At 43.0% G+C, this 112,922-nt stretch overlaps 1 protein-coding gene across 2 annotated transcripts; it reads right to left on the minus strand.

Moving 5' to 3' along the window:
* Positions 1-27,836: 27,836 nt before the first annotated feature.
* LOC149470713 (uromodulin-like) lies at positions 27,837-91,010 on the minus strand. Of its 2 annotated transcripts, XM_089661639.1 has the most exons (19): positions 90,890-91,008; positions 88,755-88,778; positions 85,804-85,833; positions 80,221-80,364; positions 75,868-76,133; positions 75,664-75,789; positions 68,909-69,086; positions 65,617-65,814; positions 63,068-63,082; positions 60,952-61,788; positions 60,689-60,802; positions 55,782-55,984; positions 47,824-47,978; positions 45,113-45,361; positions 41,797-41,959; positions 39,259-39,337; positions 35,890-35,910; positions 34,923-34,943; positions 27,837-28,436 (listed from the first exon to the last, which is right to left on the minus strand). In XM_089661639.1, the coding sequence occupies exons 1-19, from the start codon at positions 90,951-90,953 to the stop codon at positions 28,372-28,374; spliced, it is 2,952 nt and encodes a 983-aa protein (XP_089517765.1). In that variant the 5' UTR covers positions 90,954-91,008; the 3' UTR covers positions 27,837-28,371. The 2 variants fall into 2 exon arrangements, with proteins under 2 accessions (XP_089517765.1, XP_089517767.1); XM_089661641.1 differs by lacking the exon at positions 88,755-88,778 and having other exon boundaries at positions 90,890-91,010.
* Between the last annotated feature and the right edge of the window lie 21,912 nt (positions 91,011-112,922).

The following is a 112,922-nucleotide window of genomic DNA, read 5'->3' on the forward strand; positions in this document are numbered from 1 at the left end:
TCACCTTGTGTCCCTCTGTACCCAGAAAGTCTAACAGAGATAACCTGTCCTGCCTACAAGCCTCCCTGTTGGGTGAACAAAATAAGTCATCCACGTACTGGAGCAATGTGGAACAATGGCGGGGTGGCCAACCCTTTAAGGATTCTTGAAGGGCCAGAGAATCCATGTAGCCTTGCAGCTATCTGGCCCAGGCTAACTGTTTGCCAGTCAGAGTGAAACTTAGCAGTAGTTGTGTCTCTTCATCAACTGGGACGGAAAAAAGCATTGCTTAAATCGATCACAGTATAACACTGTGTATTGTGTGGAATGGAGGTAATCAATGAGGGCACATCTGAGACAATGGGTGCCATCCTCCTCTTCCCCTATTTCTGTTGCTACTGTTATTGATTGTTATTATGTTGTACCCCTAAAAGTGTGCTTTGTTGGTAGATTTGCGGGATCTCAAAACATCCAGCGGCATCCTTCTCCAGCATTCATTTTTCAAATATATTTGCATCCAACTCTGTCCATTTTGAAATAAGCTGTCTTATTAACAGCAATATTTCAGGTCTGATTCCTGCCATCAATGTTTGAATATACAGTATACAGTGCCCATTTCTGTACTATTCAGATTCATCCCAGGTTTTTCCTTCCAGACTTTTCTAAATCTTTTTCCATACTCTGTCACTGTATCTTTTGGTCTAAGTTTACAAGTGACAGCAGTTGCTAAAGATTTTCTACTCTTCCATATTTGCTCCATCTCGACTGTCACCTCCTCCCACACCTCTGTCTGAGTGTCTTCCTTCAACCAGTTATGAGCGGAGGCCGGGGTTCCAGGATCAACTAGAATATTTATGGTAGGCACCTTTGTCCAGTCACCATGAGTCCATGTCATATCAGCAAAATTCTGTCAATTATTATGGTCATGTCTAGAGATGAGCGAATCGAACATGACGAAGTGGAATTCGTTCCGAAGATTTGGAAAAATTTGATTCGCGACGAATCCGAAGATTAGCAAACTTCGGATGCACGAATCGAATTTTCCCAAAAATGGCGGCGACATGTGTGGCGACGGAGAAAATGGACAGAGAAGATGGGGCGGGGATCTCTGGGAAGGCGCGCAGACAAGGCGCGCTGACCATAATGCATTCATGATCATGACATGTGATCGCATTAGCCAATCAGCAGCCAGCCAGCACTGTGTAATGGTGGAGCTATAAATCGCGGCCATCTTAGAATTCTCCATTAGCCTCCGGTCATTCAAGAGAGGCAGACCTCTGTGTATTGAGGGACAGAGTTAGGGCCACAGAGACTTTAGGGCCACAGAATCATTACTCAGGGACACAGAATCGTTACTCAGGGACACAGAATCGTTACTCAGGGACACAGCTATCAAAGAATCGAAAATTTAAAGTGACATACACCCTTTTTTTTTTGGTGGCTGTCGTGCACAGTTGGTGCTGCAGTTTGCCGATTGTGCAAAATAAACTGACTTTCTGCTTCACAACCACTATTGTACGTTCAAAGAGTTAGATCCATTTACACGCCGGCTGGCGGTAATATTTTTTGGGTGATTAGTGCATTCCAGTGACAGAAACGTACAGTTTCCAGCCAACGGCAAGCTGCAATTGACCGATTGTGTACAATAAACTGACTTTCTGCTTCACAACCACTATTGTACGTTCAAAGAGTTAGATCCATTTACACGCCGGGTGGCGGTAATATTTTTTGGGTGATTAGTGCATTCCAGTGACATAAACGTACAGTTTCCAGCCAACGGCAAGCTGCAATTGACCGATTGTGCTAAATAAACTGACTTTCTGCTTCACAACAACTATTGTACGTTCAAAGAGTTAGATCCATTTACACGCCGGGTGGCGGTAATATTTTTTGGGTGATTAGTGCATTCCAGTGACATAAACGTACAGTTTCCAGCCAACGGCAAGCTGCAATTGACCGATTGTGTACAATAAACTGACTTTCTGCTTCACAACCACTATTGGACGTTCAAAGAGTTAAATCCATTTACACGCCGGGTGGCGGTAATATTTTTTGGGTGATTAGTGCATTCCAGTGACCGAAACGTACAGTTTCCAGCCAACGGCAAGCTGCAATTGACCGATTGTGCTAAATAAACTGACTTTCTGCTTCACAACCACTATTGTACGTTCAAAGAGTTAAATCCATATACACGCCGGGTGGCGGTAATATTTTTTGGGTGATTAGTGCATTCCAGTGACCGAAACGTACAGTTTCCAGCCAACGGCAAGCTGCAATTGACCGATTGTGTACAATAAACTGACTTTCTGCTTCACAACCACTATTGTACGTTCAAAGAGTTAAATCCGGTTTTATTTTTGGGGTGCTTATTGAATTAAAGAGTATGTCAGACAACACGCAGAGTAGTGGCAGAGGGGGCAATGTTTCAGGAGCGAGCAGACGTGGCAGCAGAGGAAGGGGTCGAGGCAGCACTAGTCGCAGCCAGAGGCCAGTGCTCCCGGTGTCATCCAGCGGTCGTGTCTCCACTGACAACCCTGCCGTCATCGATTGGTTGGCTCGGTCGTCTTCCTCTTCCCAGGTCACCTCTGACACCTACAGCCAACGGTCGGTGGGTACGTCAGACACAACCGTTAGTTGGCATGGCCCGGGAGCAAGCCCACTGAAATCACGTGTCCTCTACCTGCCCCTGTCCTTTGGTGTTCCCTCACCAAGCGAAGTATCGCATGCTGTGGGCTCAGCCCCACTGTACAGTGAGGAAGAGCTAACAGAGGGCGGTCAGGAACGGGGGGAGACATCCGCCTCTTCAGCAGCCAGGCGAAGAAGTACTGGCGAGGAGAGTGGCTCGGTAGCCGGTCTAGAGACAGGTCTGTCTCCTGACCCACACGCAGCCGAGGGGGCTAGTAGTGACGCGGAGACCATAATTGATGATGATGAGGCTGATCGCACTTGGCAGCCTCGTCGTCATCAGGCTATTGCTTCCGCATCATCAGGAGAAGAGGGTGCCAGCTTGGCAGCGAGCGAAACAGTCGGTGGGTTGCCCAGGAGGCAGCAGGGTCGCAGCAGTGTCAGTGGAGCCAAACGGCCACGGAGTAGAGCACCAGCTCCACTGCAGCCTACCACCACGGCCAGTAGTGGTGCCGGTGTGCACGGAGGAAGTAGCAGTCAGCCAGTGAGGAGTAGCGGGGGCAAAGTTTCCTACTCGGCGGTGTGGCAATTTTTCGTCAAGCCGCCCGAGGAAGTAAACGTAGCCGTATGTCGACTATGTGGCCAGAAAGTCAAGCGTGGCCAGGGGGCCAATGTTGGGACTACAGCGTTGCGTCAGCATATGCAGCGTCGCCATTCGGTGGCCTGGGAAAACCGTGATAAAGATACGGCGGTTCTGCCTGCCCCAGCCCCTGCTCCATCACCCGCTCCGTTACTTGCTCCGTCACCCGACGTCAATCGCCCTCTATCAGCCAGTCAAGGCTCCAACACCTCTGCTGAGGGGAGTTGTCGCTCGTTGGCATCTTCCGCTCGTTCAGATGCTCCTTCTCCTGCTACTCCTCTTCATGGATTCCGTCAGCAGTCTTTCTTGGAATCCGTTTCCAAGAGACAACAGTTTGCGAGCACGCACCCGACGGTGCAGAAGCTGAACGTCCTCCTGTCCAAGCTGCTGGTGCTGCAGTCCCTCCCTTTCCAAGTGGTGGACTCAGCACCTTTCCGAGAAATGATGGCTTGTGCCGAGCCGCGGTGGAGAGTGCCAAGCCGGCATTTCTTCGCCAAAAAGGCAGTGCCAGCCCTGCATTCACATGTAGAAGAGATGGTGGGCCAGTCTTTGAGCATGTCGGTCTCTGCCAAAGTGCACGGCAGCGCCGACGTGTGGAGCTGTAACTACGGTCAGGGACAGTACATGTCATTTACGGCCCACTGGGTGAACGTGGTGCCGGCACAGCCGCACCAGCAACTTGGACAGGCCGCTTTTGCCTCCACGTTTGCACGTCCTTGGTCCAGCAAAGATGTCCGCCTCTACCACCTCTTCTTCCGCCGTGTCCTCAGCCGCCACCCCCGTGCCAAGTCCCATTACCCGACCGGCATATCACATGTGCAGGGCGCAACGGTGTCATGCTGTGCTGCACCTGGTATGCCTTGGCGAACGTAGTCACACAGGGGAGGAACTTCTGAGTGTAATGAACAGAGAAATCGACAGATGGCTGTCTCCGCGCAAACTGAAAATCAGAACCATGTTGACCGACAATGGAAAGAACATGGTGTCTGCTCTGCGTCAAGGAAGGTTGTGCCATGCGCCATGCATGGCTCACGTGTTCAATCTGGTTGTCAAGCGGTTCCTAAAATCCACCATACAACTGCAAGACATCCTTAAAATGTCACGTAAACTTTGCATGCATTTCAGCCATTCCTACACCGCAAAGCACACCCTCCTTGAGCTGCAGCGGCAGAACGGAATTCCACAGCATCGCCTGATCTGCGACGTTGCAACAAGGTGGAATTCAACCCTACATATGTTAGACCGCCTTTACGAACAGCGAAAGGCCATCACCGATTTCCTGATGTTACAAGCGGATAAAGGTACTCCCCTGTGTAACTTAGATGTCAGCCATTGGCAGCTCATGCGTGACACCTGCCGCTTGCTCAGGCCCTTTGAGGAGGCCACGCTATTCGTGAGTTGGCAGGACTATGGGATGAACAATGTCATTCCTCTGTTGCACGTCCTGGAACAAATGCTGTTAACAATGGCTGGTCAGGGTGCGGTAGACGTGGCGCACAGATCTCAACGCCACATGACCCCTGTGGGGGCAGGACAAGAAGAAGAGGAGGAGGTAGAGGAGGACATTGGTGCTCAGGAATTATTGAGTGAAATGGGTGGTTTTTCCACTCAGCGGACAGGAGTGGAGGAGCAGGAGCATCTGGTAGAGGAGGAGGAGGAGACAGAGGACCCAGACGCACCGTGGCAGTATGCTGTGGAGATGGAGGCAGGGAGTCCCTCGCATTCCTTGGCACAAATGGCCCATGGCATGCTCGGTTGCTTGCGTAGCGACAGCCGAATAATAACTAGAGATGAGCGAATTATTCAAAAATTCGGTTCGGCTGATTCGCCGAATTCGCAGAATAAATTCGCTTCGAGCCGAATATATTCGCTGCGAATTTAACTTATAAAAAGGGTGTTTCTAGGCTTCAGAGAGCCTTTATATTAGTGCAGAACACTGTACCTTTAATTTAAATGCCCTTGAAGTCTGCTGGGGAAGAGAAATAATACTGTCAGTCAGTATGACATGCAGATGAGTGCCGTCGATCTTAGAATCACCGCACACTTCACTCATTTGGGCAGTCACGGGGCCAAAACCAGAGTGTGGAGCCACAGTGTGGCGGTGGAGGCAGCAGCAATGGGAGGCCATACAGCACCCTATGACAAAATGGAACCCACCAGCAGTGTGAGGAGACCTGAAAGTGGCACATGGCAGAGTGTGGCGATGGAGACAGCAGCAATGGGAGGCCGTACAGGGACCCATGACACACTCTGGACCTGGCAGCAGCATGAGGAGGCGGTACAGGGGCCCATGACAGATTACGGGCCTGGCAGCAGCATGAGGAGTCGGTACGGGGGCCCATGGCAGATTACGGGCCTGGCAGCAGCATGAGGAGGCGGTACAGGGGCCCATGGCAGAGTGGCGGAGCGTAAGCAGCTAAAATTGAAGGCCATACAGAGGCCTATGTTAAAAAGTCCCCCCAGCAGCAGCGTGGGGAGACAACTATCAAGAGTCCAATGGCAGAGTGGCGGAGCAGAAGCAGCTTCAATTGAAGGCCATACACAGGCCTAGGTTTAAAAGTCCCTCACAGTTAATTCCAATAACGAACTCTACTCCTCCGTGCAATCTACTTACGAGACCCTGGGCAGGTCTGGGTCCAATTTGTGGTAGAGACTGGTTTTGTTCAGCCATGCTTGAGCGAGTAATAACAGGTCTGTGCTGCCCTTTGGTGTCTGGCTTAATGCGCACAACACTGAACGTCCCAGCGTTTGTCAACGATTTGCCGTTAAGTGATGCAAACCCGCTGAACCACGTTCATGAGGAGCCGGTACAGGGGGCCATGAATCAGTATGGACCTGGCAGCAGCGTGAGCAGACGACAGAGGCACATGGCGCAGGGTGGCGGTGTAGGCAGCATTATTCTGAAGCCATACACAGGCCTAGGTTAAAAAGCGGAAGCCGTCAGCAGCGTGAGCAGACGACAGAGACACATGGCGCAGGGTGGCGGTGGATGCAGCAGTATTCGGAAGCCAAACACAGGCCTCGGTTAAAAAGCGGAAGCCGTCAGCAGCGTGAGCAGACGACAGAGGCACATGGCGCAGGGTGGCGGTGGAGGCAGCAGTATTCGGAAGCCATACAGCACCCTATGATAAAATGGAACCCACCAACAGTGTAAGGAGACCTGAAAGTGGCACATGGCAGAGTCTGGCGATGAAGTCAGCAGCAATGGGAGGCCGTACAGGGACCCATGACACACTCTGGACCTGGCAGCAGCAAGAGGAGGCGGTACAGGGGCCCATGGCAGAGTGGCGAAGCGTAAGCAGCTTAAACTGAAGGCCATACAGAGGCCTATGTTAAAAAGTCCCCCCAGCAGCAGTGTGGGGAGACGACTATCAAGAGTCCAATGGCAGAGTGGTGGAGCAGAAGCAGCTTCAATTGAAGGCCATATACAGGCCTAGGTTAAAAAGTCCCCCCAGCAGCAGCGTGGGGAGATGACTATCAAGAGTCCAATGGCAGAGTGGCGGAGCGGAAGCAGCTTCAATTGAAGGCCATACACAGGCCTAGGTTAAAGAGTCCCCCCAGCAGCAGTGTGGGGAGACGACTATCAAGAGTCCAATGGCTGAGTGGCGATCCTGAAAGTCAGCGTTGTGATTGCAGATGCAATGCAGAGATTCTATGAGGTGATGCCGTGGGTGCGAAGAAGATCATATACCGTCGTACTTCCATCCATAAGACGGAACAACCTGCGAACCGGGAGCTTTATTGCCCTGACCCGCTGAGCAGCTTCTGGGATACCCAAGAGGCCCATGGCAGAGTGGCGGAGCGTAAGCAGCTTCAATTAAAGGCCATACAGAGGCCTATGTTAAAAAGTCCCCCCAGCAGCAGCGTGGGGAGACGACTATCAAGAGTCCAATGGCAGAGTGACAGAGCGGAAGCAGCTTCAATTGAAGGCCATACACGGGCCTAGGTTAAAAAGTCCCCCCAGCAGCAGTGTGGGGAGACGACTATCAAGAGTCCAATGGCTGAGTGGCGATCCGGGAAGTCAGCGTTGTGATTGCAGATGCAATGCAGAGATTCTATGAGGTGATGCCGTGGGTGCGAAGAAGATCATATACCGTCGTACTTCCATCCATAAGACGGAACAACCTGCGAACCGGGAGCTTTATTGCCCTGACCCGCTGAGCAGCTTCTGGGATACCCAAGAGATTGGCTTCTGTGGGGAATATGGTTGAAAACTGAAACTTAAAGGCATGTTGACGGAAGGGCACCAGTGTCAGTGCTCCGGAGGGAATATAGCTTCAAAGCTGACACTTAAAGGTATATCGACAGTCAGAGACCACAGGAAGTGGAGCCTGCATCTTAAATCGACTGAATGTGGCAGACGTGAAACGTCTACGGGCCATATATGAAACGGGTTGTTCCTCTTTCTGGAATAAGTGTTGGAAATGGCCACTCTTTTTGGTGTGGCGTTTTGTCTATTTAATTCCAATAACGGACTCTACTCCTCCGTGCAATCTAGTTACGAGACCCTGGGCAGGTCTGGGTCCAATTTGTGGTAGAGACTGGTTTTGTTCAGCCATGCTTGAGCGAGTAATAACAGGTCTGTGCTGCCCTTTGGTGTCTGGCTTAATGCGCACAACACTGAACGTCCCAGCGTTTGTCAACGATTTGCCGTTAAGTGATGCAAACCCGCTGAACCACGTTCATGAGGAGCCGGTACAGGGGGCCATGAATCAGTATGGACCTGGCAGCAGTGTGAGGAGACCCGAAAGTGGCACATGGCGCAGGGTGGCAGTGGAGGCAGCAGTATTCGGAAGACATACACAGGACTAGTTTAAAAAGCGGAAGCCGTCAGCAGCGTGAGCAGACGACAGAGGCACATGGCGCAGGGTGGCGGTGGAGGCAGCAGTATTCGGAAGCCATACACAGGCCTAGGTTAAAAAGCGGAAGCCGTCAGCAGCGTGAGCAGACGACAGAGGCACATGGCGCAGGGTGGCGGTGGAGGCAGCAGTATTCGGAAGCCATACACAGGCCTAGGTTTAAAACTGGAACCCAGCAGCGTGAGCAGACGACAAAGACGCACATGGCAGAGGATGGATCTGGCAGCAGTATGAGAAGGCGGTACAGGGGCCCGTGGCACAGTGTGGTGATGGGGGCTACAGCAACTGGATGCCAGAAAGTGGCCGATAGGGCTATATACTGCATGGAATTATAAAGTTGTAAAGACAGCGGCCTATAAGGCTATACACAGCATGAATATCATGACTTATTCTGAGAGTGGTTTGGAAGGCTATATACAAAAAGTAATTCATGAGCTGTCCGGACAGCGGACAATAAGTACATATACAGTTGCAAGAAAAAGTATGTGAACCCCTTGGGATTACGTGGAGTTTTGCATGAATTTGGCATAAAATGTGCTCTGAACGTCATCTAAGTCACAACAATAGAAGAACACAGTCTGCTGAACATAATACTACACAAACATTAGATGTTGCCATGGTTTAATTGCACATAACATGTAAACATTCACAGTGCAGGGAGGAAAAAGTATGTGAGGCCCTAGCTTAATGACTTCTTCCAGAGCTAAGTGGAACCAGGAGTGAGCCAACCTTGACTCCAATTAGTGTGATGATATTGGATGTGTTGCTGACAGCTCTCCTGCCCTTAAAAAACACACACCTGTTTTGGGTTTACTGGTTTCAAGAAGCACTGTCTGATGTGAACCATACCTTGCAGAAAAGAGCTCTCAGAAGACCTATGATCAAGAATTGTTGACTTGCATGAAGCTGGAAAGGGTTACAAAAGTATCTCCTTGAGCCTTGATGTTCATGTGTCCACGGTAAGACAGACTGTCTACAAATAGAGAAAGTTTAGCACTGTTGCTACTCTCCCTAGGCGTGGTCGTCCTGTAAAAATGACTGCAAGAGCACAGCGCAGAATGCTGCATGAGGTAAAGAAGAATCCCAGAGTGTCAGCTAAAGACCTACAGAAATCTCTGGCACATGCTAACATTTTTGTTGACACATCTACAATAAGGAAAACATTAAACAAGAATGGAGTACATGGGAGGACACCATGGAGGAAGCCATTGCTGTCCAAAAAGAATATTGCAGCACGTTTGAAGTTTGCAAAAGAGCACCTGGATGTTCCACAGCACTACTGGCAAAATATACTGTGGACAGATGAAACCAAGATTGAGTTGTTTGGGAAGAACACACAACACTATGTGTGGAGAAAAAAGGGCACAGCACACCAACATCAAAACCTCATCCCCACTGTAAAACATGGCGGAGGGAGCATCATGGTTTGGGGCTGCTTTGTTGCCTCAGGGCCTGGACGGATTGTTGTCATTGATGGGAAAATGAATTTCAGAGTTTATCAAGACATTTTGCAGGAAAACGTACGACCATCTGTCCGCCAACTGAAGCTCCGCAGAGGATGGGTGATGCAACAGGACAATGACCCAAAGCATACAAGTAATTCAACAAAACAATGGCTGCAACAGCACAGAATATGCCTTCTGGAGTGGCCCAGTCAGAGTCCTGACCTCAACCCCATTGAAATGCTGGGGCATGACCTTAAGAGAGCGATTCACACCAGACATCCCAATAATATTGCTACACTGAAACAGTTTTGTGAAGAGGAGTGGTCCAAAATTACTCCAGATCGTTGTGCAGGTCTGATCTGCAACTACAGGAAATGTTTGGTTGAGGTTATTGCTGCCAAAGGAGGGTCAACCAGTTATTAAGTCCAAAGGTTCACATACTTTTTCCTCCCTGCACTGTGAATGTTTACATGTTATGTGTAATTAAACCATGGCAACATCTAATGTTTGTGTAGTATTATGTTCAGCAGACTGTGTTCTTCTATTGTTGTGACTTAGATAAAGTTCAGAGCACATTTTATGTCCAATTCATGCAAAACTCCACGTAATCCCAAGGGGTTCACATACTTTTTCTTGCAACTGTATACAAATCAATTCATCAGCTGTCCAGCCAGCGGCCTCAAAGGCGACACATATAGAAAGCAATTCATGAGCTGTTCAGACAGCGGCCTCTAAGGCGACAGATATACAAAGCAATTCCCGAGGTGTTCAGGGAGCGGCCTGAACGGCTAGGTTATTACTAAATATATTTTTGTGGCCAGACATCGGCCTATAAATAGATGTCTACACAGTGACAAAAAATTATGTCGCCAGACAGCGGCCCCTAAGGCGACAGATATACAAAGCAATTCCCGAGGTGTTCAGTGAGCGGCTTGAACGGCTAGGTTATTACTAAATATATCTTTCTGGCCAAACATCGGCCTATAAATAGATGTCTACACAGTGACAAAAAAGTAGGTCGCCTTACAGCGGCGTATCCTACAAATTGACATTATAAGAAATGGTTTAGACCAAAAAAAAAAAAAAAAAAACTTTGATGCGATGCTATACCTTAGTAGATTGTGGAAAGTCGACAAGTCAAGCGTAACTGTGTACATTACAGAAAATCTTAACAAGACAACCAAACATGTGGCCAAACCGTGACCGATACAACAAGTTAACAATGTAAGAAACAGGAGGGGGCCAAACCGTGGCCAATAAATAAACAGTCCACCTCATTGATGAGATGGACAACACGTGTCAAATAAATATTTAAAAAAATTGCTATTCCATCGGTCTGGAACTGGTCGACTATAAATAATTAAAAAGTTTAAATTCATGTGACAGTCGTCCAGCGACGTATAAATAATTTAAAAACACCAATTCATGAGGGGCCCGACCAGCAGAGTATAAGTCATTAAAAAGGTTCAATTCATGTGACGGTCGTCCAGCGAAGTATAAATAATTTAAAAACCCCAATTCATGAGGGGCCCGACCTGCAGAGTATAAGTCATTAAAAATGTGCAAAACATGAGTCGGCCGACCAGCAGCCTCTCAATAAAATATATATACAAATGTACGGATCAGGTGGAGGTCTTCCATTTGTCCCTAATAACATGTTTGGGGCATGATTCATGGCGGATTTAGTCAGTTGTGTCAGGAACTGGTGGTTTGAAATCCAGACTAATCCACGCCTGATTCATTTTTACAAACGTGAGTCTCTCCACACTTTGGGTGGACAGTCGTGTCCTCCGCGGAGTTACAATACCTCCTGCCGCACTAAACACGCGCTCCGATGCCACGCTACTGGCCGGGCATGACAGCCTTTCAAGGGCAAATTCAGCTAGTTGGGGCCAAAGGTCAAGTTTCGTTGCCCAGTAGTCAAGGGGATTGTCTACCTCGGTTGGCAGGGTGCTGTCCAAGTAAGGCCCAAGCCTGTTGTTTGAGCTCCTGCTCCAGGTCCACCTGATGCTGCTGCTGCTGCGGCTGGTTAGTAGTTTCCTCACTGCGCTGGTGAAGAAAGCTACTCATCATCGACTGCAGACTGAGGCAGCCACTGCTGGTGGAGCTGCCAGTGCTCCTACCACCCCACCCCTCCCCTGCTGCCATGGCAGCGAAACGCGAGCGCACAGGGCCCACAGTGTCTGAGGATGGACGTTGGCGCAGAAAGGCAGAGACCAACTGACTACATAGGTGGTTTTTATAGTACTTTATTTTGGCCTCCCTCTCAGCAGGTGTGAAAAAGGCCACCATTTTTGAACGGTAGCGAGGGTACAACAAGGTGGACAGCCAAAAGTCATCCCTCTGTCTGATGGTTATTATTCTGCTGTCGCTACGCAAGCAACCGAGCATGCTATGGGCCATTTGTGCCAAGGAATGCGAGGGACTCCCTGCCTCCATCTCCACAGCATACTGCCACGGTGCGTCTGGGTCCTCTGTCTCCTCCTCCTCCTCTACCAGATGCTCCTGCTCCTCCACTCCTGTCCGCTGAGTGGAAAAACCACCCATTTCACTCAATAATTCCTGAGCACCAATGTCCTCCTCTACCTCCTCCTCTTCTTCCTGTCCTGCCCCCACAGGGGTCATGTGGCGTTGAGATCTGTGCGCCACGTCTACCGCACCCTGACCAGCCATTGTTAACAGCATTTGTTCCAGGACGTGCAACAGAGGAATGACATCGTTCATCCCATAGTCCTGCCGACTCACGAATAGCGTGGCCTCCTCAAAGGGCCTGAGCAAGCGGCAGGTGTCACGCATGAGCTGCCAATGGCTGACATCTAAGTTACACAGGGGAGTACCTTTATCCGCTTGTAACATCCAGAAATCGGTGATGGCCTTTCGCTGTTCGTAAAGGCGGTCTAACATATGTAGGGTTGAATTCCACCTTGTTGCAACGTTGCAGATCAGGCGATGCTGTGGAATTCCGTTCTGCCGCTGCAGCTCAAGGAGGGTGTGCTTTGCGGTGTAGGAATGGCTGAAATGCATGCAAAGTTTACGTGACATTTTAAGGATGTCTTGCAGTGGGATGGTGGATTTTAGGAACCGCTTGACAACCAGATTGAACACGTGAGCCATGCATGGCGCATGGCACAACCTTCCTTGATGCAGAGCAGACACCATGTTCTTTCCATTGTCGGTCAACATGGTTCCGATTTTCAGTTTGCGCGGAGACAGCCATCTGTCGATTTCTCTGTTCATTACACTCAGAAGTTCCTCCCCTGTGTGACTACGTTCGCCAAGGCATACCAGGTGCAGCACAGCGTGACACCGTTGCGCCCTGCACATGTGATATGCCGGTCGGGTAATGGGACTTGGCACGGGGGTGGCGGCTGAGGACACGGCGGAAGAAGAGGTGGTAGAGGTGGACATCTTTGCTGGACCAAGGACGTGCAAACGTGGAGGCAAAAGCGGCGTGACCTGTCCAAGTTGCTGGTGCGGCTGTGCCGGCACCACGTTCACCCAGTGGGCCGTAAATGACATGTACTGTCCCTGACCGTAGTTACAGCTCCACACGTCGGCGCTGCCGTGCACTTTGGCAGAGACCGACATGCTCAAAGACTGGCCCACCATCTCTTCTACATGTGAATGCTGGGCTGGCACTGCCTTTTTGGCGAAGAAATGCCGGCTTGGCACTCTCCACCGCGGCGCGGCACAAGCCATCATTTCTCGGAAAGGTGCTGAGTCCACCACTTGGAAAGGGAGGGACTGCAGCACCAGCAACTTGGACAGGAGGACGTTCAGCTTCTGCACCGTCGGGTGCGTGCTCGCAAACTGTTGTCTCTTGGAAACGGATTCCAAGAAAGACTGCTGACGGAATCCATGAAGAGGAGTAGCAGGAGAAGGAGCATCTGAACGAGCGGAAGATGCCAACGAGCGACAACTCCCCTCAGCAGAGGTGTTGGAGCCTTGACTGACTGATAGAGGGCGATTGACGTCGGGTGACGGAGCAAGTAACGGAGCGGGTGATGGAGCGGGGGCTGGGGCAGGCAGAACCGCCGTATCTTTATCACGGTTTTCCCAGGCCACCGAATGGCGACGCTGCATATGCTGACGCAACGCTGTAGTCCCAACATTGGCCCCCTGGCCACGCTTGACTTTCTGGCCACATAGTCGATATACGGCTACGTTTACTTCCTCGTGCGGCTTGACGAAAAATTGCCACACCGCCGAGTAGGAAACTTTGCCCCCGCTACTCCTCACTGGCTGACTGCTACTTCCTCCGTGCACACCGCCACCACTACTGGCCGTGGTGGTAGGCTGCAGTGGAGCTGGTGCTCTACTCCGTGGCCGTTTGGCTCCACTGACACTGCTGCAACCCTGCTGCCTCCTGGGCAACCCACCGACTGTTTTGCTCGCTGGCAAGCTGGCACCCTCTTCTGCTGATGATGCGGAAGAAATTACCTGATGACGACGAGGCTGCCAAGTGCGATCAGCCTCATCATCATCAATTAGGGTCTCCGCCTCACTACTAGCCCCCTCGGCTGCGTGTGGGTCAGGAGACAGACCTGTCTCTAGACCGGCTACCGAGCCACTCTCCTCGCCAGTACTTCTTCGCCTGGCTGCTGAAGAGGCGGATGTCTCCCCCCGTTCCTGACCGCCCTCTGTTAGCTCTTCCTCACTGTACAGTGGGGCTGAGCCCACAGCATGCGATACTTCGCTTGGTGAGGGAACACCAAAGGACAGGGGCAGGTAGAGGACACGTGATTTCAGTGGGCTTGCTCCCGGGCCATGCCAACTAACGGTTGTGTCTGACGTACCCACCGACCGTTGGCTGTAGGTGTCAGAGGTGACCTGGGAAGAGGAAGACGACCGAGCCAACCAATCGATGACGGCAGGGTTGTCGGTGGAGACACGACCGCTGGATGACACCGGGAGCACTGGCCTCTGGCTGCGACTAGTGCTGCCTCGACCCCTTCCTCTGCTGCCACGTCTGCTCGCTCCTAAAACATTGCCTCCTCTGCCACTCCTCTGCATGTTGTCTGACATACTCTTTAATTCAATAAGCACCCCAAAAATAAAACCGGATTTAACTCTTTGAACGTACAATAGTGGTTGTGAAGCAGAAAGTCAGTTTATTTAGCACAATCGGTCAATTGCAGCTTGCCGTTGGCTGGAAACTGTACGTTTATGTCACTGGAATGCACTAATCACCCAAAAAATATTACCGCCAGCCGGCGTGTAAATGGATTTAACTCTTTGAACGTACAATAGTGGTTGTGAAGCAGAAAGTCAGTTTATTTTGCACAATCGGCAAACTGCAGCACCAACTGTGCACGACAGCCACCAAAAAAAAAAGGGTGTATGTCACTTTAAATTTTCGATTCTTTGATAGCTGTGGCCCTAAGTAACAATTCTGTGTCCCTGAGTAACGATTCTGTGTCCCTGAGTAACGATTCTGTGTCCCTGAGTAACAATTCTGTGTCCCTGAGTAACGATTCTGTGTCCCTGAGTAACGATTCTGTGTCTCTGAGTAACGATTCTGTGGCCCTAAAGTCTCTGTGGCCCTAACTCTGTCCCTTAATACACACAGGTCTGTCTCTCTTGAATGACCGGAGGCTAATGGAGAATTCTAAGATGGCCGCGATTTATAGCTCCACCATTACACAGTGCTGGCTGGCTGCTGATTGGCTAATGCGATCACATGTCATGAATGCATTATGGGTCAGCGCGCCTTGTCTGCGCGCCTTCCCAGAGATCCCCGCCCCATCTTCTCTGTCCATTTTCTCCGTCGCCACACATGTCGCCGCCATTTTTGGGAAAATTGGATTCGTGCATCCGACGTTTGCTAATCTTCGGATTCGTCGCGAATAGAATTTTTCCAAATCTTCGGAACGAATTCCACTTCGTCATGTTCGATTCGCTCATCTCTATATAGGATATAGCAACCCACTTTGCAGCAAGTGCAATGTTCGCCTCTGCAGCAAGTGTAATATCCGCCTCAGCAGCGAGTGCAATGTCCGCCTCTGTAGCGATTGCAATATCCGCCTCTGCAGCAAGTGCAATGTTCGCCTCTGCAGCAAGTGTAATATCCGCCTCTGCAGCAAGTGCAATGTCCGCCTCTGCAGCAAGTGCAATGTCCGCCTCTGCAGCAAGTGCAATGTCCGCCTCTGCTTCTCAGAGGACAAGAACTGCCTTTGGGACTATCATAACTAAGCATGGCTATGAACATAGTTAAACATAATAAATGTCAAAGTTTTCATTCAATGCAGCAGGTTTTGTAGAACAAGTTTGAACATAGTTTATAATAAATGATTATTAATAAAACATATGATTGTATGATTATTATTTTGTGATAATTAGTGTATAGAGATATAGGCCACTGATGAAGGACTTAACAAGCAGAAAGCCCTTCAAAACAACTCTTTGTTGGTCTCTACATTTGTTCTGACAGTATGAGTAAAATTACTGAAATTCTGCTGCCAAACAGGCCCAATGTTGCAAAATTACAACGTTCACCAAAAAACGTTCTAAAGTTTCAAAAATGTTAAAACCCATTGATTTCTGCATTAAAGGTCTCTTACAACAATATCTAAAAGGTGAAAACGTCTTTTTTTAGGTTTTTTTTAATATTTGGGTCTTCTGGGGTTAAAGTAAACCAAGTTTTAAACTATTGGAGGCTGTCGTCTATTTCTTTGCCGGATTGTCATCATTGGAGGGAAAGAGGGTATACAGTTGAGTTTCCTCTTGTTGTGCCCTGTGGTTCCCTGTAGTTGGATGCTCCATTAGTCCATTATCACAAAGCACCTATAATTTGGGATGTTCTGATCTGGTAGGAGGCTGTGTGTGTCACGTGGTGGCCGGATTCACTGGTGGCCGGATTCCAAACAAGATCTTTTTTTGGGTGGAACTAAAGGGAATGTTTTATTTATACTTCAACACACGGTGTTAATGGACTATTTCAATTATGTGGTGTTATTGACATTTTATTGGTACATTTATGTATTTGAGATCACTTTCACATTCATGAATATTTAAATGTACAGGATCTGAACCTCCCTTGCTGGGTTCCAGTTTTCTTTTTCTAGGCAAGCAATGGAACTAGACCCTTCATACAATTTCTAATCCCCACCATGAGCCGCTATGCCATAGATCACCTTAACCCTCCCACCCAGGTTTAATCACATCAGCTGTCATGGGGAGCACACAGCAGGACCCGAAGGAAGAGACATCCAGCTTCTCATTGTAGAATCTTCTTTCTGTATCGATTCTTCATGAACACAAACTTCTCCCAACAATTATTCTTTCACAAGTACAATGTCTGCTTTGTTGCCCCTCAAAAGGGAAAACCACAACAATGCCTCTCGGTGCATTCCTTATCATATTACATGTTGACTTCCTTATACTTTGCCATGTTTGCTACTCAAAATAATGTTTTTGTTGTTGCCCGAAGCATTATTAACAAAATAACCGAACACTCCTTGAGACTTCGAGGTAAATAAGTAAAATATTTTCAGTAAATTACCTTTTCTGTATTGTAAGCGAAGTATGACCATTATGTCACCTTTTCTTCACAGTTTAGCTCTTTGAATAGATCTTCAATATATTAATATTTTAGCACCAGATAGGTAATGAAAATAGAAGATGAGCGCCCTGGATATTCACACCTAACACAACCCAATATTTGTTTTTCTCCTGGTGCCTTCCTTTTGAGACCTCTTCTTGGGGATATTTTGGGCGCTCATTCAGAAAACTGCATTGGCTAGACTGCCTCAGCTTTGGTTTCTTAGATATAGTCCAATTTATATATTGTGTTCTGCTGGTGGGGAGCTTTCCCGGCCGGCAGGACACAAGGCTCATTGCTGCTCACCAGTGGCTATAGCCACTGGCCAAAATCGCATGTGCAAAATCCAACAGGCTGGCTGTACTGAAGTCAATCAATGGATCAACTTGGATACAACCAGCCTGCCCATAGATGGGTCAAATCTTGGCCAGTCCAGCTGAGATTCCATCCATGGATGGCTGGCTTTAGTATATTACACTTTTATTTTAATTTTAATGTGTTTATTTCATGCTGCAAGGAGATTAAATAAAACATCACATTAAAGTGTTACTAAACCCACAACAGTACAATCAGTCTGTAGATGCAGTAAAGCATGCTTGTTATACTCACTGTGGAACCTAAGGGGTTAATTATCTGCATTGTGTAAAAAAGCTGTTTGATCCTGTCTTCTCTTCTTCTTATACTGTCCCCAATCCATCTGCTGATAGTACAAAGCTCCAGGAATCACTCAGTTTGGTGTGTATGGCTAGAGAGTTTTTTTTTTCTTTAGGAGGATGCATGTGATCAGCACAAGGCCAATCAGCACTGTCCAGACAGAGGGTCAGGGGTCCTGCAGTATCATAGGACAGTTAGAGGGGAATGAAAACTCCTACAAGCATTAACCAGTGCTCTGCTGGACACTGTTATAAGTCACAAGACTGCTATATACTGCTAGTGAGAAAAGGTATTTAGCAGTTTATATTTAATAAAATAATTACATTTCCATATTCTGTGTACTGTGGGAGACCAGATATAGTGAATGCAGGGTCCGGGGAGAAGGGATATATTGAATGCAGGGTCCTGGGAGAGCAGATATAGTGAATGCAGGGTCCGGGGAGACCAGATATAGTGAATGCGGGGTCCGGGGACAGCGGATATAGTGAATACAGGGTCCTGGGAGAGCAGATATAGTGAATGCGGGGTCCTGGGAGAGCAGATATAGTGAATGCAGTGTCCGGGGAGAGCGGATATAGTGAATGCAGGGTCCTGGGAGAGCAGATATAGTGAATGCAGTGTCCGGGGAGAGCAGATATAGTGAATGCAGGGTCTGGGGAGAGCGGATATAGTGAATGCGGGGTCCGGGGAGAGCGGATATAATGAATGCGGGGTCCGGGGAGAGCGGATATAGTGAATGCAGGGTCCTGGAAGAGCAGATATAGTGAATGCGGGGTCCTGGAAGAGCAGATATAGTGAATGCGGGGTCCGGGGAGAGCAGATATAGTGAATGCGGGGTCCGGGGAGAGCGGATATAGTGAATGCAGGGTCCTGGAAGAGCAGATATAGTAAATGCGGGGTCCGGGGAGAGCGGATATAGTGAATGCGGGGTCCGGGGAGAGCGGATATAGTGAATGCGGGGTCCGGGGAGAGCGGATCTAGTGAATGTGGGGTCCGGGGAGAGCGGATATAGTGAATGCGGGGTCCGGGGAGAGTGGATATAGTGAATGCGGGGTCCGGGGAGAGCGTATATAGTGAATGCAGGTTCTGGGGAGAGTGGATATAGTGAATGCGGGGTCCGGGGAGAGTGGATATAGTGAATGCGGGGTCCGGGGAGAGCGGATATAGTGAATGCGGGGTCCGGGGAGAGTGGATATAGTGAATGCGGGGTCTGGGAAGAGTGGATATAGTGAATGCGGGGTCTGGGGAGAGCGGATATAGTGAATACGGGGTCCGGGGAGAGCGGATATAGTATATTTCAGTTTTCAGGCCTTTAGTGACAATATTTCAACTCTGAGATGTCATTTCTTTTTCTGATTTGTAAATTACCAACCTTAACAATAATAATAAAAATTCAAAGAAAGATAATGAAGAGAATTTTAATATCAATTTACAATTTTACAATATTTTAGTTTATAGACTTTTAGTGACAATGTTAAGTGATGTTATTTCTTTATATGATTTTCAATTAGTAGCCTTAATATGATGAAAAAAATTTAAAGAAATATAGAGATGAAAATTTTAAGAGCAAATCACATTTTAAATATTTTGGTTCCCAGGTCTTTAGCGGCAATATTTCAGCTCTTAGACTTAAAATTTTATGTATGGTCAATTATTATCCATATTAAGATAATAAACATTGAAAGAATGAAAAAAAGAATTTAAAGAAAAAATCAGTATCTTCCATCTTGCTTGATGTCAGTCTTTGCTTTTACTGTCTTATCTCTAGTCTAATCCTAGTTTTATAACCATTGCTGTGTAAATTTTTTTGTTTATTTTTGTTTATTTTTTATTTATTTTTTTCTCTCAGAGATTGTTTCTTTTAACATTCTGCTAAAACTTTGAGACGTACTACTGCTTGGACCTTGAAGGGGACAGCTTGTTCTGAAAATTGTATGGTAGTGCAAATAAAAGAAGTATCATGGACAGTACTCAATTGTTTCTAAAAAAAGAACACAATTGGAAATATTTTGTTTTCAGGACTTTAGTGGCAATATTTCAACTCTGAGATGCTATTTATTTTTCTGATCTGTCATTTACCATTCTTATCAATAATAATAAAAATCAAAGAAAGATTAAGTGAATTTTAGAAACAATTTACATTTTTAAAATATTTTAATTTTTAGAGACTTTGTGACAATATTTCAACTTCATGATGCGATTTCTTTTTCTGATTTGGCAATTGAAATCCTTATTAAGATAAAGATAATTTCAAGAAATATAGAGGAGATCATTTTAAGAACAAATCACAATTTTAAATAATTTAGTTTTCAGGAAATATTTATACTCTGAAATGTTAATTATTTTTCTGATTTGTCAAGTACCATCCTTATCAATAATAAAAAAATTAAAGAAAGATAAAGAGAATTTCACAAACAATTTACATTTTTTTAAATATTTTGTTTTTAGACCTTTAGTGACAATATTTCAACTCCATGATGTTATTTCTTTTTCTGATTTGGCAATTGAAATGCTTATTAAGATAAAAAATTATTTAAAGGAATATAGAGAAGAAAATTTTAAAAACAAATCACAATTTAAAATAGGCCTTTATTGGCAATATTTCAACTCTGAGATGTTATTTATTTTCTAATTTGGCAATCAACATCCTTATCAATAAGAAATATAAAGAAGATAATTTAAAAAACAATTTACATTTTAAATATTTTCGTTTTTGGGCCTTTAGTGACAATATTTCAACTCCTTGATATTATTTCTTTTTCTGATTTAGCAATTCAAATCCTTATTAAGATAAAAAAAAATAAAACAAACATAGAAAAGAGAATTTTGAAAACAAAGCACAATTTTAATATTTTAGTTTTCAGGTCTCTTTAGTAGCATTAGTCCAACTCTGAGATTTTGTTTTATAATTTTTTGAATAATATCCATATTAAAATAATAAGATTCAAAGAAAGAAAAAGAAGAGTATTTTAAGATCAAACCACAATTGGAAACATTTTAATTTTCAGGCCTTTATTGGCAATATTTCAACTCTGAAATGTTATTTATTTTTCTGATTTTCAATTAACACTCTTATTAAAATAAAAAAAATTAAATAAATATAAAAATGAAGATTTTAAGAGCAAATCACAACTTAAAATATTTAAGTTTTCAGGTCTTCAGTAACAATGTTTTCACTTTGAGATGTTTTTTTGTTCCTGATTTGTCATTTAGAATTCTTACTAAGAATGCAATAATTTAAAGAAATATCAAGAAGAGCATTTTAAGAACAAATCACAATCTGAAATATTTTAGTTCTCAGGTATTTAGTGGAAATACAGTATTTCAGCGCTGAAATGTTATTTCTTTTTCTGATTTTTCAATTAACACTCTCATTAAAATAAAACAATTTAAAGAAATATAAAGAATAGGATTTTAAGAGCAAATCACAATTTAAAATATTTAAGTTTTCAGGTCTTCAGTAACAATGTTTTAACTTTGAGATGTTAGTTCTCAGGTCTTTAGTGTAAATACAGTATTACAACTCTGAGATGTTATTTATTTTTCTGATTTGTCAATTTCTGTAATATTCTTATTACAATTTCAGAAAAGATGAAAAAACAACTTGTAATAACAATTTACATTTTAAATTATTTGAGTTTTCAAGCCTTTAATAGCAAAATTTCACCTCGTGTAGAGTGTGGAATTCAGAAAGTCTAATTTAGAAGTAACAGACCCAAATCTTTTTTCATAGTACCACAGTTTAAATGCCACATCACCGATAATTATTTTTGATTGAGTAAACTTAGAAAAAACACGATACTAAAATATAAAATCTAAAGCGCTAGGTGTCAGGTTTATTTTCAATTCTAGCTCAGAAGCGCGCCTTTCCCAAATTAGCTGATGGGAGGGTGTTACATTTTGTAAGCTATTTCTCCTTATTATTTTGCAACTTTGACCTGTGTTAGTAAATCCGTACATATCATCACAACTACATATTGTATCCAGGTGGATTATATTGCGCTTTTTTTCAAGACAAATTGGGCTTTCATTTGGTGGTAAATGGTAATGATATCTCCTGATGGTTTTTTTATTACAAAAGTAAAACTGGCCAAAAACATTTATTTTAAATGTAGCTGTATATTTCTTGCTACTGCCATAACCTACCAAAGAACAACCCAAAATAATTTCTCCTGCTCCTGTCAATCGCAGAGATATCACATTTGTGTATGTGTCACTGATACTAATTAAAAAAAAACCCTGACTCTGATCTTTTAACCTGACCTTTTATCCTGACATTGACCTTTGACCCTGACCTTGATCCGAACACTAACCCTGGCACAGACCTAGATCAAACCTTGACCTAGATATTTTTGTTTTGTTTTTTTATTATTATTATTTTTATTTATTTTTTACACACACTTGTGTTTTTTTTTTCTCTCTGAAAGGACAGAGACAGATACAATGTATAATTTGATTTATATAATGATACAATTTATAATATGATGTATATAATGTATATACAATGTATCTCTCTCCTCCATTCATAGTGAGAAAACAAAGGGGGCGGGCTTCACACTAACTGGTCGCTGTGCTAGTCAATCAGAGGCTATCATAGTGATCAGGTGACCATGGATTGGGTGTTCCAGGTCCCAATCGTTAAAACGGGACACGGGGCTCTCAGTGACACCTCAGTCTCTGTGCTGGGAATGCTCTGTGCAGTGCACTCCTAGTAGAAGGACGGATACACAAATTAGCGGCCCAACGGAAAAAAGCCCAGCTCTGTGAGGCCACTAATTTGAGGTTGGTCGGCATCAAGGGGTTAATCATGGAACATCGATTCTCTATTTGATGTTATGTCCTCTACTCTTTCAGAAAGGTTTCAGTTCGGTCAATTTAGCCTTTCAATAATTTTCAGGAAACCCCTGCTATGATTAGTTCATCGGTGGTCATTGGAAAATAAAATCCCGTTACATTGGTGGTGGTCAGTGGCAAGAATGCTCCCCTTACAGTGGTGGTCAGAATGTCACCCTTAGAGTTGGCTCTGCCAACTGGTGTTGGACCCGGAACTATGCAGGAACCATGACATGGGAGTTCAGTTGGCCAGAGTTCCAGGAAACCCCAGCCATCTCTAGAGGGACCCTGGTTAAGGATGGCTCTGCTAGTTGTTTCAACATTGCTTGAGGTACCTCTATGACTAAGTCCTGTGGGTGGGGCAAAATGTGTCAGGGGGCGTGATTATTAGAGGGGTCATGGCTGAGGCTGGTTTTTACTTCCTCTGCACTTTAAGCCATTTGGTGTGTGATGTTCACCTACCTTGTATTACTTCTTACTGGATTAGCACAAACGCCAGCACCCTTCTTGAGTGGGGTAACCGAGCCATAGCATTGGCACTTGGAGTGGTCCTTTGTTACATACATACAAGGTCACATTGCATGGGGGACGCCACACATTGAGCCATTGATGGTTTAATTCCATGCTGGCCTCTGCATCACTTATCACTTTGTAGGCAATCATTCTCTACAGAACACCATTTCTACTAGTAGATGAGGGGCGTTCAAGTCAAACTGGGACTTTTGAGTTTATATACAGTAATAAAAGAACAAATTTCAAGGAGTGGAAACTACATTTATTTTTCAACATCCTCCCCTGCTACATATATACGCTTATCCAATCATTTAACTAATGCCTGGAAAGCTTCGGCATAGAAAGATGTGTCAGGAAGCCTGAACCATCCTAGGACAGCCGGCTTCACTTCCTCATCATTGTGTTCACCGATCCCATCACTGGAGATAAAGTGTATGGCCTCGTAGGCGAGTCAGAACAATAGGATTCATTTGTATGGACAGATCTCCAAGCATGTCCCCTCAGTGGCACCTTAGCAGATCAAGGACTTATATACATAGATGTACTGTATGCAGCTTCTGGTCAAAGAATGTAAATTCCATCCCCCCCCTATTATTGCAGATCTCCACACCTGGAACTCAACATTCTAAGCTCCCAGCCCCAAAATGATTGAAGTGCAATATGTTGAGTGAGGGACTTGCCCAGCACAGTTTTACATATTGGCACACCATCCAGAAAACAATGATAATGCACTTTATAAACAATGAATAATCTGTTTATTTCTAGACTTGTGCGGATTGCTTCATTCTGAATAGGAGCAATTCAGTACTGTCCGTTTTTTTATTTGCACTAACATACAATTTTGAAGACAAGCTTTCGGGGAATGTCCCCTTCTTCAGGTCTAAGCAGTACTAAAACAAAGATTTAGCAGAATGTTGGAAGAGATGTAGGGGATGGGAAAAAAAACAGAGATAAGACACAGCAAAAGCAAAGTATGGGGGGGGGGGAGGGGAACAACACTAGCAGAGGCAGTCATGCTTGAGCTGATAGTCATAAAACTGTTGGATGATGATTGAGGGATCCCAGGTCCAAATTAAGGCCGTTATCTCTTGTGTCAAATAGAATTATCATTCTTAGTTCAAAAGTTGTTCTTTCTTCAATGGATTTGAAATTTCCTTTAACCTCCCTGGCGGTATTCCCGAGTGTAGCTCGGGGTAAAATTTCTATACCAAGAGCGGTAACCCCGAGCTACACTGGGGCTTACCATGCAGCGTTGCTCAGGGGGTCCCTGCAGCACTTACCTTGTCCTTCACGATGTGTCCCCTGCAGCGTCCCCAGCCATCTCCTCCGGCCGATGCTGGCATCCGGCTTCCGTGTTCCGGTCCCTGTGACGTCGGGACGTATGGGCGCCGGAACCGGCAGCAAATTTGAAATTTTTAAAAAATGTCATTTTTGCTGTCATTGCTGTTTCAATGCATTTCACATACATTGTGTCCCGAGTGCTTTGTCCGGCGCCCTGCCTGCATTGTTACTGTTCTTTCTGCCTGGAAACTGAGAAAAGTCCATGGCGTCCAAAAAGCGTCCCTTTAGGTCAAAAGCGGTTTTAGACCGGCTAGAGAACAGCGATAGTAAATCAGAACCACTTGCAGAATTGAGTGACAATGATTCGTGGGGGAAATTCGTCCTCAGACACTGAAAATGATTTTGCGACTTTGCTCAGAGATGTGCGAATTTGCCTCTGTATTTCAAATTTCAGTGTTTTTGGTTTCATTATTGAATTACATTTATTATTATTATATTATTATTATTTTTTATGATTATTTATTAAATTATAATTTATGATTTCGTGTTTCAAGTTTTATCCTCCCCGGGATATTTACTAGACTCTTGTTCGGACAGATTTCAGTGAGTTATTCCTAACAATTACAGCCTACAATAAAAAAACTACATATTTTCATGCAAAAAAATGTACCTTTCAGCACAAAAAATCAGAAAGAATCATACCGCCGAGGAGGTTAAGAACTAAAACATTGAGGTCTTCCATTGTGTGGTCTGGTTGTGTGAAATGGTGTCCCAAAGGTGTGCAGAGGTCATCTTCTTTATGTTCCTTGATGGTATGTCTGTGCAGATTCATCCTTGTTTGCACCTTCTGTCCTGTTTCACCAACATAAGATCCTTTGCTGCATTTTCTGCACTGGATGAGGTACACAACATGACTGGAGGTGCAGCTGTATGATCCGGAGATATTGAAGATCCTTTTGAGTGTCGGACACTTTTTGATGGATTGATTTGGTTGCACAGTTTGCAGCGTTTCTTATTGCAGGGTTTGCTTCCATTATTTGTGACATCATATTCAGAAGGAAGTGTCTTACTGATTAGATTATTTCTGAGGTTGGGGGGTTGTCTGAAGGCCAGTATTGGGGGTTGTCTGAAGGCCAGTATTGGGGGTTGTCTGAAGGCCAGTATTGGGGGTTGTCTGAAGGCCAGTATTGGGGGGTTGTCTGAAGGCCAGTATTGGGGGTTGCTGGAATATTTCTTTCAGAGTTCCATCCTCTGTTATTCTGAATAGAAATTCGGACGGATTTTCCTTTATTCAGAGATTTGGATGTATCCAAATTACAGCAGTAATGAATCCGAAATAATGAAATAAAATGTTGTCCAAAATTCAAAACGAATTTGAAAATTGAATTTGAGAACAAATTTTAAGTATAAACATATTGCTGATTATTGCTGATTTCCTTCAAAGACTATGGGGTTTATTTACTAAAGATAGTTCACTCAGGATCTCGTGCAGTTCTGCATGGAAACCAATCAGCTTCCAGGTTTTATTGCTGAAGCTTAATTGAACCAACTGAGGTTAGAAGCTGATTGGCTGCCATGCACGGCTGCACCAGATTCTGAGGGAACCAGCTTTAGTAAATAAACCCCTATGTGTATTAGCATTAGAATATAGCGGTCTTTCGAATGGAATATAAAATAATAGAACAGAAAATAAAATAATGGACTAGAATAGAAAGTATATGCATAGAATAGAATAGAATAAAATGATAGCTAAATAAAATGATAACTGAACCCACTTTTATATATATTTTTTTAATTTATTATCCTGCATTTGGATTCATTGTGTACACAATTGGTGTATGGTATTGATCCCTTGTTAGGGAGTGGGTTCAGTATATGGGTTCATGCACTATTTATTTTATTAGTTCACTTACTGGGTCCAAGTTTAGGACCTTGTGTGTTTATGCAATATTGTTCACTGTTTTGCAAATTTTATGTAGGTCCTATGAGTATCATTTCACTTATGTGGTTTAATTTATTTATGCATATATAGTATATTCTATTCTATTATTTTATTTTCTATGCTTTTCTTTTGTATTCTATTTTTTTATTGTCTATTCTGTTCTGTTTTATTCTATTATTTTACAAAATTGAATTTCAGAAGGCAGCTATCATTTTATTAAACAGAGTAGTGTTCCCCCTGCGCTTAATAGGAATAAATCTATACTAAGCAGCTAGAACCTCAAACCTTTTACCTAGAGGTGAATAAACAAACTAAACAATAATATGCTGTTTAGTTTGTTTATTCACCTCTAGGTAAAAGGTTTGAGGTTCTAGCTGCTTAGTATAGATTTATTCATATTAAGCGCAGGGGGAACACTACTCTGTTTAATAAAATGATAGCTGCCTTCTGAAATTTAATTTTTTAAATGAATAGAATAAAACAAACTGAATAGAAAATAAAAATATAGAATACAAAAGAAAAGAATAGAAAATAAAGGAATAGAATAGAATAAATATAGCCGTCATTCAAATTCACATTTTGAAAAGAATAGAATTGAATAAAACAGAATTACTTGATTACCAGTCCCCAAGTGTACTTTGAAACACCACCTTTTGTTTCATTCCTCAAAGAAATGAACATGTCCTTTGGATCTGTAACAGTAGCAGTTTGTGAAGATGCAGGGATATCCTCCAATAAAGGAAGCAGCAGCATTGGAAGGGACAAGCTATGTGAAGAAAGAGGCTCATTTCCCTGCTTGGGTTTCTTTGTTTTAGCAGGACTTCTAGTAGAAGGGCTGTCAGGTGGGCTGCCCAAGGCCGGCTGTGGGTTGCAGAAGAAGACTGAGCTGGTGTCCTCAGCCAATGAGTATGAGTGCTGTGTGTCTCTGAAAGCAGCTTCCCCACCATCAAGCTGAACTCTGCAATTGGGGGATAGAGAGCAGTCAGCTTTGGTAGAGCTGATCGGGTATTTTGCCTTTTGGGCATGGCTGGAAGGGTCCCAGATACTCGACATTGAAGACAATGATCCTTGAGCAGCTGTGGAGCTTCAGAGAGTGAGAAGGAGAGTGGAGCTCTTTCAGCAAGCAGCCATTATGCTCTAAGCCGTACCCCCCCCCCCCCCCGGTATTGGTATTAGAATTCTTCAGATTTATTTGTATATGACAATTAATTTTTCATAAGGGTCTGATTGCTGGTATTCCAGTTTGGAATATTAAAATGATGATAATAGTGTATATGCCGCATGTTCCTATATAATTATAGGTTAGTATGGTTTACTCCTTTTAATAATGCATTTTTTGTGAAATAAAAACATTGTTTTAATTATACCTTCTCAGCTTTCTTTTAATTACTTTGGCCCCTTAAAAGTCCCATATGGTTTTAATTTTTGATTTTGTATATATTATACTTGCAGACAGTATACATCAGTTATCTGGGAGGATCCAATGGTATTCCTTTGTAAAAAAAAAAGACAATCCATCACAAAACTTTTTAGATGCCATTTATTATATCTGTATTATACTCATTGAAAATCATTTCCATAATATTCATTTTTTTTCAAGCTAATAGTGTTTAGTTTTGGTAATCATGTATAGAAAATGATCACATAAAACACCATCTAAAAGATTCTCCTCAACCCATATATGTGTATATATCTCCTATTTATCCCAGATACAAATCATTCCTTGAAATGTCCTACTTTGGACACGTTTTTAGTCTTGTAGATGTTTCCAAATGTTTGACCTGACTTTCTAATTTTTTATTTTCTTCTGGCTATGCTGGTCAGCAAAATTCTCCCACATTTATTAATGCGTTCATGTGTTTTAAGCCATATAAGATTTAATCGATATGCCAGGAAGTGTGATGGTTGTGGTTCTCCCGATATTTACCATCTTGGCAAGACTTTGTCTGCAGTAGAGGATCATGCTTTGCTCTGAGTGTTTATAAAACCCTTCCACAATGTGTAGAGTGTCACTGATCTACAAATCTGACACCAATTCACACGGATGAGTCTCACTAATGCTAGTACAAAAGGAACAGGAAAACAATGGCGGAGATGAAAAGCTTTGCCATTGGTACAGCAGCGCCTGGAAGACAAAAAACAAAAATGATCATTTCAAAAAATATCCCTAAACATGCTATCAGTCATCCAATCTGTACACTCATTTTCCCCCAGCAAGACAGTATCGGGGAACTCTGGAGTGACACCCCCCCCCCCAGCTGTCTGTGTATACCAAATACAACTGTTCAAATGAAAGTGCAGGTGAGTACAAATGGTTAATGTTTTATTTTTCTGTGCTGACTTTTCTGCAATTATCTGGGTCAAATCTTCAGTTACAACTATTACGATGTTTATGTGAGCACTGTGTCCCTGGGGTGACCTGCTGGGTGAATGGATCTCAGAGGAAAGGGTTAATGTTGCTAACCAAGTTTTCTTGCCAAAATTCTGAGATCCACCCCCCCTGCAGGTCAGCCAGTATAAATAGAGGCTCTTCTGTGCCCCTGAGAGCTCTTCCTAAGTCACTGCCAAGATGTATGCTGTTACCCTGCTGGACTGTGTCCCCCTCCAGGGGATGGGGGGGGGGCAGTAGGGGTTCCCTGAGGGGCTGGAAACCTGAGGACTTTATGAATTCTTAACTGCCAGCTATGGACTTTGTGCCTTTATGGATTATTGCCAGACACGGACTTTAAGGATTCTTGCTTCCACTTGTGGGTTCTTTTCCTTAACGTGGTTCTAAAGGATCAAGGTTTTTTATCTTCATGAATTCTCTGCATGAAGGTAAAAAAACCTTCTGTGTGCAGCAGCCCCCCCAGCCCCCTCAGAACTTATTTGAGCCTCATTGTGATTCAGCGGAGTGAATGACAGCCTTGGCTGTTCTGAGTCTCTACCTCCTTATTGGCTGAGACAGCAAGTAGGAACCATTGGCTCTTGCTGCTGTCAATTACAACCAGTCAGTCAATGAGGAGAGAGAGGGGCGGGGCAAAGCCATGGCTCGGTCTGTGAATGGACACACAGAGCAGCGGGTGCCCCATAGCAAGCTTCTTTCTGTGGGGTCACCCAACAGACAGGAGGAGCCAGTGGGGGACCCAAAAAGGGGAGGATCCGGGCTATCTCTGTGCAAAACCATTACACACAGCAGGTAAGTATGACATGTTTGTTAGTTTACAAAAAAATGAACCTTTAGAATCACTTTAATGGACTATTGCTTTTAAAGGACTATGGACTTGCTGCTAATCAGGTATTCCTACCCAATGGGCACTTAGAGAATCTTTGTACAGGGATACATGTGATCTTGTTACAAGAAGAACTGCTCCTGTATGTTTTTCATTGCTTGGTTGTTGGTTGTTATATACCTATCTAAGCAACAGGGCTATATCAGCGATGTAAATAACACCCTAGAGACAGTTCCCTCCACTCTCCATGTCACCGCCATGTAAAACAAGGGAAACACAGATAATATAACACCCTTTTATGTCATACACCACAATATACACAATTTGTGACCTTACATTCTACATAGATATGTATGCCTCCTCTACTGGCCCCAATCCAAGATAGTTGTGTGCTCCACAGACCTTAAGTGACGTCTTGGACATAGCCCCACCCAACGCATTTCATCTAAAGAATGTCTTCAGGGATGGGGATCCCAGGATTCCAGTCTGTGGAGCACACGGCCATCTTGGGGCCAGCAGTGCAGTTTATATGTATGAGGCCTACATATCTATGCAGTATGTCAGTATGTAATGTGTGTATGTTGTGGGGTTTATTAAATAAAATGGTGTTATATTATCTGTGTTTCCCCTATTTTGCTTGGCGTGGATGGAGAGTGGAGGAAACTGTCTCTAAGGCAGGGAATTGGAGGAAGATAGGAAAAAGGAGGAGATATTAAAGCAGAACAGCAGACACAGAAAAAAAGCACAGAGACCTTAGGGGTCATGGGAGACCCAGTGAGTGAGGTTTCCACAAGTTGTATGTGGTTAGGCACTGATCACTGTGGTCACTGGATTCTTGTTGAAGCACATGGAACTGTGAAATATTACAGACTTGGCACTGAAGATTTCAATGTGTACACAGACATTTTATTAAGAGCATTATATTAATGAGAACTTTATTGGTTTGCACCTTTAATGTGATAGCTAGACATGTGTGATTCTTATCATTACGAATCATATTTCGGGAAAACAAATGTTGTTATTCAGAGATTTGGATGTATTCTGAATCACAATAGGAATGAATTTCAACAAATCTACATGAAATTATACCAAAACAATGAATTAATTTGTATTCATTTGTTTCATTCTAATGATATGACACTACAGTTTGGGCCTTTTATTATTGTTTGAAGCATCCGAAATAATATAACAACATAACTAATGGATCCAGAATTTACTTTTTTCGATACGTTCTTCCGGTTCCATTTCAATTTACCATTTTTCATTATTATAAAAAATGCATCATATATGAAATGGAAACATATTGCAATAAGTACAGCAAGGAAAGATGAAATAAGATGATGATTCCCATGTATTGTGGTTGGGTTGGATGGAGGTGAATCCATCAGAATCTCTAAATCATAACATAACAAATTAATATAAAATTTAGTTCCATTCGTTCTTTTGGATATCGTCCAATCAGCTTGTTCCAATTTTCTTTATTATGAATGAACATAATGAATGAATCCAAAGTAATTTTGTTCCATTTTGTTTTTTTTGGAAATCATCCAGTTAGCTCATTCCATTTCTCTTTGTAACAAATGAACATAACAAATGAATCTGAAATCAATTTAGTTTCATTGTTTTTTGCGGATATCGTCCAATCAGCTCATTGCATTTCTTTTTATAATGAATAAACATAACAAATTAATCCAAAATTAATTTTAGTCCATTGTTTTTTATGTAAATCTTCCAATCAGCTCGCTCCATTTCGCTTTGTGGGTTGGACTAGCCGAATTTGAAAATATGAAACTAATCTGAATATCCAAAACTAATCTGGATATACAAAACAAACTCCAAATATGTGAAACAAATCCGAGTATATGAAAGGAATCTGAGTATACAAAATTAATTCAGAAAATGAATCATTCTAACATAATGATAATTAGAGATGAGCGAAGAAATGAAAAATTCGATTCGGCTGATTCGGCGAATTCCAGTGTGAAATTCGATTCGATGCGAATTTCTCCGCTACGAAGATGACTTATTTAAAGGGTTTCTAGGCTTCAGAGAGCCTTTAAATTAGTGCAGAACACTGTACCTTTAATTTAAATGCCCTTGGAGATGAGGAAGGAGAAGGAGAAGGAGAAGGATGAGAAGAAGGAGAAGGATGAGAAGAAGGAGAAGGAGAAGGATGAGAAGAAGGAGAAGGATGAGAAGAAGGAGAAGGATGAGAAGAAGGAGAAGGAGAAGGATGAGAAGAAGGAGAAGGAGAAGGATGAGAAGAAGGAGAAGGAGAAGGATGAGAAGAAGGAGAAGGATGAGAAGAAGGAGAAGGATGAGAAGGAGAAGGATGAGAAGGAGAAGGATGAGAAGAAGAAGGCTGAGAATAAGGAGAAGGATGAGAAGAAGGAGAAGGAGAAGGATGAGAAGAAGGAGAAGGATGAGAAGAAGGAGAAGGAGAAGGATGAGAAGAAAGAGAAGGATGAGAAGGAGAAGGATGAGAAGAAGAAGGATGAGAAGAAGAAGGATGAGAAGAAGGAAAAGGATGAGAAGAAGAAGGATGAGAAGAAGGAGAAGGATGAGAAGAAGGAGAAGGAAGAGAAGAAGGAGAAGGAGAAGGATGAGAAGGAGAAGGATGAGAAGAAGGAGAAGGATGAGAAGAAGGAGAAGGATGAGAAGAAGGAGAAGGAGAAGGATGAGAAGAAGGAGAAGGATGAGAAGAAGAAGGATGAGAAGAAGGATGAGAAGGATGAGAAGAAGGAGAAGGATGAGAAGAAGGAGAATGATGAGAAGAAGGAGAAGAAGGAGAAGGATGAGAAGAAGGAGAAGGATGAGAAGAAGGAGAAGGATGAGAAGAAGGAGAAGGAGAAGGATGAGAAGAAAAAGGATGAGGAGAAGGAGAAGGATGAGAAGAAGGAGAAGGATGAGAAGGAGAAGGAGAAGGATGAGAAGAAGGAGAAGGAGAAGGATGAGAAGAAGGAGAAGGATGAGAAGAAGGAGAAGGATGAGAAGGAGAAGGAGAAGGATGAGAAGGAGAAGGATGAGAAGAAGGAGAAGGAGAAGGATGAGAAGAAGGAGAAGGAGAAGGATGAGAAGAAGGAGAAGGATGAGAAGAAGGATGAGCAGAAGGAGAAGGATGAGAAGAAGGAGAAGGATGAGAAGAAGGAGAAGGATGAGAAGAAGGATGAGAAGAAGGATGAGAAGAAGGAGAAGGATGAGAAGAAGGACAGTTCTGTGACAGTTTCTGTCTATTTCTGACAGTTCTGGGACATTCACTCCATACAGCGGTTTCAACCGCTGTATGGAGGGAATGTCATAGAACTGTCAGAAATAGACTATTAATGACAGTTCTGGGACTGTCCTTCCATGCAGCGGTTGAAACATTGTATGTATTTGTTTCCATAAATGGATCCATTTATGGAAACAAATACATACAATGTTTCAACCGCTGCATGGAAGGACAGTCCCAGAACTGTCATTAATAGTCTATTTCTGACAGTTCCATGACATTCCCTCCATACAGCGGTTAAAACAGCTGTATGCAGTGAATGTCCCAGAACTGTCATAAATAGTCTATTTCTGACAGTTCTGGGACATTCACTCCATACAGCGGTTTCCGGCAAAAAGTGTATGTGCAGAGTTCCTCTATTCTGCAGATACACTTAGAGGAGCTCTGCAGATACACTTAGAGGAGCTCTGCACATACACTTTTTTCCGGTTTGGAATTATTCTTATTTTCATCCTACTTCTTCTTCTTCTTCATCCTCATCCTCATCCTCTTCTTCTTCTGAGGATGAGGATGAAGAAGAAGAAGAAGAAGAAGAAGAAGTAGGATGAAAATAAGATTAATTCCAAGCCGGCAAAAAGTGTATGTGCAGAGCTCCTCTAAGTGTATCTGCAGAGCTCCTCTAAGTGTATCTGCAGAATAGAGGAACTCTGCACATACACTTTTTGCCGGCTTGGAATTATTCTTCTTTTCATCCTACTTCTTCTTCTTCTTCTTCTTCATCCTCATCCTCAGAAGAAGAGGATGAGGATGAGGATGAGGATGAGGAAGAAGAAGAAGAATGAAAAGAAGAATAATTCCAAGCCGGCAAAAAGTGTATGTGCAGAGTTCCTCTATTTCTGACAGTTCTCTCACAGCTTCTTCACATGTACAGCGGTTGAAATATCTGTATCCTAAATGGAAACTAATAGATACAAATTGTATCTATTAGTTTCCATTTAGGATACAGATGTTTCAACCGCTGTACATGTGAAGAAGCTGTGAGTGAACTGTCAGAAATAGAGGAACTCTGCACATACACTTTTTGCCGGCTTGGAATTATTCTTCTTTTCATCCTACTTCTTCTTCTTCTTCTTCTTCTTCTTCTTCTTCTTCTTCATCCTCATCCACATCCTCTTCTTCTGAGGATGAAGAAGAAGAAGAAGTAGGATGAAAAGAAGAATAATTCCAAGCCGGCAAAAAGTGTATGTGCAGAGTTCCTCTATTTCTGACAGTTCTCTCACAACTTCTTCACATGTACAGTGGTTGAAACATCTGTATCCTAAATGTAAACTAATAGATACAATGTTTCAACCGCTAAACATGTGTTCCTTCTGTCAGAGAACTGTCAGAAATAGCGGAGCTCACTGCAGGGACACTTTTGCCGGCTGATCGGGAAATGTTCGATTCGCGCACCCGAAGTAGGCAAAATTTCGGTTTCGACACGAATCGAATATTTCCTGAAATTCGACTCGAATTCCGGTTCGCCTAGTTCGATTCGCTCATCTCTAATGATAATGACAAAATTCATTTTTAAACTTAACAAATTAATCCGAAATAAACAGATTTTTTTCTTGTGCGCATCTCTACAGGTAGTACATTTGCTCATGAATGTTTTGAGGCACATATTTTATGATACGATAATGAAGAGGATTTGTGTAATTATTTATACTGTGAGCACAAGCTATTTATTTGTTTCTCAAATAATAATTTTTCACCAGTGTGGATTTACATTTATTATTTTTTATTGAGAGTATATTTGTTTAGAGCAAACAGCGCTCCACCTCTGGAATATCTCTGTAGTATCTCCACCTTCCTTATCAGGAAAGGAAAAGGTGTCCAGTATCAGTACTTACCAATCAGCACGTTGTATTTTCTATAGGTGCGGATTTTATATTAGATTTATTCTAAGACTCTTACTTTGTCTCATAGGAGGGACAACCCCGATCCCTCTATACAGAGGAAGACCTCCACATTTCTGAAATCCCACCTAACTTCACTGAATGTTTGAAAGTAACACACCTTCCCTGGAATAGGGACTCAGATTTATTATTTAGACCTTTTTATCCCAATGAGTTACTCCACCAGCCAACCAAATGTGATCCACTATGACTAAAGGCAATGGATTATAATATATAATTTCCCTTCTTACCTCCATCAGAAGACAGAGCAGCTGGAAATAAAAGATATAAACACAAATCAGATTTTTTTATAACAAAACTATGTTACTTATCACATTTGTTCATATATATTTATTTATTTCAGGTACTTATATAGCGCTGTCAATTTACGCAGCACTTTACATATATATTGTACATTCACATCAGTCCCTAACCCTCAAGGGGCGTACAATCTAAGGTCCCTAACTCACATTCATACATACACATACTAGGGCCAATTTAGACAGGAGCCAATTAACCTACCAGCATGTCTTTGGAGTGTGGGAGGAAACTGGAGTACCTGGAGGAAACCCACGCAGGCACAGGGAGAACATGCAAACTCCAGGCAGGTGGTGCCATGGTTGGGATTCGAACCAACAACCCGAGTACTGCCAGGCGGAAGTGCTAACCATTTAGCCACTGTGCTGCCCATATATATATACAGCGGAGCTGTAATTGGCTCTCAAATCAGCTGTGCTTGGAATTATTAATATCAAGGCAACTTCAAATTAACTTCTATTAAACAATCATATTTAGGAAACATTAACAAAAAGACAAAACAAGAATAAAGCACCCCCCCCCAAAAAAAAATAAAACAAAACAAAATAAAAACAAAAAAACACTCCACCCCCCCAAAAAAAACAACCCCCCCCAAAAAAAAAACACAACACACACACACACAAAACAGACAGACTCAATGAACCACTTAGTCTGTTTCTGCTGCCATATTTCTATGTTTCTATATTTTTTAATTTCAATGTTTCTCCAATCCCCTTTATTCTGATTGGATACCAAAAATGAGCACAGGTGCTCTCCGCATGGAAAGAATTAACTCCTTATACAGCCAAATACTTTTATCAGCCACCAATGATAAGACTTCTACTTAGTTCTATACTTCTTTTATATGTATAATGCACTTGATAAAATTGCAGCTGATTATAAAAAAAACTCAAAGCTCACCTCCAACAGACACCTCAGCAGCTGAAAGTAAAATTAAGATACAAATATTATTAATGAAATTTGTATTATTAACTTAATTTAACTTTGTATTATTAACATTTTTACCTTAACTTTTCATGGATTTTTAGAAAAGGTTTATTGTACTTCTAAAATATATATTTTTGTATCAATTACTTTATGAGATATCAGCTACTGAAATGAAGCCTGGGTATTATATCCAATTTGTTACAAATAAAGAAATAGATATAAAAGAAAGAAAACAGAATAGCGCATCATTACTTCTACATCAGTTATTAACAAGTTATTTTCAACTTTTAGGCTGAGTTCACACCTATGCAGTTTGCTTGTTATCCATTTTTCAGTGCTTTTCGCAGTTTGGTTTGCGTTTTTCTACGCACATTTCTTACTTGTTTTTGATGTGTTTTTGTCATTTGTTCAGCTACTTTTTTTTCTAATCATGGAATTTTTTTTATTGCTGGGCAGAATAAAAATGCAAAACATGGGAAAAAGTGTCAAAAACGCTCTACCATACATTTCAGCAGCTTCTCCATTGAACTATTAGCAAAACCGCTGCTTTTTGCTTTTGAAAACACTTTTAAAGAAGTGTTGTAAAGTGAGAAAAATGCCAGAATATTCTGCTTCTCAAAATTACAAGAGGAGGGAAATTCATAGTATTTTTGACATACCAGTAAAATATTTTTCTTGGTGTGAAATTTGAAATACAGGATCCCTATAAATTACATTGACTATTATGCAGCTACTTTCAGGTGATTGGACAAAACTAGGGGTGTATGCAGTGTCATCCTCCTTTGTAACTCCTCCCACTCCAAGATAGTTTCAGTTTTGTAGCAAGCAATCAAGAGACCAGATTTTTCTCAATTTCTTCTTGGTCCATAATGTACAAGTCAGGTCCTCCAGCTCTGTGGATGTTTATTGAACTTTCTATATACACTTCATTATTATATCCTTTTGAGTCTTCCTTTCTCCATTTGCAACATTTATATTTGTGGGTTTGGGAGTGCCACATCTTTTATTTTATCCACAGAGTCAGAGAGCTGCTTGTAGCACCTATGGCTGAAATCACCATTAGAGGAGGCCTTAATATCCACCTGGTAAATCTTTACAAACATGTGAATGGAAGACCAAGTGGCTCATGCTGAAAAGTCCATGAAGCACTAACAGGTTTGGTAGAGTTTGTTTTAAAAGAGAAGGGAGGAACCCTATCATTTAGACCATGAACTCAGGTAATCCACTTAGTAATGGTGGAATCTGAAGCAGAAATTCACCTTTGGGAACCCTCAGGAAGCACAAAAAGGGGATCCAATTGCATAAAAGAGGCACCAACTAAGAGACAAACTTTCATAGTGAGTATTACGTCAAGGCAGTGGAGAGAAATGTCAGTGCAGGTCATAAGGAAGAAATGACAATGTACTGGAGGAGATGTAGGGAAGAAACCACCTCAAGGAGGAAGGAGGCTTTGAGAAAATCTTGTCCTTGTACAACAGTTGGAAGGGCTCCTCACAGGCTATGGCTGCTATCTCAGAGACCCTCCACGTAGAGGTGATACAAGAATGGCCACCTTGTAAATGAGGTCAGGCTACGGAAAATATCCCTAGTGGGTCCAAAGGGCAGCTTCTGAAGAGCTAAAATAACCAGATTAAGACCCCATGGAGGAACAGTGGAGTGTGCAAAGTGAAAGGTGATGGAGACAACTTGTACAAAAGCCTTAAATAGTGAGTGAGATGCCAATGGCCTATGAAACAATACAGCCAAGGCTGACATTTCCCCTTTATTAGTGCTCAAAGCCATATGCTGATTCAGACCAGAGTGACTGACAGAAAGGCAGGATGAGTCCCTTGGAGTATTTCTAAGGAGAAATTTCCTTAACTTGCACCAAGCAAGACAGAATTTTATGAAGACTGATCATGTTCACTTGCCAGCTCTCCACTCCAGGGATTTGGCTGTGTATAGGGCCAGAATATACAGTTCTATCCATGAGAAAATCAAGCCTGCTTCCCATTATACATCTTTTTAGTGAAATGACTTCCTTGACTCCAGCACTAAGTTGAAAACCCCAAACCCCAGTGATAGTCTGGCCTTGGGGTCAGATGCTGACAAAATGGTGAAATGCAACAGACTGGAGAAAAAGTACACATATGGCATTGCCTCAAAGAGGCCATCCTTCCACCCCCAAAAAATCATGCAGCCACAAAGTGAGACAGAAGTTGGTCCAAGGGTAGGAAAATCTTGGACTGGATCATGTATAACAGGTCAAAGCACTCTAGTTTGTGAGAAGGTTCCATCAATGACTTTCATAGGCTGAGGATTAAACCAAAGCTTTGCAGAATTTGCATCGTCCACTGGATGTTAGCTGACAGGGAGAGGGAGGACTGATCCTTTACCGGGAGATCATCCAGGAATCCCACAACATGAATCCCCAGAACACAGAGCAGAGCTCAGACTGGGGCAAGCGCCTTTGTGAAAACCCGGAGGTACCAAGGACAAGCCAAAGTGATGAGAGACAAAGGGGTGATGCTGATCATCCATTGCAGAACTCAGATAGCATTGATGTGGAGGATAGATGGAAATGTACAAGTAGGCTTCCCAAATGTCTACTGAAGCAAAAAAATCAGAAGCAAGGAGGCAATTACTGGCCTGGCAGAACCCATGCAGAACCTCTGAACGCATTGAGAGTCTTTAGATCCAGAATGAGAAAAATTCCTCCATTTGGTTTCCAACTAGGGGTGGACTGACCATTTGGAAACTCGGGCACTGCCCAAGGGCCCGGGGTCAGTAGGGGGCCCCATGAGATGCCCCTGGTACCTTTTTCATAGGCTTTTTTGAGTTTGGGCAAGGACACAGGGGCCCAATGATCCCCTATTGCCCGGGGGCCCCATGAGTTGTCAGTCCGCCCCTGTTTCCAACTGTAAAGTGATGTGTGCAGAGGAGCTGCTGGACAACAGCAAGAAGATCCAACCGCCCTTGCTGCACAAGAGTCGCAGTGACTATGGTTCCGCAATGAATATAATCGGAATCAACAGAGTAAGGAAAGCTTCATAGGAAAAGGGAACTTCGCTAAGCTAACACTAGCAAACAACTGAGGCTCTCTGGGAGTGGGAGGTCTTATATAGGGGGATGTCCCTGTAGACTTTTCTTTTTTACCGGCGTCCAATCACCTGAAGGCAGATGCATAATACCCAGTGCAACAACTAAAGATCCCGTGTCCTGTACCATACGACTAACACCTTCCCATGCTAAGCATTGTTATACAAATGTTTTGTGAACTAGAAGTAGATATTGACAGTCACATGTACAGTATAGGAGACATCACATATTTCCAAAAACAGTCTTTATAAAAATAAATCTTACCTTTCTGGTATATGGGTCCAATAGTTATATTTTTCACATTATCATTGCCAACCGAGGAAGATCTCATAGCAGGACAACTCTAAAACCCCAAAAAAAGAGTCATCAAATTCTAACCCAGAAACAATAATAGAGATGTCACAAACATGTATTGTCAAATTCTGAGGGTTTCTACATCCCAGGAATGAGAACAATTCTTAATGTATTATCAGATCTTCCCAAAGAGCCCCGGGTGTTATATAAATGACAACATGTTTATACTGCAAATAAAACTCCTCATCTTATTGGAAATATCAGTTAATTATGTATATTGTTCAAGAATCTTTTTAAGGGGAACAAATGAATGCAATAAATATCATTATTATCAATTCATTGTTACAAATAGGAAATACTTTCAATTGTAATAAATACATAACATGCCGACTTATTATGAAGACATGAACTATTATATGATACAAAAATGATCAAACTGTCATGTAATAAACATTCCAAGAAATTTCAAATTAATAGTAAATGTATGTGCCATTGTCTTATATATATTATTTTTTATAAATATTAATTTTAATTGAATTTTCAGTTGAGATTTCCCTTTCCTAACATTGTTTTTCATTAGTTTATCAAAGAAACTGATAATATTTGCCACATAAAGACAAACCAACAGAAGAACTTAATCCAACTGACCAACCACAGTCACACATTATTATTATTATTATTAGTAGTAGTAGTGGAAGTAGTAGTAGTAGTAGTAGTCATGGTAGTAGTAGTAGTAGTTGTAGTAGTAGTAGTAGTATTAGTGGAAGTAGTAGTAGTAGTAGTGTTGGTAGTACTAGCAGTAGTGGTAGTGTTGGTAGTAGTAGTAGAAGTAGTAGTAGTAGTAGTAGTAGTAGTAGTGGAAGTAGTAGTAGTAGTAGTGGTGGTAGTAGTAGTGATGATAGTAGTAGTAGTAGTAGTGGAAGTAGTAGTAGTAGTAGTATTGGTAGTAGTATTGGTAGTAGTAGTGGTAGTAGTAGTAGTGGTAGTAGTAGTGATGATAGTAGTAGTAGTAGTAGTAGTAGTAGTAGTAGTAGTGCTAGTAGTAGTGATAGTAGTAGTAGTAGTAGTAGTAGTAGTAGTAGTGGTAGTGATAGTAGTAGTAGTAGTAGTAGTAGTAGTAGTGGTAGTAGTAGTGGTAGTAGTAGTAGTAGTAGTAGTATTTTAATATTAATATTGTTTCATAAAGCCGTCACACATTCTGTAATGCTGGACAAGGAGCTCTGAGCCAATCCCCTGCACCGGAGGAGCTTGCACTCTAATATTCCCGCCTCATTAGACATACAACACTTGCAGTTTAAAATGGAACATAAAGTGTTGTAAAGGCAGAAAGTTTTTGCATTATAGGCATGAAGGTAAAAAACCTTAAGTCTTCCCCTCCCCCCCATTGTGATCCAGCACTGTGCATGAGAGCATCAGATCTCCTAGGTCTCTCCCTCTTCATTGGCTGAGACACAGCAGCGGGAGACATTGGCTTCCGCTTCTTTCAATCTTAGCCAGTGAGGAGAGAGCGGGAGGCGGGGCAGAGACACGCTCTCTGTGTCTTATAGGCACTTGGAGGTGGAGTGGGAGTGAGCATGCTTGAATGCCTCCAGGGCAGGCAGGGGCCAGAAGCACTGGTGGGGGACCCGAGAAGAGGGGAATCAGGGCTGCTCTGTGCACAACCATTGCACAGGACAGGTAAGTATGATTTGTTTGTTATTTATATACTTTGTTAATATGTGAACCATTACAATCTAAATGTCACAAATAAACCATTGAGGACAGGCAGGATCTTTCATGCAGAATATAGATACAATGTCTCTGCATTACACTTCCCTTGCCTGCCTGTCCTCTCTATACACGGAGCTGTGCATGCGCTGCTCACTGCAGAAATGCAAAAGGCCGGATCACTGAACTCCCATTGTGTGTGGGAGTCACATCATCTTGGGCCAGCCAATTACATCATCCCTGGATTGATACCCAAAGACCACCAGGCTGATGATGTCAGTGCCCAGTGGGGAGCTCTGGGGGAACACAACACTGGAGAACAGGTAAGTAGAGTTCCGCTTTAAGTGGAGCCCAGTTAGCCTATCAGTATAGTAAAATCTTTAACCCGACAAAATAACATGCAAGTCCTTTCCAGTCTGATTTGTGATTCCCACCCTTCTACCACACTACACCTATAGAGGGCACCGCTCCTACTTTGTTCTTCAGATTTCAGGCTCCTGCTCCCATCTCTATCTCTAGCCTGCTCATTAGATAATCAACCATCATCATCTCTATGATATCTCATTGTCCAATTAGCAGGCAGGTGACAAAGAAAGTTACTGAAACAGGAAACAGTGGAGTTATATTTCTGGCTGTGCAGTGTGGCAGGGGTTCCTAAACCACAAGATTAGCCAAACAGATTCACAAAATTCCTTTTCAAAATAAACATTTCACATGTATCAGTTTTGACTTGGAATTCATCTGTTTTCCTGAATTCCCAACCTTAGAATACAGAAATGTACATTACCAATCAATACTCACAGCTGCGCAGTAGGAGTTGGAGGTGTCACACAAGCCGACCTGACAGTGTAAGTAAATCTGACTGAATCCTGCCAGGAATTTAAACACTTGAAGTGAAAAGCGACCTTTAAGGGACACTCCATTTTCCGCCATGGAGAGTGTTGGGTCATTCTTGTTGGGACATCTAAAAGTGATATCATCAGACAAGGATCAGAATATTTTCAACCATATCAATCTATAAAGGTGAGTTATTTCCATTCATTAATATTCTCTTTCCTGTAACAGTTTTCCTGATCTGAAAGGTCATTTTGGGGTTTTTTTCCACCATTGATTAGATTCTGACACCAATGCCTGACAGGTAAATTCTAGAATCAGTTTGGTGAGCAAACAGGAGGCCCATTCATTATGTAAAAAAAGACAAAATCATTTCCAACCTGTCCTTTCCCTTGTTTATGCTTTGAGTTTTAGACACAAATACAAAAAAAACAACTTGAAAAAAGTAACAAGACTTTAACAAAATCATGCAGCCAGTGTTAACCACCTGCCCTCCGAAAGATTTATGACCCGGCCATTTTTTTATATACAGCACTGCGTTACTTTACAAGACAATTGCGCGGTCATGCAAAGCTATACCCAAATAAAATTGATGTCATTTTGCCCACAAATAGAGCTTTCTTTTGGTATTCTTTGATCACCACTACGGTTTTTTTTTTGTTGTTTTTGTGTTATAATAAAAAAAAAAAACACAGTTTAAAAAAATATATATTTTTTTAATTGCTGCTATAAAACATATCTAATAAAAACATTGTTCTTAATAAATTTAGGCCAGAATGTATTCTGCTGCATAATTGTGGTAAAAAAATGCGAACAAGTGTATATTGATTGGTTTGCACAAAAGTTATGTCTACAAACTATGGGATATATACTGGAATTTTATTTTTAATTTTTTTATAATAGCAAGTGATCAGTGACTTATAGAAGGACAGAAATGCCCGTAGCGAATAGGGAAGAATGGAAATAGCGCAGGGCATACATGACTAGGCCCAGAGTGGTGTAGGGAATGGAAGGGGTTAAATTTAGCTCCAGGGGGTAAGGAATTGATTGGGAATTATATTATTGGCAGATGTGGAGTGTAGGAGGGGTCTGTGGTACCTTAGGGTGGGGGGTTCTGCGGAAGGGGTGTCAGTGGAGCAGGACGTGGCGAGGACCAGAGCTTCCCTCCCGCCCTCCCTGTTTTTGGTTAGGTATAGGGTCTTGTCCGGGGGCAGGTGAGTTAGACTGCGAAACATAACACGACCACAAGAACAAAATGGACACCAGTTGGCAGGGGGGTTTTTCCGTTGGTTCTTGGGCGGTTGTTGGTCTTTGGAGGCGGTTCTCATCTTGGAAGGTAATACAATGGTGTGGGACCCCATCCGTAGTATGGGGGGCCCGGTGGATATTCCCAGTTAACCAAGGTTTAACTGGAAGGTGGTGGTGCTGCACTGCGGACGGTATGGTTGTCTCCGAGCTGGTTGGTTGCGGCTGGAGGCCTAGTGTATAGGGTTGTCCGCAGGTGCATTTTGGATCGTTTGTGGGTGCCTTTGAAGACCAACAACAATTCTTTGGTTTTCCGTTAAGGAACGGTTGATGTATGTTAAAATGTGAAGTTGTTAATAAAAGGCCATGTTGGCCATTTACTCCAAATGGTGTCATGTTTTTTGTAAAGTTTAGTTGGTTAAGGGGGTGTGGAGGGGTATGGATAGGTAATGGTGGAAGTAGGAGTGGACAAGCCTATCTATGGTGCATTAGTCATGCAATATTGCATCAGACAATCGGACACTAACTGACACCTTGTGGGAACCAGTGACACGGATACAGTGATCAGTGCTGAAAAGATAGACTGACACTGTAGTAGTGACACCGGTGAGGAAGGTGCTAAACATCTAAGGCGATCAAAGAGTTAACTGTGTGCCTAGCTAGTGTTTCAGTGTAAACTGTGTGCTGCTTTTACTAAGGGAAGTGATTGATCTTATTCCCTGCTTTGCAAAGACACAGAATCCATCACTTCCCCTCTGTCAGAACAGAGCTCTGCCTTGTTTACATTGGCAGAGCTCTGATCTATTTCTCTGCCCAATAGTTGGCTGGTGCCAGTGGACATTCGCTGTACAGAACTCACAGATCAGTTTCTTCTGTGAGTACTCACAGCCAAAGTGGTACACCGGCGGCACCCGTGCTCGCCCCCTAGGCAGACGTGTGGAATCATGTATATGTATGTGGTTTTGCACAGGAGGGCTGCTCTGTAGCAGTTTATCTGCTATAGGGTGATCCTTAAGTGGTTAAGGTGCCTCAATGCTCCTTTCTTGTACAAGTGTATTGCAGATCCTATTACCAGCCTATGTGTGTTACCATCACTTGCTCCAATTGTGGATCCTTTGTATTTGTGATGTATGTATCTTAAAACTCTTAATAAAAACCTATTGAACATTAAAGTACTTTAGATTGTAAGGATTTTGATTGTCATCTTAGCAAGGGGTTTGCATACTTCCCCACCCATCACCCATGGGGGGTACAAAGCTGAATGTCTTCTGTTCTGGGTTTGTATCTGTTGTTTGTGAGTTTCTTTCTTTTCAACAATGTGTCCTCCTCCAAACTCTCACACAACATATAGAAGCCCAGCACCCCCGGCATTCAGCTCTGTACTCCCCGTGGGTGAAGGATGGGTAAGCATGCCAGTCCCTTGCTAAGATTATCATAAAAATTCTTAAAAATCTACAGAGCTTTTTTTAAAATAAGTCTCCCCACTACCCACATCAGTTCCTTTTAAATCTTCTGGCTTATCCAGGCAGCTTTATATTCCTCATAATCTTTGATTAGACTTTGCCTTGTAGTGCCGCGAGTCAAATCTAAAGAACACATTTTGCAAACTCCAGTCAGACTGAAACTACTACTTTCATAAGTAAAGTTTGGTAACATTTCCCACCCGTACCTACACTCTACTGTTCCTTCACTATCATTCTTCAACACTTCATCTACCCAATAGGAAAACCAACTGTTCCTCTGTATATTGTCACCCCAAGTATTGCTATCACATAAATCAAGTGAAGGGCAGGGAGAAGCATCCAACCATGTCCCCAATAAAATGACGGGGCTCCTGTGATCCTCATCACTCGGCTATATCTGAGGAATATGGGTTTTCCTGGGGTTTGTCCAATCCTGCAATGGAATATTCAGATTTTCCTACTTACAGATCTGATTGGGTGTTCTGTATTTATTTGGCAATGCTGGAAAAAGGATAAAATGACAAAGCTTACTATAGCTTGATACCAATAATATACAACACATGTAATGAACTTACTGGTTTATCAGGATATCATATCGGGGGCCGTAGGAGCTGTCGGCTGTTGGAGAGGCGTAGCAGTTTTTCATGACGAGCACAAATGGCGATGAAGCCGTGGCTCCGGTTACAATGACACCAACATATAGAATGGAGGAGGAGTCCAGCCACACCTCGGAGTCAGTATATGTGGTGGTGTAGCCGGAATCCTGGAACAGACCCATCGTAATTGTGAAATTTGCTGTTCCAGCGATGTTGATAGTGGCCCCGCTGTAACACAATATAGTCATTATTACAATAACAAGAAGCAAAAAATACAAAAACATGATGTGTTCATTTTTGGTCTCATATAGAAAAAGTGTCTTTGTTTTAGGATTTCTAAAGTAATTTTTGTGTATAACAGCAACATTAGACAAACATTTATTCCACTATGTAATAAATAAATAACTAAATAAATAAATAAAATCACATCCCACTTTCAGATTTGTAGCCAGACTGCCTTTATTCTATAAGGAGAATGCTCATAATGAAGATATTGAGGCTGATTTACTAAAGGAGTTGAGATATCTCACACAACAAATTGTGTGAATATTCACTTCTATTATTTAATTATGTGAAAATCAAAATCCCTTTTTAGTTTTTTCACATAATTGGATACATTTTCATAAAATATTAATATATGCACAGTACTAGCGAACGTAAATGTTTACACAGGGGGCTGTTTGTGCTGCAATTATTTGTGTATCTTTGTATACAAGATCCTATCTAGCTGGTAAGGGTCTTGGGTCATGACCAGAGCAGCCTACCACCTAGCTTAATTAAGACCATATACACTATATTGCCAAAAGTATTGGGCCAGCCCTCCCAATCATGTGATTCAGGTGTTCCCATCCCCTCCCAATCATGTGATTCAGGTGTTCCAATCCCCTCCATGGTCACAGGTGTATAAAATCAAGCCCCTAGGCATGCAGACTGCCTCTACAAACATTGGTGAAAGAATGGGTCGCTCTCAGGAGCTCAGTGACACCAAGCGTGGTCCCGTGATAGGTGGCCACCTGTGCAATAAGTCCATCCGTGACATTTCCTGGCTACTAAATATTCCACGCTCAACTGTTAGTGGGATTATAACAAAGTGGAAGCAACTGGGAACAGCCACTCAGCCACCAAGTGGTAGGCCACGTAAAATAACAGGGCGGGGTCAGAGCTAAAGAACTCAAAAACTTCATTTGGTCTTCAGGTGAGCCCAACAACAGTGCGTAGAGAGCTTCATGGAATGGGTTTCCATGGCCGAGCAGCTGCATCCAAGCCTTCCATCACTAAGTGCAATGCAAAGCGTTGAATGCAGTGGTGTAAAGCACACCGCCACTGGACTCTAGAGCAGTGAAGACGTGTTCTCTGGACTGACAAATCACATTTCTCTGGCAATCCGATGGACATGTCTGGATTTGGCGGTTGCCAGGAGAACAGTACTTGCCTGACTGCATTGTGACAAGTGTAGTTTAGTCGAGGGGGATTATGGTGTGGGGTTGATTTTCAGGGGTTGGGCTTGGCCCCCTAGTTCCAGTGAAGGGAACTCTTAAGGCATCAGCATACCAAGACATTTTGGACAATTTCATGCTCCCAACTTTGTGGGAAAAGTTTGGGGATGGCCCCTTCCTGTTCCAACATGACTGCGCACCAGTGCATAAAACAAGGTCCATAAAGACATGTAGGAGAGAGTTTGGGGTGGAGGAACTTGACTGGCCTGCATAGAGTCCTGATCTCAACTCGATAGATCATTTTTGGGATGAATTAGAGCGGAGAATGCAAGCCAGGCCTCCTCCCCCGACATCAGTGCCAGACCTGACAAATGTGCTTCTGGAAGAATGGTCCAACCTTCCCATAGACACCCTCCTAAACCTTGTGGGGGGCCTTCCCAGAAGAGTTGAAGCTGTTATAGCTGCAAAGGGCGGAGCCAACTCAATATTGAACCCTACGGACTAATACTGGGAGGCCATTAAAGTTTATGTGCGTGGAAAGTCATGTCCAAATAGTTTTGGCAATATAGTGTGTATGCTGAACATTATAGGTCTTTGTAGAGCCCCTTCATTCCTCAGCTCCTCTTTCACATGATCGTTGAGAATAAAGTGGAAGGAAATGAATATGGTCTGTATCAGAAGAGGACAAGGTTAGGCAGTTATTGAACGTTTAATAGTCAGGGCTTAAAGCTGAACAAATAATTTATAATTTATACATAGAGGATTAAAGGCAAACCATTTAAAAGCATATTTGATGTATAAAATAGAACCTGATGTATAAATCATCAAAGAAATACATTTCTACAGGACTGGACACCAATTAGTTCAGCAGGGTACTTGGTCCATGCCAGGACATACACTGTGCTTGTCATAGATAAGCATGGAGAAAATGGAAGTCCATCACCGACACACTTTGGAATAAAATAGTTACAGACTTTAATTTTTATCTATCAAGTCAATAAAAGAATCCAAAGTATAAAAAGAATAACCTGTTTCTGCCCCTTCTGTGCCTTAGTTGTAATAATTATTATGACTAATGCCCGGAAGGGGCAGAAACACGTTAATCTTTTTATATTATGGATTTTTTATTGACTTGATGGATATCAAATAAAGTCTGTAACTGTTTTACTCCAAACTGTGTTGGTGCCGGACTTCCATTTTCTCCATTCAGCACTACACCTGTATCTAGGAAAGGTACCAAGGAAAGTGACTCACGCTACGTAGCTGCTGATAGCGGTTAGAAGGTTGATCTCCATGTCTGATGGATAAGAGCAATGGAAGTCAATGGGGTACTCATCTCTTACAATCACTCCGTCAGATTTTGGTGTCAGGTATACGGTGTTTGTATATGTGATATCAGTTCCATTGTTCTGAAAATAACATTTACAGTAAAAGTTAAAGAATTAAACAACAATTCCAGGCAAAAATATATATGACTTATTGTATGTTATTGTCATGTAGTCATGTTTCCGGCTCATTTCCTCTGCAGTCTGACGCACGCTGTGAGCTGCCATTTTAATCAAAGCAAGGCAACAAAATGAGTCAGAACACCAATAAAGTGACCAATGATTGGTTTACTGATCGCTCTCTGTCTGTCCCTGTTGTATCCTCCACCATAGAGATCATCCATAGAGAACACCTGGACTGAGTCAGCTTTTACTGCTCATTCGGGCCTCCTGTTCTTCAAGGGGGAATCCAGGGCTCAGTTACATTGTTACAGCTGCTGACCCCAATCTGTTCTACACATTTGTGATTTACAAATCATTTTATTGATTCTGATTGGAAAGCCGACAAGTCTGCTAGAAGATACTCAGCATCAAACCTTCTCACCGTGCATTCAGATCCATCAATTGAGGATTTTCACCAGTATGTAGCCTTTGATTGGACAGAGAATGGGAAGAAGGGATGATGGGTAGGTGAATATCCCGGGTTTACTTGCTTTATCTAAATCCCCCCTTAGTGGTTTTCTGCTGTCAGATCACTACAGGAAATCTGCTGTATATTTGAAATATATGAGGTAAATTTTTTACTTTTATTAAATTCTGTTCATATTGTCAGGTGAAATACAGATAAGATAATGTATGATTCAATATCCAATGCATTAAAATGATTTAATTGGACTTCCGGTTCCGGCGCCGGATGCTGTAAACGCGGGACCCGCGGCTCCCGGGATCCCGGCTATACAAATCCCGCTAACTGCCTCCGGGTCCCCGCTCTACAGCCCTCGGGTGTCCCTTACCTTCTGGCAGTGGCCCCAGCATGGAGCGGTACCTTCTGCCGGCGCAGTCCGGCCACGAGTCGGCGGCTAGAGCGGAGGGGTGCGGCTCTCCCCCTCCTGCAGCCAAGATGGCCGACGATGCCTGTCACGCTATGGACACAGGCAAGGAGCGACATCACACTGTGGGAGCAGGTACAATGGAATCTCCCTCCAACCTCCTCACTGCCTCTCCACTCCCTTTAGGCACTGACTGCCTTAATGAGCAGTATAATATGATTGCACAGGCAGTGTCCTCTATATTGCTCCCTAATATCACTCAGGCTGTAGATAGAGCTGTCACAATGGGCATGGAACAGCTGAGAAAGGATTTATGTGATCATTCTAAACGATTGACTGAGGCTGAGCAGCGTTTATCTGATTTAGAAGATGAAGTCCATTCCATGCAAGCGGGTACATCACAATCCAATAGTATACAGCAAAGTATTTTGGATAAAATCGAAGATTTGGAAAATCGATCACGTAGGAATAACCTACGCATTGTAGGTCTTCCAGAATCTTTTAATACTGGATCTCTCCCCGATTTATGCTCAACACGGATCCCGGCGGCATTAGGCCTATCCTCCTCCTGCCAGGTCGAGAGAGCTCACCGCCTGGGGCCTCCGTCTACCGAGCGCCGAACGCCTCGCTCAGTGATTGTCCGCTATCTCAATTATGCTGACCGCGTGGCGATCCTCACCTCTTTCCGTAACTCACGCTCTTTGCAGATTGAGGGTCACAAATTACTGCTATTTGCGGACTACTCGCAGGAAGTGTCGCGTAAACGGAAAGCATTCCAACAAGTATGTGGCACTCTTTATCAGAAAGGAATAAAGTTCACATTGGCGTATCCGGCCACGTTACGGTTCACTGCACCATCTGGGGTCTCTAAATCTTTTGTCCATCCTGAAGAAGCCCACCAATATATCCGAGATCACCTAGCCGAAGGGGATCCGGCATCACAGCCAGCGGGTAGAAATTTTGGGCCCAGAGATCAACGCAGTCCCCGCAAAGACCCACCTAAACGTCAACGCATCATTCCATCGTCCTCTAAAGCTCGTCCGCCTTGAAGGTCTAGGAGGCCATTGGTCTCTACATTAAAGCTTCAAGCTTTTCTCTTGATTCGATTGGCTCTGATGAAAGAGCTTTCTATTGGTATTCTTATTTTTGAATGGTATTTTTTTTTTTTTGAATACTGACAGCTCACACGTTCTACAGTCTGAGTCTGTTCGATTGTTCAGCGCTAGATGTTCTATGTATTATTTGTTTGGCACAAGGCCTTTGCATTGTCGCCTACTTCAATGTCATGTTTTATTTACATATATGCCTGAATTTTACTTCTTCCTGCCTGCATTTGCCTTGCTCCATACATCAGCGGTGCTGCGGGGGAGGGGTGCTGGAGCCGCTGTCGGGAGTTCATTTGAGGGACGCCCTCACGTATCCTTAGCAATTATAACTTGGTCCCTGGGGCAGGCTCCTCTCACTGCTACTCCCGGTCACGCTGATGTTGGTGGATACAGCATGCGGAATGACGTGAAGTCCTTTATACTGTTGTGGTATATTATATGTTTGGTATTTTTGTTGGGCTCTGCTAGGGCCCCTGCTCTTGTCTTCGCTTTCTCTCCTCTTTTTTCTCTCCAATTTCACTTTCTCTTCTTTGGAGATCTCCGTCGTCTTCTGAGACCAGATTTACACCACCCACGTCCGCCTAATGAAGCAGCGCTAATTGTTTCTACATCTCTAATTGGTAAGTCCCGTATCTTCTTATCACATACCTTATCCCAGCTAGAATGACACGTATTTTTTCCTGGAATGTTAAAGGCCTCAGATCCCCTCACAAGCGCATGGCAGTACTAAGACATTTGCGGCGCTTACGCGCGGATATAGCTCTACTCCAAGAGACTCATCTTACACAGCCTGACTTTGTTCGTATGCGAAAACTCTGGGTGTGTCACGTCTTCGGCTCCTCCTCCCTTAATAATAAAGCAGGAGTACTTATTCTTATTCACAAGAGACTTAATCCTGAATTGGTCTCTGTGGACGCAAATGCCGAAGGCCGTTTCATAGCAGCACATGTCAAAATAGGACCCCAAGAGTTGGTCCTTGCCAATATATATGCTCCTAACTCCCCGACGAGGCAGGTTTTTCAGGGCCTGTCTTCACGGCTGGCACCCTATATCCACAAGCCGCTTGTCATGGGAGGTGATTTTAATTCTGTTATGCAGGAGCAGGAGGATAAATCGCAGAGTGTTGACCGAGACTCTCGCTCTACTCAGCCTCCCCGTCCAACGCCCACTTTACTTGGCAATTTTGTTGAAGCTATGCAATTTACTGATATATGGCGCTTGACTCACCCAGATGGTAGAGATTATACTTTCTATTCTCCCGTTCACCACTCTTTATCTCGAATCGATTATATTTTTTGCAACCCCACAACGTTGCAACATGTTGTATCATCTACTATACATGACATAGCCATATCGGATCACTCTCCAATTTCTATCATGATAAATTTCTTAGATCCTACACCGCACCCTAGGATATGGCGTTTCCCCTCATTTTTGGCAAATAATCAGGAGCTTTCCCGGCAGCTACAAGACACCTGGGCAGATTTCCAATCTACTAATGCGGCTCATGTTTCTAATCCAAATTTATTTTGGGATACGGGGAAGGCGGTATTACGCGGTAAAATTATTGCTTTTACGTCCGCATATAAAAAAAGAATTTTGCACCATTTCACGGAGGCTAGTAACCTTCTTAGACTGACTCAGCGGCAGGATGACGGACTCAAATACGCAGGACAATAGGACAGCTTGGGCGGACGCTAAGAACCAGTTCAACACTTGGGCGGCAGCACAGGAAACACTTCATCACTCATACCTTGACCTACAGTATCACAGGTTTGGTAACAAACCAGGAAAATTTTTGGCGCGCATGTGTAGGAAGCCTTTTACCCCCACACAATTCACCTCTTTAAAGGATTCTCAGGGGATACTTAAACAATCATCGGAAGAGATTATATCTATTCTGGAAAGTTTTTACGCAAATTTATATGGGCCGGACCCTATAGACCAGGCACGGGCGCACTCCTTTCTTGACAGCGTACATCTACCACAAATTGATCCAATAGCACTGCAATCTTTAAATGCCCCGATATCGCAGGCGGATATTTGTTTAGCTATTAGTTCCTTAGCCAATGGTAAAGCTCCAGGCCCGGACGGGTACACTTCTGAATTTTATAAACTTATGGATAAAACTCTCTCTCCTACTCTACAGCTGGTATATCAGTCTATTCAGGAGAGCGGGGTATATCTGCCATCAGCTTCGCAGGCCCACATTAAATTAATAGCCAAAAAAGGCAAGGACCCCTCGGACCCTGGTTCTTATCGACCGATTTCTCTCCTTAATCTAGATGCAAAGATTCTCTCCAAAATAGTAGCTAATCGTTTGGCCATCATTTTGCCCACCCTTATTCATCCTTCTCAAGCTGGCTTTATAAAGGGGCGCTCGGCCACCTCAAATATTCGCAAAGTGCTCACAGTTTTACATCAGGCTAAACATAACCCATTACAGGATCTAGCGATTGTTTCCCTCGACGCTGAAAAAGCGTTTGACAATGTAAGTTTTCAATGGCTTTATTCGGTCCTCACTAAATTTGGCTTTTCCGGACCGTTCACGCGTTTAATTCAGGCTATGTATTCCGCCCCGACGGCGCAGGTAGTGGCGGCGGGGAAAATATCCAATCCCATTCCATTACATAAGGGTACAAGACAAGGCTGCCCATTGTCCCCCCTGCTTTTCAACTTAGCTTTAGAACCCTTAGCCCGCTTCCTGTTGTTTCAATCACGACTCCATGGCATTCAAATTGCCCAACAGGATCTTCGTTTAGCTTTATTTGCGGACGACATACTAATATTCACCTCCAACCCGACTCTAGACTTACCGTACATTCAATCCGTTTTCGCAGATTTTCGATGCTGCTCGGGCCTCCGTATTAATTTTGCGAAAAGTGAGGTTCTGCCGTTGTATCACGCTCGACTCCCTGAGTGGGCTGGCGACTCACTCTTTAAAATTAATACGAACCATATCACTTATCTAGGTATTAAAATTGGGAAATTGGCCTCGTCCCTTTATTCTCTGAACTATTCACCAGTAATTCAAAAAATTTTAGGGGAATTGGAAATGTGGAAAGAACTGCCATTATCACTTATGGGTAGAGTCCATCTCTTCAAGATGACGAGATTTCCGAAGCTTCTGTATCCTCTTCAAACTATCCCTCTCCTGCTCAAACATGCGGATATAGTCAGGCTGAATAAAGCGATTTCTAGTTTCTTATGGAGGGGGCGCCGTCCGCGAATAGCTATACATAAGTTGTTTCTTCCTAGATGTGAGGGTGGTCTGGGCCTTCCTAACATTAGGCTTTACAATCTATCTTGTATTTTACGGGTGTGTGTAGATTGGATCTCCCGTTCGTCCGTGTTTTCTAATTACCGACTCGAATCTGCCATGGTGAGCCCATATGATCTGTCGGCCCTCCTACATTCTAATTCTGCCTCACTTCCTCCGCATCTTCAACACAATCCACTCATACGGGACACCCTCTTCACATGGAGGGAGGTCAGACGTAGACTAGGAGTTTCTCCCTGGCTGTCTCGATATCTTCCTATTCATCACAATCCTTCCTTTTCTGTCTCTCAACAGTATGCAGCTTATGAAAAGTGGTATGACCAGGGTCTTAGATTTGTAAGTCAGTTGTATGACTCAGCATCAGGATCCCCCCTTCCGTTCCAACAAATTCTCAGCGCGTTTGACTTACCTTCACATCATTTTTTGTATATTTTGCAAGTTAGGAATTATGTGAATTCCATAGTACAAAATAAGTCTTCTCGCTTTTGTTCTACTATGATAGAAGTCCTTGTAAGGAATCAAAAATACAACATATCCAATATCTATGGTCAACTATCTATGCACTATGCAAAACCGCTGGATTCTTATACTTCCATCAAAACGTGGATACGAGACTTTGACAATGCCTTCACCGCGGAGCAATTGCTCACAGGTTTTAATACTACCTGTGCGTTCAATACGAACAAATTTTGGAGGGAGCAGCAATTCAAAATTATGCACCATGCATATATGCCTTGCCTGTACTCCCGAGCAGACTCATTGATCTCTACATGCCCGCTCTGTGGTTCATATAAACCGTCACTTCATCACAGATTCTGGAATTGTCCACGGGTCTGTATCTTTTGGAACCAACTTTTGAACTTTGTGCTTTTCGTCACTACTCTCCAGTTACCTAGGGACCCGCTGCTTCTTCTCTTTGGCAATCTGGAAATATCAGTGTCTGCTGCCTCACACTGCAATCTTGCTTTGTTCAGAGCAACCAAACCTTGGCTATCCATTTGCTTGATGGCGGCGAGAAGGTCTATTTTGAAAAAATGGGTCTCCAACTGTCCACCTACCATCTCAGACGTCAAATTGGAACTCAACTTTCTACTTCGATTGGATCGGCTTGGTCTGCATATAGCTCCTTCTACAACAGGAGTGGAAAAGTTCAACCGCAAGTGGGGTCAATATGTTTCAAAAGTTCTCCCAAGTCCTGAGCCCCAGCACCCTTCTCATGGTTCTCTAAGCTAGATTTAAGCTAGTTTCCAGGGTATTCCTGATGCATGGTGTTTCTATTGCTCAAGGGGTCAAATGATTGCAACATTATAAATGCTGTGTACCTCTCAGAAATCTCTTTTGTTCTCGCTTTGCTCCACTCCCACTTCGCCAATCTGGCTTATTAATCTCTCTCTCATTTTCCTGGCGGACCTACTGTATATGAAGTGGTCCCCTACTAGCACATCTTTATACATACTGATGCGCTGCTTCTCACTATACTTTAATATCTCATTATACTTTACTATCTTATTACTTTATCAGTCTATTACTTTTTTATCCTAATCTCTTTATCCTGGCTTGTTTTCATGGTCCTCTGGCCTCAGACTTTTGGTACATAACTTCTTGTACTCCAGTTCTCCTTTTTTTTCTTTCCCTTTTGGCATATTCTTTATATGCTGGCTTTTCCAACTCCCTGGTCTTATGTCCCTACTGCTCTATCTCTATCCTATATTTTTACTTTCTTTTTTCCTTTTTTAATCTCATGCACGATGACCTCCCTATCGGTCGATATGACAAATGGTTAACATTGCTCACGTCGCTTATTCTTTTGCTTTACGTATGTTTATATATATATATGTGATTTTTCGAAATCCTGCATACTTTAACTTCAAGCCCTTGTACCCTGACATATTACATGTGCTATATTTTCCCATAGATACTCTTCATTCCAAACTTCTCCATTCCCTCTCGGATTCTTTCGGGGCTTCTGTAATATGTTTATGAGTAAATTGTTATCCTGGAATTTATTCATCTGTTTTGGCATGTTGCCACGCTATGAATACTGACAAACCTCATCGTTGGTTATTTTGTGTGTACAATAAAACCCAATAAAGCTTCTTTTAAAAAAAAAAAAAATGATTTAATTACATCATTCATAATCATGAGGCGATTAAAAAAGTAACATAAAAGTAGCATACCCATTCATGTACTTAGTGTGAATAGTAACAGGTCCATTCCATGTCCTCATGTCACTTTCTCAAGTCCATTGGTAAAGAAGTCCAGTGAAAAAAAAAATATGAACTGACTTCTGTATGAATGATCTGTACATTGAACACAACTTATTGAATGCACTTAGAGAAGGTGATATAATGATATGGTGATGACCAAAACTGGACATTTGTTTATAAAGATCAAAGGCCCATTCACTGGTAATGGGGAGCGGGAAGCCTTGGATTAAATAAATGGGGACAATGGTAATGCAAAGATTTCATGAATACAACATCAGATAACATGGCAGTGGACATCTACGTACCCCAATGAATCCCCCACATCTACCATCTGATGGCCGTGTGATGAAAGTGATGTAACTTTTATTACTTCTTTCAATGATTCCTCGACAGTAATTGTCGTTCAGATGAAAGGCTGAGGTGTTGTATCCCCACTGCTCCAGGAGACATTTGCTGAACCTCACTTCTATGTTCTCCAGGCCACAGGTGACTTGTGGTTTACGATCATCTACAAATGTAGAATGAAAACCCATATTGATATACAGGATATTGTAAATATAATATACTGGAAGGTCTTTGTCATCCACCTGACTCATCTGCTTCACTCACAATGGATTGCTTAAAGCATAAGTTCACCTTTAGGAACATGTTACAACTGTTTTGATGGTGGAACAAGTTCCCACTCCTTGTCAGGAATGGACTCACCACTGGTGGTGGGACTCACCTGCTGTGTGGTCTGCAGTACCAGGGCTGGCCAGCGGGTGCTCTCAGCAATCGAGTCATCACCTGAGACTGATTGCAGGAGGTGTATTTAAGGAGTAGCCAGGTCTGCAGTCAGGGCCTTGGTGTATGTTTCCCATGAGCCCCTGTACCTGCATCCTGTCTGCTTCCTGCCTGATCCTGATTCTGCTTTGATCCTGACTCTGAACGAACTCTGCCTGTCCTGACCTCGGCTAGTCCTGACCACTCTTCTGCTCGCTCCTGGTACCCTGTTTGCCCGTTTGCTACCGACCTGGCCTGCCCGACTACGTTTGATTTGTATATATGGTTATCTGTTGGAGGTTGGGTTGTTTGCACTGTGTTATGTTTACCTTGCACTGCGTTTGTGTTGTTTAGTCTTTAATAAATTGTCTTGTTTACTCTATACCTGAAGCCTGTGTTTCCCTGTGTCAGTCCACACACCTCTGGTCATACCTGGAGCCCTGACACTCCTGCGGCCTCTGCCTGATCCACACCCTCCCTGCGACAGCAAGCCAAGATCTTGTCCCCACACTCGCTGTCACCATTTGAAAAAAAAAATAACACAGCCATGTGGAGCTCCACCCACCAAGCCGCTTCATTCATTCATAGAGTTCTGTGAGTGGAAGAACTACAACTACTGTCAACTGTTATGCCTGACGGCTTGTAATTCTCAATGAACTACTCTGGAGCTGGTGAGCACTCTAGGTAGTTCATTGATCCTTCCTGTCACTCAGTTACTGCCCGCCAGTATGATGTATGGGCAGACAGTATAGTGGGAGAGTCTGCAGGATCCAGGCATTGCACCCACAATCTGATCATCACGGTTGCAATGCCTTACAGGCTGAAATGTGAAGAAAAAATACATGTACATGTTTTTTACCTGCAAATGTGTTGACTACATTTAGTAACTGAATGAATGGAGTGTTGGGTTTGTATTTCTTTAAAAAGACCCTTTGACTGTACACTGAAGTGAAGGGTAGAAACTTATTAACTCCCCTATTCTAGCAGGAAAGTAACATGTGGAACACCTTTTTGCAAATCCATCCTCCTAGGATACCAGTACTGCAAATGGTCTCCAATAACACAAAAACTGCTTTGTTTTTTTTTTTTAAAGGAGATGGCTACTTTATATGAAGATTTCCTCTAGAAGAACCTTCTCAGAGCTGAAAGACATGCAGGCAGGGCTATTCAGCCATGGCCATAGTATCCAGTATCTTTGGGTAGAGGGGACATGCACATTCCCAATTTTTAATTCATAACTCTATCAATCTGAAAAGTGGAAACATCAAGTTTTTAAATTAATCTGAACCTGGTAACAATGCTGCTAGAGTGCAGGCAGAGGACATGGAAGAACATGTGTTATACCTCAAACTGGACTCAACACCCTGGATTTATAGAGGATCTGCCCAAGCCACCACTAAGCTCCAGCCCCTCCTAATACTATGCCCCACCCCTTATTATTCAAGTTTAAAAGGACACGGACTTTATTGGCTAATAAGAATTTGGCATTTAGAAGAAGAATGGCCGGGGGAGTGGCTTAGAACAAAGAAGGGACATGAATCAGTGCTGATTTGGACAGAAAGCGATGTTCTCAGTACAGCCTGAACCTGGAATCTAATGGGCTCACCAAAGACACAGAAACTGATAGAAGAAAGGAGATGGAACTTTAACAATATTAGACCATTATAAGTCAGAACATGTTTATTTTAAAACAGCATTTTTAACATTATTTGTCAAAATCAGGAAGTGTGTCTAATCATCCTACCAAAGACACCAGACTAGTACAGGCTACTATGAAGTTTTCTTCCATAATCTCTTCAATTTTATTGCACTTATCAAATATCAGTATCTTTAAAGGATATGTTCACCTTTGGGAACGTATTTCATGTTCCACCAGCTATTGTTCCCATAGCCACAGCCGCTGCCCTCCGCCCCCCTCCCTTCGACAGATAATACGGGGAGATGTTCCCCCATACTATCTCTCAGATTTGACAACAGAGTGGTGATGTGGGGCTCTGCCCACACGTCATTCATCCACAGACTTCCATGAATGAATGAACTACAAGTCCCAACAGCCTTAGTGGCTGTGTGCTTGTAGTGCTCACTGAACGACCACGGCGCTGTGGAGTTCTATGGTAGTTCATTGATTTGTCCTGTCAGTATATCTTCTTGTTCGTACATCCCATACACTGTGTACACCCTGTAATCCTGTACTCCCCGTACACCCCCTACATCCTGTACATTCTGTACACCCCATACACCCTATACACCCCTTACATCATGTAAACCCGTACACCCCATACACCCCATACACCCCATACATCTCATACATCCCATACACCCCGTACATCCCGTATACCCCATACACCCCATACATCCCATACACCCCGTACATCCCATACACCCCATACACCCCATACATCCCATACACCCCATACACCCCATACATCCCATACACCCCCTACATCCTGTACATTCTGTACACCCCATACACCCTATACACCCCTTACATCATGTAAACCCGTACACCCCATACATCATGTAAACCCATACACCCCATATACCTCATACACCCCATACATCCCATACATCCCGTACATCCCCTGTACCCCATACACCCCATACATCCCATACACCCCATACATCCCTTACACCCGTAATCCTGTACTCCCCGTACACCCCCTAGATCTTGTACATTCTGTACACCCCGTACACTCTATACAGCCCTTACATCATGTAAACCCGTACACCCCATACACCCCGTACATCCCATATACCCCATACACCCCGTACATCCCATACACCCGTACATCCCATACACCCCATACATCCCATACACCCCGTACATCCCATACATCCCATATATCTCGTACATCCCATGCACCCCGTACATCCCATACACCCCGTACATCCCATATACCCCATACATCCCATACACCCCGTATATCCCATACACCCCGTACATCCCATACATCTCATACACCCTGTACATCCCATACACCCCATACATCCCATACACCCCATACATCCCATACATCCCATACACCCCGTACATCCCATACACCCCATACATCCCATACATCCCATACATCTCTTACATCCCATACATCCCGTACATCCCGTATACCCCATACACCCCATACACTTTGAACATCCCATACACCCCGTACATCCCATACACCCCGTACATCCTATACATCTCATACACCCCATACAGCCCGTACATCCCATACACCCCGTACATCCCATACACCCCGTACATCCTATCCATCTCATACACCCCATACAGCCCGTACATCCCATACACCCCGTACATCCTATACATCCCATACACCCCGTACATCCCATACACCCCGTACATCCTATACATCCCATACACCCCATACAGCCCGTACATCCTGTACAGCCAAGCAGATATTCTGACAGGTCTGCAGGAGACCTGCATTGCATCAGCGATCTACTGATCGCTGGTACAATGCTTTCCAGGCTCTTGTAGACAAAAATAATAAATGCACATTTTTTTACCTGCAAAAAATGTGCGTTTAATATTTTGGTCTAAAAAGGTGATCCTTTAAAGTTGAATAATAACCTATTTGTAAATAAAATTTATCACGTATCAATATAAGTGATTCAAAAAGAATGTAAACCTAAAGTGTTCAGAAAAAAAAATGTAATCATTGCTATATCAAACAACATGAAGCAATGATTAAAATAGTGAATAAAAAAAGTCCACAGTGAAACAATCTTCAGTGAATTCTTCACTTGAAAGAACAATGGTGTCTCCATCCTTTAAATCCACCACCAAGATCATGTGCAACACCACAAGTGTCCTTTAACCAGCACCACTAGGAACTCACCAGATATTAAGCTGCAGTTATCCATACAGCTGATCACACATATATACAGATGATGACATCACTCCTCCGAAGTAACCAAAATGAAATCTTCCTCCACAGTAGGGATTACTCCAAGCATTCTAAGGCACTACGTGTGAAGAGCCACTCATAACCACAAAGAGAAAGCTCGTATAGTGTGGTATTTTACCAAAAAAGGGCAATAAAGCTCACTTTAAATAAAAACTAATCTAAATCACACAATATTCCAATTCAGCAGTGATAAAACTACAATAGTTTTGCTCCAGTAGCAATCAAACAATAAAAATTGCTCAACAAACATTTACAAAAATGTCCGTCAGTTGCAGAAGCAAAAGCAGTGGCATGACGTCGGCACATAGTTCTGTCCCAATGTGTTCCGTGTGAAGGAACATCCTCAGGGGATTTCCACATAGTACCTTAGCATGCTTGGGGTGATCCCTACTGTGGAGGGAGATTGTGTTTTGTCTACTTTGGAAGAGTGAAGTCATCATCTCTGTATATGTGTGATTGGCTGCATGGATAACTGCAGCTTAATATCTGGTGAGCTCCTTTCTTTCCTTTAAATAGAAATCCTCATGTTTTATAACCTACAGTACCTTCTAGATTTCCTTGTTGTATTCCATCTTTACAGTAACAGCCAGGAACTCCGTCCACAATTCTACATTCCTCATCCGGAGCGCAGTCCACCCCTGAGCAGCTATATTTGGATTCTGGAAATGAAGGAACACAAAGAATGGTTTATAAACTGAAGAAAAGACAGCACATAAGTATCATACATACACATACTGTATATATAGATGGATATATTGTTTTACACATGAAGACAACACACTGAATGATGCTTTGTGTCAGTACTTACCTGTACAATAGGCGAAGTTGCAGCCTGGTGTACTCTGTAGCTTATACACATAAAATCCTCCTGGACACATTTTCACAGAAATATTGAAAGGTTTTGTACAGCATCCCTCATACGTGTTGGAACAAGCTACACGATTAACAACGCCGTCACTGCTTGTAGGGTGGGAGCCGTTCATCCAAATGGGGACAACAGTACCACAGCTAAATTGTGGTACGCAGTGCTCAGGGATTTGCTGGTTATATTCTCCTTTAAACCGATACCAGCCAGACAGGCCATAGTCACAATTATACCAATACCACCAATAATACCAGTAATTACTATAATCATATGTATTAGAAGTGCTGCGCCAGGGGTCATTAAGTTCGGTGTAGCTGGAGCAAGGTTCAATACAGGAATAGGATCCACTGTACTTAACACAGTCTTCATTAGAGCCACATGGAGTTCCTTGTTGGCATTCATTGACTTCACAGTGTCTTCCATCTCCATAATATCCATAGGAACAAGCACAGGTGTAGGATCCATAATAATAATTTGTACATGTAGCTACTGGATCACAGTCATTCAGAGATCTGTCCGCACACTCATCAATATCTACACAGCCAACTCCTTCTTTATATTCAAACCCGGAGTAACAGTTACAGGTGTAAGATCCAACAGTGTTCACACAGTAACCACTACCATAATAATAACAATCGTTGGTGTAATAATCCTGACATTCATCTATATCAGTACAAGATGTTCCGTCTCCAGCATATCCCACTTTACATGTGCACTCCCCGTATCCTCCAAACTCTGAACAAGTGGCATCTGGGTGGCAATCAGAATCAGAACAAGTTCCTAGAAAAGTGAAAAAAAAAGTGCTTTCTTGGGTAGGTGGGTTTATACAAAATAAAAAATAAAACAAATAAACAAAAAAATATATGTAATAGTATATATACACAATCCTACATCCACTGTTGAAACAGAGAAAGGCAAAAAACCCTCAAAAAAGCATGATTCAATTTGCTCCTGCAGGGGAAAAATGCCTTTGTCATCCCCCAATAGGAAATCAGACATACCCTGGATCAAATTTACCCATAAATATGTTAAATGCTAAAATGTTAAAATCAAAAACATGTAATGAACTCAACAGCCAATGTGTTTCTGGGGCCTCAGCCCACCCCCATCATCAGGACTTGAGAGAATGGCTTTTGGAGGACTTGAGCATGAAATAGGATCAGGATAATTGTGTTCCAAATGTATTGATCTCCTTGTTACATTCATCAGCTGCTGAAAGTGCTGAAGGAGACTCAAGACTTTCAGTACACAATTATCCTGATCCAATTTCCATCTCGAATTCGTCAAAACCCATTTTCCTGAGCCCTGATGAAGGGGAGTGGGCTGAATCCCCACAACTCACGGAGATCATTAAATGCTTTGGAATAAACCCTCCATTTGGATTTTAAATCTTAGAAATAACCATAATAACTTCAAATTGGTTTTGCTGTCTCTCACATTGATGTATGATTTGATATCGTAAGCATAACACTTGGACTATCAAACCTGATGTGTTCTTGCACCTTTGTTCCTTTCAGTTTTATATGTAATAGTTCTTCTTTCTTCACCAATGATTGTTACTTTTACAAAACAAACAAATACTAGTTGAAATTAAAAAAAATAGTACTAGGACAGAATGAACTTGGCCACTGACTACTTGTTTGTTTTATGTGAAACCTGTCTCACCTCCAGTGGTAAACTTGTCTCAGACTTAGTAACCTACAGAATTCATCAACCTTTTGGATTTTTTTGCAAGGGTCACAAATACAGATACAGACTGTTGCACAGACTTTGCTAACTGACACAATGTCTGATTTGTATTGATATTTATCACTAACTTGCTTAAAAGTGACCTTGAATTCATTTTTCTTTTTGGGTGTACATGAAACATCTAAACCTGAAACAGTATCACTTGTAGGAAACAAAGGTAAATGCAGAAGTTTTGCCTTGTATACCTCTGGGGTGATGACCATGTTGAATGGCATCTATAGACAGATGATCTCTACACATAACAGAAAGATAATAGAACTGGAATGTTTACATATAAGGAAATCACAAAATGGTTGTATGTTGGACTTACCTGATTTGTCCAACCCTACAAAAATGTAAAAAAATAAGAACATTAGATTTTGTTTCTTAGCATGCATCTCTTGGAAATAGCAAATCATCAGATAAAGTGGTATTTTGTGACATCAATAATTATAAAGTAATAACTTACACTTTACCAACAAAATATTGCTCACATTCCACTCTACATGATGCTGAACTATGTGCTGTTAGCATTGCATTCATTCAGGAAGGATTACTTTAAAAACCTATATTCAGAGATTGACATATTAATCCATGAGGATTCCCTTTCATAGGATAGAAAATAATATGTAGGTAAGTTACAGTGGAATTTGAGGACTTTGAACATTACCAACAGTGGAAAAACTATAGCCATAGCAGCCTGAGCAGGTGCTAAGGGGCTTTGGGGTTAGAAGGGGCCTCATTAGCGAGGCTGTTGAGGTAAATTAAAATGTGAAGTTTACAGTCTAGAAGAGCTCACAGAAGAAATCATTAGGATCCTTAGTCACAGATCCTTCTTGTTTTAACTATTTTGTTTAGCCGTCTTAGCAATGTAGACACAGACAGTACATGGGATTGTGGTTGCCCTCACAGCACTTTCTTGGTGATCACATGGCTCTGGGTATAAATAAAGTTACAGCTACCTTAGGGTCAAATTTAGGGTCACTTTTGGGGATAATGTTTTGGTCTGTTATAACCTTTTTGGCAGAAGAACAGGTCCAGGATAGTTAAAAGAAGCTTCTGTAACTCTCAGGAGCCATTGCACCCTTAAAAACCAATAAGTAATTGTAGTTCTATTTTTTAACCCCTTAGCACCGGCACCTCTGGGCCCTTTAGGAGGTCTCAGACACTGAGAGGTGGAGGCAGGAATTTCAGTTATGTGACCCCCGTGATTGGCTGTCACAGTGGTCACACGATCATAAAGCTCCCAATCACAAGTAGTGATCGTGACCTTTCTGTTACCTGCATTGCTTACATTTTGGTACACATAAATGCGACCTCTCGGTGTTAAGAGGCCATATATATGCAAACTGCTGGCATAAGGGATTAATAACAAAATGTCTCTGTTCAATGGCTTTGCACAGATCAGCTTCAATTCTCCTCTTCTTAAGTCCCCCGCTGGAGCTCCTGGTTTCTTCCTGTTCAGTTCCCCCATAGTCAGCCCCTTGCTATCGGTGCATTTGTGCAGGCTCTCTTCCGAGCCGTGCTCTGTGTGTCCTTTCATACATAAAGTGAAGCTGAGCTCTACTGCCCACCTTCTCCTCACAGGATGTAATTGAAATCAGCAGGAGCCAATAGCTCACTCTGATGACTCTGTCCATTGAGGAGGGAGCAAGAGGAGAGAGTCGCTGCCCTTTTGTAGTGGTTCAGGTAAGTATGGCCTGGGGGGGAGCTGCATATAGAAGGGTTTTTTTAACCTAATGCACTGATTGTACCAACCAGAACCACTTTATTGTCTCTTTTTTATGTGCCTACAATACATTTAGAAAACAAATGTCAACATTTTCACTTATTGCAAATTAATAATTCCACATCTTGCTACTTACTAAATATAGCCTCCATAGGTACTGGATAAACACACTTTATAGAGAGTTGTATAATACTTGATTATAGAGAAAAGCAATACAAAATTGGTAGGACACCCTTCATCACCTTGTCAAAATTGTTTGTGAAATTCCTGCAGTTCTGCATAATGAGATAGTGGGTCCAAAAAAATTGGGATGAGTACAAAAAAAAAAAAAACAGGAACTCCTATCAACCCTGGGAGTCTCATATACATTAACAAAGTATTCCAATGGGTTCGGGGGAGGGGAGCTTTGGTGGTCTCAGACAACAGCCAGAATCAGTGTAGGTATAAGACACAATGTCAACCTTTTATTCCTAAAATGATACCAAGGATACTTAGATATTACTAGGTGAGTGGGCTAGGCAGGTGTTAGGAGCCTTGGGATGGATAGATAACAACTGCAGTAGGCATAGATGCATACATAGTGTGAGGCATCAATTCCACAAATTGTACCAGATGACAATTAGTAAGCCAGTAGACTACAACAGTCCAAACTGACTGCCAGTAGCCAAAGGTGCAGAATGACAAGATGCAAGTGCCTTTTAGAGTTTAGCACTGCAAAAAACTGCTCATTTTTATAAAACAATTTAAAAAAGAAACATTAACATTGGCCCGTGCTGCCCTCATTGTAGTCACCTACTTTAAATGGCTGTTTTTCTATCCTCTATTCTATCCCGCCACAACAGTGTCTCCATACACCCCCTTCTCCCTCCACCACAATGGGGAGAGATGAACTCTGGGAGGGGCTTCCTTTCATACCAGAATGGAAAGAACATTTTGCAGCATTACAGCAAAAATATTGGCTCAATGGAGGTCACATGGCTCCTAGAAGACATTTGGGAATCTGAACTGCCAAAAAACACACCAAAATATGGATTCATATTTACCTGAATTTAACAATATTCAAATTTTAGGAATGACTCTACTAGACAAGCCATAGGAGGGGAACTGTCAGAGTCAGAATTATTCATATACACTGAGATGATAGAACTTACCAGTAAATCCCAATATTTGAACAGAAAGTGAAAATCTTCCCTGAGCGTTCAGAGTCCAGGATCCTGCAGCCGGACTTTTTACTAAATGAGCATTTATAAAACCAAGATCATAGGAGTAATAATAGTAGTAATAGTAATAGTAGTAATAATTGTAGTAGTAATTATAATATGGATTTTTTTCAAATGTAAATGTGTTTCCTGAAATAATAAAAGATATATAAATAAATACAACTTAAATACATTTATACATTGAATCAAGTCTAATGAATGCCTTTTATTATCAAACATTCGTAAGAGTAACATTCAAACAACATTAACGGTGCGTTTCAACCTGTTCTGATGATCAATAAATACTGATGTTCCTGAAGAATCAATATAGAAGCATATTTATATTTAATGGGCACCTCTGCTAACCAAAATTTGGTTGTATTTTTGGGGCCTCATCCCCTTCACCATTGTTCACTGGATCTGATTTCAGCCTAGCACAATGCGGGTATCTCTTGAAAACCCTGATGAGCATTGAGTGTGACCCCAACATTCTGTATGGAGACATTCTCCACATATTCTTCACATGTGCGAAATTCGCCCTAGGATGGGCGAATTTCGCCCTAGGATGGGCGTTCTACAACCTTATGCAATCTATCTCTCTATTCCTCACGTCACTCCACTCGCATTCCTAACTTACTAACTGACATATCAGCTTAGATGTCACACCACTTAGTCCCCCCCCCCCTCTAGTTGTCCTCCTCGATGACTTTTCTATCAAGATAAATAATACAACTATCAGTCCCATCCCTTACACCAGGGTACTAGGTGTAATCCTAGACTCTGACTGTCCTTTTGGCTTAAATCCAATCGCTGTCAAAAGCTTGTAGACTTCTCCACCATCTCTAAAATGTGCCCCTTTTTAAACTAATGAAACCATCAAACTACTCAATCACTCCCTTGTTATATCTCGCCTTCACTATTGCAACTCTCTCCTCATAGGCTTACCTCTACGTGGGCTATCATCTCTTCAGTCTATCATGAATGCTGCTGCTAGAATCATCTACCATATCAACTGCTCAGTGTCTGCTATCTCCCTCTGCCAGTCCCTCCACTAGCTTTCTGTTGCCCAGCAAATTAAATTCAAAATACTAACAACAACTTACAAAGCCATCCACAACTATATCCTGATATACATCACCAATCTTGTCTCCCTATATCACCCAACCATCCTCTTTACTCCTACTAATACCTCCTGCTCTCATGCTCCCTTGTCTCCTCCTCCCATGCTCATCTCCAGGACTTCTCCAGAGCCTCTCTCATCCTCTGGAACACTCTACCTCAGTCTGTCCAGCTACTGTATCTCCTACTTTGGCTGCCTTTAGGTGAAAACTCATATCTTCAGGGAAGCCTATCTTGCCTCCACTTTTTTTTTTCCAAAAACAATTTTATTGAGAAATAAAGCAGAATGGTAACATATACAGGTTACATTCGGATCATGTATACAACTCAGTAAAAGCCCGTATCCCTGACAGGGTATAAATCTGAAACACATATAATGTCATCAATTAACATTGCTTGAGTTAAGAAGAATAGAACATGTTCCAAGCAAATATTGACATAGAATAAAGTGAACAGAGCAGTTGGGTACAGACATCAGGCAAACCTCATATGAGCCCCTTTAAATGACAAATGTGATGTAATACAAAGTGAGAGGATGGTGAGAACAGTGGATATTAGGGTGTCCACGCCTGAGGGGCGGAGGCTGAGGAGCTGCAGTTGTACCTGTGGGTCTGCTGGTATTCTAAGTTCATCTAAACTCAGAGAAATGGGAAGGTAATGTTGAGAATATAGGATAGAGCGAAGGAGGAGAAAGAGAGGGAGAGAAAGGGGGAGGCAAGAAGATGGAGAGAGGAGAAAGATGGAGGAGAAGGAGAGAAAAAAAGGGGGGGGGGGTAGGGAGAAAAGGGGGAGCCGCTGCAACTACTCCAAGTCAAACAGGTTAAGATAATCCAAGCAACAATCAGAGGTCTCCTACGGCAATCTAGGTAGGCATTTTCAGTAGTCCAATATATAGGTCAGTTTCTGTGATATTTGGGCCGTAATATTCGGTCCAAGTCAGGTAAGGTGCACGTTATATGCATGACACCTGGGAAAAATTATTTATTCCTATTGGCCATCAAGCTATGATCAAGTGGGGGAAGGGGTGGAGTCAAGCAGCAGCTGCTGATAAGCTGTTGTGGTTTTGAAATGACTCCAACATGCCCACGTCTTCCTGAATCTCTCGGGCAATCTTTTGCTACAAAGATGAGTTCCTCCATGTCAGCAACTTTGTTTATACACTCAAACCATTCCCGGACTGAGGGGATATGTGTTGAGCGCCAGTGAATTGGAATACACTGTTTTGCCGCATTCACCATATGCATAGCGAGTGATTGCAGTATGTCCTATAGGGGAGTGAGGAGTGATGGAGTAAGAATTCCGCAGGAGATAAAACTAGGGAGTAAGTTGTTACTTGCCTCCACTTAATAACTGAACCTTTAATTCTTCCATCAGCTCATCCCCCACAGTAACTACCTTTTGTTCCACAAGCCCCACCCTTTCAGATTGCAAGCTCTTATGAACAGGGTCCTCTTAACTCTCTTATATTTTTTTTGTATTGTAATTGTACTGTCTTCCTTTATATTATAAAGTGCTGCACAAACTGTTGGCACGATATAAGTCCTGAATAATAATAATAATAGGCATTATTATGATGTCATGGTTTAAAACTAAGTACATGAACAATTACTGCAACTATGGTACCCAATGTGCATGAAATTCACATCCATCCTGCCAGGCACACAGCCAGTAGGAAGGATTTGGCACAAAAGCATGTAGAGGAACGTGTAGAATCTTCCTTGAGTCTACAGGCACCTATTTCAGTGAGCTTTTGTTCACCTTCGATGGGGTTTGCATCGCTGTAGAAGTCTGCCATAATGCAAAACCTGCTTAAAGCAGGTCAAATGTAAGTCAGAAGAAGGTCAGATCCAGATCAAATGCAACAAACGCCATTAGAATGAACTGGATTCAGGGTCACTAATGCATTAACTCTATTCCCATCTCAGGTTCTGGTGATCCAAGAAGAGAATTCCCGTATACTAAGTTTGGGTTGGACTTTTTAAACAATGTGAAACCCGATGACTCCCAGGACACTTTGTCTGAATTTTGGCAGTAAGGATTGACTATAATTTTTTTGTAGAAATGGTGGACATCAGTTAAATGATGCAATATATACATTCAGACATTCTTACAGACATGAACGTACCATTCGGATCAGTGAAACTAAGAGTGAATGTTTCATCTCCTATGATCATTAAATGTGATAAGGAAGTTGTAACATCAAACGTGTCAGTATATTTCTTAGTGACATTTTTGTTGACGTTCAGGATGCGCACAGATGAATTTAGAGGTTTAGACAACAATAATTTCAATGAGTGAAACAACTGTCAAAAATAAGAGAGAAAGAAAACATATTATTTAAAAAAACACACAAAACATATCAAGAAATACATTTATGGACATAACCCTTTGTTACAGTTGAAACCTCCATTTATTTCCCATATACACCCAGATGTGGAAGTCTACCTTTGTGCATCAAGGGCTAATGATACCATTGAGCTATGATAATTGGTGATTTGTCGTACAAGAATTTGTCCAGTGATCATTATTGAAATGGCTCTTGGTTAGGCCCAGCCTTATTGGTCCACTATTGTAGCACTATGAGACTCCCACAGAACTTTGAGGGACTGAAATCATATAGATAAGAACATATACTATATTGCCAAAAGGATTGGGTTGCCTGCCTTTCCAAGCACATGAACTTTAATGTCATCCCAGTCTTAGTCCGTAGGGTTCAATATTGAGTTGGCCCCGCCCTTTGTAGCTATAACAGCTTCAACTCTTCTGGGAAGGCCGTCAACAAGGTTTAGGAGGGTGTCTATGGGAAGGTTTGACCAGAAGTGCATTTGTGAGCTCAGGCACTGATGTCGGGGGAGGAGGCCTGGCTCACAGTCTCAGCTCAAATTAATTCTAAAGGTGTTCTGTTGGGTTGAGGTCAGGACTCTGTGCAGGCCAGTCAAGTTCCTCCACCCCAAACTGGCACCTCCTTGTCTTTATGGACCTTGCTTTGTGCACTGGTGCGCAGTCATGTTGGAGCAGGAAGGGGCCATCCCCAAACTCCTCCCACAAAGTTGGGAGCATATAATTGTCCAAAATCTCTTGCTATGCTGACACCTTAAGAGTTCCCTTCACTGGAACTAAAAGGGACCAAGCCCAACAGCTGAAAAACAACCCCACACCATAATCCTCCCTCCACCAAACTTTACACTTGGCACAATGCAGTCAGGCAAGTATCGTTCTCCTGGCAACCACCAAACCCAGACACGTCCATCAGATTGCCAGACAGAGAAGTGTGATTGGTCACTCCAGAGAGCATGTCTCCACTGCTCTAGAGTCCAGTGGCGGCATGCTTTACACCACAGCATCCAACGTTTTGCATTGCACTTGGTGATGGAAGGCTTGGATGCAGCTGCTCGGCCATGGAAACCCATTCCATGAAGCTCTCTATGCACTGTTGTTGGGCTCATCTGAAGGCCACACCAAGTTTGGAGGTCTTTAGCTATTGACTCTTCAGACAGTTGGCGACTTCTGCGCACTGTGCGCTTCAGCATGTCCTGACCCCGCCCTGTCATGTGACGTGGCCCACCACTTGGTGGCTGAGTGGCTGTTGTTCCCAGTTGCTTTGACTTTGTTATAATCCCACTAACAGTTGAGCGTGGAATATTTAGTAGCCAGGAAATGTCACGGATGGACTTAATGCAACCTATCTCGGGACCACACTTGAATTCACTGAGCTCCTGAGAGCGACCCATTATTTCACAAATGTTTGTAGAAGAAGTCTGCATGCCTAGGGGCTTGATTGTATACACCTGTGTCCATGGAGGGGATTGGAACCCCTGAATCACATGATTTGGAGTGGATTGGAACACCTGAATCACATGATTTGGAGGGGATTGGAACACCTGAATCACATGATTTGGAGGGCGGGGCCAATACTTTTGGCAGTATAGTCTCCAGCCTTGTCTCTTATTGTTTGAGAGAAAAACATCAGGATCACTCCCTCTAAATGCCGGCTTCTGTAAGATTTGTTGAATTTATTATATGGCCGGTGTTACATTTGTTGGCACCTTTTACTTTGTAAAATTCAGTGTTTTGAAAATTAAAATAAATACAGATTTTCAGGGGTCCCCTCATGCAGGGCTATTGTCTTCTATTGCACATTTATCAGAATTCCAGTCAGAATTTCCATCTACAATTCCTCATATTTAGGTCACTGTTGCTCTCCATAACCAGATGCAGACACCGGCCCTTTTACTTCTATTTCCCACAACTCTCTGGGTTCCTGGACATGTCCAATAATAATAGGTTTCTCTGATGTTCTCCATTGGCAGCTCTGATTGGTCACACATGATGGGGCAGAAGTAGCTAAGCAAGTGATCTGCAGCCGGGTAAAAGGCCCTCAGAATGGGTGTGAGGGCTGCAGGGGAGAAGTCTCATAGCTCACAGCTTCTTAAGAAAACTCAGCTATCATGGGCAGCCCTTCCCCCATTGCTACCAATGCACTCAAGTTCCAGTGGGGGGGCCCTTTGTTACTGATCTATGCAGCCACATATTACCTTGATTGAGCCACAGAGACATTTCTGTGAAGAATCCATGTATGGGTAGCTTTTTTAACCACTTCGTGACTGCACTATAGCTGAATTATGGCTACAGCATGGTCGTCCAGGTCTGGGAGGGTGCCATATGACATCCTCCCAGAACACACCCCCCCCCCCCCCGGACGCATCCAGCGGTGCAAACCCAGTGCTCTCTGGACACAGCTGATTATGTGACATGGTGAAGGACCAATTACAGCAGCCTTTTACTATGTAATCAGCTGTGTCCAATCAAAGCTGATCACCATGTACATGCACTTGCTGATTATTGGCAGTTCTTTCCTCACACTGTTACAGCGTGAGGAAAGTACTGCCGATACCCAGCAACTGTAAAAGGGTCAATCTACACTGATAATCAGGGCACTGGTTATTAGTGCAACCCCAAAAGTTTCCATCAGCACCCAGCAGTGCTGCCAATCTGTGCCTGTCAGTGCTGCCAATCTGTGCCTGTCAGTGCCACCAGTCAATGTCACCTATTGGTGCCATCAGTCGGTGCCACCAGTCAGTGCAGCCTATCAGTGCACTCCAGTGCCACCTATTAGTGCCCATCTTTGACACATATCAGTGCCATCAGTGCCACATATCAGTGCAGCCTCATCAGCACCTTCTCAACAATGCCCACCGGTGCTGCCTCATCAGTGCAGCATATCAGTGCCCATCAGTGCTACCTATCAGTGCCTCCTCATCAGTGCCCATCAGTGCTGCCTATCAGTACCTATCAGTGAACGAGGAATATTACCTGTTAGCAAAATGGTATAATAAAAAAAAAGAAAAACTTTGGTCTTTTTTCACTTGTTTAGCAAAAAATAATACACCCAGCGGTGATTAAATACCACCAAAAAGAACACTCTATAGTATTTGTGTGAGAAATAATAAAAATATCATATGGGTGCAGTGTTGCATGACCGCACAATTGTCAAAGTGTGACAGTGCTGAAAGCTGAAAATTGGCCTGGACAGGAAGGGAGTGACAGTGCCTGGGAAGCAGGAAGGGGGTGACAGTGCCCGGGAAGCAGGAAGGGGGTGACAGTGCCCGGGAAGCAGGAAGGGGGTGACAGTGCCCGGGAAGCAGGAAGGGGGTGACAGTGCCTGGTAGGCAGGAAGGGGGTGACAGTGCCCGGGAAGCAGGAAGGGGGTGACAGTGCCTGGTAGGCAGGAAGGGGGTGACAGTGCCTGGGAGGCAGGAAGGGGGTGACAGTGCCCGGTAGGCAGGAAGGGGGTGACAGTGCCTGGGAGGCAGGAAGGGGGTGACAGTGTCAGGTAAGTAGGAAGGGGGTGAAAGTGCCCGGTAGGCAGGAAGGGGGTAGAAGTGCCCGGTAGGCAGGAAGGGGGTGAAAGTGCCTGGTAGGCAGGAAGGGGGTGAAAGTGCCCGGTAGGCAGGAAGGGGGTGAAAGTGCCTGGTAGGCAGGAAGGGGGTGAAAGTGCCTGGTAGGCAGGAAGGGGGTGAAAGTGCCCGGTAGGCAGGAAGGGGGTAGAAGTGTCCTGTAGGCAGGAAGTGGGTAGAAGTGCCCTGTAGGCAGGTAGGGGGTAGAAGTGCCCTGTAGGCAGGAAGGGGGTAGAAGTCCCCGGTAGGCAGGAAGGGGGTAGAAGTGCCCGGTAGGCAGAAAGGGGGTAGAAGTGCCGGTAGGCAGGAAGGGGGTAGAAGTGCCCTGTAGGCAGGAAGGGGGTAGAAGTGCCTAGTAGGCAGGAAGGGGGTGAAAGTGCCCAGTAGGCAGGAAGGGAGTGAGAGTGCCCGGGAGGCAGGAAGGGGGTAACAGTGCCCGGGAGGCAGGAAGGGGGTGACAGTGTCCAGTAGGTATACGGTTAATATGTTTTGTATTAGTCTGAAGTGTATTCATGCTCTTTGCATCCTGAACCTGGTTTGCATTATTGTTTCCAACTTGGGATGAGCTTCTGGTTCAGTCTAAACTCCGATTCACACTGAATTCTGGCTGTTCGGAAGGTTCAGCAAACAGCTGAGTGAAATGAATGTTCGGCCATGTTGAACCTCCGGATGCAGAGAAAAGCAGTACATTTAGTAACACCTCTGCACAACCAGTGATGTATCTCCACCTGGTCCATTCAGCTGTCAGCTTGGGGTTCCTGGCTGACATCATGTGAACAAAGGGGAGGGGATAGAGTGAAAAAACTGTGGTGAGTCCCCCTCCCAAAATGCATACCAGGCCTGGCAGGGTTTTAAGGGGGAATACAGTATAAGTAAAATAAAAACAAAAAGAGAGGATCATCCCCGCAGTCTGATCCAGACCCTTTGATAGATGAAGGGAATCCAGGGCCACATTTTTGCAAATAAAGTAGTCAGAAGCAGTCATTTAGGGGCAATTTAATGGCTTTTTTTTAAATGTCAATTTTGCTACAGAAGCTTGTATACATAATACATAAATATCACCTCACAGGCAGGCTAAGGACACCCACAAGGCATGATATTTAGAGGAATTTTGCATTTTTAATGTTATCCCTAAGGCAACATTAAAATTGCTGCTATCCACCAGATTCAATTTTGTAGAATCCCTTTTTACTTTGGTACATGTTCCAAAAGGCCATGACCCCCCCCCCCCCACACACACACACACACACACACACATATACACACATGCAATTTTATTAGGCATTTCTTGCCTATTAGTTTGAAAACGACCAGTATTGTTGACTCCTATTGGCTTCAGTTGTGTTTGGATCTGGCACTTAACCTTTGATTAAATTTGCAAGCTTACCCCTTTACACCTATTTTACAAGTTACAATTACTCCGTGTCTGGTCACTCAGGTGATTGTCTGTTCTGTGAAAGAACAAAGCATATCCCTCTATAGTGTGTAGTTGTCTCAATTAGGAGCACCAAGTGTCATTTCTGTCTGCTGCTTTGCTCCTCTGCTATCAGAAAACTTCTGACAAGTTTTCCTAACACCAGGAGAAAAATGATGACGGGGAGGGAGCTCTGGCAGATTGACACCCTCAGCTCTGTTCCTGTGTTCTGTGTGGAGGGGTGTGTGTCTCTTCTCACCAATCAGCTCTCAGACCTTTCCTCACTGAGCTCTGCAGTGTGCGATTTCAGCTCTCCACCCCATTTTCTGAACTCTCAGACAATCTGTAAAATTCAGCACTTTGAACAGATATAGAGAAGAGAAGACTGCAGATAATCAGGTACAACATATGTAGTAGGATTTATTTAATCTCTGTGTATCACCTGAGGCCAGTCACTTCAATGAGTATATGGGAGGGTTTACAACCACATTAAAGTTACCATTGGTAAATTACACAGTGACTATTCTCACTGTCCTCTAATACAGAATAAAATACATGCTGTTGTGGTATATGTGACATGTAAACTATTGGCCAAGAAAGGACACATTTCCTAGCAATGGACCCAGACTTGTCAGCATAGTGTCAATGAGAGCAAACAATAGCCTGAGCTTTGTGCGTATTTCACCAATGACATCCATAGTACTACACTAGGATCCAGAGATTGTAGGGAGAAACGCTTTCCTCATAGAAATAGATGTCTCCATATTTCATCAATGTCATTGCCTATAACACCTTTGGGTCTGGTATGAATTTCTTGGGTGACTACACACTTTTTTTTTTTTTTGGAGTGAGTTGCTCCCTCAAAGGGTCTGATACATATTTTGGGGTCTCTATGGTATTTTTTTCATTCTTCCTGAAGGATGAGCTACAGCAAAAATGACAGTAAAATGACAGTTAAAAAAAAGTACACAAACCTCTCTTAAGGACCCCCAAAATGCATAGGAGAACCTCGGAGGGGTCTGTGTGCTTTTCTAAACAAAATAGCTATAAATTATTTAATTTTCCAATAATTTTGAACCCTTTTTCCTTTGTAAATGTCAGTACTGCTGCAGCACTTTCTATACATCACAGAGACGCCCCCTTACAGGCAGGATTAGGACACCCCGGGGCACGTTATTAAAATAATTTTTACAGTTTAAATTCAAGCATTTAAAAAATCACTGCTGCTCACCAAATTCATTTTTAAAAATATTTTTTTTTACAGTGGCACATGTTCACAATGGCAGTGCCACCCCAATGCTATTATTGCCTATTAGTCCATAAAATGGGCATTTTTAATTTGACAGATTCTGCTTCCATTAATTTCAATGGGGTTCAGGTTCATCATGTAAACTTTTTTAAAGTTCACAGAATCCCTGCTGAACTGAACCTATGATGGTTGAGATCATTGTAATCTACAGATGTACAGCATACAGTATATTTGGAACTGAATCTCATACATAAAGTGTTCATCAAAATGTATTTGCCTTCTCTATTGTATCTTTCCTATGATTCTGATATGATTCTTACCTTATAATAATCAGTATAACCCATATTAATCAATTCTCCATAACTACGAGATGAAATGTCATGAAATACATCAAGCTGGGGAGTACTCCATGTATAATACCACCATGGGAACCAAAGAAAATAAACCTGTAGAGAGAAATAAAATGTTTATCTATGGATATACGATACGTAGACGATGTATGACTTTACATGGAAGACTCTTACTTGGGACTTCTTTTCCTCCAGCAATGTATGAACCTCAGACAGGAGCTGAGCGTCATTGATATCTACCATGGAGCCAGCTGTAAAAACCCAAATGATGGACTCAGCGGGGGAAACCTCCAGAGCTCTCTTCAGCCCGTAGAGGGTGGACTGATTGAAGTTTAATAGATGGTAATTGTAATTATCACAAGCAGACGGGTCATCCCAATAGTTTCTTGTTATACTTTGTAAAAAAACACTCCTGTCATCGGTGATAGTTTCATTGATTTCTGAAAGAAAAAAATAATATTTTATTGAAAAGTAGAAATGTAATGCTCAAAATAAAGTTATAAAGACTAATGGTAGCATAAGGAATAGTAAGAGAACAAAAGTGCCCACCAAAGTCCTGATATCCTCAGCTTAGCAATGTCAATTAAAATCAGATCTGCTCCGAAAAAAACAAAAATGTACAGAGCTACCAATTATATCTATGTTCAGGCTAGATCACTTCTCCGTTACTGGCAAATATCACCGAGTGATCTGATTGGCCCAAACAAGGAGTGGAATGTTGTACATATCATACTCTTAGCCAGCAGTTCACACCCTGCACTTTACTGCTGTACTCTGTATGCCGTGCTTTATGTTGTACTCGTGACTGCTGTACTCTGTATGCTGTGCTTTATGTTGTACTCGTGACTGCTGTACTCTGTATGCTGTGCTTTATGTTGTACTCGTGACTGCTGTACTCTGTATGCCGTGCTTTATGTTGTACTCGTGACTGCCGTACTCTGTATGCCGTGCTTTATGTTGTACTCGTGACTGCTGTACTCTGTATGCCGTGCTTTATGTTGTACTCGTGACTGCTGTACTCTGTATGCTGTGCTTTATGTTGTACTCGTGACTGCTGTACTCTGTATGCCGTGCATTATGTTGTACTTGTGACTGCTGTACTCTGTATGCTGTGCTTTATGTTGTACTTGTGACTGCTGTACTCTGTATGCTGTGCTTTATGTTGTACTCGTGACTGCTGTACTCCGTATGCTGTGCTTTATGTTGTACTCGTGACTGCTGTACTCTGTATGCTGTGCTTTATGTTGTACTCGTGACTGCTGTACTCTGTATGCTGTGCTTTATGTTGTACTCGTGACTGCTGTACTCTGTATGCCGTGCTTTATGTTGTACTCGTGACTGCTGTACTCTGTATGCTGTGCTTTATGTTGTACTGGTGACTGCTGTACTCTGTATGCTGTGCTTTATGTTGTACTCGTGACTGCTGTACTCTGTATGCTGTGCTTTATGTTGTACTCGTGACTGCTGTACTCTGTATGCTGTGCTTTATGTTGTACTTATGACTGCTGTACTCTGTATGCTGTGCTTTATGTTGTAGTCATGACTGCTGCACTCTGTATGCTGTGCTTTATGTTGTACTCGTGACTGCTGTACTCTGTATGCTGTGCTTTATGTTGTACTTGTGACTGCTGTACTCTATGAGGTGCTTTATGTTGTACTCGTGACTGCTGCACTCCATGCTGTATGTTACATAGTCCTGATCACTGCACCCTACAGGCTGTGCTGCTCATTACAAGTTTTGCTAAATCCAAAAAAACAAAGTTAAAAAAAGAGGGGCACTCCATAAACTGGGTACCTAATGTGTACCCTAAGTCAACTGCCCACTCACTGAAGTAAAAAAATATATATAGTGGGGATCTATGGCCAAGGTACAGAATAAAGAAAAAAGAGGCAGATACATAACAATCCACCAAAAGGGCCGTATAACTCAGCCTCCGAGGCATAAATTGACAGGTTCATCAATGATACTCAATAATAATTGACAATTAGAAAACATGTTTACCAAAATCTTTACAAAAAAACTGTAAAAAAATAATAATCTTCCACCACCTTAAAAAACAAGACAACATTGCCTTAGTAGTAAATAGCACATCTAGACGTCACACGTACATTCATACAGCCCACATTATAATATATCAAAGTATTACATTCGGCAATACAGACTGTATGTATCCTCCACCATCCTCCTATCAGTGAGACTGTAGGATCATGGTGACCAATATTCAGCTAAATGAGCCAGAGGTGAACAATCACAATGCTATAATAACTCCGGGCAACCAAAATACAACACAGCTCACTTTTTTTAGCAAAGACATGGAGCAGAATACATTTAGGCCTAAATTTATGACAAAATTTGATTTTTAAAATTATTTTACTGCACATTTAATAGCAAAAAGTCAAAAATATTGTTTTTTTCTCAAATTTGTCTTTTTTTATTTATAGTGCAAAAAGTAAAAAATGCACAGGTCACCAAATACTACCATAGAAATCTCTATTTGTGGGGAAAAAAAGGCTGTAAATGTCATTTGGGTGCAGCGTTGCATGAGCGTGCAATTGTCAGTTAAAGTAACGCAGTGCCATATCGCACAAAATTGCCTGGTCAGGAAAGGGGGGGGGGGTATACTCTGGAGGGCAAGGGGTTAACAAGATGCATAACAGGATCCCCGGGTGTAAAGGACATTCTGGAAGTCATTGTGACTATTAAATCGGTCAGATATTGATTCATGCAGGAAGCCTATACTTGGGCTAGGAATGTAGTAGCAGCGAAGCCATGGATACAGAGGAGCCAATGTCCTATACTGAGCACACAATCCTGTAATTGGGGGTTGCTGGTCACAGTGTTTATGCAAATAATTACCTCTCACAGCCCCCCAGATAGGTAACAGTTCAGCAAAAAAGCTCAAAGCGGCAGAGCCAGCATGTGTAACAAATGGTAAAGAGACAGCGCTCCGCATCACCAGATCTTCCACAACAGGCTCATGAAGGGTGTGAAACCACAGCACCATAATCCACAGGAGATATATTTTGCACTGTAGGCTGTGCTGTGCATTACATACTCCTGACCTCTGCATTCTGTAGGATGTGCTATGTAATACATACCCCTGACCTCTGCACTCTGTAGGATGTGCTACGTAATACATACCCCTGACCTCTGCACTCTGTAGGATGTGCTACGTATTACATACCCCTGACCTCTGCACTCTGTAGGATGTGCTACGTATTACATACCGCTGACCTCTGCACTCTGTAGGATGTGCTACATATTACATACCTCTGACCTCTGCACTCTGTAGGATGTGCTACATATTACATACCTCTGACCTCTGCACTCTGTAGGATGTGCTACATATTACATACCCCTGACCTCTGCACTCTGTAGGATGTGCTACATATTATATACATCTGACCTCTGCACTCTGTAGGATGTGCTATGTAATACATACCCCTGACCTCTGCACTCTGTAGGATGTGCTACATATTACATACCCCTGACCTCTACACTCTGTAGATTGTGCTATGTATTATATACTTCTGACCAAAATGTCTTTTGTTTCACCTGTTAAAGTGATTGTAAAACTTTAGTTTCTTTTTCATTAAAATAATAAACATCTTATACTTACCTGCTCTGTGAAATGGTATTACACAGAGCAGCCCTGAGCCTCCTCTTCTGGGATCTCCCATCAGCACTCCTGGCTCCTGCCCCCACTGAGTGGCCCCATAGGAAGCGACTTCCTATAGTGGACACCCGAGCATGCGCAATCCCAAGCCAGGCTATTTGCATCTATTCAGACTCACAGTCCTGGTTGGCCCTGCCCCCCACTCTCTGCCCTCAGCCAATCCTGTGAGACAGGAGAGAGGAGAGAAGAGCGGCTGCAGATGTGCACAGTGCTGGATGGAGATGGGGATCAGGTGATTATTTAGGAGGGGCTGCGGGGGAGTTACTAATAAAAGGTGTTTCACCGTAATACAGAGCCCATCAAGCTGAGTGAGATATCAGGCAGAGAAGGACTTAGACATCCCACTGATCATTGTATATAGGGGGAAGAATGTGCAGCAATTCAGGGGGGAGAGAACAAAAGTGAGTGTTGGTTCAGAAACAGAAAGTGAAAACCTGTATATTGGTGGCGGGATGGAGGGGGAAGAGGTGAGCATCAGTGCAGTGCCAGAGAGTGAAGAAGTCCATGTCAGGCTAAGAGCAGATGGACCCGTTGGGGTTGATTTACTAAAACTGGCGAGTGCAAAATCTGGTGCAGCTGTGCATGGGAGCCAATCAGCTTCTCACTTCAGTTTGTCCAATTAAGCTTTGACAATAAAAACCTGAAAGCTGATTGGTTTCTATGCAGAGTTGCACCTGATTTTTCACCCTCCAGTTTTTGTAAATCAACCTCTTTGTGAAATTCCCCTCATTGGTCAGTGTGACTGTTCTCATAGACAGATACCACTGAAATCATTTCTACAAAAATGAAACATTGCTTAGATATTAAAATGTTACAACAAAACAAGTAAAGTAGTGATGTTTGTACTTACCGGCATAGTCCAGGGTTACTGTAGTATATTGGCGTGTGACGCAGGGGAATCTGGATGATAAATAATTCAGAACTTTCTCAAAGTAGTAGGAATACCCATAATACATGAAATATGCATCCATCAGTACAGTCAGGGAGGTCCCCTCTGCAACACAAATCCATCAGATAAATCAATGTTCTATTTACATTTTATAAATCACATTCAGGATCATTATTATTATTATTATACAGTATTTATAATGCTCCAATAGTTGGCTCAGCGCTGTACATTACAGAGGGGGACAGAACATGTGACAGAACAATACCAATACAATGCAAAACATGAGGGGATTGAGGGCCCTGCTCTTTCGAGCTTACAATCTAGGAGGGAGGGGATGGTGGCACAGGAGGAGATAGCTGTGGGGGATGGAGTGGTAGGAAGAGTGGAGGAGGTCGGTCAGGGGGTAGGGTAGGCTTCCCTGAAGAGATGGGTTTTCAGGGTGCGCCTAAAGGAGAGGAGAGTAGGTGATAATCTGATGGGTTGGGGCAGGGAGTTCCAGAGGGTGACACCCTGAGAAGTCCTGGAGGCGGGCATGGGAGGAGGAGACCAGGGAACTAGAGAGAAGGAGGTCTTGTGAGGAGCGGAGTGTGCGTGTTGGGCGGTACTTGGATATTAGGTCAGTGATGTAGTTCGGGGCAGTATGGTGGACGGCTTTGTACGTCAGTGTTAGGATTTTGAATTTGATCCGTTGTGCAATCGGAAGCCAGTGGAGGGATTGGCAGAGGGGGGTGGCGGAGACAGAGCGGTTGGAAAGGTGAATGAGTCTGGCAGCCGTATTCAGGATCGATTGAAGCGGGGATAGCCAGCAGCGAGGCAGGCCAGTGAGGAGGGAGTTGCAGTAGTCGAGTCGTGATATGATGAGGGAGTGGATGAGCTGTTTAGTGGTTTCTGGGGTTAGGAACGTGCGGATTTTGGCGATGTTGCGGAGGTGGAGTCTGGATGAGTTTGTTAAAGATTGGATACAAGAACTCAGTCAGACAAGTAGCAAAACAAATCATCACTTTTATCACAATTTCTCTTATTTTGGCTGAAATAAGCAAGAAGATGCAAATTCTTCCTTATGGACTTTTTGGTTACACAACAAAGACTCTACATATTGATTGGATCCGCATGATATAACCAATAGATGTATACACCATCAGGGGTGGGAATTGACCATCTTAGGTCTTAATAAGACATGTGATCTCATGAGATCCTATCACTGGGGTTCATTTACTGAAGGAGTAGAGAATGCAAATGAATGTTATTTAGTTTAGTGAATCAGGTAAATCAGGTCTTCACTAATCATCCAATCATATGTAAGCACAATGTTTCTAAGGCACACATTAATGCAGTTCTGGAATCATCAATACATTATGAATGTTGTTATTTTTAAAGCTAGCAGTGTAGGCACCTGAATATAATTTGGCATCAGTCTCGTTGAGTCCCCTGTACAGCAGAGTTCAGATTAGGAGATGGAGAAGCAGCACATGGAGCCAATCCTGTGCTCTGCAGTGCATGGAGTATGCTGGTAGGAGGAGAGAGAAGAGTGACAGTGACTGTGCATTGTGGGTGGAGGTGGGGGTGGAGAGAGTAGAGAGTTGAAGGTGGAGAAGAGTCGACGAGGATTGGAGGAGAGGGCCTTGATGAGGGTCAGGAAGTAGGCTTGTTTGGCTGCGTGGAAGGAGGAGGTGTAGGTGTGGAAGGCAGATTTGTAGCGGGTGAAGGCTTGTTGGGATTTGGTTTGGCACCATAGTCGCTCCAGGGCATGACTGTGTCGTTTGAGGGTTTGGGTGTGATCAGTCTGCCAGGGCTGGAGCAGTCGGGGTCTGATGTTGCGCGTGCTTAAAGGTGCTAGTGAGACAAGGGCTGTTGACAGCGCGTTGTTGTTGGCAGTCATGGTCAAGTCGGGGCAGGACAGGGGGAGGATGCTGTCATGGAGTTGATCAGCTGCAGAGTGGAGGGGGGCAGGGTTAAGGTTGCGGAGGTTACGGCTGGTAGTAGTGTGACATTTGGTGGGGTAGGCGTTGGAGGACGAGGAGATAGAGAAGGTAATCAGGTTGTGGTCAGAGAGAGGGAAGGGGGTGTTAGTGAGGGTAACAAAATCTCTCCATCTATTTTGGTGCTGAATGTGATAAATGTATGTTGTCGGAGCCTTGAGTCTAGTCAGGATGCCCGTGACATGTTCTCTTTTACTGTTTAGACAGTTCATCGGTAGAGATGTTGATAAGATCTGACAATTTCTGCCAAAAATGTTTTCCCTGTTGGCTGAGTGCACTCCAGGGTGAATCTAAAAGATCAAATTTCCCCATTTTTAAGTCTAATAGTCAAAGGTTTGCTAACAAAAAAAGGGCATGAGGTGGGCATTGTCTTCTGTACCAATGACAGCATGTTTGGACATATATGCAGAAATGTTTTTGTCTGGCACAGTGGTCAGGTCTGGAGGTGTGGGGGGACCTAATGGAATCTGGAAGCGCCCTTAAAGATAAGGACACCACAAATATCCAGCCCTATGTGAATAGGTAGAAGGTACATTGTACCCCAACTGATTAAACATTTACCATAGTCAATAAGCACACAGGTACATTTAAAAAAGTCATTTTTAAATCATAAAAACAGTGCTTTGAATCTACCATCAAGCATGTTGTCCAGAGATGCAGATCTGTGTCATTCACAATGAAGTACTTCAAGGAAAAAAAACGCTGATCTTTCTAACCCAAATACACCCAGGGGCGGACTGAACATTTGGAAACTCGGGCACTGCCCGAGGGCCCGGGGTCAGTAAAATGATTTGTAAATCACAAATGTTTAGAACAGATCGGGATCAACAGCTGTAACAATGTAACTGAGCCCTGGATTCCCCCTTGAAGAACAAGAGACACAAATGAGCAGTAAAAGGTGACTCAGTCCAGGCGTTAGATGATCTCTATGGTGGAGGATACCAGGGGTGGACTGACCATTTGGAAACTCGGGCAATGCCCGAGGGCCCGGGGTCAGTAGGGGGCCCCATGAGATTTCCCTGGTACCTTTTTCATAGGCTTTTTGAGTTTGGACAGGGACACAGGGGCCCTATGATCCCCTATTGCCTGGGGGCCCCATGAGTTGCCAGTCCGCCCCTGTCTACACCCATCTCCTCCAAACCAATAATATCACATGAGATATTTGGATCACATGACATTTTTTTCCAGTTATCTCATGCAATATTGAAAATGTCACTTCACTAGTACAAAATGTACAGTAAATACCGCATAAACTGACTCTAAAAGTCAATTCACGAAACAATATAAATAAATAAATAATGTTGAACAAGCCGTGGTTTAGTCACGCGTTATTCAAGGAATAGGTTTAATTAGCACTGATTGAAGAAACCGGCATTAGCCAGAGTCCCCCGAAGTACATCTAAAGTGCATCATCATGAACACCGGCCACCGATATAAACTGAAAAAGAAAAACCCCAACCCCCACTGATGCTTAGTTCTCGATGAATGATAGCTCAGCCGCCTCGCAAACTAAATAAACAAAGAGGCAGGGCCACCTGATGATGTCATAAATGACATCATAAATAAAGGATTTGTAAAAAACTACTTTTTTAATTTACTTTTCACACTTTTTTAGTGAATGAATAGGGGTAGTATGTACCTCTGCTCATTCACATGGGGGGTCCACGAGCTGGGGGGTAATTTTTTAAAAGGGGTTTCCAGATTTCAATAAGTTCCCGACCCATAGACCCCCACAACCACGTCCTAGGGCTGTGGGGAAGAGGCCCTTGTCCACATCAAAACGGGGACAGGGTGCTTTGGGGGGGACAGGGTGCTTTGGGGGGGAGTCCCCCCTGCCCTAAAGCACCCCCCCATGTTGATTGTGGCCTGGTATGATTCAGGAGGGAGGGCTTGCTCTTAATCCACTCCAAAGGGCCTGTTAAGTATTGGGGGGACCCCCATGTAATTTATTTTTTTTTACATTTTTAAAAGCTGGAAATTCTTTTGTTTTTACATTCTTTTGTCAATTGGGAAGCCTTTTGACAGCAGATGAGTCATGGTTTCTAAGGGTGTGGAGGCCTCCTGCTTCTTGGCAGCCATGTTGTTTTCTGGTTATTAAAGTGGAAGTAAAGGCCAAACCCAACTAATGCTAAACCTTCTCTCAGCTACAATCCAAGCCTAATCTATCTAGCCTTGTAAAGAGAAAATCACTATACTTACCTGTTCTGCAGCCTCTCCGGTCTGTTCCCAGGCTGAGCTGTCAGTGGTGACTTCAATGTGTGGGAATGTGCAGGAGAGGCAGGTGACAATGGAAGCCCCATAGTAAATCTACAGTATGGGTGACATCACTTCACAGGCTCTTCACAGCCGTTGTCGGATGTATCCTGTACACAGAGGGTGTCGCTGGATACTGGACCGGAGAGGCTGCAGAACAGGTAAGTATAGCGATTTTCTCTTTACAAGGCTAGATAGATTAGACTTAGAATGTGGCTGTGAGAAGGTTTAGCATTAGTTGGGTTTGGCCTTTACTTCCATGTTAAGGACGCTGCTTACCGCCGGCATTAATATACAGCTGGCTTTTACTACTAAAATATCGCATCACTTCATAACATAACTCATGGGGGGTTTTAGTAGCACTTCTTAGCAAACTGCAAAACAATTTTTGAAAAATGCTACAGCCTGGTACACATAGGCCAAATATCAGCCAGTTCAACAGAAACCATCAGACATTCAATGGCTGCCAGCACTGACTGGTGTGTTCTGGTGGGGGGGCGTCCCCCTGTCAGAGCACTATAGCTCAGAGGGGGCTCGCTGTACTAACATCGCATAATTTGTACAGAGAGCGCCTCCTGCTGGACTGAACAACATAATCATAGAGTGTACCGGTCAAAACAGGTATTTTACCGCAGATCTTTGTAGATACCGCTTTGTGAATTGAGCCCGCTGTGACTAGAAAGTGAAGGAGAAGCATCACACACATATCACTGTCACTCTTCTCTCTCCTCCTACCAGCATACTCCATGCACTGCAGAGCACAGGATTGGCTCCATGTGCTGCTTCTCCATCTCCTAATCTGAGCTCTGCTGTACAGGGGACTCAACAAGACTGATGCCAATTTATATTCAGGTACCTACACTGCTAGCTTTAAAAATAACAACATTCATGATGTATTGATGATTCCAGAACTGCATCAATGTGTGCCTTAGAAACATTGTGCTTACACATGATTGGATGATTAGTGAAGACCTGATTTACCTGATTCACTAAACTAAATAACATTCGTTTGCATTCTCTACTCCTTCAGTAAATGAACCCCAGTGATAGGATCTCATGAGATCACATGTCTTATTAAGACCTAAGATGGTCAATTCCCACCCCTGATGGTGTATACATCTATTGGTTATATCATGCGGATCCAATCAATATGTAGAGTCTTTGTTGTGTAACCAAAAAGTCCATAAGGAAGAATTTGCATCTTCTTGCTTATTTCAGCCAAAATAAGAGAAATTGTGATAAAAGTGATGATTTGTTTTGCTACTTGTCTGACTGAGTTCTTGTATCAGAGATTCCTCACTTGGTGACTTACCTCTCTGTGTGCAGCTGTAGCCGTCAGTATCTGAAGAAAAGGAAAAATGTAGATATGAGATCCCTACAAAAGCATTCTTCTCTACAAAAAGGGGCAACAACTTCAACTGTTCTGTTTGCTTAAATCCAACTACCCCCTCCCATCATAAAAGTCAACTCCCCCCTCCCATCATAAAAAAGTAAACTTCCCCCTTCCTTCATAAAAGTCAACTCCCCCTCCCATCAAACAAAAAGTAAATTCCCCCTTCCATCATAAAAGTCATTTCCCCCTCCCATCATAAAAGTCAATTTCCCCTCCCATCATAATATTTATCCCCCCCCCCATCATAAAAGTCAACTCTCCCCTCCCATCATAATAAATGCATATATAAGAGTATATATATATATATATATATATATATATATATTTATATACAGTTGTGCTCAAAAGTTTACATCCCCTGGCAGAAATTGTGAAATGTTGGCACTGATATTGAAAATATGACTGATCTGCCATAAAATGCTCTTTTATTGAAGGATGATGATCATATGAAGCCATTTCTTATCAAATAGTTGTTTAGCTCCTTTTTAAATCATAATGATAACAGAAATCACCCAAATGGCCCAGATCAGAAGTCTCCGCCCCCTGGATCAGAAGTCTCCGCCCCCTGGAATGTTTGGCCTTGGTACAGACACACAAGGTGACACACACGGGGTACAATGCCAATTAGAGGTTAATGTCCCTCATCTGTGGCTTTTTAAATTGCAATCAGTGTCAGTGTATAAATAGTCAATGAGTTTGTTAGCTCTTACATGGAAGCACTGACTAGGCTAGATACTGAGCCATGGGGATCAGAAAAGAACTGTCAAAAGTCCTGCGTAACAAGGTAATGGATCTTTATAAAGATGGAAAAGGACATAAAAAGATGTCCAAAGCCTTGAATATGCCAATCAGTACTGTTACATCACCTATTAAGAAGTGGAAAGTTCAGGGATCTCTTGATACCAAGCTAAGGTCAGGTAGACCAAGAAAGATTGCAGCCACAACTGACAGAAGAATTGTCCGGGATTCAAAGAATCCACAGGCAACCTCAAACAAAATCCAGGCTGCTCTGGAAAAAGATGGTGTGGTTGTTTTTAAGGAGTACAATACGGTGATACTTGAACAAAAATGAGCTGTTTGGTCGAGGTGCCAGAATGAAGCTTTTACTGCACCAATGCCACCAACAAGCCCAGTTACAATATGCCTGGCAACACCTTAACATGCCTAACCGGGCTTTCTTGTGTCATTGATGCAGTAAAGGCTTCTTTCTGGCACATTGACCATGTTGACCCAGTGTTTGAGGGGTGTGGTGTGGGGGACTTATCAAAATCTGGAATTTCCTTCAAGATATGGGTGGGGCCCATATATCCAGCCCCCTTTTATAAATACGTACAGGGTATATAGTACCTTTGGTCCTCTATTAAAAAAGGGAAATAAATCCAGCATTGTAAACCCACCCTTATCCATGTCATCCAGTCATGTATCCTTGTCAGTGACAAAGATCTACATCCATAGATCACAAAAAGAAAACATAAAGTGATGAAAATTCATGAATCCCTCTGACTTACATTCCCAACTTCAAGAAATCAGATGTATTCATGCATTGTCATCTCTGGATCCATCATCTATTATATGTTTATGTACAACCTCCGAGGAGGAATGAGATAAACGTGTTGAATATATATATATATTGTGTATGTACAGTGTATGTACTGCATAATAACTTATTTAATTATCCGCTGTGGTGGGAGTTTGTTTTCTTCTTTGGGTGTAGTTATATTTATTGTGTTGGTTTTCCATGTCTGATCACTAATGAGCAAGAGAAAGGGCGGCGACCCCTGAGACATTCATTCTTCCTTCCTGGTGAAATGTACATTTGAATAAAGACAATGCAGGATCTGTGCTCCATCATTTATGAATATACTGTACTGTATATACTGTATATATACTGAAGGCAAAATGGGGTCCAACCTGTTACTAGCAAGGTGTACCTAATAAGGTGGCCGGTGAGCGTATATATATATATATGCCAACACAAAACAAGAAGATCAACAAAAATAAATGTAAATGTAATAAAACTATATATTGATAAATATTTTACTATTTTACATTTTTTAGGGGTGATGCCCGGAGGTTTAACTATACTTTGAAAAAGGAGATGCTTTTGTGACTAATGTATTGTAAACCACAAAGAATCTTTTCAATATATTTAATAATAAATAGTTTTATTTTACTTGATCTTTTTGTATTGTTTTGACAACCTAGAAATCAGATATATTGTTTTTGTGGTTAAATCTTTATATAGAGTATATATTGTTTTTGGTCTAAGGTAATCAGGGATGTGGTGCCGTTTGATCGTCCATCAATCCATTGTACAATATTTATTAGATATGAGATATTTGTATACTTAATGCTCACTGATTGATAGAAATATGATTTACTTTTTTGCTGCTCTGTGTTATCATGGATATTGTTTTTATGTCTGTTTAAAGCCCAGGTGAAGGGGGTTTATTAATGTTTGGTTGGTTACATTTGTAGCTGTTAAATATTCTACTTTTGGTTCAGAATCTTTTTGCCCTTCCAGGTTGGAGTGAAACACTCACTTTTGTTGTTTCTTTATTACGTTTTCACTGATTGCATGCTTTCCTACCATTTTATATTGTTTGTAGGGGAGCAGCCTAAACCTTTCACAAGGCAGAGGAATATTTTGGGCTTGAGTGAGTTTTTTTCTATAACTGGATCAGTATGACAGCCAGGCGATTAGCATTCTCTGAAGGTGGCCGACAATGGCAGCCCTGATATTTGTCTCTGTATATTTTGTATTTATTGTATCAAATCCACAGTGATTTTCATTACAAATTCCCCATCCTGATAGTATCCTCAATTCTGTCATAAAAGAGGAAAACTCTGGAAAGAGAATGATAACTTACCAGGAGTCAGAGAGGTGGTGAACTCTGAAACAAGAAAAATCAGAAAAGAGATTATATGGAGAAAAGGAACATTAATAAATCTGATTTGTGTCACTCCATCTGCTGCACCTTTTCTTTCAACAGATGGAGCATTAAACTGACATTTCAGTATTTTTACAAACCCGCAGGGATACATTCCTGATATATTACAATAGACAATATTACAATTGCTGGGGGGTCTATTGTTGCTGGATGTATTTTCTGTTGCTGGGGGGTCTATTGTTGCTGGATGCTAGGAATCTGATTTATTGCTTTTCTTGTTATCATGTCTTAGCATGTCTTATTTGTTTCTGTATTCTCTAAAGGGGGCTATACTAGGAGGTGGGTAGGGGGAGCAACCAATGGATGATGCTCGGAGGTAGGTAGGGGGTGAAGACAAAGTGTGACTCAGAAGGGGGGAGTACTCTGAGAAAAAAACCCTGCCTGGAAGTGTTACAATACTGAGCGTGGAACAACACATCTGATGCTAGACCTGCTTTATAGTTCCTTTCCTGTCATTATTCTTAGTGTATTCATGAGATAGAATATGAATATCATACTGCCACTCAAATGCCACATCCCTATATACCTCCAAAATGTAAAAACATTAATTATGTCAGACTTTGCTGGCATTAAAGGGGCACACATAGTAATTCATTAAAAAAAGGAAACATTTTATTACAAACAAGATGGATACATTAAAATCACATTAAGATCATAACAGGTCAATAAAATCTAATGTGTGTTTGTTGTACAACTTTGACACCAGCTGCTGCTTATTTACCACATATAGGTTTATAATATATTCAAATAAATGGCCAATTGCCTCCTTCAAGAAATATGTTGTGTGGAAATAAATCGTCATAGGGACTTATTTCTACCAAAAACTCTTTTTTTTTTAAAGTGCTTCTTTATAAATATCTTGAGGATCTTCCTGACAATAGAGGTTAGCTCTGAGGAAGAAGGCTTGACCTTGACACCAACATGTGCTAGATAGCCTCACCTATTTCATTTCATTTTATACACTGGAGAGGTAATCTTCTCATACATTCCGTCTCTGAGGACGTGACAGCACCATATACCTAGGATTTGATGATTTTTTTTCTCTTTTCTGAGTATTTTAATAAAAAAAAGTTGAAAATTTAATGATGTCAGAAGGTTTTGCACTAGACTATTGAGTTCTTTCTTTTTTCTGTTTCTTTAGTATCAAAGATTACCCGGGTCACAAGGAAGCTGCGAGGCCTGGAATAATCTCTGCACACTTTTAGTTCTGAACAGTATTAAAGGAGGAAAACTCTTCAGCCCCGTGTCCTAAATCTGTATCCTTCAACACTGGAGCGCTGATATTGTATGTATATTTAAAGGAACCGGTCTGTAGGTACTTGATAAAGAGTTCAATCCCTTTTTAAATATAGGCACCACACTGGCCTTGCACCAATCCATTGGTACTAAGACAGCTATTAAAAATATTTCAAAATTAATTTAATCAGAGCTCAGCTCTTTAAGGACACATGGGTGTAAGCCATCTGGTCCTGATGTTTGGTTCACTTTTTATTTGTCTGTCTCTGGACCTATCGATTTTGAGCCATTGTAGTTCATTTGAGGCTGTGGTAATAGTATCTTCATTATGGGCCTGAGCTCCTACAATTTCTTTTATACTAAGAGCTAAGGAAAGTATTTTATAGATTTGCTTCCTTTTGGCCCCAGTCACCAACTATGAGCTATCCCGTAAAGGGACCTTCATGCTGAGACAATTTTTTACTAGTAACATGTTTAAATACTTTTTTTGGGGAGGGGTTATTTGTATCTTTCCCAACCAGTTTTTTTTTCCTGGCAGATTTATGAGTTTTCATACACAATGTATTATATACATATTATAGCATTAAATGTTCTGGGACCCTATCAATCTTGATATTTAAGGGGAATATTGATGCACTTTTTGCATATTCTAAGTGAAGGATCTACACCTCCCTTGTTGGGTCTGTAGATGTTTTATTGAGGAATGGATCTAGGTCCTCCATATGTTGTCTGCTCTCCCCCATCAATCACTATGCCATAGACCACCCCTAACCCTCCCACCCAGGTTGAATCACATCAGGTGACTTGAATCTACTCACCAGCCATCCCATGGGGAGCGCACAGCAGGACCAGGAGAAGGAGAAGAGACATTGTCCTTCTCATTGTGGATTCTCCTTTCTGTATCAATCCGTCATCAACACAAACTGCTCTGAGTGTTGGTTTGTTCACAAATACGATATCAGCCTTGCTGCTGTTCTTTTATAACATTTCTTTACAAGTTCCTTGTCCTTTGGCACATTCCACATTATATTTAATATTGACTTCCTTATACTCTACCATTACTGTCACACCAAAAATGTTACTCCAAATCATTATTAACAAAGCACCTGAACATCCACTGAGACCTCGGGGTAAATCATTTAAATATTTCCAGTAAATGACCTCAATGAGCTATCTAGCTATTATAAGAAAAAAACGCTCTCTGCAGTTAATGAACAGAGATATTTAGTACCCAGAATAAAGAAAAACTTGCAAAACTCTATAAACTACTTAGAAACTGGCTTTTGTTGCATACATTTGTAAATACATGTTGAAGTTACATGGTTGTGCCAAGGCACCTCGGTAGAGTGCGATTCCTTACTCAGAACGGAATCCCCAACAAGTGGAATGTATACAGTCAGGTCCATAAATATTAGAACATCGACACAATTCTAACATTTTTGGCTCTATACACCACCACAATGGATTTGAAATGAAACGAACAAGATGTGCTTTAACTGCAGACTATCAGCTTTAATTTGAGGGTATTTACATCCAAATCAGGTGAACGGTGTGGGAATTACAACAGTTTGCATATGTGCCTCCCACTTGTTAAGGGACCAAAAGTAATGGGACAGAATAATAATCATAAATCAAACTTTCACTTTTTAATACTTGGTTGCAAATCCTTTGCAGTCAATGACAGCCTGAAGTGTGGAACGCATAGACATCCCCAGACGCTGGGTTTCATCCCTGGTGATGCTCTGCCAGGCCTCTACTGCAACTGTCTTCAGTTCCTGCTTGTTCTTGGGGCATTTTCCCTTCAGTTTTGTCTTCAGCAAGTGAAATGCTCAATCGGATTCAGGTCAGGTGATTGACTTGGCCATTGCATAAAATTCCTTCGAAAGAGGGTATACAGTTGAGTTTCCTCTTGTTGTGCCCTGTGGTTCCCTGTAGTTGGATGCTCCATTAGTAGAAGGCCCACGCACCTCTGAACTTTCACAAAGCACCTATAATTTGGGATGTTCTGATCTGGTAGGAGGCTGTGTGTGTCACGTGGTGGCCGGATTCACTGGTGGCCGGATTCCAAACAAGATCTTTTTGGGTGGAACTAAAGGGAATGTTTTATTTATACTTCAACACACGGTGTTAATGGACTATTTCAATTATGTGGTGTTATTGACATTTTATTGGTACATTTATGTATTTGAGATCACTTTCACATTCATGAATATTTAAATGTACAGGATCTGAACCTCCCTTGTTGGGTTCCAATTTTCTTTTTCTAGGCAAGCAATGGAACTAGACCCTTCATACATTTCTAATCCCCACCATGAGCCGCTATGCCATAGACCACCTTAACCCTCCCACCCAGGTTTAATCACATCAGCTGTCATGGGGAGCACACAGCCGGACCCGAAGGAAGAGACATCCAGCTTCTCATTGTAGAATCTCCTTTCTGTATCGATTCTTCATGAACACAAACTTCTCCCAACAATTATTCTTTCACAAGTACAATGTCTGCTTTGTTGCCCCTCAAAAGGGAAAACCACAACAATGCCTCTCGGTGCATTCCTTATCATATTACATGTTGACTTCCTTATACTTTGCCATGTTTGCTACTCAAAAAAATGTTTTTGTTGTCGCCCGAAGCATTATTAACAAACTAACCGAACACTCCTTGACACTTCGAGGTAAATAAGTTAAATATTTTCAGTAAATTACCTTTTCTTTATTGTAAGCGAAGTATGACCATTATGTCACCTTTTCTTCACAGTTTAGCTCTTTGAATAGATCTTCAATATATTAATATTTTAGCACCAGATAGGCAATGAAAATAGAAGATGAGCTCCCTGGATATTCACACCTAACACAACCCAATATTTGTTTTTCTCCTGGTGCCTTCCTTTGGGACCTCTTCTTGGGGATATTTTGGGCGCTCATTCAGAAAACTGCATTGGCTAGACTGCCTCAGCTTTGGTTTCTTAGATGTAGTCCAATTTATATATTGTGTTCTGCTGGTGGGGAGCTTTCCCGGCCGGCAGGACACAAGGCTCACTGCTGCTCACCAGAGGCTATAGCCACTGGCCAAAATCGCATGTGCAAAATCCAACAGGCTGGCTGTACTGAAGTCAATCAATGGATCAACTTGGATACAACCAGCCTGCCCATAGATGGGTCAAATCTTGGCCAGTCCAGCTGAGATTCCATCCATGGATGGCTGGCTTTAGTATATTACACTTTTCTTTTAATTTTAATGTGTTTATTTCATGCTGCAAGGAGATTAAATAAAACATCACATTAAAGTGTTACTAAACCCACAACAGTACAATCAGTCTGTAGATGCAGTAAAGCACGCTTGTTATACTCAATGTGGAACCTAAGGGGTTAATTATCTGCATTGTGTATAAAAGCTGTTTGATCCTGTCTTCTCTTCTTCTTCTACTGTCCCCAATCCATCTGTTGATAGTACAAAGCTCCAGGAATCACTCTGTGCATGCTCAGTTTGGTGTGTATGGCTAGAGAGTTTTTTTTTTCTTTAGGAGGATGCATGTGATCAGCACAAGGCCAATCAGCACTGTCCAGACAGAGGGTCAGGGGTCCTGCAGTATCATAGGACAGTTAGAGGGGAATGAAAACTCCTCCTACAAGCATTAACCAGTGCTCTGCTGGACACTGATAGAAGTCACAAGACCGCTATATACTGCTGGTGAGAAAAGGTATTTAGCAGTTTATATTTACTAAAATAATTACATTTCCATATTCTGTGTACTGTGGGAGACCAGATATAGTGAATGCGGGGTCCGGGGAGATGAGATATAGTGAATGCGGGGTCCGGGGAGAGCGGATATAGTGAATGCGGGGTCCGGGGAGAGCGGATATAGTGAATGCGGGGTCTGGGGAGAGCGGATATAGTGAATGCGGGGTCCGGGGAGACCAGATATAGTGAATGCGGGGTCCAGGGGGAGTGGATATAGTGAATGCGGGGTCCGGGGAGAGCAGATATAATGAATGCGGGGTCCGGGGAGAGCGGATATAGTGAATGCGGGGTCCGGGGAGAGCGGATATAGTGAATGCAGTGTCCGGGGAGAGTGGATATAGTGAATGCGGGGTCCGGGGAGAACGGATATAGTGAATGCAGGGTCTGGGGAGAGCGGATATAGTGAATGCAGGGTCCGGGGAGAGCGGATATAGTGAATGCAGGGTCCGGGGAGAGCGGATATAGTGAATGCGGGGTCCAGGGAGAGTGCATATAGTGAATGCGGGGTCCAGGGAGAGTGGATATAGTGAATGCAGGGTCCGGGGAGAGCGGATATAGTGAATGCAGGGTCCGGGGAGAGCGGATATAGTGAATGCAGGGTTCGGGGAGAGCGGATATTGTGAAAGCGGGGTCCGGGGAGAGCGGATATAGTGAATGCAGGGTCCGGGGAGAGCGGATATAGTGAATGCAGGGTCCGGGGAGAGCGGATATAGTGAATGGAGGGTCCGGGGAGAGCAGATAGAGTGAATGCGGGGTCCAGGAAGAGCGGATATAGTGAATGCGGGTTCCGGGGAGAGCGGATATAGTGAATGCGGGGTTCGGGGAGAGCGGATATAGTGAAAGCGGGGTCCGGGGAGAGCGAATATAGTGAATGCGGGGTCCGGGGAGAGCGGATATAATGAATGCGGGGTCCGGGGAGAGTGGATATAGTGAATGCGGGGGTCCAGTGAGAGCGGATATAGTGAATGCGGGGGTCCGGGGAGTGAGGATATAGTGGATGCAGAGTCCGGGGAGACTAGATATAGTGAATGCAGGGTCCGGGGAGACCAGATATAGTGAATGCGGGGTTCGGGGAGAGTGGATATAGTGAATGCGGGGTCCGGGGAGAGCGGATATAGTGAATGCGGGGTCCAGGGAGGGCGGATATAGTGATTGCGGGGTCCGGGGAGAGCGAATATAGTGAATGCGGGGTCCTGGGAGAGCAGATATAGTGAATGCGGGGTCCGGGGAGAGCGGATATAGGGAATGCGGGGATCCGTGGAAAGCGGATATAGTGAATGCAGGGTCCGGGGAGAGCGGATATAGTGAATGCAGGGTCCGGGGAGAGCGGATATAGTGAATGCAGGGTCCGTGGAGAGCGGATATAGTGAATGCGGGTTCCGGGGAGAGCGGATATAGTCAATGCAGGGTCCGGGGAGAGCGGATATAGTGAATGCAGGGTCCGGGGAGAGCAGATAGAGTGAATGCGGGGTCCAGGAAGAGCGGATATAGTGAATGCGGTGTCCGGGGAGAGCGGATTTAGTGAATGCGGGGTCCGGGGAGAGCGGATATAGTGAATGCGGGGTCCGGGGAGAGCGGATATAGTGAATGCGGGGTCCGGGGAGAGAGGATATAGTGAATGCGGGGTCCGGGGAGAGTGGATATAATGAATGCGGGGTCCAGTGAGAGCGGATATAGTGAATGCGGGGGTCCGGGGAGTGAGGATATAGTGGATGCAGAGTCCGGGGAGACTAGATATAGTGAATGCGGGGTCCGGGGAGACCAGATATAGTGAATGCGGGGTCCGGGGAGAGTGGATATAGTGAATGCGGGGCCCGGGGAGAGCGGATATAGTGAATGCGGGGTCCAGGGAGAGCGGATATAGTGAATGCGGGGTCCGGGGAGAGCGAATATAGTGAATGCGGGGTCCTGGGAGAGCAGATATAGTGAATGCGGGGTCCGGGGAGAGCGGATATAGGGAATGCAGGGTCTGGGGAGAGTGGATATAGTGAATGCGGGGTCCGGGGAGAGCGGATATAGGGAATGCAGGGTCCGGGGAGAGCGGATATAGGGAATGCAGGGTCCGGGGAGAGCGGATATAGTGAATGCAGGGTTCGGGGAGAGCGGATATAGTGAATGCAGGGTCCAGGGAGACCAGATATAGTGAATGTCGGGTCCGGGGAGAGCGAATATAGTGAATGCGGGGTCCGGTGAGAGGGGATATAGTGAATGCGGGGTCCGGGGAGAGCAGATATAGTGGATGCAGAGTCCGGGGAGACCAGATATAATGAATGCAGGGTCCGGGGAGAGCGGATATAGTGAATGCGGGGTCCAGGGAGAGCGGATATAGTGAATGCGGGGTCCGGGGAGAGCGGATATAGTGAATGCGGGGTCCGGGGAGACCGGATATAGTGAATGCGGGATCCGGGGAGAGCGGATATAGTGAATGCGGGGTCCGGGGAGAGCGGATATAGTGAATGCAGGGTCCGGGGAGAGCGGATATAGTGAATGCAGGGTCCGGGGAGAGCGGATATAGTGAATGCAGGGTCCAGGGAGACCAGATATAGTGAATGTCGGGTCCGGGGAGAGCGAATATAGTGAATGCGGGGTCCGGTGAGAGGGGATATAGTGAATGCGGGGTCCGGGGAGAGCAGATATAGTGGATGCAGAGTCCGGGGAGACCAGATATAATGAATGCAGGGTCCAGGGAGAGCGGATATAGTGAATGCGGGGTCCGGGGAGAGCGGATATAGTGAATGCGGGGTCTGGGGAGAGCGAATATAGTGAATGCGGGGTCCTGGGAGAGCAGATATAGTGAATGCGGGGTCCGGGGAGAGCGGATATAGGGAATGCGGGGATCCGTGGAAAGCGGATATAGTGAATGCAGGGTCCGGGGAGAGCGGATATAGTGAATGCAGGGTCCGGGGAGAGCGGATATAGTGAATGCAGGGTCCGTGGAGAGCGGATATAGTGAATGCGGGTTCCGGGGAGAGCGGATATAGTCAATGCAGGGTCTGGGGAGAGCGGATATAGTGAATGCAGGGTCCGGGGAGAGCAGATAGAGTGAATGCGGGGTCCAGGAAGAGCGGATATAGTGAATGCGGTGTCCGGGGAGAGCGGATTTAGTGAATGCGGGGTCCGGGGAGAGCGGATATAGTGAATGCGGGGTCCGGGGAGAGCGGATATAGTGAATGCGGGGTCCGGGGAGAGCGGATATAGTGAATGCGGGGTCCGGGGAGAGTGGATATAATGAATGCGGGGTCCAGTGAGAGCGGATATAGTGAATGCGGGGGTCCGGGGAGTGAGGATATAGTGGATGCAGAGTCCGGGGAGACTAGATATAGTGAATGCGGGGTCCGGGGAGACCAGATATAGTGAATGCGGGGTCCGGGGAGAGTGGATATAGTGAATGCGGGGCCCGGGGAGAGCGGATATAGTGAATGCGGGGTCCAGGGAGAGCGGATATAGTGAATGCGGGGTCCGGGGAGAGCGAATATAGTGAATGCGGGGTCCTGGGAGAGCAGATATAGTGAATGCGGGGTCCGGGGAGAGCGGATATAGGGAATGCAGCGTCTGGGGAGAGTGGATATAGTAAATGCAGGGTCCGGGGAGAGCGGATATAGTGAATGCAGGGTCCGGGGAGAGCGGATATAGTGAATGCAGGGTCCAGGGAGACCAGATATAGTGAATGTCGGGTCCGGGGAGAGCGAATATAGTGAATGCGGGGTCCGGTGAGAGGGGATATAGTGAATGCGGGGTCCGGGGAGAGCAGATATAGTGGATGCAGAGTCTGGGGAGACCAGATATAATGAATGCAGGGTCCGGGGAGAGCGGATATAGTGAATGCGGGGTCCAGGGAGAGCGGATATAGTGAATGCGGGGTCCGGGGAGAGCGGATATAGTGAATGCGGGGTCCGGGGAGACCGGATATAGTGAATGCGGGATCCGGGGAGAGCGGATATAGTGAATGCGGGGTCCGGGGAGAGCGGATATAGTGAATGCAGGGTCCGGGGAGAGCGGATATAGTGAATGCAGGGTCCGGGGAGAGCGGATATAGTGAATGCAGGGTCCAGGGAGACCAGATATAGTGAATGTCGGGTCCGGGGAGAGCGAATATAGTGAATGCGGGGTCCGGTGAGAGGGGATATAGTGAATGCGGGGTCCGGGGAGAGCAGATATAGTGGATGCAGAGTCCGGGGAGACCAGATATAATGAATGCAGGGTCCGGGGAGAGCGGATATAGTGAATGCGGGGTCCAGGGAGAGCGGATATAGTGAATGCGGGGTCCGGGGAGAGCGGATATAGTGAATGCGGGGTCTGGGGAGAGCGGATATAGTGAATGCGGGATCCGGGGAGAGCGGATATAGTGAATGCGGGATCCGGGGAGAGCGGATATAGTGAATGCGGGGTCCGGGGAGAGCGGATATAGTGAATGCGGGATCCGGGGAGAGCGGATATAGTGAATGCGGGGTCCGGGGAGAGCGGATATAGTGAATGCGGGATCCGGGGAGAGCGGATATAGTGCTTACTAATAAATTAAACCAATGTGGTCATAATCTGGAACAAGCCTTTAGAAGTGCGGGGGCAGAAGTGGTGATGGCCATCGAGAATTACACCCCAGAAGACCACATGAAGACTCGCGGGCGAAGTGCTGACATACAAGAGGTGATCTGTAATGCTTTGAAAGATATACGGTTCCGACTGGACCAAGCAAGGGATCCAATGAAAGAACTCTTGGGACGCAAGAAATTCCTTCTGAAATTCACATACAAATCTGCAGCTGAGGAGATAAAATCTAAAGCCAAAGAAAGGGAGTATGAGCGGCTGAAAGCTCTGGCAGATAAAAACTGGTTTTATAAATTTCCATACGGTAAATAACACAAATATTCACGATCCTTCACAAATTCATAATAAAAATGCTTCTTGACCAATGACAATGAATTCAGCTTTTCTAGTGATCTTGATGGGATGAATGAACAATTGTTTGTAGAATGGATGAAACATTTCCATTTTTGGGAGAAAATGCTGATGACGCCAATGCTGATCATATAGGCAAAATCCTAGGCATTTGGTCATGTGATCTCTGCTGAAGGATCAGAGCCCCGATGGGCTGATTCTCCCGACCTACAGTAGGTCTTCACTCTTGGTCACCACGACATGGAGCACGGAGCAGCATTCTCTCCAGAAAATATACAGCATGTATGGGCTCGGTCACCCTTTATTTGTTTACCCCAGAAAGCATGTTGAAGTATGATTATTATTATTATTATTATTATACAAGATTTATATAGCAGGTTGGGCGGCACAGTGGCTTAGTGGTTAGCACTTCTGCCTTGCAGTAATTGGGTCATAAGTTCGATTCCCAACCATGGCACCTCCTCCATTGAGTTTGCATGTTCTCCCTATGTTTGCATGGGTTTCCTCCGGGTACTCTGGTTTCCTCCCACATTCCAAAGACATGCTGGTAGGTTAATTGGCTCCTGTCTAAATTGTCCTAGTTTCATCCCTGGCCATGCGGGATCTCCTGCATGGTGGGGGTTGGGGAAAGACCTGGCAACCTACCCTGTAAAATAATTGCTAAGAGAATTCATGGAAAGTCGCTTACGAGTGATGGTATATGCAATCACCAAGGGTCAAATACAACTGAATGGATAGATAGATACATAGATAGATATAACCAGGGGCGGACTGACAACTCATGGGGCCCCTGGGCAATAGGGGATCATGGGGCCCCTGTGTCCTCGCCCACACTAAAACCACACCCAAAAAAGCCTATGAAAGATACCAGGGGTATCTCATGGGGCCCCCTACTGACCCAGGGCCCTCGGGCAGTGCCTAAGTACCTGAATGGTCAGTCTGCCGCTGGATATAGCAGATTAGAAATTTTACAAACAGATTGTCCAGAACTTTACAAAACAAAGAGAGACAGTACAGTTCCATTACAATTCAATACAACAGGAATAGGAGGGCCCTAGTCTTGAAAGCCTACACTCTAGCTCTTATGCCAACATCTACATGTGGGGTTTTCTTTAGAATTTGACTTTCTTTACTACAGGTTTGAATATAAAAGTAAATCTCTGGCTCATCAGTTTATAATTTCATCTCTAAAGTACCATAATATTCATGTATTTGTTAATTCCTAGAAAAAAAAAACAAGATAAGAACATGAACACAATTGCGCATTCTTTGTGAATGTCCACCTTCTTCCCTTGCACAGGGAGCAGCCTTCTGGCCTTTAGTAAATCAACCCAAATGTGTATCAATTCACTGCAAAGTGAACACTCTCAACTACTACAGGTTTGCATATAAAAGCAAATATTTCATCAATTTGTGATTTAACCTCTAAAGTACCATAATATTCATGTATTTGTTGATTCCTAGAAAAAAAAACAAGATATGAAAACTAATTAGATTTGTTTTGGTACCACAATATGAATATATATATATATATATATATATATATATATATATATATATTATATATATATATATATTTATTGTATACACTGTACGTTTATCAGGAATTTCAAGCATATAGAACACAATAAAAGTGAAAATCGACTGACATTATAGCATGACAATCAAAAGGTATAGAAGTACAATCATACTGTCTAGATAAGTGGTTCTCAACCTGTGGGTTGGGACCCCTTTGGGGGTCGAATGACCCTTTCACAGGGGTCGCCTAAGACCATTGGGAAAACACATATTTCCAAAGTGTAAAGAGCAGCTACTGTGTAGAAAGCAGCTACTGTGTAGAAAGCAGCAGTATTGGAGGTAAAATGACACTTCATGAATTATAATTACTGGGTAAATAATTTTATGTTTGGGGGTCACCACAACATGAGGAACTGTAGTAAAGGGTCGCGGCATTAGGAAGGTTGAGAAGCACTGGTCTAGATAAACCATAGTCACATGCAGACAACATGGAATATAGGCAGAGTATTTTCCCATAATCCCATAGTGGTAACCTTTCTTGCATGGAATGTAGAGGGAAAACTAACAGGAGGGTTGGATGACTGAGTATTAGGGGAGGTACAATTTCCAGTGATAAGCCAATAACAGGGTTCTACACTAGATAACTTAACAGAGTGAAATGAAGAGGGGAAAAGTAAGGGTCAAGTTGCCCTCAGAAACAACACAGGTCTAACTGGGGGAGGGGTATGTATGAAGAATAAGTAGATGCATTGAAGATCGATGTCATAGAAGGCCTGGATTCTTTCTTGGATACACAGAATATAACTGGATAGAACATTTATAGGGAAAGTTGATCCAGGGAATATCCGATTGCCTCTCGGGGGATCAGGAAGGAATTTTTCCCCTGCAGGAGCAAATTGGATCGTGCTTTGCTGGGTTTTTTTGCCTTCCTCTGGATCAACTGTGGATGTAGGATTATAACTTTTTTTTTAATGGTTGAACTGGATGGACTTTTGTCTTTTTTCAGCCAGACTATGTAACTATGTAAGATCAATGTCATAGGACTGAGAATTTATATTAATATATAGAGAGAACAAATCACAAGTTTAAATATTTTGGTTTTCAGGCCTTTATTGGCAATATTTGAAAACTGAGATTTTTTCTATGATTTATTATTATTATTATTATTATACAGTATTTATATAGTGCTTAAAGGTTTGCTCAGTGCTGTACATTATAGTGGGAGACAGAAAATGATGTACAGCGCTGAGCAAACCTTTTAGCGCTATATAAATCAATTTATCAATTAATATCCAGATAAAAAAATTCAAAAAAAGAAAAAGAAAATAAGTTTAGCTACACACCACAAATGGAAATATTTCACTTTTCAGGCCTTTAGTGACAATATTTCAACTCTGAGATGTTATTTCTTTTTCTGATATGTAACTTACTAACTCTATCAATAATAATACAAACTCTAAGAGAGATAAAGTGAATTTTAGAAACAATTTACATTTTTAAATATTTTAGTTATTAGACCTTTAGTGGCAATATTTCAACTCCATGATGTTATTTCTTTTTCTGATTTGTCAATTAAAATCCTTATTAAGAAAAAAAAATATAGAGAGAAAGAAGAGAATTTTAAGAACAAACCACAACTGGAAATATTTTAGTTTACATTGGACATATTTCAGTTTTTAGACCTTTAGTGACAATATTTCAACTCTGAGATGTCATTTATTTTTCTGATTTGTAACTTACCAACCTTATCAATAATAATACAAATTCAAAGAAAGATAAAGAAAAGAATTTTAGGAACAATTTACCTTTTTAAATATTTTAGTTATTAGGCCTTTAGTGGCAACATTTCAACTCCATGGTGTTATTTCTTTTTCTGATTTGTCAATTACAATCCTTATTAAGATTACATGCTCAGGGGAGGAGTGTGCGGATGACGTCATGACGTTGCCATTCATCGGGATAGCGGCTTGTAGTACTCTACTAACGGCTCTTGATATGACATTACAGCAGGCAATAGCATTCATTAAGTGGCCCCGTGCTTTGCCTTGCATTAAGGGTGGTGTCTGCTTTGAGCATGTGCAGGACTCTGCTGCTGAGATGATACTGCCATCTAGTGTCTAATCAGTACATCACCGGATGTTCATCATACATGGTGCAAAGTACACCTCCGGAACGTATTTCATATGTTTTAATTGATGAATTAAAGTTTAAAAGGATAAAGCTCTAAAGTGAGTTATTTTTTAAGAGGAATACAGCCGATACCAAGATGTTTATCAGGATGGAGCTCACTTTGGAGTCTTCATTCAGCAAGCTGATCTTCTGAGTACATATGGGTCCAAAAGTGCAGTTAGATTGTAACATTGCATAATGTGAGGTCACACTGCGTGAGGTGAGCAGATATATGATGGAGGATGTATGTTCATATATGTATATATATTGTTAATGTATATATATGTATATATATATATATTTTTTTTTTTTTTTAATATATTTTTATTTCAATATTAATAATTTTTCAATTATTTTATCTTCTATATATCTATTTTTTTTTCACTTTTTTGTTTTTTCTTATATGAGGATTGTGCCATTGTTTCATGTAGCGCAGCATTTTTTCACTTCACAATATGATTGTAAAATATTTTCGTTATTAGGCCTTTAGTGACAGTATTTCAACTCTGAGATGTCATTTCTTTTTCTGATTTGTAACGTACCAACTCTATCAATAATAATACAAATTCATATAAAAGATAAAGAAGAACATTTTAAGAACACTTTACATTTTTAAAACAATCAGTTTTTTATTCTTATCAATAATAATAAAAACTCAAAGAGAGATAAAGTGAATTTTAGAAACAATTTACATTTTTAAAATATTTTAGTTTTCAGACCTTTAGTGACAATATTTCAACTCTGAGATGTCATTTCTTTTTCTGATTTGTAAATTACCAACCTTAACAATAATAATAAAAATTCAAAGAAAGATAATGAAGAGAATTTGAATATCAATTTACAATTTTACAATATTTTAGTTTTTAGGCCTTTAGTGACAATATTTCAACCTCATGATGTTATTTCTTTTTCTGATTTGCCAATCAAAATCCTTATTAAGATAAAAAAAATATATATAGAGAGAAGAGAATTTTAAAGACAAATAATAGATTTAAAGATTTTGGTTTTCAGGCCATTATTGGCAATATTTGAAAAATGTTTTTTTTTATGACTTGTCAATTAATATCCATATTAAGATAAAAAAATTCAAAGAAAGAAAGAAGAAGAGAATTTTAGGAACAAACCCCAATTGGAAATATTTTAGTTTTCAGACCTTTAGTGACAATATTTCAACTCTGAGATGTCATTTCTTTTTCTGATTTGTAAATTACCAACCTTAAAAATAATAATAAAAATTCGAAGAAAGATAACGAAGAGAATTTTAATATCAATTTACAATTTTACAATATTTTAGTTTATAGACCTTTAGTGACAATATTCAGTGATGTTATTTCTTTATATGATTTTCAATTAGTATCCTTAATACGATGAAACAAATTTAAAGAAATATAGAGATGAAAATTTTAAGAGCAAATCACATTTTAAATATTTTGGTTTCCAGGTCTTTAGTGGCAACATTTCAGTTCTGAGACTTAAAATTTTATGTATGGTCAATGATTATCCATATTAAGATAATAAACATTGAAAGAATGAAAAAAAGAATTTTAAGAAAAAAAACAGTATCTTCCATCTTGCTTGATGTCAGTCTTTGCTTTTACTGTCTTATCTCTAGTCTAATCCTAGTTTAATAACCATTGATGTGTAAATGTTTTTGTTTATTTTTGTTTATTTTTTATTTATTTGTTTCCTCTCAGAGATTGTTTCTTTTAACATTCTGCTAAAACTTTGAGATGTAGTACTGCTTGGACCTTGAAGAAGGGGACAGCTTGTCCTGAAAATTGTATGGTAGTGCAAATAGAACAAGTATCATGGACAGTACTCAATTGTTTCTAAAAAAAAGAACACGATTGGAAATATTTTAGTTTTCAGGACTTTAGTGGCAATATTTAAACTCTGAGATGCTATTTATTCTTCTGATCTGTCATTTACCATTCTTATCAATAATAATAAAAACTCAAAGAGAGATAAAGTGAATATTAAAAACAATTTACATTTTTAAAATATTTTAGTTTTTAGGCCTTTAGTGACAATATTCAAACTCCATGATGTTATTTCTTTTTCTGATTTGGCAATTAAAATCCTTATTAAGATTCTGAGATATTATTTATTTTTCTGATCTGTCATTTACCATTCTTATCAATAATAATAAAAATTCAAAGAAAGTGAATTTTAGAAACAATTTACATTTTTAAAATAGTTTAGTTTTTAGAGACTTTGTGACAATATTTCAACTTCATGATGCGATTTCCTTTTCTGATTTGGCAATTGAAATCCTTATTAAGATAAAAAATAATTTCAAGAAATATAGAGAAGATCATTTTAAGAACAAATCACACTTTTAAATAATTTAGTTTTCAGGAAATATTTCAACTCTGAAATGTTAATTATTTTTCTGATTTGTCAAGTACCATCCTTATCAATAATAAAAAAATTAAAGAAAGATAAAGAGAATTTCACAAACAATTTACATTTTTTTAAATGTTTTGTTTTTAGACCTTTAGTGACAATATTTCAACTCCATGATGTTATTTCTTTTTCTGATTTGGGAATTGAAGTCCTTATTAAGATAAAAAATTATTTAAAGGAATATAGAGAAGAAAATCACTATTTAAAATAGACCTTTATTGGCAATATTTCAACTCTGAGATGTTATTTATTTTTCTAATTTGGCAATCAACATCCTTATCAATAAGAAAGATAAAGAAGATCATTTAAAAAACAATTTAAGGGGGGCGTGGCCGAGCCGCGAGTGAGGATGGCCGCATAGTCACGGAGCTCCCGCCGGCCGGTTCCTGCCTTGCTGCCGCTCTGCACTGACGGGTGAGACATCTCCCCTCTGCTATGGGGAAGACCGACAGGGCACCCTCTGGGGCCAGATCGCGGTCCCCGCGGGGTCAGCACACACAGGGGAGGCATATAAAGGAGCTCTTCCGCTCCTAGCTGAAAGACGGGCCGCAGCCCTCTCCTCCTCCAGCTTCATCCCCCTCTCCCCCTCCCTCTGCAGTCTCTGACACAGGCTCTGCAAGCACAGCCGAATATGCTGTGCTGGACACAGTGCCACAGCTGGATTCATCCTCTGCTACACATTCCCTATCATTAAGGGACCTCCAGGCTGTGGCAGCTGATATAAAGTCCACCTTAACCACTACATTAACCTCTGCCCTAACTGAATTAAGGGATGACATCCGCTCTATGGGCACAAGGGTGGAGCGGGTGGAGCGGGTGGAGCTGGATACTAGGCAGAATCAGGCGGCAATTTCTGATTTACAACAACAATCAGCGCTGCACGTGTCGACCATTCGAGATTTTTATAGACACATTGAGGACTTAGACAATCGTGGACGCAGACGCAACATTAGGGTACGGGGCCTTCTTGAATCAGTGGAACCTTGTGATGTCCCTAAAGCGGTAATAGCGATCTTTAATGACCTCCTAGGTCGCCCACCTTCAACCATGATTGCTATTGAACGTGTACACCGGGCGACCCGTCCTAGGGGGGGAGACACAGACCCCCCCAGGGACATAATTTGCTGTCTTGAAAGTTACCCGCTTAAAGAGGATATCCTCAAATGCGCCAGGGGGAGAAGACATCTTGCTTATGAGGGGGCGGAGATACAGCTATATCAGGACCTATCCAATCTGACCCTGCAACAAAGGCGGGCGCTGCGCCCCCTATTGGATACTCTCCGCACGCACAACATCCCCTATAGATGGCGGTTTCCGTTCTGCCTTTCTGCTCAAGTGAATGGCCATAATTTCAACCTACGTGTTCCTGAAGAACTGCCATCTTTTTGCTCTGCTTTGGATATTCCTCCGATTGCCTTACCCGATTGGACCGGATCTATGAGGTTGCCACGTGCCCCAGATCTGAGAGCTGAAAATGGTGCAACGGGCGGGCCTAACCCTGCTCAGCGACGGCGCCGGATGGTCCCTTCGACACCTCCACGATGCCCTGCAGGGGCCTCTATGGACACTTCCAGTCCCATGGCCTCCCCGGCGCACAGGAAGCCTCGGCACGAGAACCGATGATCCGCTACACCAGCAGGCTTTCAGCCTCCGTTTTTCAAGTTTTCCTGTTGATTTGTGATTGGCCAGCTACTTTTGCTTTGAGTAGGGCTCTACTGGTTTGCCCCAACGGTTACTGTTGCCTCGTTACAGTCGCTCCCGCAGGCTTTAGTCACCCATGTTGATATGCCACCTCCCCAGGTTTTGGGGTGATATTTATTAGCATACAGGTCAGGAGACTTGTTCAAGATAGACACCCGGTATACGCCCCATTGGTTTGCGGATTCTCCTTGCTCTAACAAGCCTACTGCTCTTGCTATGGATCTCTGCGCCTATTGCATCCTGGAGCTATCTCCCCGCAATATATTGCCTACTGCAGAAGAATGGTCTTGCTCTCACGGCAGGGGTGTCTATCTCCTTCCGGGTGCCCGGTTCACTTCCTGTCTTCAGCTCCTCTCGTTCCGGTTTGGTGAAAGCTCTTGGGAAGGCCGGCTCCTTCCAGTTTGTACTGCACTACAAGCCCAGGCCGCGACCCGGCTTCATCTGAAAGATTTTTGCAGCCTTTTGGGGTCTGTTTGACCGGAGGGAGTTGCCTCTGCTCCTGCTTCGGACCCGTGCTCTATATGATACCCGTGGTTACATATGATATCCTTTTTGAGTTCTGCACTAGATACAGGATTTTAATGAGGGGCAGTTGTTATTTAGGGGAAGGGGGGTGGGACGGGGGGGAGAGGGATCTACCTCACAATGCTGCTGCCAGGGGAATGATGGGAGCCCTGTTACATTCTGAACGATGCCGCGTGAATGACCATCACCTCTGCGCACTTTGTTTGAAGCCTCACGGAGCCGGTTGGTGTACTCCCCTGTGACCCGCTTTTATGTAAGCGCTTACGGCTGTTTTGGGGCTCTATGCTTCCCCCCAGTCCTGGGGGTGTGCCCCCCCCCCTTTCAGCATTGGTTGTGGGAGAGGTGCTGCTCATTCTCGTGGGTGTCACAGGGGTTTTGGTAGAATCCGTTCCATATTTTGCAATAATTAGATGAGCTCGTCTCCACGGGATAACAGTTCTAGCACTGAGTCTGGGGATCCTGAGTAGTATGGATGCCTGAAGCTGGGGTATACTGTTTTTTAGGGTTCTCTCCTGACCTCAGTTTTTGTATTGTAATTTGTTTTTCCTGTATGGCATTTGTTCATATGTTATGTTGTATTATTGCTTCTTTAATTGATAAGCCTGTATTACTCCTTACGGCCTCTCACAGATCCACTGTTTTACATGTCCTGCCTGTAGGTTTTGTTCTTATACGGATATAATTTGCCCTGTCCTCATGCAGGATTGGTTAGCCCCTCGATATCTTCTCAATCCGTATATTGGAATATCTGTGACCTATTATCCCGTCACTGTTGCCCCTTTTTGCCAGCGTGCCCGCCGCGGGCACCCGCATACGCCTCCTGGCTTGTCACCTCTTGGGGTTGTCAAAGGTCTTTTCCCTTTTAGCTTGGCCTTTACCGTACACAGTATTACATGCCTTGCTTGAGCCCCCCCTTTTTTTCAACACTCACCCTCCTTTAGTCTTGTCTTTTTGATTATGCACTTTACAAGGCGACCGGCCGGCGGTTGCTTCACTCTTGGCTCAACGCTTACTTCGTTCCCCACACAGTGAGCTCTGTGAGCTTTCACTGACCTCATACATTAGGCTTCTATTATTAGTTTTCTCTCCTCTACTTTTTCTTCTCTCTCGTTTTTCTCCCTCCCCTTTTTTTTTTTTTTTTCTTCTTTCTCTCTCTCTTTGGCTCAAATTTTTTTTTCTCTTTTTCTATTTTCCCTCCTTCTTTCTGTACTTTTCCTTTCATACGTGGACTAGCTGGTCTTCTCCCCGAGCCGTGTAGTACTTTCCCCCCCTTTTTTCCTCCCTCTCTTTTTTTTTTCTCTCTTGGGAGTTCTCTTTCTCCTTCTCTTTTTTCTCGCTCTCTACCCCCTTACTTCTCTCCCTCTTCTCCTACTCCACCCCCCCCCCATTTTTTTTTTTTTTTTTCTCTCCTCCCTCCCTGTACATTTGCAGTTTTGTCAGCAGGCTTCCGCGAACAAGCTCGACAGTCATGCTTTCTCCCGCCTCTAACGCGGGACTGCTGTCCTTAAAAATTCTTTCGCTCAATGTTCAGGGTTTGAACACTCCCGAAAAGCGATCTATGTTGCTTTCTTACGCGCATAAGCAAAAGGCGGATATACTCCTCCTCCAGGAAACGCATTTTCGCAGGGACTCCATACCCAAGCTTTTTAACTTCAGATACCCTACTGTTCTTCATGCCACCAATCCACTGGCTAAATCGAAAGGAGTGGCTATCCTGTTTGCCAGACATCTTCCGTTCGTGCTACAGGATTCCCTTGCTGACCCGGAGGGCAGATATCTGTTTGTAAAGGGCTCTTTTTCCAACAGACCCATCACACTTGCCAACATTTATGCTCCCAATACCAAACAGGTCACGTTCATGCGTATGACTGCTGCTACTTTGGCTGAGTTTCAATCAGGTATGCTGATACTGGGGGGGGACTTGAATGTCCCATTAAACCCATTGCTAGACTCCTCCTCCGGCAGTTCGTTTTTGCCTTTTAAGGCCCTTAGGCAGATACATTTGCAGTTGCAACACCTGCAATTACATGACTCCTGGCGCACACTCCACCCCACTGTTAAGGATTACACGTTCTTTTCTCCGCCGCACAATAAGTATTCTAGGATTGATTACCTTTTTCTGTCACAATCGGACCTCCCATTTCTACATGCTGCTTCTATAGAGCCGATGGTCCTCTCCGATCACCACCCCATAACCGTAACCTTGCGGCTCCCGGAGAAATTTGCTCGCTCGAAGCTATGGCGCTTAGACGCCTCGCTTCTTGCAGACTGTGCTATTGAACAAGATATTCGCTCTGATCTGCGTGAATATTTCTCTTTAAATGGCTCTTCGGATACCTCCCCCCTTACGCAGTGGGAAGCTCATAAATGTGTTATCCGGGGTTGCCTTATAGCGGCAGCAACGAGACGTAAGAAAGACAGACAGAAACGTTTGCAGCTACTTACAGATAGGATACGCTCTCTGGAGAGGGCACATAAACAGACTCTGGCTGCGTCGACTCTTTCGAAACTCACAAATGCTCGCTTGCAACTTCTCACTGAGCTGGGCAAAGTGGTCAAGAAAAGATTCATCCTCTCCCAAAAGCTTTATTATGAGTTTGCCAATAAAAGCGGGAGGTTTCTAGCTCGGGCTCTTCGGGAAAAACGATCCCATATGACTATACATAAAATAAGAGGCCCTGGGGGTGTGATGGCCACATCCAATCCTGATATTGCCTCTCAGTTCGAACATTTTTATAAGTCCCTTTATAATCTTCCACCAGAACGTCCCCCGATGCACATTGACAGGCCTAGAGTGTCCCTAATCTCTGAATTTCTTCATCTTCATGGTCCAAACGCTCTCTCTGAGGAGACGGTTTTATCGCTGGACCAGGATCTGACCATAAGCGAATTGCAGTGTGCAGTACGGCAGTTGAAAGCGGGCAAAAGTCCGGGTCCTGACGGCTTGTCTGCGGCTTATTATAAATCCTTTCTGGACATTCTGAGTACTCCATTTCTTTCCGCTTTCAATACTCTTTCTCAGTCCCCTAGGCCACACCATAGGCTGTTGGAAGCACACATTTCCGTCATCCCCAAAAGCGGTAAAGATATCTCTCAGGTGTCTAATTACAGACCCATCTCCCTGCTGAATGTGGATATTAAGTTGTTTGCAAAGATGCTTGCTAACCGACTTCTCCCTTTGCTCCCATCCCTCATTAACTTGGATCAGGTGGGATTTATCCCTGGTAGAGAAGCAAGGGACAACACTATCAAGGCCCTTAATCTCCAACACTGGCTTTGCAAATCGAACTCTCCGGCCTTCTTCCTTTCATTGGACGCTGAGAAGGCCTTTGACAGGATTGCTTGGGATTATTTGCGGGGATCGCTGGTAGCTTTGGGCCTGGGCGAGAAAATGCTGAACTTTATTATGACCCTATACTCGGGCCCTACAGCTCAAGTTCGCGTTAATGGACACTTATCCAACCCTTTCGGCCTTGGAAATGGCACTCGTCAGGGTTGCCCCCTATCCCCGCTTTTGTTCGTCATTTCCCTTGAACCTCTTTTGAGACAACTTCGCGCTAATCCAGATATTAAGGGGATCAGGATAGCAGACAAAGAATACAAAATTGCTGCTTATGCGGATGATATCCTTCTTTTTCTGGCTGACCCTCGCACCACTCTACCGAGTTTGCTGAAAGACTTTGCTTTTTTCCGCTTTTTGTCGAATCTGAAAATTAATTTTTCAAAGTCATTCGCCCTCAACATAACCCTTCCCACTGATCTCGTCTCCTTCTGTGAGTCTCATTTTCCATTTCAGTGGGTGAGGGATGCCCTTCCATATCTTGGTATACATCTCACCCGTAATCTGGACGACCTTTATGCCAAAAATTTCTTACCGGTTTTCAAAGTCATACAGGAAGACCTAAACAAGTGGCATCGCCCTTGCTTCTCTTGGTTTGGTAGGGCTGCAATTATTAAAATGAATATACTTCCGCGTCTACTCTATCTCTTCCAAACTTTGCCAATTCTACTTCCAATGACATTCTTTGCTTCTTGTAAGAAACTATGTTCATTCTTTTTATGGAATCACAAGCGTCCGCGGGTCTCGTTCTCTCAGCTAACTCGTCCCAAACTCAGCGGGGGCATTGGGCTCCCTGACCTACACCGCTATTACTGGGCGTGTCATCTTTCCCGCATAGTCGACTGGCACATTCATTCTGCTTCCAAAGACTGGGTCCTTTTGGAGAAGGCTTTTTCGCCCACTCCCCTACCATCGATCCCTTGGCTATTGCCGAAACACACACCTCAGGTTCTCCTCTCCCATCCTTTGATAGGTCCCACGTTAGAAGTTTTCCGCAAGGCTTGTAAAACGTCGTCCGTTTCAGACTCTCCTAGTCCCTTGACGTCGCTCCGCCTGAATCCAGATTTTCCCCCAGGGTTGCACAAGGATTTTTTATCAAATTACTGGCCACACGATCAGATTCTAGTAAAACATTTTCTTCACTCCGGCAAGGTGAAAACATTACAGGAGCTGAAGGTTAGCTTGAATATCCCTCTCTGGGCCTTTCTTCAGATTAGACATTTCCTGCTTTTCCATAAATCCCGCCATAATTGGACTCGCCCTGTTACTCCATTTGAATCCTTATGCTCTAAATCCGAACCACGGACGCATTTGATCTCTGAGATTTATCCTCTCCTAGGGGACAGCAGGACTTGCACTTCTTTCCCCTCTTGCCGTGCGTGGAACAGAGACCTAAAGACGGATTTATCGGAGTCGGATTGGGACCGCATTTTTATGTACTCCCACTCCTGCTCGAGTAATGTCTCGACGCAGGAAAATGGCTACAAATTAGCCACTAGATGGTATCGTACTCCCTCCAAACTTCATCGGTTTAACTCTTCTGTCCCTGACGTGTGCTGGAGATGTGGGACACCTGATGGCTCTTTCTTGCATATTTGGTGGTCCTGTCCACTTATTCAACCATTCTGGCTGGAGGTCCACCAGTTGGTGACTTCAGTGACCACTTTGCCCATAGTTTTCTCTGCTGCTCAGCTATTGCTTCATCATACCCCCATTCCTAGGAGTCAATATTTCAAGTCCCTAGCGATGCATATGATCAACGCAGCCAGACTCTGTCTTCCTGTGCTATGGGGCTCCACTCACCCCCCAACTATACGCGATTGGCTCAATCGAGTAAGCAAAGTGGCGGAAATGGAGGAACTGATTGCGACTGCACTTGACATGCCAACTAAATACTCACATGTTTGGGCCTGCTGGACCCACTTTGTAACTACCCCTGAATTCGGATCTCTCATGGGTCGGGATACCTGATTGAGCTCAGCCCTACCTCTGGTTATGCCCTTGGTTCTTTCATGATCTGCGTGGTTATGACCTCCTTTCCGGTAATTTATATTTGCCTGCTTAGCTTTGGTGAGTGTTTAAATTCTTGACACTCTCATTTCTGATCTCCATTAACACTGTTGACACAAACTTCGCAGCCTGGACCTTTCGCTTCCCTTGCTTTCCCCCCCCCCCTTTTTTTTTTTTTTTGCCCCTCTTTCTCTTCTCTCTATCTACTATGACTCCCATTTTTTTCCTTTTCTTATCCTTTTCTTTCTTTCTATTCCCCTTTTTTCTTTTCTTTCTCGACAACCTCTTAGTCTTCGATCAGGCTTAGTCTTCATTTTATCCAGGATTACTTGGTATATGGTTAGCTTATCTCCTCTAGGATAGTCAATGGTACTCATGACATCTTCTCTTATACTGCGATGCTCATTTGGCCTCATGATAGCGTACTGCTTTTGGTTTAGGCTCTGAAGGTTCATTTTCTCCATGCATAGGCCAGTACGCCAATATTCACTTGGTGGAAGTAAGCTGTTATTACCTTCTCTATTGTACATTTTTGAACCTTGAGTAC

The sequence above is a fragment of the Staurois parvus genome, unplaced genomic scaffold (assembly GCF_062004578.1).
Source record: "Staurois parvus isolate SC_StPar_1 unplaced genomic scaffold, SC_StPar_1.0 ptg000034l, whole genome shotgun sequence".
NCBI lineage: Eukaryota > Metazoa > Chordata > Amphibia > Anura > Ranidae > Staurois > Staurois parvus.

What these genes read in the sequence shown, in the direction of transcription:
- LOC149470713 (XM_089661639.1), bottom strand. Translation starts at nt 90,953, where the DNA reads ATGAGAAGGACAATGTCTCTTCTCCTTCTCCTGGTCCTGCTGTGCGCT. An exon ending in CACCACCTCTCTGACTCCTG is followed by an intron (nt 85,834 to 88,754) that starts GTAAGTTATCAT and finishes CCTTTTCTTCAG; the next exon opens with ATACTGACGGCTACAGCTGC. An exon ending in GCTATCAGCAGCTACGTAGC is followed by an intron (nt 45,362 to 47,823) that starts GTGAGTCACTTT and finishes ATTGTGTTACAG; the next exon opens with CGGGGCCACTATCAACATCG.